Genomic DNA, 144,179 nt, shown 5'->3' with positions numbered 1-144,179 from the left:
TTTAGTTACTATGTTTTCTTTCTTCTGATGGTCCAAGTTACTTTGTCATTTTTTTATATTTAAAGAATTTCCTATAGCCATTCTATAATGTTTTCTTTTATCAAATGACATGAACTACAACCTTTCAATATATCATACACTTTATAGCAATGTTCATGGAAGCTTGCTTTTTCTTTCTGACTTTAATGGAATGCTTGTAATTTTTTTTCCATTTAGCACAATGTTGAGTTTTAGATTGTTGCAGGCTTATGTATTTTTATCCACAAAATAATTTTTTCATTTTCTTAATTGTCCATTTATCTCTCAGGAAAGTAATGTGATTTCTAGGGCAGTTATATATATCTCTTTTTAAGATTAGTTCTAGATATTTCCTGTTTTTATTGCATTTATTAATGAGCTATATTCCCCAAATATATTTCTTTTTGAATTTTCTTTAAATATATTATTTTGAATAAAAAAGCACTAGAAATACTGGAAAAAATCTGAAAGATACAGAGAAAAAACCTGAAAGTTATTTTTAATATTCTGAACTAAAGATACTATATGTTAACATTTTATGTCTGTCATTCGAGTCTGTCTGGACTCTTTTTATGTGATTTGTATGAAGTATTACATGTGCTAATTTTATGTTTGTCATTTTTTAATATCCATATTTATATTTTGCAAAAATGGTGGCTTAATACTATATGATATACTCTTTTCTTCTAGCAATATATCATAAACACTTTTTTGTTACATTGAATAGCATAATTTTAATACTTCATCTATGACAAATGCTTTCCAGAAATTTGTCTCTAGTACAGTAATCCATCTTATCTGTGGTTTTGCTTTCTGTGGTTATCCATGGTTAACCATGGTCCAAAAATATTAAATAGAAACCTCCAGAAATAAACGGTTTATAAATTTTAAATTGCACACTATTCTAAGAAGTGTGATGAAATCTCACCTGATCCCTTTGCCCAGCTTATTTGCTGCTGTATTTGCTACCTGCCTTTTAGTCACTTAGCCAGCCATCTGTGTTATGAGCTTAAAAGATCTCAAGAAGAAGTAAGGTAGGTACAGCACAATAAGATATTTTGAGAAAGAGAGAGAGAGAGACACGCACAGAGACCACATTTACATAATTTTTATTATAGTACATTGTTATAGTTCTATTTTTAGTTCATTGTCAATCTTTTACTATTCCTAATTTATAAATTAAGCTTTACCATAGATATAAATGTATAGGGGAAAACAATATATAAAGGGTTCAGTTTTTTGAGAATTTAAGAAAAAAATTCATAAGTGTTAGAAATAATAGTTTCTTTAAACACTTTCTTCAAGAGCCTTCTTGCCTTTTTGCTAGAAGCCCTATACTATGTAGCTGTTAGACATGCTTATAGGCACATAGTACATTCTATCCTTGTACCTTAACCAAGATATCTCTGCTGAGTATGCTCCTAGGCACATCCCAGCTTGCAGCCTATGCCCCTTCCTTATTTGAACTTCCCTTTTTTGCTCTCCATTGCTTTTACCTGTTTAGAAGTTTCAAGTTATTAGCCAATTGGGTTTCAGTTTAGATTGTGAGATCTGGCTCCAGCCAACGGAGATTAGACACAGCAGTAAGGACAACCCCAAATGTATAATAAATAAATATGTCTGCTTTCCTTTGTTCGTTGTACTCTCATGGCAAGATTGATAGTGGGATTACCCTTTCTGCAGGAAATAAAAAGAATTGCTTTGCTGAGAGATCCTTTGTCCCAGTACTAATTTTTCTTTGTGGCACCAAAAGAACAATTTTATACATAACAAGTGCATTGTTATAGTTCTATTTTATTATTAGTTCATTGTTAATCTCTTATTATGCCTAATTTATAAGTTAAACTTTACCATAGGTATAAATACAAAGGGGAAAACATAGTTTATGTAGAGTTCAGTAGTATCCAATGTTTCAGGCATCTACTGGGGATCTTAGGACACATGTCCCTTGGATAAAAGAGAAACTACTGTATATATTTTGTTGTATATGCAAGAAAGCTATTATAATTGCAGGACAGTTTTCTGGGAGGTTGGACCAGCTCAATTCTTCCCTCTTTTTCACTTGTAGTTCTAAAGAATAACTGCAGAATGTGCTAGGAATGTAACATCCTGAGATAAGAGAAAACTGGACAGAACAACCGTGGTTCTGTTCTGGCTCCCCATAGAAACAGGGTGTCTTTCAACACTTAGGCCCAACATGTGATGTGACTCCAGGATATAAAGCCCAAGGAGGGGGCTCTACTTTCTGGGGTCCCTCAGCTGCTGTGCTAGTTGACTATTTGTAGATAAGATTCCATCTACCTTAGGCAACTTTTCTGAGCCGTGCGAGATCAGCTTACAATGAATCCTCAGCTTATGCTGTCCCTTACTGCCCATCTGTAAGTAACAAACCCAATTCACATAACTGGTATGTGCATATGTTCTGTTGAATTGGACTGATGCAAATTAGTAAGCAGTGCACAGTGCATCTACTTAACATTCAGGGGCATTAATTTTATATGCACTTTACTAAACTTTTTTGAATTCAAAGAATGCAGTTTATTCATAAAATATCTAGATAGGAAACCATGTGGAAGAAGAATGATGATAATTTTGTCTCTTCATGGATTATTTTTCAGTTCTGTTTCATGTCATCATCTCAGCTAAAATGTTTAGATAATGTTGAATAATGGTGAAAGTGTTTTGTTTCTCTCACCTCTCTCTGTTTTCTAAGTGGGAATGCCTCTATTCTTTCATTGTTAAGTAGTATTCTGGCTGATGATTTGATTTGCAATAGTAATCCTTATTATTGATATTGAGATAAGCATCCTTCATTTTTGAGTAAGGTGATCATATGTATGATATTAATTATATTTAATTATTTATTAGTTACTAACAGTTGTCCTAGTATCCAACGAACTATCCAGATAAAATTTCCACTTTTTGGAGTAATATTACTTTTTTCAGGTTTTGGTAAAGGCTTACGCTTGATTCCTGAAGGTATGAAAGCTCTTTAAATAACCTAAATCAAATGAATTTAGCATTATAATTAGCATTTCCTTAGAATTTTGAACAACTCTGGTAAAAAATAAATTATTGATCCCTGAAGAATTTTTGGAGGTAATTTTTAAATATTTATATTTATTTCATATTTATAATTATTTCATAATTGCCCTCTTCAGATAGGCTACTTCTTAAGCAAATTATGTTCCAAATTATAGTCTTAGGAAGTTTTCTACATTAGTAAAATTTTCAAATTCATTATCAAATAATTTTGTATGATACGGCAGGAATAGGCAAGATCAACTATACTCTAGTGGAGAAAGAAAAAAACAACAAGAAACAAAGATGATTTCATATAATAATAAACACTGTTTTGCTCACTAAAGTTTCTAGTTTTCCTTCTGGCCATGGAAGGCTGTACTGTCCTGCCCCTTTGGAGTTAGGTATGGTCACATGACTTGCTTTCCCAGTTAAATGTTCACAGAAGTCACATGTGCCACTTTAAGATGTATAATTTGCCATACTGGATCTTTTCCACTGCCATGGCAATCCTTACTTCTGCCACATTTTATTGACCAAAGCATGTCACAAGGTCAATCTAGAATCAAGGAGTGGGGAAACAGATTCTACTTCTTGTTGAGGGGACTTACAAAGTTACATTGCAAAAGATATAGGGAAGGGTGAAGAATTGTGACTGCTTTGCAATTAATCTGTCTATCACAATTATTTTCTCTTTTCATTTTTCTTTCCTTTTTAAAATTTATTTAATTTTTAAGCCTTTAAAAATTTTCAGTTGTGTGCCTATTTCATTTATATTTTAAAAACTTATACATTTAGGTCTATCAATTTACATTTTAGTAAGGCTTTTGGTGTATTCTGGCAGTTCTAACAGTGGTAGTTTCTTTGTTATTGCCCTGTAAATGGACTAAAATTGTAATTTTACTTTTTTCTCCGATCTAATAGACATTTAGGGTTATGTTTTAAAACATTCAAATCATCAGAAGCTTTTCTTTTCCTTTGGCTACATTATATTACATTTTGGCTGAAGGATTGTTTCATATAATTGTGGTGTTTCAGAATTCAGGAAGGTCTATCATGTGGTCAGTTTTTGTAAACATTTCATGGACTCCTCAAAAAAGTTGTTGGCATTTTTAAAAAATAGGATGTAAAGCCTGAGATATATCTATTTCAAATTCAACACATTAATTATAATATATGCATTCTTAAATACATATATAAATATAGGCCAAGCACGGTAATCCCAGCACCTTGGGCGGCTGAGGCAGGCGAATCACCTGAGGTCAGGAGTTCAAGACCAGCCTGGCTAACATGGGGAAACCCTGTCTTTGCTAAAAATACAAAAATTAGTGAGGCATGGCGGTGCTGCCTGTAATCCCAGCTACTTGGGAGGCTGAAGCAGGAGGATCACTTTAACCTGGGAGGTGGAGGTTGCAATTAACTAAGATAGTGCCACTGCACTCCAGCCTGGGTGACAGAGATAGACTCCATCTCAAATAAATAAATAAATAGCATCTCAAATAAAGAAAGAAATAGCAACGAAATCTACTGCAATAGACCTATATGCAACAAATGGGCTGAATCTTAAACATCATGTTGAATGAAAGAAGTCAGAAAAGGCCGGGCGCGGTGGCTCACGCCTGTAATCCCAGCACTGTGGGAGGCCGAGGCAGGTGGATCACGAGGTTAAGAGATCGAGACCATCCTGGTCAACATGGTGAAACCCCGTCTCTACTAAAAATACAAAAAATTAGCGAGGCATGGCGGTGCTGCCTGTAATCCCAGCTACTCAGGAGGCTGAGGCAGGAGAATTGCCTGAACCCAGGAGTCAGAGGTTGCGGTGAGCCGAGATCGTGCCATTGCACTCCAGCCTGGGTAACATGAGTGAAACTCCGTCTCAAAAAAAAAAAAAAAAAAAAAAGAAGTCAGAAAAAAATATTTATTGCTCTTTTATTTACACAAACTTCAAAAATCTTGCTCTTAGGGAGGTATTTCTAGATAGTATAAGTCTAAAATAAAATCAAGAAGCATTTACTTTAAGATGTGAGTAAAAAGGAGCATCTAAGGTGCTGGCAAAATACTATTTCTTGGTTTGTGTGGTAGTTCTATGGGTATTTGCTTTGTAAACATTCATTATACTGTGCATAAAAATATTTTGTATGTCTAATATATTTCAAAGTTTTTTTAAAAAAACAAATAAAGAAAAAATAGCATAGGTAGGTGAAAGGATGAGGATATATTAAGTAAACAAAATATTTATATTTTTACAAAATAAAAATATTTATATTTATGCTACACATATAAAGTAAATGTATTTATTTTAAATACAAAACAAACAACAACAACATGATTCAGAGGCAGAAATCGTTTTCCTAAGTTTAGAAGAAATAAAAAATCTTCATACCTATTGAGCCTCTGTTACGTAGGATGAATAAGATCTAGGGATCTGCTTTACAACCTAGTATCTATAGTTAACAATGTGATATTGTGCACTTTAAAATATGTTTAAACAAATATGTTTAGGCCTCGTGTTAAGTGTTCTTAACACAAAACAAAACAAAACAAAATGTAAAAGAACATAAGAAAATTTTTGGAAGTGATAAATATATTTAGGTCTTGATTGTGGCGATGGTATCGTGGGTGTATATACATGTCAAAACTCATCAAATATATACATTTTTGTGTATCAATTTGTATATCAATTTATATATTTTTGTCTATCAATTATACCTTAGTAAAGCTTAAACAGAAGAAATCAAAGAAAATATCAAATAGCATAGTAAAAGTCATTTTATATTATCATACGTCCTTATTTTTGTGCTTCAAAGGTAAATATTTTTCTTTGAAAAAGATATTTTCAACATCCTTTGTTGTTCTTTAAATTTTACAATTTTAATAACTTACGGCTTCAAGAGATCTTGGTTCACTATCTTTATGAGAGTATGATGATAAGCCCTAAAAAGCTAAAGCTTTGTTTTAGCTCTGGAAAACTGACTTTAATTATATCTTGAATAATTACTGCATTCATTTGATTTGATTCAGTTATCTTTGGGGGAACACCCGCCATTTCTTGGATTACTTTTCACTATTTCACTTATCCTTTAGTATCTATCTTTCATCTCTTCATTCATTTCTTATGTGATCCTAGATTATTTCTCCAGGTTGTCTTCTGCGTGACCGAGCTGTAAAATTGTCTTTTAAAGCATAAATTTACCCCTTCTCCTTGGGTGTTAGTTTCATTGTACTGTCTTTTTGCTGATCTTACCAAGGCCCTTACTTGTTCAATTGAAGTAAGTCCTTATAGGAACAAAAGTAAGTATGTTGCAGTTTTTCTTCTGTTTTTAGAAAAAGCCTTTTCTACTAAATTATTTGGTCATTAAAAATGTTTTGTCTTGTGCTGTAGAATTTCTTCATAGATACGACATTGATTTTGTTCTATTATTGATCTTTGAAAGAGGAGAATTCTATGTAGAGCTAGTAGTGTTAAAGAACAGTTATGGTGCCTGTTTCTCCCATCACCATCCAGGGTGCCTTCCAGGGGCCAGTGGCAGTCCCAAATGCTTAGCTGCAGCTACTGGTTGGGTGTAAAGCTGAATCTACCACATATAGGAAAGGCAATGCTGGCTTTCTTTCCAGAAGCAAACCTTCAATGCAAAGGCAAACAAACTCACATTGAAATTGTTCTTGCTCTATTCAATAGGTTCTTATTTGGAAGACTAAGAGTGAATGGGGTAGGTTCTTGGTTTATTGTATATTTTGCAGGATCCTTTTAGTTTCATGAATTTTCTTTTCGATGGTAAAACAAATACATGTTCATTGAACTCACCATAAATCTTACATGCTTCTAAAGCTGCAGTTGCAAAAGGGCACAGTGAAGTTTTAGAGCGGCTTTTAGAGGGGGTCTTTAACCTTTTTCCTCCGGCTGATTTCCTGGTTAGTGCAGTGATGCATGCCTGAAATACATTTTTATTCTTGCGTTTGAAGTCTGCTTCTCAAACACTTGTGACAGCTTCTTATGTGAGGCGGATTTTCAATTCAGCTTCATGCTCCAAAGTCTTTTTGCTCTGGGCTGCCCAGTTCATCAGGGTCACTTCCCTTCCCACCCACCTCCAAGTTGGGAGCTATCCTGTGGCTCAGGAAGAGGCCTCAATTCAATCGCTAATGCACTTTCTTTTTTCTGCCTCCTTCCTTCTCATTCTTTTTTTTTTCTGTTTTTCTTCCAAGCAATTTTCTCCACAAAAAAATTGATGAATGGATTGAGACTTTTGTGGATTGAATTGTGTACCCCTCAAATTTATATGTTGAAGCCCAACCTCAATGTGACCGTATTTGGAGATAAGACTTTTAGGAGGTAATTAAGATTAAAGGAGATCCTAAGGGTGATCTTAATCCAATAAGACTGGCATCCTTACAAGGAAAGAGAGACATGGGATGCATGCACAGAGAAAACGCCATGGAAGAATGCAGCAAGAAGGCAGGCATCTGCAACCCAAGGAGAGAAGCCTCAGGAGAAACCAGGCCTGCTGACACTTTGGTCTGTGTCTTCCAGCCTCTGGAAGTGTCAGAAAGGAATGCTTGTTGTTTAAGCTACCCAGTCTGTGGTGTTTTGTTATGGCAGCCCTAGCTGGCTGATATAGACTCGATCTACCCATCATCTGCTAATCTTTAGAGACTTCTTCTGGGGATTTTGCCATATGTCCAGGTTTCTTTCTTTCTTTTTTCTTTTTTTTTTTGAGATGGAGTCTTTTTCTGTCGCCCAGGCTGGAGTACAGTGGTGTAATCTCTGCTCACTGCAATCTCCACTTCCCAGGTTCAAGCGATTTTCTTGCCTCACCCTCCCGAGTAGCTGGGACTATAGGCACCTGCTAGCGCGCTGGGCTAATTTTGGTATTTTTAGTAGAGACAGGGTTTCACCATGTTGGCCAGGCTGGTCTTGAACTCCTAACCTCGGGTGATCTGCCCAACTTGGCATCCCAAAATGTTGGGATTACAGGCATAAGCCACAGCGCCCGGTCCCAGTTTTTATTACTAATATAAAGTACTCCTCAAATTTTCTCACCTTTTGAATGTAAATCACAGGTATTTTCAAGGGACATTTGAGTAAAAAGGTTCATTTGGTCTTCCATGAATCTCCTCTGAAACTTTACAGTTTTTATAGTTTCTGTCATGTTACTTAGCAGATATGTTCTATTTTGTTCCATCCATTAATAGCAATCGCTTTAATATCATCTGCTCAATTAACTTGTAGCTTGCAAGCAGCAGGTTATTATGTTCTATAATCCCTGTCTAGCACAATGTTTATGCTTAAAAGTGCTGGAGGGCTGATTACGTGAACATTGATCCTACAACTTGAGTCATTCTTGTTATACTTAACTAAAACAGAAACGAGAAGCAAGTACTCAGAACACATAACATTCCTCCAAGAATGTAATTCTCTGCAAACCTGCCTACTGAAATTGCCTGCTGTAATCTTCAACCACTTTTGTCTATTGGTTTCTGAGACAACCTGCTACAACTCTAAGATTAATTTTACTCACCAATGTCACTCACTAATTGAAGCTTGCCAGCCCCTCATAGCCTTACTAGTGCCAGTGAACTTTTTCAAAGAGCAATATTTAATATTTCTTTTCTTTTCTTTTCTTTATTTTTAAAAATAAAACCTCCAACCTTCTCTTTGTTTTTTGGACATACCAAAGACTACCCAGTGTGTATGGTTTGAACTGCAATTCTTTCTTCCCAAATAAAACGTTTCATTTCAGAGATTCATCTCTACATTTTTGTTTTGACTTCAACAGTTCATTGGTTTAAATCCTGAAATTGGACTCAGGGGCACAGTGATCTTGATCCAGTTTCCTGCCTGGGTTTAGATGTGAATTCAGGTTCCACAAGGTATGAGGGAAGAGGGGCTGGGGCCCTCTCCCAACAAACATGAGTATTTAGGAGTCACCAGTTCTGGTTTCCACATGACACGATATGCTGCTCTGTTGTTTTCCTCTGAGACCTAGAGGCAGATGTAGACAAACAGCAGGTGAGGAGGAAGGGTGGCGCTGAGCGGTAAATAACAGCTGCGGGCTGTAAACAATGGAGCTATATTAAGAAAGGCCTTGCATCTGCAGCATTCGGTTCAATCCTGCTGCCCACTGGGCGTACTCCTGAATTGACTTTCCATGGCAGCTGATCAGTGACAGATGTGAAATGACTCGTAACACACACGGGTCGCACTGGGTGGATTTTCAGACATCATATTCTTTGGTGCTTCACAAAGTCTTATTGTGGCACATGAAATGTTTTTAGATGGCGCACAAGGTAATTTTACATGGGCACACATTAATGTTGAACATGCATTAACACTGAATTCCATTTCCAATATTCTTTCCATCGTTTTGGTTTCGGGCTGGAGAAGGTATCTGTTTAGTGCTGGTAGGTCTTTTGACACTTGTTTATATTCACTAAAGGAAATAATGTATACAGTCGTCCATTTCCAAAACAAAGTGCCTTAAATTGGTTTGGGTCAGCAAACTACAGAAGAAGCAGGACATATCAGGCCCCTGATGGGACAGCCTGTTTGTTGGCCTCTCTCTACCCCCCTTGCTCCTCCTCTGAGTTGCCTTCACCCAAACCAAAAATTTAGTCTAATATAAAAGTTTACTAGCCTGCGAAATAGCTTGTTTTGTCTGTTCTTTTCAGCCTGCCCAGCTACTTAGGTCATAAGTCAAATACTGGAACAGCCTCTGAGCAACCTAGGATTGCAACGCATCGTGGGCTGCAACAAAACGCAGCAAGACAACCCTAAAAACAAAAACAAAAATGAAAACCTGTGGCCCCTACCCAACAATCAATAGGCAACGTGTGGGAAGATTGTGACCCCATAGTACTCAGCCTGTGGGAGGGACCTGCCGCACTAGGGGATAAATTGCTTGTTGAAACTGTGCTGGGTGTGCCTGTCTATCAGACACTGATCTTGCAAGATCATCATTGAAAGTCTCACTTTCGCTGTCCTCAAGACCTCTGAGTTCATTGTGTGAGTTTGGATGGGTGAGTTTGTTTCTCACATTCACTATCTTCCCTCTCTAATAAAGAGAGCATTTTCTCTCCTACATTGTTTTTCTGCTATTACCACTTGATATCATATAAAAGTCCTTTATATAAATTAATTTAGCTGAACAAAGTGAGTCTCTGTAAAGACAAGTATTAAACAAAGAATGCTGTGGGTGATATTTAGATAAGGGAATGATTGTGAAGGTGGTACACAGGGTAACATATAGATGCTGGCGTAGTTTATCATCAACCTCTATTCCCTCCCCTTTCCTTTTATACAACACAGCAACTGAGGCCTTTTTTGGGATGTTTTGCTGGGAGATCGAGTTGGGAAAATTGGGATAGACAGTGAGCTAGTGGTGTCTGTTATGACCAAGATAACCAAGAGGAAGGAGAGCCTTCGCCAGAAGTAACCAGAGGTTGGCCTCTCTATGGATCTGGACCATGCCTGCTGCACAGAAAAGGTCATTGGCCAGACACTCTTTTGCTTGTTCCCAGAAGACAAGGAGAAGAACAGTGGGAGGAGAATTGGAAGTGTGGCCTCTGTGGCATTGAATGGTACAGAAAACAGGGGACTTTCAGTCATATGAACTAGCAGCGCCACATGAAGGCAATAAAGCTTGGTGTCAATGGTTGTTGAGCTTGGGGCCATAAATCATGTTTTGAAATTTTTCCTTTTAATCAATCACATAATTATTGCTCTATGTTTTATTTACATCCAGGGTAGAAAAATAGAAAAAAAAACCTCATATATAAATGGACAGCATTTACAGATCTCAGTTGTGCAATTAGGTGCATTTCTTTATTTTCCTAAGCCAGCTGAATGTCCATTAGGAATCCCCGTCAACTCAAAGGCAGGAAAAATTAATCTAATCAATGCCTAACTTTCTCTGTCACTTCAGATTGAACTATTCCTTACTGGATCTTTCTTCTTCCCCCATCTCCTTCTTCCTTGGTGACTCCTACATTTCTGACATTATGGCTCAGGGATGGCAGATAGGGGAACTGGCTGACATCCTCTCAGGGTCTCAGACCCTGGCTGACCCTCTCAGGGTCTTAGTATAGTCTTGATTAGATCCCAGTCTCTGTGGACATCACCCTGATCATCTGACTGTGCCTCTGCCTCCACCTCCTCCTCCTTGGAAGTGTGAGGTCATCTCTCAATTACTTCTGTGTCCTTTTCACCAGTCAAGCATCAGAGAACCCACGGAATGCTTGTCTCATCCCTCTGATGCCCTGTACCCCACATAGCTTTACTGCCTCTGCTGCTGCCAGGCCACGTGCTGTCATGCTATAATGGAACTGTGGGATTCGCTCACTTTTCCAGGCTCTACCCAAGAGTCAGACCCTCCCTGCCCTCAGATCCCAAAACTTATTGGGAGGTGGTTCTACTGTGGCACTTACCCTGCTCTTGACTGAGAAGTGCAGCTTGGATACAGGGGCCCTTCTTGGAGGCTCTCACCAACCTCTCTCTTGCTTGGCCTCTCCCTTCCATTTCTACTTCTAACCTCCTTCTCCAGCCCAACGAATATTGATCACTATTTTGGAAATACAATGACTTACCTCTTGGCCCAAATTTATTATTTATGGAACACACTAAATTCAGAAAGCCCATGTTAAGGCAAATCAACATATTTTTTTGGGGAACTTCTTCTTTTCTGGGTAATGAGTTTCGACAGACTAATTGGAAGCTGCTATAAAGATTTGTGGAGAAGTTTTTACATGGACATAGCTTGCATTTCCCGCACAATTCCTTTGGTTCTATTGTAGTTGCAAGTTTGGTGTTTTCTAATTTAATAGACATTAAAAAGAGTTTCAAATGTACAGACAGATTGAGAAGATAGTACAGAGAATTCTCATATATGCTCTACCTGGTTTCCTTTATTAACATCTTATATTCATATGGAACATTTTCCACAATTGATGAACCAGTAAAATTCCTTCAGCCATTTTCTCAGGGTAGGCTGACTAATGGCCCTCAGAGATATCAGGGCCTAATTCCTGGGACCTATAAGTGTGGCAGAGGCTGCAGATGTGATTAAGTTAAAGATTTTAAGTTAAGGAGGTTGTCCTGGATCATCCAGATGGACCCCAAATGCAATCATAGTGTTCTTATCAGACAGGAAGGGGAATTATTAACATAGAAGGGTAGACAATGGAGATTGGAGTGACATGGCCACTCTGACAGAACACAAAGAAAGCATCTCTGGGGGCTGAAAGAGTTAAGGAACTAATTCCACCCTAGAACCTTTCAAAATTGAAATGGTACCAGAGGAATCTAAGAATTTCTCTCTAGTCTAGTTCCCCTTTCTGAAGACAGCCAGTGTGAACAGGTCCTTGTGTGTCTTTCCAGAGATGTCTGATGCATATATAAGCAAAATAAATGTTTGTATATTTTCTCTCTCTTTTAAACCAAATGATGTCACATATATTGTTCTGTACCCTGCTTTTTCCCACTAACAGTAACTCTTGAAAACCATTCCATTTAGTTTTCTGTTTTTTTGTTTGTTTTTGTACTGTTTTTTGAGACAGAGTCTTGCTCTGTTGCCAGGCTGGGGTGCAATGGCGCAATCTCAGCTCACTTCAACCTCCGCCTTCCGGGTTCAAGCGATCCTCCTGCCTCAGCTTCTTGAGTAGCTGGGACCACAGGCACATCACCATGCTCAGCTAATTTTTGTGTTTTTAGTAGAGACAGGGTTTCACCATGTTGACCAGGATGGTCTCAATCTGCAGTGCTGGGATTACAGGTATAAGCCCCTTGCCCAGCCTCTTTTTCTTTTTAATGGTTGATATGGTCTGACTCTGCGTCCTCACTCAAATGTTGTCTAGAATTGTAATCCCCATGTGTCAAGGGAGGGACCTTGTGGGAGGTGACTGGGTCATGGGGGTGGATCCTCCATGCTGTTCTCATGATCATAAATGAGTTCTCATAAGATCTGATGGTTTAAAAGTGTGTGGCAGTTCCTCTCTCTCTCACTCCTGCCACCATGCTTCTCCTTTGCTTTCCACCATAATTGTAAGTTTCCTGAGGCCTCTTCAGCCGTATGGAGCTGTGAGTCAACTAAACCTCTTCTCTTTATAAATTACCCAGTATCAGATAGTTCTTTATAGCAATATGAGAATGGACTAATACAATGGTTGCATAACATTCCACTGAAAAGATAGATTACAATTTATTTATCCAGTGACAATTTTAGCTGTTCTCAATATTTTATTATTACAAACAGAATTTCAGTGAATAATTTTTTACACATTTCATTGTTTTTGTATTAAAGTATATCTGAATATTCTTGGGATAAATTAAATAGATGTGGAATTTCTAGATCAAACAGTGAGTGCATGGGCTGAATTGTGTCCTCACAAAATTCACATGTTAAAGCTCCAGCTTCCAGTGTGTCTGTATTTGGAGATAGAATCTCTACAGAGGGCATTAAAATTAAAGGAGGTCATAAGGGTGGGCTTGAATTCAACGTGACTGGTGTCCTTGTAAGAAGAAAAGAGACACCAAGAAGGTGAGTCATAGAGAAAAGACTATGAGGGTGCAGCAAGATGGCCATCAGCAAGCCACGGAGAAAGGTCACACCAGAAATCAATTCTCCTGATACCTTGACTCCCAGAACTGTGAGAAAATAAATTTCTGTTATTTAAACCACCCAGATTGTGATATTTTTGTCACGGAAGCCCTAGAAGACAAACATAGTGCCTATGTAATTTTGACAATTATTGCCAAATTGCTGTCCATACAAGTTGGATCACTTTGTACTTTTTCTAGCTTCTGTTCTCCTGTTGGCAGTCATTTAGGCTATTTTCAACAGATAATAACAAACCATGCTGCAATTAACATTACAAACTTTTAAAAAGTAAGGTTTTGGTTTTCCAATTAAGAGTTGTTTACCAGATCAAAAATGGTCAGATAGTTGCTTTAATCAGGAACCCAAATTTGACCTACCCTAAGAAAAAAAGGGTCTCATTTAGAACATCAATGGGGCTCTAAAATACCATGATTTGAACTGAACTTTTCCTTATGAGGTGACCCCAAATTTTTTAGAAAGGCATAGCTTCTAAGGATGATTCACAATGGCAGAAGAAAAGATCTTCACATATGTTAGTTAGGACTTATGGTTTTGAGGGTTAGATGACCCAAATTCAACCTAGTTTAAACAGGAAATGGAATTGCTTGGCTTTTATTACCAAGAAGCCTGTGAAGTTGGAGTTTATTTGAAAAATAGCCGAGTCAAGAGTTTAAATGATGTCATCAGTCTTTTCTCACAGCCATTTCCCTTCTCTTGCCTAGTTGGCCTTTATTTTCATGTAGGTTTTTCTCATAAGATAGCATGATGGACTTTGGCAGCTCCAGGCTCCTTTGGTATTACAGACCAAGAGAGAAAAGGGTGTCATTTCTCTCCATTGTTCTTATCAATCCTCCAGAAGTACTCTGCCTACTTGGGTCATGCTACTAACCCTGGACTAATCACTTTATCTAACGAATTTTGATTGGCTGGCCTTGATTTGGTGAAGGAGGCAGGGCCAGATGACTGAGGGCAATGTCAGATTTACTATGAAAGAAGACAAGGTTGTTCTCAGTTGGCAAAAGTGCTGCACAGATGGAAAAGTAACTGATAATCAAATTGTAGTCAGAATGTTGCTTGGTGAGAATGCAATCAAAGAAAAAGGATTTAGCTCGGTGATCCAAAAGTGCAGTAAATTCAGACAGTGATAGTTTGAGATATTCTTCTAGCTGTATGTGTCTCAATGATAAGAAAGTGGCAGTTTTTGGGTTTATGACTCCCTTCCTTTGGCATGTGTATCTGTATATCTATAGGTCTTTTTGATGAGAATTGTCTAGGTTTCCACTAATGTCTATATTAGTTTTCTAGGGCTACCATAACAAAGTACCATAGAGTAGGTAGTTTAAACAACAAACATTAATTTTCTCACAGTTTTGGAGACTAGAAGCTTGAGATTAAGGTGTTAGTGAAATTGATTTCTCTGAGGTCTCTCCTTGGCTTGTAGATGGTCATCTTTTCTTTGTCATCACATTGTCTTCCTTCTGTGTGTGTCTGTTTTCTAATCTCTTTTTCTAAGAACATCAGTCATATTGGTTTAGGGCTCACCTAATAACCTCATTTTAACTTAATTACTTCTTTAAAGAGTCCAAATGCAGTCACATTCTGAGGTACTGGCAGTTGGAATTTCAACATATGAATTTACAGAAAGGGGACACAATTCAACCCATAACAATAATGAACCATCTTACTTTGCTTAATATCTTCTTTTCACATTTTTAACATCTATCCTCAAATTTTGTTCAAGTTGGAAACCATTGCATTTTGTCTTTTAAATATGACCTTTCATATCTCTGTTCTGATCTATTATGGATCAAACTTTATAGTATATTGATTTTACAGTGTAAGTCTCAGGAGGTGAACTTAATTCCAATATTTTTAGGGAAGGGTACTTTTTCATTACTTCCATGTAACACTTCATGTTTATTAAATACCTGCTAAGTATCAAGCTTTTGGTCAGGCATTTTCATTTACTAATTTAATCCCCACAGGGACTCTGGAAAGTAGGCGTTATCCATTTTTCAGAAGACTAAATTGAGCAAATAAATCACCACTTAGGAATGGTTATCTGAGTGGTTCAAGGTCACAAAGCTTCATAGTGACAGAGGAGAAATTACATCTTATATCTCTTGACTTTGAAACTTTTCTTTTCATTGACATAATAATTTGCACATATTTATAGGGTACAACGTGATATTTCAGTACATGCATTAAATGTGCAATGTTCAAATTAGTGTAATTAGCATATCTATCACCTCAAATATTGATTATTTCTTTGTTTTGGGAGAGTTCAAAATCCTTTCTTCCAGCTATTTGAACAAATACAATAGGTTATTGTTAGCTATAGTCACCCTACGGTGCTATAAAATACTAGAACTTATTCTTCCTATCTGACTGTAATTTTATATCTATTAACAAATCTCTCCCTATTTCCTCCTTACCATTACTCTCTCCAACCTCTACTATTATGTTACTCTCTACTTCTATGAGATCAATTTTTTTCAGCCTCTACATTGAATGAGATATGTGTTATTGGCTTATTTCACTTAACAATGTCCTACAGGTTCATCCATCTTGCCCACACTGACAGGATTTTGTTCTTTTTCTTGGCTAAATAGTATTCCACTGTGTGTATATACCACATTTTATTTATCCATTTATCTCTTGATGGACACTGAGGTTGATTCCATATCTTGGCTATTGTTAATAGTGCTGCAATAACATGAGAGTACAGATATTTCTTGGACTTACAAATTTCCTTTCCTTTGGATATATATCTAGTAGTAAAATTGCCAGGTCATATGTTCTATTTTTAGTTTTTTGAGGAATTTTCATACTGTTTTACATAATGGCTGTGCAAATTTCCATTCCCACAAACAGTGTATAAGGGTTGCCTTTCCTCCACATCTTTGCCAGTATTTGTTATTTTTTGTCTTTTTGATAACAGTCATTCTAACTGGCATGAAATGATACCGCATTGTGGTTTTGATTTGCATTTTCCTGATGATTAGTGATGTTGAGCATTTTAAAATATACTTGTTGGCTACTTGTATGTCTTCTTTTGAAAAATATAAATTCATATTATTTGCCTATTTTTTAATTGGATTTTTTTTTTTTTTTNTTTTTTTTTTTTTTTGCTGTTGAATTGTGGTGTGGTTTGGATGTGTGTCCCCTCCAAATCTCATGTTGAAATGTGACCTCCAATGTTGGAAGTAGGCCTAGGGGATGTGTTTGGTTCTTGGAGGTAGATCTCTCATGAGTGGGTTGGTGCTGACCTTGATGTAATGAGTGAGTTCTCACTCTATTAGTTCACGTAAGAGATGGTTGCTTATAGGAGTCTGGCACCTCCTCTTCTCTCTTGCTTCCCCTCTCACCGTGTGACACACCTGCCCTCTCTTTGCTTTCTGCCATGAATAAAAGCTTCCTGAGGCCTCACCAGAAGGCAAGCAGATTCTGGTGTCATGCTTGTATAGCCTGCAAAACAGTAAGCCAAATAAACTTTTTTTCTTTATAAATTATCCAATCTCAGGTATTCTTTTATAGCAACACAAAATGGACTAATAGGTTAGTGGACTAGTAGTTTACATTCCTTGTATATTTTGGAAATTAATCCTTTGGTTGTCAGGAAATAGTCTGTATGTATTTTTTCCTATTCTGCAGGTTGTCTTTTTACTCTGCTGATTGTTTCTTTTGTTATGCAGAAGGCTTTTAGTTTGCTATAATCCCACTTATCTATTTTTTGCTTTTTTGTGTGTGTGCTTTTGAGGTCTTATCCATAAAATCTTTTCCTATATGAATGTCTTGAGGTGTTTCCTCTATGGTTTCTTCTAGTAGTTTTATAGTAAATCTTTAATCCATCTTGAATTGATTTTTGTACACAGTGAGGGATAGGGATGTAGTTTCATTCTTCTGCATATGAATATCTAATTTTTTCAGCACCGTTTATTAAAGAGATTGTCCTTTCTCTAAAGTATGTTCTTGCTGTCTTTGTCAAAAACAAGTTGGTTGTAAATATGTGGGTTTATTTCTGAGTCCTCTATTCTATTTCATTGGCCTATGTGTTTGTTTTTATGCCAGTACCATGCTATTTTGGTTATTATAGCTTTGTAGCATATTTTGAAGTCAGGTGGTATGTTGCCTCCAGGTTTGTTCTTTTTACTTAGGATTGCTTTGGCTAGACAGGGTCTTCTGTGGTTTCATATGATTTTTAGAATTGTTTTTCTATTTCTTTGAAGAATGTCATTAGTATTTTGATAGAAATTGCACTGAATCTTTAGATCGCTATGGGTAGTATGTCATTTTAACAATATTAATTCTTCCAGTCCATAAACAAGAAATCTCTTTCCATTTTTTTGTAACCTTTCAATTTATTTCATCAATATGCTATAATTTTCCTTGTAGAGATCTTTTACCTCCTTGGGTAAGTTAATTCTTGGTATTTACTTTTATTTGTACTTATTTATATAGGTATCTCTTTCTTTTGTAGCAACTGCAAATAAAATTGATGTCTCATTTCTTTTTCAGTTGGTTTGCTATAAAGTATAAAAATGCTACTGATTTTTGTATGTTGATTTTGTATCCTACAACTTTACTAAATTTGTTTATTAGCTCTAAGAGTCTTTTGGTGGAGTTTTAGGATTTTCTGTATATAAGATCACATCAGCAAACAGAGACAATTTGACTTCCTCCTTTCTAATTAGGATACTCTTTATTTCGTTCTCTTGTCTAATTGCTCTATTTAGGACTTCCAGTACTACATTGAATACAAGGAGTGAAAGTGGTCATTTTAATCTTATTTCAGTTCTTAGAGGAAAGGTTTCCAATTTTTCCCTGTTCAATGTCATAATAGATGTGGGTTTGTCATATATGACCTTGATTGTGTTTGGGTATGTTCCTTCTATACCTAATTTGTTGAGAGTTTTTGTTATGAAGTGATGTTGAATTTTATAAAAATTCCTTTTCTACATCTATTGAGATAATTGCATGATTCTTTGTCTTTCATTCTGTTGATTTGATGTATCACATTTATTGATTTGCATACATTGAACCATCCTTGCATTCCTGGGAAAAAAATTCCACTTCATCCTGGTGAATGATCTTTTTAACGGGCTACTGGATTTAGTTTGCTAGTAGTTTGTTGAGGATTTTTGTGTCTATGTTCATCAGGGACATTGGTGTAATTTACTTTTTTGTTGTTGTTCTGGCCTTTTTTGATTTTGGTATCAGAGTGATGCTGTCTTCATAGAAGAAGTATGGAAGAATTGCTTCCTCTTCATTTTTAAAAACAATTTGAGAGAAATTTAGTTATTTGAAAGCTTGATAGAATTTACCTGTGAAGCTTTCTGGGCCTGGGCTTTTTTTTATTGGGAAGGACACTTTTTAATCTTATTACTTACTATTGGTATGTTCAGGTTTTCTTTTTTTTTTCTTGGTTCAACCTTGGTAGTTTGTATATTTCTAAGAATTTATATTTCCTCTAGGATTTTCTATTTGTTTGTATATAGGTTGCTCTTAGAAGTCTCTACTGATCCTTTGTATTACTGTGGTTTCAGTTGTTATGTCTCCATTTCTGTTTCTGGTTTTATTTATTTGGGTCTTCTCTCTTTTTCTCAGTGTAGCTAATGGGTTATTGATTTTATTTATCTTCAAAAAACCAACTCTCATCTCATTGATATTTTATGTTGATTTTTAGTCTAAACTTTTAAAAATTTCTGTTTCAATCTTTTATAACTTCTTTCCTTCTAGGAATTTTTGGTTTGGTTTGTTCTTTTCTAGAGGTGCACTGTTTTTTATTCAAAATTTTTCTACTCTTCCAATGTAGGCATTAATTTCTATAAACAATTAACAATTAAGTCCCTCTTAGGATTGCTTTTGTTGTATTCCAGAGGCTTTGGTATGTTATGTTTCTATCTTCATTTGTTTCAATAACATTTGAAATTTTCTTTTAAATTTCTTCATTGACCCATTGGTTGTTGAACATGTTGATTAATTTTCATGTATTTGTACAGTTTCCAAAGTTTCTCTTATTACTGATTTCCAGTTTTATTCCACTGTGATCAGAAAAGAGACTTGATATGATTTCAGTTTTAAAAAATTTTTTGAGACTTGTTTTGTGACCAAACATGTAATCTATCCTTGAGAATGTTCTATGTGCTGGTGAGAAGGATGTGTATTATGTTGATATTGGATAAAATATTCTTTAAATGTCTTTTAGGTCCATTTGATCTATATTGCAGTTTAAATCCATTTTTGGTTGATTTTCTGTTCTGACAATCTATTCAATGCTGACAGTAGGCTGCTGGTGATTCCAGCTATTACTATATTGAAGTCTGTCTCTCCTTTTAGATGTAATATTTGCTAATATTTCTGATCTAATGCCTGAGTGCTCTGGTACTGGGTATGTGCAAATTTATAAATGTTGTATACACTTAGTGAATTGATTCTCTTGTCATTATTTAATGGTGCTATCTCTTTTTGCAGTTTTGGATTTAGTCTATTTTATCTGATATAAGCATATCTTGCTTACTTTTGGTTTCCATTTGCATGGATTATCTTTTTCCATCCCTTCACTTTTCATCTATTTGTGACTTTGCAGTTGAAATGAGTTTCTTGTAGATAGCATATTGTTATGTCTTGTTTGTTTTTGTCCATTCCAGAGTCTATATCTCTTAATTGAGGAAGTTAATTCATTAACTTTCAATGTTATTATTGGTAGATGAGGACTTAATTCTATCTTTATTATTTTCTGGTTGTTTTGCATTTCTCTTCCTCTTTTTCTTTCTTATTGTTTATCTTTGTGCGGTTTGCTTGGTGACAAAGTTTAATTACTTTATCTTTCTCATCTGTATATCTGCTCTACTAGTGAGTTCTATATTTTTGTTTGTTTTCCTAATGGTAGTCTATAGGCTTTCTTCATTCTTTTTTATTTTTTATTCTCTCTCTTTTTTGTCTGATTGGGTTATTTCAAAAGACTTGTTTTCAAGTTAAGAAGTTCTTTCTTTTGCTTGATCTAGTCTGTTGCTGAAGCTGTTGATTATAATTTTTATTCCATTTGTATAATTCTTCATCTCCAAGATTTCTATTTTTTAATGGTACTATCTCTTTGTCAGATTTCTTATCGAGATCATGAATTGTTTTTCCGATTTTGTTAAATTGTCTATCTGTATTTGTTTGTCTCTTGCTGAGTTTTCTTATACTCATTATTTTGAATTCCTTTTCAGGCATTTCATAGTTTCTTCTTTAAGGTCTGTTACAGGAGAATTCCTTTGGGGGTGCTATATTTCCCTGCTTTTTCATGCTTCCTGTGTTCCTTTATTAGCATCTGTGCATCTGCCAGAACAGTTGCCTCTTCCAATTTTATGGACTATCTTTTGTAGAGAAAGACTTTTTCCTGCAAGTCTGTCCTATGGTGTTGATTGGGTAAAGTGCTTTGGATTTGGTGCTGGGTGGCTATAGTAGTGTAGAATCTATGTGATTTCTTTGGCTGTAGTCAATATCAATGGTGTTTGTGAAGACAGTGATATTGCTTTGCTGGGGTTGGGGGATGACAGGTGAACTGGTTCTCAGGCCCTGATATGGCATGTGCTGGGCATGGCAGCTCTGCTGGTCATCAGGGCAGTATTCCCAGTGGTGGCAAGCATTTGGTGACCAGTCCTTGGGCAGTGGGGACATGCATGGCAGTACCCCTGGTCTTTGGGGAAGCTTATTTCCAATTGTAGATGACCAGCTTCTTGGGGTGCACGGCACTGTGTGGGCTGAGGTGCAGGGTTTACAGCTGAACCACTGAATCTAGATGAAGTCCTGGATTCCTGGCTTTGTAGTCTTTTGTCTGGTTATGGTGGAATAATGGCAGGGCTCCAGGTATGTGGAGATGCCAGGACACTGGCTTCCAGACCAGGATTCACTTTATCAGTGGCTCTGTTCTCAGCATGATGCAGTTCCATAGCAGCTTGGGTCCTGGGAAGTGTAAAACCCAGCATGATTTCCTACTCTGGAGCAATGCAGCTGTGTGAACTCCAGGCAGCTTTTGCACACTGGGCTTAGAGACTGTGAGGACTGTGGGGACTGTAGGGCTCTTTTGTAACTAGGATTTCAGGCATCTGGAGTGGCAATAATGACTGTAGGGATCTCCTGATTACCATTTCACCTTTTCCCTACTATAGGGAATCCCTCTTGGCTCTGAGCTGATCTTGGCTGGTGCTTCATTTCCTTCTCTATACTGCCATCTTGAGTCTCCAGGATTCAGAGGGTTTCATCACTTCTTTGCTGAATTCCAGTGTTCTGCCTTAGACACTCTACTCAAAGTGTAGTTGTTTATTTGTTGTTTTGATTTTTCTTTGTGGACGAGGTGAGCTTTGACACTTCTAGGCAGCTATCTTGTTGACAACATATCCTGTGTGCCTTCCTAAGGCACAATTATACTATCTCCCTCCTTCCATAGTCAGGTACTTACGGGTTGCCCAATGGCTGAATTAAATGGAAGCTGAAGATTGCGGGCCCTCTGGTGTTGCAGTCTAAATGGCTCATCTACTTGGAGCACAATGTGGGGCTGAGGAAGGAAAAGTTGGATTTTTGGGGGGCTTCTTTACACCTTCCTTACCACACCATACAGGGTGCCTGGTTCTCCAGGCCTTAGAGGCAGACGAGTGAGCATGGTCTCCTATAGCTTCCTTTTCCCCAGAATTCCGCAGAGGGAACCATGGATGAGGTGGGGTCTCTGGGTGACCTGTCTCTCAGGCTTTGATTCAAATCTCATCACTCTTGATTCACAATCTTATTAGCTCTTTCTGCCCTATCAATCACTCCAGGTTTGTTTATTCATTTTCAGTGTCAATATGGCAGGATCACAGAGTGCTGAGATATTTGGCTAAACATTATTCCTGGGTGTGTCTGTGAGTGCTTTTCTGAATGATATTAACATTTGAATTAGTCAACTGAGTAAAGAAGATTGTCCTTCCCAATGAGGGTGAGCATCATGCAATTCAGGGAAGGACCAAATAGAACAAAAAGGAGGATGAAGGGTGAATTTTTTCTCTTTGTACCTGATTGCTGCAGTTGGAGCTGAAACATTATTTTTCCTGGCCTTGGACTAAGACTTGAACCATTGGTGTTCCTGGTCCTCAGACTTTTGGATTGATACTGAAACTGTAATACTGTCTTTCCTTAGTCTCTAGCTTGTAGATGGCAGTGTATGATAGACTCCATAACTATGTGAGCCAATTCCTTATCTTTTTTTGTTTTATTGGCTCTGTTTTTCTGAAGACTCCTGGCTATATAGCAGTGTCTAGTGTGTCTAATGTAATATTTTAAGCAGAGAAGTAGCCAATGTCAGCCAATCTGGACATTTTGAGGACCAGCAAGGAGGCTACTGTGGGTATGAGTAAGTGGGAGAAGAGGTAGAAGAGGTAGGTAGGGAAAGTCATGTTCCCTGGTGGCCCTTGAGAGTCCTTTGGCTTTTATTCTAACCATAACGGGGAACCATAGGAGGGTTTTGATTACAGAAGTAAAGTGATTTGACTTATAGTCTTAACAAGATTAGAATTTGTTGACTGATTGGGCATGAGAATTTAGAGGAAGAGATAAATGAAAGATAATTCTAAGAGTTTGCCTTGAGGTGTGAAGTTGCCATTAAGCGAGCTGAGGAAGACCTTAGAGGAGCAGGTTTTAAATGGGGATTGTGACTTCTTGAGATAACATTGTATTTAACAGTGTAGTAAGCATCTCAAATGTTTTAACTCATTTAATTCTGCAAAAAACATTACCAGCTTCATATTATTATTCTCATCTTCACATGAGAAAATGGAGTCAGAGAGGTTAAGAAATGTGCCCCAAATCACACAGGTTGCAAGAGGTGGAGCTAGAATTTAAACACATTTTATGGTACTCCAAAGCCTGGGTTTTTAACAGTACCCCATGCCACAGTTCAACATTAGATGGACAATAATGGCCATGATAATCATACTTCCTCATTAAGAATAAAACCCAATGAGCATCTTCCAACTTGACTTCTTCTATCTCTTTGGGTGGGTGGTTGAAGGAAATGCCCAAGATGACAGACTTGATCCTCAGATCCTTATGTGTTAGTTGGCTTGGGCTATCATAACAAAATACCACAGACTGGGGAGCTTAAACAACAGTGATATATATTTTCACAGTATGGAGGCTTGAAGTAGAAGATCAAAGTTTGATTTCTCGATTTATACCAGTGGTTTTCCTGGTTTTCAAGCTTGAAGGCAGCAGATTGTGGGACTTCTCAATCTCCATAATTGTGTGATCCAATTCCCATAAGGCAGGTTTGATTTTTCCTGTGGCTTCTGTTTTTGGCTTGCAGACAGCCACCTTCTCACTGTGTCTTCACCTAGTCATTCCTTTGTATACACACAAAGGAATGGTTTGTGTACACACCATTTACACTGGTGTCTCTGGGTATATGTCCAGATTTCCTTTTCTTATAAGGATACCAGTAAGATTGGATCATAACCCACTCTAATGACCCCGTCTTAACTTAATCACCCCTTTAAAGGCTTGTAATGGTTAATTTGATGTGTCAACTTGACTGAGGGAAGGGACACCCATATAGCTAGTAAAACAATTCTGGGTATGTCTGTGAGCATATTTCTGAAAGAAATTAGCATTTAAGTCAGTAGACTGAGTAAAGAAGATCCCTCCTCACCAAAGTGGTTGGGCATCACCTAATGTGTTAAGGCCCAGATAGAACAAAAAAGTGGAAGAAGGGCTAATTTGCTCTCTCTGAGCTGGGATGTCCATCTTCTTCTGCCCTCAGACATCAGTGCTCCTGGTTCTCAGGACTTTGGGCTTGGACTGAATCACACTGGTTTTCCTGGTTCTCCAGCTTGAAAACAGCAGATTGTGGGACTTCTCGACCTCCATAATTGTGTGAGCCAATTCCCATAATAATTTTTCTCTTTCTCTCATGGTTCCATTTTTCTGGAGAATCCTAACTTGTACAAGCCCCTATCTCCAGATACAGTCACATACTGAAGTTTTGGGGGTTAAGGCTTTAACATATAAATTTTGAGAGGAAACAATTCCACCTATAACATCCACCTTCAGGCCAACAGACAGCAATCATGAATTACTATGACTCCATACTATATTATTATTTTTATCAAGAGAAATACTTTTGATGGAGACAGGAAGTTATGAGCTTAGGTGGTCACAAGGCCGCAGCAGCTGGAGTTGACTTCTGGTATTTTACATGCAGTCTCTACATAGCAGTGTGGCCCATGAGCAACAGAGAAGTTACAAAGAGCCTTTGGAGGCCTGAAGACTGTTCAGGTTGTCTTGTCATGCTGCTGAGAACATTTATTTTTCTTGATAATACACATAACACATGTTCATTAAAGACAATCATAGGTTTTTATGTTGGTGATTGGATCTCTTTTTGGAGGGGTCACTGGAGAGATCGGAAAGGTTGAGGGAGGCCTGAGGACAGTAAAGGTAAATCCCTTTTGATAGCAGGATAAAGAACTGCAAATCTCAACCACAGCACAGCTCAGCTAGTCTCCTCTTATTTGCCACAAATCTAAGTTACTTTTTGAAACTGATTTATAGATAAGAGCCAGTAGAATTCAGATGGGTCTTTGTAAAAATTTATATAAATTATTTTATATTCAATTCAGATGGGTCTTTAAATTTATATAAATGATTCCAATTAGCCATCCTCACATATGGGAAGAATGACTTTTTTTTTAAATAATGGTAATGGCAAAGTGGGATTTATTTGCATTTGGAAATGTATTCTCTGAGTGAAAGGAATGTTCCAAGAAAAATGTATATAACAAGACAAACATTTAAGTCACATAGTAAATCAGAAACTATATTTTGAGAAACATATTACAGACAATTTAAAAGCAGATTTTTTACTGTCACAAGCTTTAATATAGCCAAAAAAGTAAATAAAAGCAGATTTTTGTACAAAAATAATCAGAAAATGATGCTCCTTTTCCATCTGTCTCCAGAAGCGCTATTCATAAGTTGAAAGTGAATATAGTTTTTAATTAAAATTTATGAAAAATTTGGCAATTGTTCTCATTATACATAAAATAAAGCTATGTAGTTATTATAGTTTAAGCACAATTAAATTAAATTAAAGCTAAAGCTCTTTTGTCTTAAAAACTAACCCTTTCTTAACACCAAAAACTGTGATATTTGAGAGCTCTGACTTTATGGAGCTTGGTAGTTGCCTAACTTGGCTTTTTATAAAGATGTTGATTGGTGTTCAGCAATTAGGCGTTTAGGCCATTATGTTTACTGTAGAGTTAAGAAAGCGTATTCCACAAACCTGTATACTAGCTCTGAGAAATTTAGGTCATGTTGATGCTATGTCAATGTTTGAACTCAATCTGAGGTAAATAGGATGAGGAAGCAAAACAATGCCTTGCTATTTTGTTAGGTTTGGAAATGGAACAGATGTCTCCTAATTACGAAGGATACTTAGCAATCTTATACGCCAGCCTTCACTTTCAGCTCCCGAAACTTTCTCATGAAGACATGGTCCTCATGTCTTCTCTTGTTTGAGGAATAAGGAGAAGGCATTTATTACATACGTTCTGGGACTGGTCAGGATTAGAAAGACAATGGAGTTAATACGGTGTGGGGTCTTGTGCAAGTTACTTTGACCTTTTAAACTTTTGGCTTTGTTTCCTAGTCTATAGGAATTATTGGGGATTTCTACAAAGGTAAGCGATGGTGGAAGTGGGGGTAAGGAGAATAGAGGTTAGGATAAAGGGAAGAGGGAAGAGAAGAGAAACAAACACGTGACTTCTTCTTAAGCAGTTCATGGATTCAATAACTTCCTGAGACTTTCTCCTGGCTTTTTCTTTTTGGTACTCAAGAACATAGACTTTTTTTTTTTTTTGGCCCACACGGTGGCACTAGCTGCTTAGAAAACAGTGTAGCTAAAATCAGAAAGCCCGCAGTGGCACTCCTGAAAGCGTGGAGAGTGAGCAGCAACTGATGTTTAGAGCAATTAATAACGCATTAGAAATTTTACTAACAGGGGTAATTCACATTGCGTTAATTAGAAAACAATTTTAAGACAGAGAAAGTAGGGGAGAAATAAGTGTGTGGAGATGCTGTCTCTCTGCCACCAGTGCAGGGTGGCAAGTTTGCTTGATCACCCAGGGTTCTCATCTAGCTATGACCTGTTAAGGCTCTGCTTCATGGCCAGCTTGAGTTTCTTTACGATCTAAGATGCGTCATGGCTGGATTATGGAAGGACGTTCCCTTTTCAGTGTAGTGGAAAGAACGTTTTCCCGGGAGCTGGGAGATCCAGTTTGTAATGCTATTTCTGCTACAAATTCCCTTCTGTGACATTGAACAGGAAAACTTTGCCCTTCAGGGATGCATAAAATACATGTGCTGGGGAAGTAACCTCTAAGTTCCCTTTTAGTTCTGGCTTTCAAATTGGTGATGTTAGAAGACAGGGTTTTGCTAGTTAGAGATATATAGATACACACTTATGTATGTAATCACAATGTTGGTAAACAGCATCTGCTGAATTATGATAAGAGCTCAAAATGCAGCGTGCACACACTCAGACCATGGCTGCAGGAGCAGATTTTGATTGTTATCAGCAATTGGAACTCACTGCTCTCTGGGAAGAAATTGAATTGGAAAAGTTCTCTTAAAAGGGCCTTTGGGAGCCAAAGGGAATAAGTGTAGGCAACATGCTAGGGGGGGTGGGACTTGGATGGAGAGACAGGTGAAAGCAGGGATGCAGGGAGCACATTACCTGGAGCAGCAAGGCTAGTGAAGGACCTGTCGGCACTTCCAGGGTTAACCACAGCTAATCATGAGGCTGGGAGGTCTGCACTCAAGGCTGGAGCTTGGCATCAAATTGTCCAGGCTTTAGTTCACCCTTTTCATTCTTTGTCTCTTGTAATTTCAATTGGCCAATACATGTCAGCAGTGTTTTATTTTTAATTTGCTTGGAACAACATGCATTCTAGGCACCTCTGATTTTGCTGTTTTATGATGCAAGTCAAGGTTTCCTTGCCTTGTGGAAAAGGTTTGAAATAAAGACAGTGAATAAAATAGTGTCCAGGCAAAGGGACAATGGGCCAGTGTTTAACTTGTTTTTCCCAGGTGATCCAAGGAGATCTCACTTCTCAGCACGAAACAAGTGGCTTGATTTCAACATGGATAAGAGAAATTGGGAGGTGAAATTGGGAGAAACATGGAAATACTGGTGATCTTGCCTTTGAAGAATCTGATGGATACAAATCCAGACTTTAATCAAACAAAACAATTAGAAAACGGCATCTTCATATGCGCCCAATATTTTGCTATGTCTCATTTAAAATTCGTTGCATACTTTATTTATAAATGTGATTTTTCCTAATTGTGAAAGTATACATGACTGATGAAAAATTGAGCAATACAGAAATCTGTTAAATATGATTAAAATAGAGAGAGAGAGAGAGAGAGAGAGAGAGAGAGAGAGAGAGAGAGAGAAAGCTCCTCCATTATCTGGTCCGAACCTCATATCCTCAGTATTCTTTGATGAGTACACTTGACCAGCTTACTTTTCCAAGGGAAATTGAAAAGGATTCCATTTCTAAATTTTTGAGCACAGAGAAATTTTCTAACTCTGGTTATGGGCGACTAACCAACTCTGTTCACCTTAGACCCTCAGTGCCAAACCAAGGAACATCCAAAACAATCCAGTGCAATTGGTCACCTTAATTTCACTTAACTTCCAAGTGAACCTACAGAACTGAAGCCTGATCCTTGAACTTGCTGATTTGTTCTAATACTGTGAGATATTATTTTTTTTGCTCTTTCCTTCAAGGGGGAACATGAACATCTGGTCTTTTCTTTTTATTTCTGTAAGTCCAGTGGAGATGCAAGATTTTGAGGAGTGCGAGGATGGGTGGGAAGGACACCCTCTTCCATAAAAGTCCTGTTATGACTCCTCTCTACTTGACCTCAGTGTATGAGGAGGGCCTCAGGGCCACAAAACCTGCTTCTTGATGGTCCTGTTGAATATGAACAGAATCTGCAGCAAATTCTTAGCTCTTACCTGCCTTTTCTCGCCATGTTCCCTCGAAAATGAGCGTCAGGTCAAGGCTGCATCTCCTTGGAGAAAAACACACTGAAGCTCCTAAAAGCCACAGGCCAGTTTCCCCTCTCCCTCAGTGTTACTGCAATGGTTTCTACTTTGTCTTTAGCTTAGTGAGCAGAAGCTGTGTCCCTAGGACTCTTGTGTGGTTAGACAGGTCCAAGTGCAAAAGAGTGGGAGGCATAAGAGGAGCGTCTAGTGAGGGCAGCATAGAACAGGGAAATCCTTGCACTTGCCTCCTGGACAGTTTTGCTGAGAATCAGACAAGCAAGGAATCTCTCATTTACTAGCTGAACACAGAAAGACTTTGAGGATAAAGCTTGTCTGAGAATTATAAAGGGGTTTTGAAGCAGAGACAGAGGTGTGTGTATATACCTATTCATTCTTGAGTTATCCTTAGACTATTACTATGAAGTGGCTTTCATTATTCTGTTATGGTATAATGGAGTGATTAAGAACATGAGCTTTGGAATTCCACACCACCTTCACTAAGTACCGGCTGTGTGACCATGGGCAAGTCACTCCATTGTTCTGAACTTCTGTCACTTCTTTTTAGAGATAATAATATCAAATGCTTATGATTGTTGTGAAAATTAAATGATACCTAAAACTTAGAAGCCTGGCCCATTGCTCTCAATAATGGGGACTAATATTATTAATCCTAGGTTGTAGATGATGAGATTGAGGCTCACAAAGTTTAAGCAATGAATCAAAGGCCTGAGTCAAGATTTAAATACAGGTCTGCTGACCTCTATAGTCGAGTAATATTTAAACTTAGAGTGGTTACAAGGAGCATCAACCTTCTTCACCAAGATTTGACCAGATTGAAGGGTTCTGAGATTGTTTGGATACCATTTAAGATAATAACCAAAAAACCCGTAGTCTTGTTAATATTTGAAGAACATCCACAAAGAGACAGGCATCGTTTCCAGTATTTTCCTATAATAACTCTCATTGTATAACATCATTGACTCTTTGAGGTGTATACTACTAGCATTTCCTTTTTACAGATGTGGAACTGAGGTACAGAGATACAGAACCCTGGCAAAAGCTGAGGCTTATACTGACAAGACCACTTCCAACCCAAATACTTGCACGTGGTTCTACACTCAGCCCCACCCCACCCCCAGCTTCCTAAAGAGCCAGGTGGCAGCTGGAGCTGGGGTCTCCTGGCCTGTGATTGGCTGCCATCATTTGTGGTTAGCCTCCATGGTGGGGTAGGCTGGGAAAAACAGTGGAGGCAGATAAACAGCTCAGCAGCATGTTCTGAGAAACAAGAGAGCGAGGCGGGAGCAGAGGACACACTTTGCCTTCTCTTTGGCATTAAGTAATAGCAACCAACTTACAGACAGCTCAACACTTTGGCCAGGCAGCCTGCTGAGCAAGGTAACACTCACTTTTCCTGCCTTGAGCCAAAATATTTATTACATTTTTATGTTTCTAACTAGAAGTGCTTAAACATTTTTTCCTTCCAGGTGATGAGGGGATGGAATGAACAAAGCTGAGATCAATTTTGTTTTCTTTTTAATGTATAAAAATATAAAAGGTACAAGAGGCCCAGTTTAGGGCTACTGAAGGTTCATAGAAAGATGCAAAATATCTGAATGACTGTAAATGAATGCTATTGTCAGAGACAGGGTTTCAGGAGTGCTTTCTGAATGAACGTGTACAAATCAGCAGAAAGAAAGGTGTGAGACTCTTGTGAACAAATACTGTTAGTTCAGGCAAGAAAAATAATCAGGAACAAATTAGTTCTAGGGTGGGAGGAAATATGTGGTTTCCCAGGTATTAACAAGTATTGTCAGGCAGTTCCTGAATTAGATTGCTTAAGTAGGAGACCAGTGTTTCTCAAAATATCCATTCATTTTTGAATCACTGAGTGTTTAAAAATGCAATTTCTGGATTCCATCCCAAACAGCCAGACTCTCTGGGACCTGATGATCTGCATTTCTTTTCAAAACCAAGCTTGCTCATGATTCTGATTTGTATTAATTTCAAAAATTGCCATGGTAGAGACCCTGCTATGGGGTTATGTTCTTGAATCAGGATTCCTGGCCGAGGGTTGTGATGATGTATTTCTCTTTCTGAAGTGGTTCATGCAAGAAATTGTCTGAAGGAAAAGCAAGAATCGTAGGGTTATTTTGTGGATACCTGAGACTTATATAAAAAGGCTTTTTATTTTGTCAGGTTTTTGATGCATGATGTTTGGCAAAAAACAGACAATAGTGTTTGTGGAGTGAATGAATGAATCAGTGGGACAGGTGTGATAATGAGAGGTCACACTTGAGCACACAGTGATCACTTGGAAATTGTGTATAGACCAAGTTGAAGATGTTAGGAGGGAAGATTGTGGGCCAAGTAATGAGGTGGACGTGTGTGTAGGGTGGGCAGCTGGGATGGGAACTGGGGGGCTGCTGCTGCTGCTGTGCCTGGCCTCCTGAACTAACTAATTACATCACTCACCAGAAACTACTGCTTCTGTGCTGTCCAAGCCACCTCAAACTAGTTTGTCAAAATGAATCTGTGCCGTGTGGAGGAAGGCACCCCTGCAGCTATGATGTCAGATGGCAATGCTGAGATGGCAGTGCCCAGTGGGGACAGGGCTGAGCCAGCAGCACCAAGCACTCAGCCTTTGAGATCCTGAGGCTGGTCTACTGCTGAGATCTTTTGTTAGAAGAGAGGAGATCAAGCATTGTAAAGTTTCTGAGTGTCAAAATATGAGTCCAAGACAACTCTTTCACAATCCTAACTTTATGCTGTCTACAGACCCATATTTTCGCCTGCTTTCTACATAGTTGTTAGAAAAGAATACAAAGCTAAGGGTGGTGGCCAGATTTGAAACTTAGCCAGATCTTAAGCTTTTCTGGGGGAAATTTCAAAGAAAATATGGAAAAGTGACTATGAGCACCTATAAATCTAGTCTTTAAAACTGTTTTATCCAACATAAATGTATCACAAAATTAATAAAAATAGTACGTGCTTGTTTTGAACAATTCAAATGATACAAAAATGAATGAAATAAAAAGGATAAGAGGCCCTCTTATTAATGACTATTCTATTTTTTCAGAAATTAAACACTTGTAAGATTTTAGTGCACATTCTTTCAGAACTTCTATAACTTCAGGTATGTACAAATACAAACATACATACATAAACAGAATTTTACTATACTAGCTATCATCATTCTGTTCTCTGCTTTTTCGTGTGGGCATCTTTCCATGTCACTGATGCATACAGAAACGTACATATGTATCAATGCATACAGAAAATTAAATTTTCTGCATGGTTTTCCACTGTATGTCTGGACCATAGCTTATTTAATAATGCCCTTTGGGTAATTATTTTATTGTTTCCTGTTTTTTCAAAGTGACAAATAGTTTTTTAAACAAATGTCTCTCTGTCTTTTTATAAATATCATTGTATTCCTGTGGAAATGTTTCTATTGGGTAACTTCCCAAAAGGAGATTTATTGCGCCAAAGATAACATATTTAAAAGTTTTAAAGACATTGCTAAATTGTGTAGTAGACATTTTCTGCCAATTTATACTCCTCCCAAGGGTGTATAAAGATACCTTAATTTCTTCATGCCTTCATTAAAGCTGAATCATATAAATAGTTTTAATCTTTGCTGATTGAATAGATAAAAAATATCTAATTAAATCTGGTTCTTAAAAGTTTTATCTTCGGCCGGGCGCGGTGGCTCAAGCCTGTAATCCCAGCACTTTGGGAGGCCGAGGCGGGTGGATCACGAGGTCAAGAGATCGAGACCATCCTGGTCAACATGGTGAAACCCCGTCTCTACTAAAACTACAAAAAATTAGCTGGGCATGGTGGCGCGTGCCTGTAATCCCAGCTACTCAGGAGGCTGAGGCAGGAGAATTGCCTGAACCCAGGAGGCGGAGGTTGCGGTGAGCCGAGATCGCACCATTGCACTCCAGCCTGGGTAACAAGAGCGAAACTCCGTCTCAAAAAAAAAAAAAAAAAAAAAAAAAAAAAGTTTTATCTTCTACCAAAAGTAACACATGTCTATTTTAGGGAGTAAAAATCACAGGTAAGGATAAAAAATAATACAGCAATAAACACAGGAGTGTAGATGTCTCCGACTATACTGATGTGATTTCCTTTGGATAAATATCCAGTAGTAGGAGTGCTGGATCATATAATAATTCTATCTTTAGTTTGTTTGAGGACCTCCATACTATTCTTCATAGTGGCTGTATTAATTTACATTCTACCAACTGTGTATGAAGCTTCCCTTTTCTCCACTTCCTTGTCAGCATTCATTATTGCTTGTCATTTGGATAAAATAGATTTTAACTGGGGAGAAATGATATCTCATTGTAGTTTTGATTTGCATTTCTCTGATGATCAGTGATGTTGAGCACCTTTTCATATACCTGTTTGCCATTTTATGTCTTCTTTTGAGTAATGTCTATTCAGATGTTTTGCCCATTTTAAAATTGGATTATTAGATTGTTTTCTGTAGAGTTGTTTGAGCTCCTTGTGTATTCTGGTTATTAATCTCTGGTCAGATGGATATTTTCTCCCAGTATGTGGATTGCGTCTTCACTTTGTGGATGGTTACTTTGCTGTGCAGAAGCTTTTTAAGTTGATGCAATCCCATTTGTCCATTTTTGCTTTGGTTGCCTTCCACAGGAGTATTTAAACAAATATAGTTTGGTAGATCTTGTCACAGTAATTCAGGCCAGGGTGAGTCAGGGGAGAAATGCGTAGGGAGGTGAGATAGTTTTAGAGATCCTACCAACATGCCTTATTATTGACTTACTCAACATGAAAGGTCAGTATTAAACTCAATGAGCTCTAGAGATGGTCATGCATTTTAAAAAGAATTACTCAAAATATGATCTTGGAGTACCAGAGAGCAAGTGCTTTCAGAATAGGCTAGGAAGTAAAATGCTAAAGGAATGAGAAGGCATTTGGGGTTGAGTTCAAGCCAAGAGTCAGGGGAACCACAGGGAGAGGCCTAGCACCTGTCACGGAAGAGAATGAGGAAACAGAATTGAACTATAAGCAATTTTGAGGTTTTTGTTGGGCTGCAATTGAAATATTTTTTGAGGTTAATGAGACATTTGAAATGTCTGTGTGTTGTTTAACTCTTGCATAGTCCTGGATAGGGAACAACCTAATAGGATTTATCTTTTAATAAAGTCTTAGAAATTTGCTTTTAATTTTTATGGAAAACACTTTTTTTTTTTTTTTTGAGATGGAGTCTCGCTTTGTCATCCAGGCTGGAGTGCAGTGAAGCTATCTTGGCTCACTGCAACTTCCACCTCCCTGGTTCAGGCAATTCTCCTGTCTCAGCCTCCCGAGTAGCTGGGATTACAGGTGCCTACCACCATGCCTGGCTAATTTTTTTTTTGTATTTTTAGTAGAGACAGGGTTTCACCATGTTGGCCAGGCTGATCTCGAGCTCCTGACAAGCCATCCACCCACCTTGGCCTCCCAAAGTGTTGGGATTACAGACATGAGCCACCATGCCCGGCCAAAAACACCAATTTCTGATGCATACCACATGTAAGATGGAACAAACTTTAGTAAAGCAGGGACCTGAAAAGAGACTTTGGTAGCAACTGTCAGAATTAGCCCTTGCTTCTCCATATCCCCTGATCCCACCCTGATCAAAGTGTGTTCGTCTGAGAATTTGTCTCCATAACTATGTGACTATAAAAATTCTCATCAATTTTGTTAATTAACTGAGAGAAAAAACATGTTACTTGACATAACTGTTGGGTCAAAAGAGTTAACCCAGGCAAATTTGAGATAGGTGCATGGGATGATGGATTGAAAATACAGTTGCTCTTTTTCCAATTATGTACTAAGTACTTTGAGAAAAATTGGTCTAATTGGGTTTAGAGAGCACACTTCACATGGCATTGTTAGGCTTTTTCTGCATCGCTAGTGATCTGTGCGCTACAATTCAAATCAGTAGGGTTTCCTGGCATATGTAATTGCCAATATTTTTTACCAGAAGAGAAACACTACTCCCACCTCTTCTTATTATGTTACAAACTATAGTGCTAACAACCATCTACCAACAGTGACTTTCAGGATGACCTGTGTGAGTTTTATCTGAAACCATGTGAATTTTTCATCTTAAATGTCCCTCAGAATCACACTATATGTACGCTCTGGTTTGTTGCAGGTTTAGAGTTCTGTGGTTTTTGTTTCTAATGTAGCCACAGCCTTATAATTTACAACAGCATTCACTAATTAAAATTGTGAGCATAATTACTATCCATGATACTTATTATTAGTTTGTATTCATAAAGCTCAAAATTCACTTCATCCTTTCAAGTAGTGAATAATTAGTTTTTTGGGTTTGCAGCTTTATCATCCTTTTATGACCTATTTGGAAGAAATAAACAGCCAACCTCCCAGAAGACTGCTTTAAAAAGCTGGAAATATATTGTCCAGCTAGTGCAATGAGGCTAATGCAATGTGGAAAATATTACTTTTCTTTGGTTTTAGTAGCCAGTTTATCTTAACATTTGCTGAGCAAGTAACTATTGAGCACCTAATGTATACTAGGACCCTGGGGAGACAAAAATGAATCAAAGATTCTGTCCTCAAAGACTTTAAGGATTTTGTGGAAGGAGATAAAACTTTACATGTATATATTTAAAGATTTATATTTGTGTAACAGGTATAGGTAACCATAAACACTGTCAGAACAGGAAATAACTCTATGATCAGCACCTAACATGATATATCCAAATAGAAGATTTAATACATATCTTTTGGAAAAAATGAATAAATAATTGAATGTATTCATTTTTATTATTTATAAGATATATCACTGGGATATTGATATTGATCTTAATAAGACTTATATTTTCATTGTTCTCAGGTATCTCAGCCAGCATGGCAGCCTCTTTCCCACCTACCTTGGGACTCAGTTCTGCCCCAGATGAAATTCAATATCCACATATTAAATTTTCAGAATGGAAATTTAAGCTATTCCGGGTAAGATCCTTTGAAAAGACACCTGAAGAAGCTCAAAAGGAAAAGAAGGATTCCTCTGAGGGGAAATCGTCTCTAGAGCAATCTCCAGCAATCCTGGACAAGGCTGATGGTCAGAAGCCAGTCCAAACTCAGCCAATGTTAAAAACCCACCCTAAGTTTTCTAAGAAATTTCACGATGATGGGAAGGCAAGAGGCAAAGCAATCCACCAAGCCAATCTTCGACATCTCTGCCGTATCTGTGGGAATTCTTTTAAAACTGATGAGCACAACAGGAGATACCCAGTCCATGGGCCTGTGGATGGTAAAACCCTAGGCCTTTTAAGAAAGAAGGAAAAGAGAGCTACTTCCTGGCCAGACCTCATTGCCAAGGTTTTCTGGATCAATGTGAAGGCAGATGTTGACTCGATCCACCCCACTGAGTTCTGCCATAACTGCTGGAGTGTCATGCACAGAAAGTTCAGCAGTGCCCTGGGTGAGGTTTACTTACCGAGGAAAGCGACCATGGAGTGGCACCCCCACACACCATCCTGTGATATCTGCAACACTGCCCGTCAGGGACTCAAGAGGAAGAGTCTTCAGCCAAACTTGCAGCTCAGCAAAAAACTCAAAACTGTGCTTAACCAAGCGAGACAAGCCCGTCAGTGCAAGAGAAGAGCTCAGGCAAGGATCAGCAGCAAGGATATTATGAAGAAGACTGCCAACTGCAGTAAGATACATCTTAGTACCAAGCTCCTTGCAGTGGACTTCCCAGAGCACTTTGTGAAATCCATTTCCTGCCAGATCTGTGAACACATTCTGGCTGACCCTGTGGAGACCAGCTGTAAGCATCTCTTTTGCAGGGTCTGCATTATCAGATGCCTCAAAGTCGTGGGCAGCTATTGTCCCTCTTGCCGATATCCATGTTTCCCTACTGACCTGGAGAGTCCGGTGAAGTCCTTTCTAAGCATCTTGAATTCCCTGATGGTGAAATGTCCAGCAAAAGAGTGCAATGAGGTGGTCAGTTTGGAAAAATATAATCACCACATCTCAAGTCACAAGGAATCAAAAGAGACTTTTGTGCACATTAATAAAGGGGGCCGGCCCCGCCAACATCTTCTGTCGCTGACTCGGAGAGCTCAGAAGCACCGGCTGAGGGAGCTCAAGCTGCAAGTCAAAGCCTTTGCTGACAAAGAAGAAGGTGGAGATGTGAAGGCCGTGTGCATGACCTTATTCCTGCTGGCTCTGAGGGCGAGGAATGAACACAGGCAAGCAGATGAGCTGGAGGCCATCATGCAGGGACGGGGCTCTGGCCTGCAGCCAGCTGTTTGCTTGGCCATCCGTGTCAACACCTTCCTCAGCTGCAGCCAGTACCACAAGATGTACAGGACCGTGAAAGCCATTACAGGGAGACAGATTTTTCAGCCTTTGCATGCCCTTCGGAATGCTGAGAAGGTCCTTCTGCCGGGCTACCACCATTTTGAGTGGCAGCCACCTCTGAAGAATGTGTCTTCCCGCACTGATGTTGGCATTATTGATGGGCTGTCTGGACTGTCGTCCTCTGTGGATGATTACCCAGTGGACACCATTGCAAAGAGATTTCGCTACGATTCAGCTTTGGTGTCTGCTTTGATGGACATGGAAGAAGACATCTTGGAAGGCATGACATCCCAAGACCTTGAGGATTACTTGAATGGCCCCTTCACTGTGGTCGTGAAGGAGTCTTGTGATGGAATGGGAGATGTGAGTGAGAAGCATGGGAGTGGGCCTGTAGTCCCGGAAAAGGCAGTCCGTTTTTCATTCACAATCATGAAAATTACCATAGCCCACAACTCTCAGAACGTGAAAGTGTTTGAAGAAGCCAAACCTAACTCTGAACTGTGTTGCAAGCCACTGTGCCTTATGCTGGCAGATGAGTCTGACCACGAGACCCTGACTGCCATCCTGAGTCCTCTCATTGCCGAGAGGGAGGCCATGAAGAGCAGTGAATTAATGCTTGAGATGGGAGGCATTCTCCGGACTTTCAAGTTCATCTTCAGGGGCACTGGATATGATGAAAAACTTGTGCGGGAAGTGGAAGGCCTTGAGGCTTCTGGCTCAGTCTACATCTGTACCCTTTGTGATGCCACCCGTCTGGAAGCCTCTCAAAATCTTGTCTTCCACTCTATAACCAGAAGCCATGCCGAGAACCTGGAACGTTATGAGGTCTGGCGTTCCAACCCTTACCATGAGTCTGTGGAAGAACTGCGGGATCGGGTGAAAGGGGTCTCAGCCAAACCTTTCATTGAGACAGTCCCTTCCATAGACGCACTCCACTGTGACATTGGCAATGCGGCTGAGTTCTACAAGATCTTCCAGCTAGAGATAGGGGAGGTGTATAAGAATCCCAATGCTTCCAAAGAGGAAAGGAAAAGGTGGCAGGCCACATTGGACAAGCATCTCCGGAAGAAGATGAACCTCAAACCAATCATGAGGATGAATGGCAACTTTGCCAGGAAGCTCATGACCAAAGAGACTGTGGATGCGGTTTGTGAGTTAATTCCTTCCGAGGAGAGGCATGAGGCTCTGAGGGAGCTGATGGATCTTTACCTGAAGATGAAACCAGTATGGCGGTCATCATGCCCTGCTAAAGAGTGCCCAGAATCCCTCTGCCAGTACAGTTTCAATTCACAGCGTTTTGCTGAGCTTCTTTCTACCAAGTTCAAGTATAGGTATGAGGGGAAAATCACCAATTATTTTCACAAAACCCTGGCACATGTTCCTGAAATTATTGAGAGGGATGGCTCCATTGGGGCGTGGGCAAGTGAGGGAAATGAGTCTGGTAACAAACTGTTTAGGCGCTTCCGGAAAATGAATGCCAGGCAGTCCAAATGCTATGAGATGGAAGATGTTCTGAAACACCACTGGCTGTACACCTCCAAATACCTCCAGAAGTTTATGAATGCGCATAATGCATTAAAAACCTCTGGGTTTACCATGAACTCTCAGGCAAGCTTAGGGGACCCATCAGGCATAGAGGACTCTCTGGAAAGCCACGATTCAATGGAATTTTAAGTAGGGCAACCACTTATGAGTTGGTTTTTGCAGTTGAGTTTCCCTCTAGGTTGCATTGAGGGCTTCTCCTAGTACCCTTTACTGCTGTGTATGGGGCTTCGCCACCCAAGGGGTGGCAGGTTGGAGTGAGAGGCTGCAGATGTTCTCAAGTCAGTAGTGGAAACTGATGAGCTGATTGAGCCTTTTAGTGAGTTCCTAAAAGCAACAGGAAAAATCAGTTACCTGAAAGCTCGATAACTCAGAACAGGAGTAATTGCAGGGGACCAGTGATGAACAAAGATCTATGTGTGTGGGGGGAGCTGTTGTGAAAATCAAAGCCAAGGTTGTCAAAGAACAGCCAGCAAGGCCAGGAAAGAAATTGGTCTTGTGGTTTTCATGTTTTCCCCCTTGATTTATTATATTTTGTATTGAGGTGTTAGTGCTTTCTATTTCATTTTTGAATAATTCTTCATTTTAAAAATTTTACATATCTTGGCTTGTTCTATAAAATTCAAAAGAGCTTTTTAAATTTTTCTAATAATATCTTACATTTCTACAGCACGATAACCTTTACAAAGTGCTCTTACTGCATTTACCCATTTGGTACATTTATGCAGAAATACTGTACATCAGGACAACTTTGAGAAAATCAGTCTTTTTATGTTTAAATTATGTATCTATTGTAATCTTCAGAGTTTAGGAGGTCATCTGCTGTCATGGATTTTTCAATAATAAATTTAGAATACATCTGTTAGCTACAGTTAGTTATTAAATCTTCCAATAATATATGTTTGAAGCCAAGTATGATTCTTTATTTTTACTTTTTAATTTCAAGTAATTTAGAGTTTCCAAATACTTCTGCATACAATCTTAAAGCCACAGAGGCTTGTAAAAATATAGGTTAGTTTGATGTCTAAAAATATATTTCATGTCTTACTGAAACATTTTGCTAGACTTTCTCCAAATGAAACCTGAATCAATTTTTCTAAATCTAGGTTTCATAGAGACCTCTTCTCTGCAATGTGTTTTTCTTTCTATAATGATCAGTTTACTTTCAGTGGATTCAGAATTGTGTAGCAGGATAACCTTGTATTTTTCCATCTGCTAAGTTTAGATGGAGTCTGAATATAGTACGGTGGAAGAGTTAACATTTGCACAGTGCTTTTTACCACTGTGGAATGTTTTCACACTCATTTTCCTTACAACAAGTCTGAGGACTAGGTGTTGTTATTATCTCCATTTCATGGGGGTTTAAATGATTTGTTCAAAGTTATTTAGGGGTAATAAATACTTGGCTTGGAGTTTGAACCCAGTCCTTTTGTCTCCAAAGTCCTTCTTCTTTTTTCCACGAATTAATCACTGTCTGTGTTTATAAGTAGTATCAGAATTTGTTTAGGATTCACAACTAATCACTATAGCACATTACATTTTTATGGGGCAGGAGTAAGTGAGTTTTTAAGTCATTTGTGTGCTTTGGGCCTTTTGATAGAAGAAAGTAACACAATATCTCCAAAGAGCCTCCTAACACTCTTGTGGCTCTAGTTATTTGAAAACTATTATCTGCATCCTTAGGAATTTGGGATTTGCCAGTTGCTGACAATGTAGAGCAGGCATGGAATTTTATATGCTAGTGAGTCATAATGATATGTTAGTGTTAATTAGTTTTTTTCTTCCTTTGATTTTATTGGCCATAATTGCTACTCTTCATACACAGTATATCAAAGAGCTTGATAATTTAGTTGTCAAACGTGTGTATCCATGACATTATCCTAAATGGTATGCATTTGGTGCTTTTGCAGGGATTGAACTCAGTATCTTTCATTAAAAGCATACCGCAGTTTTCCTTGCTTTTTATATGCAGAATATCAAAGTTGTTTGTAATTTAGTTGTCAAAAACATAAATATATTTTAATATTTATTTTTGAAAACTCTTGGTTTTGTTTTTTGGAAACAAATGGGCTACTAAGCCACCCTTTCCCTTCATCCTGCTTAATCCTTACATCATGTCTCCGCACTAATAAACAGCTAAATTCACATAATCATCTTATTCCCTGAAGCATGGTAGCACTGGTTGGTAGATTTTTTTCCCAATTTCCACTCTTTTACTCTATTGGTGGCACTGTAAATACTTTCCAGTATGAAATTTTCCTTTTCTAGCACTGTAGGAAATATTTTGAATGCATGTGACTAAGAGCATGATTTATAGCACAACCTTTCCAATAATCCCTTAATCAGATCACATTTTGATAAACCCGGGAACATCTGGCTGTAGGAATTTCAATACATGGAAACGTTGCCTATGGTTTTTTTGCTTTTATTGTTGAAATTGCAATATCTTAGACCCTAGTTTTATGCTAGAGTTTTATTTTTAACAATGCCTATTGCAAATGTAATCACATACTCCAGGGAAATTCACCACGCTGAATGAAGCAATTTGTGTGTGTGTGTGTGTGTGTGTGTGTGTGTGTGTGTGTGTGTGTGTGTGAAGTATATACTGGGACTTCAGAAGTGCAATGCATTTCTCCCCTGTGAAACCTGATTCTACAAGTTTTTCTGCCAAGCCACTCAGGCGCATTGCAGTGATAATGGCTGATGAAAACTGATGATTCGTGGGTGAGGTCAAAAGGAGGCTTGAGATTAATAAACATACACTGAGAAGCAAGAGCAGGAGAAAAATATGTTTTCTTCCAGGTGAACTGGAATTTAGTTTTGCCTCAATTTTTTTTTTTCCTGCAAGATACAGATGAAGATAAAGATTTTTGTTGTTGTTGTTGAGGGTGTGGGTTTTGTATTACATCAAACAGGATTTGAATTCCACAAGATATGTAAGCGCCAGTGGTAGCTGGGAGGAATAAACCATCATTTGGATGTAGGTGGTTTTTGGTTGCAGACATATATGTGTCTTCAGTGATTGAATATCAGATGGTGTATTCTTTTGATGTTAAACAATGTTAAATAAGAGTAGTTACTTTGTACCCATTTTACTTTTTTTTTATTTTAACTACAGTAATCTACATACATGTATCTCAAAATTTATTTTTTGGTGATATTTTTTGTAGAATTGTACTTCAGTTCATTTTCTTACAAATAATCTTACATTTTGTTTAATGGCTCCCAAGAGCCTTGTTTTTTTTTTGGTTTCAGAGAAAATTTAGGCTCCAGGATGCAATGAATTTATTTGATTCAGGGGACCTGTATTTCCATGTCAAATGTTTTCAAATTAAATGAAATATGAGTTTCAATACTTATTTTCTATTTTAATATTTTCATTCATTAATATTATGGTTATTGTTAACAATTTTATGTTTGAGTATTTGAAATAAAAGTTTAAGACTTCAGAAAATAGTATTGCGATTTCTATTCAAATATTAATAATAATATTGAGTACAGCATTTAAAAAATAGCATCATTTACTTTGAGAGAAATACAGACTAAATTTGGTGGTCTTTGGATGAAAGGACAATAGAATAATGATTATGCAAAATATTTATCCTAATGTAGGATGAGACAATTTTTTTCCCCAGATACATAAGATAAATAGTAAACCAAATCTTTTTTTTTTTTTTTTTTTTAACTTTTTCGAGATTGGTGAAAATACAGAACTATTCTCCAGAAAACTCACTTACTTACTGTGGTAGGCCATTCTTGCATTACTATAAATAAATACCAGAGATTGGGTAATTTATATTTTAAAAAAAAGGGGGTTTAATTGGTTTCCTGTTCTGCAGTAAGTATGGCACTAACATCTAATCCACTTTCTGGTGAGGCCTCAGGCAGCTACAGTCATGGCACAAAGGGAAAGGAGAGCAGGAGTGTCACATGGCGAGAGTGGGAATGGGGCGGGGAGGTGCCACATTTACACAACCCGATCTCATGTAAACTTGCTGAGCAAGAGCTTGCTCATTATGAGAATAGCACCAAGCCATCCATAAGGGATATATCCCCATAATCCAATCACCTCCCATCAGGCCCACTGCCAACATTGGGTTTACATTTCAACATGAGATTTGGAAGGGACAAATATCCAAAGCATAGCATTCTGCCCCTGGCTGCCCAAATCTCATGTTCTCCTCACATTGCAAAATACAATGATCCCTTCCCAATAGTCCCCAAAGTCTTAACTCATTCCAAGTGTCAACTTAAAACTCCCAAAGTCCTAAGTCTAGTGTCTCATCATTGGAGACTCAAGGCAAATTTCTTCCTGAGCCTGTAAAATGAAAAAAACAAGTTATTTACTTCCAAGATACAGTGGTGGTAACAGGCCTTCAATTGACATTCTCATTCCAAAAGGTAGAAATTGGCCAAAAGAAAGGGGTAATAGACCCCAGAGAAAACCTAGAAAGGCAGACATTAAACCTTAAAGCCCCAAAATAATCTCGTTGCCACCATGTCCCACATCCAAGGCACGTTGCTGCAGGGGTGGGCTTCCAATACCTAGGGCAGCTCCACCCCTGTGGCTATGCAGTGTGCAGTCCCCATCGCTGCTCTCCAAGGTTGGAGTTGAGTGACTGCAAGTTTTCCCTGCTGAGGTTGCAAGTTGCAGGTAGCTGTACCACTCTTGGTGCTAGAAAGCAGTGGTCCCATCTCACAGCTTCATTAGGCAATACCCTGATAGGGACTTTGCATGGGGGCTCCAACCCCACATTTCCCCTCTGCATTTTCCTAGTAAAGGCTCTCTGCAAGTGCTTGATCATATAGTAGGCTTTTGCTTTTGCACCCAGGTTTTCTTATACATCCTCTGAAATCTAGGGAGAAGCTGCCAAGCCTCCTTGTTTCCTGCATTCTGAGCACCTGCCCGTTTAAAACCATGTGGAAGCTGCCAAGGCTATGACTGTGCCCTCTGGAGCTGAATCCTGAACTGTATCTGGGGCCCTTTAAACCAAAGCTGGAGCTGAGTGTCCTGAATGCAGACAGCAGTGTCCCAAGGCTATGCAAGGTAGTAGGACCCTGGGCCTGGACCCTGAAACCATTCTTTCCTCCTAGGCCTCTGGGCCTGTGATGGAAGGGGTTGCCTCAAAGATCTCTGAGATGCCTTCAAGGCCTTCTTCCCATTGTCTTGGATAGTAGCACTTGGCTCCCTTTTAGATATGCTAATCTCTTTCGCCAGTAGTTGCTCCACAGCTACTTGAATCCCTCCTCTACCACAAAGCCAAGCTGCAAATTTTCCAAAGTTTTACATTCTGCTATAATTTTAAATATAAATTCTGAACTTAAGTCATTCCTTTGCTCCGGTATTTGATCTTAGGCTGTTATAAGCAAATAGGCTACATCTTAAATACTTTGCTGCATAGAAATTTCTTCCATCAGATACCCTAAGTTGTTAAGTTCAACCTTCACAGATCCCTAGGATGTGGACGCAATGCAGCCAAGTTCTTTGCTAAGGAATAACACAGGTGACCTTTACTCCGGTTCCCAATAACTTCCTCATTTCCATCTGAGACCTCAGTAGCTTGGCCTTCACTGTCCATATCTATCAGCGTTTTCATCATTACCATTTAACCATTCTTTAAGATGTTCCAAACTTTTCCTCATTTTCCTGTCTTCTTCTGAGCCCTCCAGACTGTTTCAATGTTAACCTCTGCCTGTTACCCAGTTCTAAAGCCACGTCCACATTTCAGGTATCTTTATAGCAATGTCTCACTCCTTGGTACCAATTTTCTTTATGGGACCATTTTTTGTATTGCTATATAGAAGTATCTGAAACTTGATAATTTATAAAGGAAAGAGATTTATTTGGCTCACAGTTCTGCAGGTTGTACAGAAAGCATGACACTGGTGTCACATATTGAAAGTGGGAGCAAGGGGTGGGAGTGAGGTGCTGCACACTTTGAACAATCAGATCTTGCATGAACTTTTAGAGCAAGAACTTGCTCATTATCATGAGGAAAGCACCATCCACCCCTGTGATCCAATCACCTTCCACCAGATTCTACTTCCAACACTGGGCATTAAATCTCAAGATGAGATTTGGAGGAAGCAAACATCCAAACAATATTACTTCTATACTCAAATTTTGGTCAGAGTTGTTGACTTTTCCAGGGCCACTCAGAAAATGGCAGAACTGGCTACAGTCCATGTGCTTTTATCCAGTGCTTTAAATTATGTTAATAAATAATAGTAATAACAGATACCATTTAACCAGATTTCTTTTTGTGCTAACCACTTTGCATACATTTTCTTATTTGATCCTTTTGAAGTGGATATTCCTATTATCTCCATGCCACACTTGAGATAACTGAAGCTGATCTCAGCTAGAAAATGACAGAGCCACAGCCACACGTTGTCAAGTACCGTAGACCCACCTTAGTTGGAGGCTTCCCAGCTCCCTTCCACTCAGGGCTGAGATTCAGTCTGGCTGTGTCTCTATAGCTATACCATTTTAAAAAATATTGAAAAATGTTTGTATTTTTAGGTAAATAGCTTGTGTCCCAAGATCCAAGGGCCCTTACACTACTCTGGCAACCCTAGTCAATCTTTCAGGAACTGTGGATTACTCCACAATCCGGCAAGTAACTCGCAGCACTGCTGGAGGCCTCAGGACCAGGGTTTTAAAATATTTGAATATGTGAATGCTACCTCTATGTTTCAGAATGTAGCATCTTCTTACCTTTTAAGATCCAGCTAAGGTCTGCATCTTTCCCACCCTTTCAAATTACTTCAGCCTATATTTTAAATACATATCTGTAGGATGACTTCTGTGGACAGTGTGGACTTGGCACAGGAGATACAGTGGTGAAGAGCATAGACAGCTTCTGCTTACAAACAGCTAGGGAGAGGTAGACTTCAGATCAAGAATAGGATTGCTAACTGCATGGCTACACACTCTAGGAGGTGTTGGGAAGGAAAAACACTAAATGTGATCAGAATGCAATAGGTGCAGAGCACAATAGGTGAAGTACAATGGTACAATAGAATTTAACTTGGGGTATAAGAGAAAGCATCTAGGAAGAAGGAACTTTTCAGTGGAGACTGGGAGAATGAGAGGGTGAGATCGGGTGGGTTACCTCGAGTGACAGACCTGAGTAAACTTAGTCTGTGGGAAGACTCTGTGAGGGGAGAGCAATTGTCAGTGTTTAGGAACTGAAGGAAGGCAAGTGCACAGGAGCAGCCTGAGGGAGGGGCTGCTCTGGAGAATCAGGCAGAGGTTTGATCATGCAGGACCCAATGGACTTGAGTCCTACCGGAAGTGCAAAGAGTTTGAGGCAGGCAAATGAGGCAATCCACACCACACCAGCAGTGGAGCACGAGTGAAATGCTTCCGGAAGCTCTGAAGTGTGAGGGAATTGATCCAAGTTTGAGAAGGTTATGCATATGAAGTAAATGATGGGGTAGTAATTTCAAGCATTTTTTTTTTCTCTTCAATGATACACTGCCTGTTAATTCACGTGTCTCACTTCTTTAGATGACTGTGCCCAACTCTAGGCAGAAGGAGATGAAGGAAGGTTCTGCAGTCCTTGATTGTCTCATTTTTTTTATGAAGTCAGCATTTCTTCCCCTGGCTTTTTTCCTTCTTTCTCATGGAAATTTTCATTTTTCCCCCTTTAGGCCTTTACATAATCTTTTTCTTCTTTTTGATGATGACAACATATTTTTGGCATTGCAAAATACATATTGACTTACTTGGAAGCCAAGACCTGCAAATTATTTTTATACTGAGATCTGATCAAGATCTAAATAAATGCCTAATCTCACATAGACCTTTGTTTCATCTTTTTCCTCAAGAAACCAATAACTTTTTCATGATTGAAAATTGATGATTTAGCCATCTTTTTGCACACACACAAACCCTGCCTCTTTGGAGGTAACACTGTACATTTTGCATAGCATTTCAAATAGTATTTTCTACATCTCCAGTTATCTTGGTCACAACATCTCTTCAGCAGGGCTAAATACAACAAAGGAAACTTGGAAATATTTTAGCCCAATTTCTTAATTTTCCCAACATATCCCAGGTTAAAGACAAATTGAACAGTTATTGTGTGGACAGCCTGGACTGCACGGTTTCAAATTTGTCACCCATTACTTTGAGTTTATTATTTTATTGTCCACAACTCTCTTGTCCTGCACCTTTTCCCCATTCTATAGTAAGACTATTAATTACCTAAAGGTGGGGCTTATGTTTTATATTTATTTTGAAGTTCCCATAACACTTAATGTGAATATTAGATTTTCAATAAATGCTTACTGATGGAGACCCTGAATAAGCCTACTGGTAGAGGAATTGAGCCATGGATTCAGGGGATTTTTATTCTTAACCAGACTCTTAAAAGGAGTGATATTGATAACTTTTCTTTTCTATTATCACAAAGTATGATTTAAGTGAATGCGCACATTTTTTGGATTGATATCTGGAGACAGGATGAAGAATTAGTTTTCTTTGAAATAAGTGTGCATGTTAGACATTTCTTGACAGAATTAGGTTTGGAAAATGTGCTATCATCTATGGTAACGTCCAAGTCAAAAAGCAATATTCTATGCTAGAGTGGAGTTTTGTGGCATATAAATAATTTGGAATTCTTGCCACTGTGTATTACAATGGCTGTCTATTCTATCAAAATTTACCATGATATCTATACTAATCTTGTGTGAACTCTTTTCACCAGAAGGGAGAATAAATATAACCTAACATCTCATCTCCTGTGAATTTTACTGTGTTTTTGATTTCCAAGTTCTGTGAGATATTTTAATTGGTCAAGATATTTAGAACACATAATTTTTCCACAGCTCCTCCTTCGTGCATTAAAGAATTAGAAAAATAGTAAGACAATAGTTGCAGAAGTGAATGAATTTCAGCCCCTATAGAGTGAACTTAATTCAATTCAATGAAAATTTGTTGAACAACTGTAATGTACCAGAAGCGATGCTTACTGTTAAGGAAATGAAACTGAGAAATAAACTTTCCTTTCTTTTAAAAAGCCCACTGTCAAATAGCTTCTTTATTTGAAGATCAGGCATATAAATAAATGTTTATAAGTTGATAGGTACTATAAAAAGATAGTTTGGACAGAGAGGTGAATATTCCACACTTTTTAGACTGAAAGCCTTATAGAGAACAACTAAATCATGAAAGATGGTAGTTATTAACCAGGGAGAAGGACTTTTTAGGTGGAGGGTTTCCAGCATTGATAGAGAATAAGTACAAGGGTGTGTGTAGAAGGGAAAGATGGGCCTACAGAATCACATCTTGCCATAGTGAGGCATTTGGATTTTTTTTTCATGGACGATGGGAAATCACTGAAGAGTTTTCATCAATGAAACATCAGATTTTTATTTTAGAATGTTCACCGTGGTCTCCGAACAGGCAGAGGACTGGAAGGAGACATGGTAAAGGCAGGAAGACCCATTAGGAGGTTGGTTAATAGTAAAAGGCAAAAGGTAATAAAAGCAGTGGCAATGAACATATACAGCATATTAGTTTTCACACTGCTGATAAAGACATACCTCAGACTAGGTAATTTATACAGGAAATAGCATTTAATGAATTTACAGTTCCACGTGGCTAGGGAGGCCTCATAATCATGGCAGAAGGCAAGGAGGAGCAAGTCATGTCTTATATGGATGGCAGCAGGCAAGGAGAGAGCTTGTACAGGGAAATCCCGCCTTATAAAGCCATCCGATCTCGTGAGACTTATTCACTATCATGAAAAAAGCAAGGGAAAGACCTGCTCCCCTGATTCAATTACCTCCACCATTTCCCTTCATAACATGTGAAGAATCCAATAAAAATCTGAGTGTGTACACAGCCAAACCATATCATGCGACAGGTATTTTTGTTTCTAGCTTAGAAGATCTATTCTAGTATCCTTCATTACTGTTTCAGGGTAAATGGGGCTATTGCAGCTGGGATGTTTAAAATATATACTGGTCAGGTGCTGGCTAAATGCTCATCACATGCAATTTCCTTTTATAGGCAGGGAGTTAAACTACATTTCCCAGCCTGCATTTAGGCGAAGCCACGCGACTAGCTTTTGCCAATGGAAGTCAGAGAAAATGATGTATTAGTTGCAGGCTGAAACACTTACAAGTAAAAATGCCTTCCCCAGGTGTTCTCTTTCCCTTTCTTTCTTTTATTCTTTTTGTATCTGAAGTTTTAGCAACACATAGTGGAGATAAAGACGGCTGAGTTGCCAAATAGAAAAAGCCTGGATCCCTGAGGCAAATCTTGGAGGAGAGCCACTCAGGTGAATAGCCTGATAAGAACACCTGCATTGGATTTTCCATGAGCAAGAAATAAACTTTAGAAGTGTTTGAGAGTTTTTGTTACAGTAGCTAGTGTTAATTACTCTACTACATGTTTTCCTATTCTTACCTTTGCCATCCATCAGAAGTTTGTTAGTTTCATTTAAGCTCATATCCCTTACTTCTTTAGTTGCTTTAAGTTTTTACTCTCTCTCTCCCTGTGTGTGTGTATATGTGTGTGTTTGTGTGTGTGTGTGTGTGTGTGCGTGTGTGTGTGTGTGTATATATGCAATATCTATATAAACATACGTATATTTAGCACTAGGCACTCTGCTGGATACTGGAGATTCAATAATAAACATTTAAGATGATCTCTGTCATGATGGAATTAAGAAATAAAAGGAGGAAAAGACAAACAATAAGTGATTATAACAAATGTAACAAAGTATAATTAGTGTTATGCTAGATAAAGTATATGCCACTTTGGTTACTCACAATAAAAAGCAGATGCAACTCAGTAATGTATTTAATTCAGTTCAGCTTAACAACACTTTGCCTAAGGTATACCAGGCATTATTTTAAGTACTTGTCATAAAAAGTTATAAAAAACATTGTTCTACTACTCATGGAACTCATAGTTTGTTGGAAAATTCAGACACTTAGAATATGTAACCACAGAAATAATTATATGGTATTGAAGCAGCATGAAGGGGAATATGACGGACTCTGTGCTGTATAATACTGTGAGATAGTACTTGACTAATTTTCCTCTTAGATATTCCTTTTATCCAAAATTTGAGCATGAAAAATCTATGCTTTGGGAGCTGGGTGCACTGGCTTATTCCTATAACCCTAGCACTTTTGGAGGCTGAGGCAGGAGGATTGCTTCAGGCCAGGAGTTCAAGATCATCATGGGGAAGATGGGGAGACCCCATCTCTGTAAAAAATAAAATTAGCTGGGTATGGTAGTATGCACCTGAAACTCTAGCTACTCGGGAGCTGAGGTAGGATTTCTCGAGCCCAGGAGTTAGAGGTTGCAGAGAGCCATGATGGTGCCACTGAATTCTAGCCTTTGTAATAGAGTGATAGTCTATCTCTAAAAAATGAAAAAAGAAAATTAAAAAAAGAAAACAAATCGATGCTTCATGGGGAAATGGAAAATACTAGCATTATGTTTTGAAGAATATCTGATGAGTAAGAGCTATTCTATAATGCCCTCAATTATTCAATATTCATTCTTTCATGCAATAAATATTTATTTATTGACAAGAAACTGTTTCCATTCCCATATAAACATTTTCGAGAAGTGAATTTGAGACAAAGATGGAGTGAGCAGACACTGTGGGTCCCCAGTAAAAGAGTTCTTCATACTTTATACCTTGGGCTGAGCTGTGGAGTTGGGGAGAACAATAGGAATCCCAGTTTAGTTTCTTGGCGTCAGGAGGAGAGAGGATGTGCATCTTACTTCCCTGATAGAGCCCAGGAAACCAGTAACATCCAGAGGTGAAATGGTAGTGATGTGTGGTTAGCTGGTGATAGTTCGGACTAGAATCAGTGGTCCAGCAAGCTGCAAGAGTAGTAGGATGTGCCCAAGAAAGTTACAGAAATAGACAAGTTCCTAGATGGTCCCAAAAAGAGAACTGTGGCCATGTTGGGAAAAGAAGGTCTCTCTCAACCAGAGACCAGAAAGCAGCTTAAAGGGGGCTAGACATAAGGACGACTTGTAGTAAAGACTGATGTGCAATTCAGGAGTCACCCGCCAGGTCTGATCATGACAGGTGGATGCTGTAGCTGAAGATAAAGAGGAATGACCATAGGAACAAGATACTTCATCCTTTTTCACTCCCTCTTCTGACAATTCCACATTCTTTTTCTCCATGGAACTTGGATGAAAAGAAGGAGAATTCTAGAATTGCTGAAATTATATTTTCAGCATACAAAGAGATGCAGACTGCAATGTAGGCTGAGTTAGAGAAAAATACAGCCAGGTTTATTTCTTGCATTGAGTATGTAATCTGTAAAAGGTAGTGGGGTTCAGAGAAGGCTTCTGGAGTGAGGAGGTATCTAAACTAGGATGTAAACAGTGAATAGAACTGGGCCAGGTGGACTAGGGCATTAGCAGGACGTGCAAAGCCCAAGGGGGAAAGTCTTCCCTGCAGAAGGAACAGGTTGCTCAAAGGCTCTGGGGTTTTAAACAACCAGGGGTACTCACTAGGAGGGTTATCAGTTTGGTATTTTGGAAATTGAGCATAAAGTGTGAAGAAAATGGTGGGGCTAAAATAAGCCAGGAGGGAACAGGTGAATGGACCATTCATACTACTCTAAATGACTGATTTATCTCTTAACCAAACTTCATGTACTTCATTTTATTAATCTATGGTCTATGAAAAAGAATATTATTTCTGAGAAATCTGACCTCATAATTTGATTTTCAGTGCAAAATGAGATCACATACCATCAATTATATCTTTGAATCTAGATTGTTTTATTGATCATCTTGTTAACCATTATTCAAGACCATTAGTTTTCCTTCCTTCAGGCTACCTAAAATATTTTTACATAGTCCTTGATGATGTGTGGTCTAGATTTTGTATTTGTCAGTTGGCATTTGTAATTACATATGTTTATTATGGTAAAATCTCTGGCAAATACCCTCTTAAATAATTTTTATGCAGAGGGTCTGGATGTATTTCACAGTGATAGAGAATAATGAAACTATGTTTTTGAACACACAACAAGAGCATATGTTATTTTTTAGTTTATAAAAGCTGTGCTTGGCCCTTATAACTGCTCACCAATATGGGCAGAGCAGAGTGCTATTTTATTTTACTGATGAAAAATTGAATCCCTGGCCCTTGCCTTCCTCTCTGGGCTCATGGCACCCCACCCCTACTTGTTTACCATGTTTGGCTGAACTTTCAGTTCCTCAGATGTGACAAGCTTCATCTCTCCCCAGTGCCTTTGGAATAACAATTTCTTTTTCTTTATACCTTCCCTTTCCCCTAACACACTGAACTCACCTGTACTTATAGATGTGTATAGTCCCCTAAAATGATTACCTTGGGAAACCATATACTTATTTCTTGACACTACTCTTGTAGTCTTGTACAAAAAATTTTGTGACTTTCCTTTAAAACCCATTCATAAGCCATATCAGAAAATCCATTTTGTTAGCTTGTATTCACATTTTTGTTTTGACCTAAAGTGGTAGTGTAATACTGAAAAATCTCACTCTGCTAGGCTTTGAATGACACTTGCCTGCTTCCAGAAATTAAATCCATCTTTAGTGAAGAAAGAGGGACAGCTGTTGAACATCTTCAAGGAAATGAACCATATATTTTAAAGGTGATTGACTGAAATGTGAGTCACTGAAACATTTTAGGGAAAGGCAGTATTGTTGAAATAGGTGTCTGTTCTTTTAACGTGGCTCATTTGAATGTTTGCATTTGCTTATTAAAAAAGCAGTGACACAGTATCTTAAAGTCACATCAAATAAACTCATTGCTCAGATGACAAAAAGACTTAATTTTACTCAAATTATATGTTTTACTCAAACATATAATCTATAACCAAACTGCATGCTCTTAAAACATGCACACATAGACACACACACACACACACACACACACACACACACACACACAAACACACCCCAAAAGCAGCTATGCTGGTGAGATCTGAGTTTGACTATGAAACTCAGTGACTTCACAGTTGAATCACTTAGATTACCATATCTGGATTTCATTGGCTACAAAATAAATATGTGGTAATAATTCCTTAGCCACTGAATCTCTGCAGACAAATCAGGAAGAGAGAATATATCTACACCTTGGGGAAATTTCACCTTTGGACTCTGTAAAGGATGTTTTTGCTCCAACTTGTGCCATTTTTCTACTAACAGATTGAAAAAAAATCAAAGTGGAGTGATCCTGAAAAAATTAGTTTAATTTTGCCTTTATTTAGGTGATTTATATCTTAATAATTTGAGTAAATCCATACAAACAGAAGATTTTTATATTTTATTATTTTTATATAGGTGATGGAAACAACAAAAAAATCAATGTGAAACAATTGTTCAACAGGAATATTCAGTGAGCAACATTATTGAAACAGGGTGAACGTGATTCAGTTTATCCAAGTTAGCTTCAGTATCTCAGACATGGAACTATCAACAGAACTTGCGCTCCTGCTTTTCATCTCTTGTATAGTTCATGTTTCCCCTAAATTTGCTATTAGTACCTTATACACTGTAGACTTTCAGTGAAGAGTAAGAGTCTTCACTGTAACTGTGACTGAAGCTTTTAGGATAAGGCTTTTCCAGAAAAGTGATTTTTTCAGGAAAATATTCCAGGAGGAAAGGCATTTGTTTCTAAAGTCATCTGGTTATTAATTGATGTCTTGAAACCTTAAAATTAATAGTCATTTTGACTAATTTCATCCTAGTAAGTATCTAATTAAACCTTGGCAAGATCACTGACTTTTTAATATTCACTGGCAGCAACCTCCCCATGTGTGTTAACTATACACACACATGCACACAAATACATTTCTTTTCCTCTATTTAAATCTTCTGCCTGTAAATGTCAGGAAATTCTTTAAACTTATATTGGTTTGGGAAATAACCAGTATTATTCATCTCTATGAGATTTATTTGGTCTTACTTTTTCCAGAGTTCTAAGTAGCAGTAGGCTTCAGTTTTCCATAAAAACTCCCACAAATTATTAGTTCAAATGACTGACTTTGGCACATCATTCATGCATCATATAATGGGGAAGGGAAATCCTTAAAGAAAATGCATGCAAATAATTCAGGAAAACATATCAAACTTGATGTAGATTCTTTATTTCTTCCTTCATGTCAGTGGAGAACATCATCTATATCTACATGTATATTTATATCTGTAAAGCTTTGAGGAACTAACTTGTTCACAGGCATAATCTAAGGGGTTGCTTAAAGGTATATAAAGAACACTGGTATGGGATGGGATGTAGATGATCTTGCTTTTAAGTTTTGGCAAACTGCTGAATTGTTTTATTGCACAAAATAATTAATTTAATTCTTTTGCATGTTAATTTCTTTATTGGCTAAATTTGTCATAACCACTCTATAGGTTATTTGTTACCAAGACTCATATAAGAAATACAAACATATGTCAATGATTGTTACTGACTCTGGGTATGTAAAAATTCAGATAGGAAATTCTCAGTTAAGAATAAATGAGTAAATTGAGTATTTGAGTAAAATATTTTCAAAATGTATAGGTTCTAGAGTGACTTTATTTATCATTGCATTATAAACATATTTTTTCTGGCTCTTAATTCATGTAACTAAAAGAAAACATAGGCATTTTAAATAAACAAAAATAGAAATGTATTTTTAAAATCAATGTTATGATTTTTAAAGCAGATTGAAAAGTTCCAAGCACCTGAATCTGAAAAACTTTTGTAAAACTAATCAAACAACCTTCTAAGAAAGGATTTCTTGGCAGGAGTCAAGATTTTTCCAGAACCTTTTTTATGGAGGGATTTCATTGGAGGCTTTTTTAAGGGTAGAACTCTTTGGGGGGTGTGTAGAGCTCTTGCTATCTCCACATGCTCATTGCAGTAATACTTGTTGCTTCCTGCTGACAAATGGATGAGCGTGCGTTCTGCCAGATCCATGCACTGAGCATGGACCCAGTGCCCATCCCCATGAGAACAGTAGATCATGGCAGGTTTGTTGAGCTCGGTTGAATAAAATGGCACCCAAGTGTTGATATCCACATCACAAGTAGGGCAGCACGTAATCCAGTAGCCTGTTTCAGACTCATCTTCCTCATCATCTTCATTATAGGTGTCAAATTCATCATCACCATCAAAACTATTTGCTTCTGCACTGAAACAAAATTCTTCGGAATCTTCAAAGGGAGTGGAGTCCCCTGGATCTTCTGTTGATGTCTGACTGTTTGTGAATGTTGTCTGCTCTTCATTCATATCATCTTCAGCACATTTCAACGTATAGAAATAGAATGCTTCGGAAACAACTTGTTTATTGTCTCCTGGTATGCCAAGAAAAACAGTTCCATTTCCCATGTTGCTTCCAAACCATATCTTGCTATGCTTAATGTCTGGGGTCCAATCTGGGGTCTCCATCTCACGAATTTCTATCTTGTTTTCCTCTAAAGAGATAATGTTGCAGATCATTCTTTTTTGATTTTCAAGCTGATATCCACCAACAATAACAAATTCATCATTGTTAATTTGAGTCAGGATTGCACTGGAGACAGAGATTCCTCCTGGCAAGACTGTGCAATTCACAGCTGGGCTACCCAGGGGAAGATCAACCCTTATTCTGTACAGGTTGGCAGGGCGGATATTATTGGCAAGTGAATGTCCTCCTAAAATATAGATGGTGTCATTTTTGGCAATAGAGACATGAAAAGATAGCCCATCCTGAAGTTCTGGAAGAATGTATGATGTAGCACACCCGAATTCAAAATCCACCAGGAAAACATGGGGCAGGCAGTCAGCTACACTATTCCATTTTTCTGTGGTTCTGTGGGTAGAAGGCATGTATGAGCGTCCTCCAAAAAGAACACCCATACTTTTCCCTCGGCTATATACCACATTAATGGAATGACCATATCTGGCTTCAGGAACATCTCCTACCAAGTCTTTCTCTGTGCAGCGAAAAGTAACCTTCTTGTTGTTCTTGGAAACAACAGACATGACATAAATCTTATCTGAAAGCTCATTGTTTGGTGTTTTCCCTCCATGGATGATGTATTGATGCTTTTCAGACTCCGAGCTGCCTTTGAATGTGCAAGTTGCTGGGTAGCGAAGAGGCGGGAGGTAGCAGGAATCTTTAGAGAAAATTGTAGGCTTCAATTTGATATGGTTACGGTTTACCTCCAAATGGAAAACTCCAGTAGGGCAGGATCTCTTGGGCCAGCCTTTTTGGCCAAAGAAGAAAACCTGCCCATCAAAATTCATCAGCGAGAAGCCTGGTTGAATTAAGGCTATGTTATTACTGACTGTTACCATCTGCAGTGACATATTTTCTGATGGTACGTAGGTTTTTGTCTGAAAGAATTATAAAATAAAATGACTTAGCGATCACTTCATATAAATCACCGTATTTAGATTCCTTCACATGTAAATAGCATTTTTTAAGTCCTCCCACACGCTTGCAGTGGGACTGAAAGGGCAAAATCCGAGGAGTTACGTCAGTAAAGAGCCACAGAACCTTTCCTGCCTATACCATCCAAGGATCTGGGACATGTTGTAGCCACGGACTATTCTCCCTAGGATTTCCGGGAGTTGTAGTTCTTTTCCTTAAAGAGTCACCACGCGTCAGCGGAAAGAACCACATTTCCCAGGAATCCTTTCTCTATGGGTTGTGTGGCTTTGGAAATCTGTCCTTGTTGCTCTGGGAGAGGGGACTCCTGGAATGTGTCTCTGAATAAAGACTAGCCGAAGGTGCGAAGTGACTAGATGGGAGCCAAGGCGGAAAACTAGGGAATGGGAGGTGAGAGTGGCTGACACCGACCCAACATCCGGGTTGCGGGACGGCTGCAGCGCCCGGAGCGGTGTCGGGCAAACCTCTACTCTGTTATTGCTGGAGCCACTCCTGGGGACTTTTGAACAGGTGACCCGGTAGGAAGCACAACTGCTTCCGTTGAAGTGCGGTTGCCTGGAGACCGCAGTCTGAAGGGACTCCCGGCAGAAGTGTCGTTAGGGTGTCCTGCCTGTCTGGACGCTTTGGAGCGCGACTCAGAATTGCACCCTCGAGGACCCTGGAGGTGCTGTGGCAGGAGGTTGCAGGGGACACCAGGGTTACAAAAGCCGTAACTGTCTTAAAGTACCGAAAGATGGGTCTCTGAATCCCTAGTGCAGGGGAGACATTGCCCGTTAGTGATTTTTACTTCTACCGTTAACAATTGAAATATAGTCACTAGTTTTTAGTGAGTGCACTTTAAAGGCCCTTTGTTTTCTTCACTATTTTTACTGCTGTTTTTAGGGTTCTTTTAGGGAGGCAGAGAAGGTTCCTAAACACATCTCATTTTCATCTTCATTCCAGGGAAATAGAGTTAGTGGCTTTTTCACATATTTCCAGTCCAAGAACTTTTAGGTAATTCTTTAATAATTCTGTAGTAAGCAGGGACTAAGCAGAGAGGTGTTTGAATTATTCAGGATTTCATATTTGTGTTACAACTAAAAGAATATTTACTAGATGAAGTAAGCTTGATAAATTTCTATTTTATTATTGTTTACCTTAGAGAGATGTGAAATACGCTCCCTGTTTGCAGTGTAAAGTCCTGTACAACAAATGTTAAAGGAAACAAAACAGTACAGATTCCTTGACTTTTCAGAGTTACTTCTTAATATGCTTCAGAAGCAGTACAAATAATGGCTAAGAGTATGGACTCTGAAAGCTTACTGGCTGGATTCAAATCCTGGCTCTGCCACTAACTACATGACTTTGGGCAAGTTATTTAATCTCTGTGTGCCTCAGTTTCCTCATCTGAAAACTGATTTTACCAACCTCATATATGGGTGTAAGTTATGATCCATAATTTAATATATGTAAAGTACTTAGAACAAGGACTTGCACACAGTAGATAAAAGTTATTATGATTATTTTTAAATTTACCAAAAATAAGATCTAGTGCATAACCACCTGCCAGTAATGGGAGTTGATAAGTTTGGAGAGGGTGAGAAGGGGGCTTTAGGACCTGGGAATCAGGTCAGTGGGTATAGATAGATAAACTTTTGAACTAAAAAGAATTGTATAAACATATGATGAGGGTGCTGGTAGTAGTTAATTTATTAACAGAAGATATTTAATGTTTTATTTTAGTCACCCTTTCTCTAACCTTCATTAAATATGCAGGCCCTAAATTGAATCCTTGGAGTCCAAATTGGGCTCTAACACTTAGTTGCTGTGTAACCATGTTGGGCAAGTTATTTTTCTCTCTGTTCTTTTTATCTACAAAATGAGGATAATCTTAGTATCTATGCACTGTGCTGTTTTGAGAAATAAATGAGATAGCACATGTAAATCTCATGGAACAGTGCATGGCACATAAACAATAAATGCTAGTTGATACTATAATTTATCCAATTTATCTTTATTCTTCCTGCAAAGATTCCTTGGACTATTTAGAATCTCTGGTCACTCTAATGAGATGTTGGTGGGTTTTTGTTTTTTGTTTTTTGCTTTAAATAATTTCTGTAGTTCAGCTGTAATTAATTGCTAAATAATCTCTTGTAGTTATTATTTTTAGTTTACTTGGGAGACTCCTACGGGGTGATTTTTAAACAGTTATCTGGTGGGTGATTAAAGCAGGCGAGGAAATGGTATCTGAGAAGGATTATTATCAAAGTTATGAAAGCAATGTACATTCAATTATACCCTCAGTTGTACATTCAGCAACCTGCCCAGCTTATAAAATAATCTGGGCAGTGTTTTATTCATTCATGGCCTACCCAAGACTAGTGAGAGAAGGCATCTGAGCAACTATGAAAAATGCTATTCATAGAAACTAAAAGGAGACATTATTGAGCCTCACTTCAGAAAACTATAGGTGATTACACTCAGTCTGAGAGATTAGGATCAGAGAATTGTCCCATTTTGGGAGGAGCCAAACACCTAAGCCAAGGCCTGCTTGTTTCAATCACCTGTGATGGCAGTTACTGAGATACACAGCAAGCCATACAGTGGTAATGGATTCTAGATCCAAAGGGATTTTTCAAGAACACTGGCTTTTAAAACAGTTTTCGTTGTCACCCCTTGTTTTCATTTTAAGGTTGTTGTAGGAATTTTGGCTTCTCATATAAGTGAAAACATGATTATTGTAGATTACACAGAAACATTTTCTTGGGCAAGTCGTAAGGAGGATTGTCAATTTTTGTAGCTTAATCTAGGCCCCTAAAGATTTTTGAAATCTGGCTTTTGACCTGTTTTCCCTTTGATGCTCTGCTTTTGGCTCACTTCATTATTTTAAGGCCCTAAAAACAGTGGTAAAATTTCTTATTGCTAAGACGAATTACCTCCTCTTGTAACACAGTTCAAGTGTGAGTAATTAATTTTTAGATTATACACTTTAACCAGATGATGTATGCATTTGAAGAATAAACAGGATCATTGAAGTGTTTTTATATTATTTTGCCACATTTAGTTTTTTGAAATTTTGCTCTATTGACTTGAATATGTTTTTCACTGGAGTAGATTATTGTATCTCTTCCATGGTTTCAATGTGAGTGTATTAGTCACACCTTGGTTTTTAAAAGGAGTTTTTAAATGATTATACTATATCTAAAATAACCTACTGAAGTCTTTTCCTTTTAATAGGCTACATAAAAACAGGAAGATTTTAAAAAGTGAGACCCTGTTCTTCAGCTGAAGGAGGCTTCAAGGTCAACAAATTAAAGACTTTTTGTAAAGGACAGAAATATAGGACCAATAAACATATACAATTTTCCCAACCCCATGCTAACATTCTTCAGCAGGGAGATTTTCATTTATTCACTGTGATGCCATAAAAGGACTCATAGTATGAGGTCTGGGTTTATAGTTACCCATATCTAAACCCACTTTCTTTTCCCAAGAAAGATACTGTACTCTGAAGCATTAAATCTAGCTGATCCGTGCTAGCCATAGTTTCCTGATTGCTCCAGAGTAACCGGTAACCTCATGTAACTTCAGGCATTTAGTGTGTGAATAACACTATCTTGCACAGTTAATCAGGTTTGAGGCATACACTAGTTTATTTTTGCTGGCAGTAAAACCAGGATTAAGTCTTCCTTCCTATACTTAGGCCAGAGAATGATTTATGCACTAATAATAGTGCTCTAAAGGCCTGAGAATTAAGTCCCCGAAGCAGCCAGAGAACAGAAAGCCCCACATTTTCCAAATTTTACTCATCCCTTTCCTATCTAGACTCCCAATCCACCTGTAACTAACACACTGCCAAAGTGTGGCATCTTCATTCCTTTAAAGTTTACAAACATAGGCTCCCATTTTTTAGCTTTGGTAGAAATGAAGGTATCAGACCTACCTGAAGGCCAGAGGGGCTGCTCACACCTCTCTGAATCTTTGCTGCTAAACCACGTTTTAATTGTCAGCACTTGGGGAAGATTCACTGACTGTCCACTGTGACTGTGGCAAGCAGAAGGCTGACTGTAAAGAGAGTGTGTATGTGTGCCTGCAGATGTTCTCATGAACACTGATCTAATGGGAGTAACTGACTGTGACCTTTTTTCTCTCTCTCTCTCTCTCTTTAGATGGTTGAGGGAGATATCCACCAGGGTATACCCTCAGGGTTTAACTATTTCACTACTAGCAACAATGGCAACACAATTCACCTTTTGTAAAGATAAAAAGAAATCTGGTCAAAACTTGATTTTTTAAAATTAAAAACATTTTAGAAAAACAGAAGAAATACATATAGTTTCTATGGTTTAAATAAATACTATTTCAAATCGAATTAGAAATTATTTGTCCTAAAACAAGAGACCACGAATACCAATGCTATTCATTTTAACTTTGAAGTGCTCTTCTGTGGTCTCATTTCCTTTAATGCAAGGCTCAGAAGGAAGGAGTTGTAATTATTCAAGGCCCTCTACCAACTTTATATCAGACAGCTACTGATATAAATTACACTGTAATAATACAGTGTAATGATTAAAAAAATGGGCTTTGGGGTCAAGCTCACCCAGTTTTTTCTGCCAGCTCTGCTATTTTTCAGGTAGAGTCATCTTAATCCTTAAGCCTCTGTTTCTCTATCTCTGAAATGAGGATAATAGAAATAATTACTTCAAAAAGTTGTTGGGAAAAGATTAAATTAGATAATATATATAAAGTGTTCAGCCAAGGAAAAGATTAGTATTCCATAGTGATCTTGATCGCAAAACTACCTTTATAATTTATTTCCTTTCCTTTCCTTTCCCTCTTTCTTTCCTTCCTTCCTTTCTCTCTCTCTCTTCTTTCTTTCTCCCCTTCCATCCCCTTCCCTTCCCTCTTTCTTTTTTTTGACGGAGTCCTGCTCTGTCTCCCATGCTGGAATGCAGTGGCACAATCTTGGCTCACTGCAACCTCTACTTCCCGGGTTCAAGCTATTCTCCTACCTCAGCCTCCTGAATAGCTGGGATTATAGGCACATGCCACCACACCCAGCTAATTTTTGTATTTTTAGTAGAGATGGGGTTTTGCCATGTTGGCCAGGCTGGTCTCAAACTCCTGACCTTGGGTGATCTGCCTGTCTTGGCCTTCCAAAGTGCTAGGATTACAAGTGTAAGCCACCTCGCCCAACCTATAATTTCTAATAGTAGTATAATATGATGTTAAGTAAATGTAACGTAATTTACCTAACCTTCGACTATTGTTGGTCATTTGATCAGTTTCCATATTTAGATGATAAAATGTAGTGATCAGAGGTAGGCAAATCTGGGTTTGAGTTTCGGTTCTGTGACCTTTTGTTTTTGAATGTCAGTTGTTTTACCTCTAAAATGGGAGTAATAACTACCTTGTTGTAAGGATTAATGGATTAAAATGTCTAGTGTATAGAATGTATATAGTCTTACCTAATGATGGAGATGCTATAAATTTATTTGTATAAGTGACTACTTTAGGGAGGGATAACATGGGGAGAAATGCCAGATATAGGTGATAGGGATGGAGGCAGCAAACTACATTGCCATGTATGTACATATGCAACAATCCTGCATGTTCTTTACATGTACTCCAGAACCTAAAATGCAATCAAATATGTGTGTGTGTGTGTGTGTGTGTGTGTGTGTGTGTGTGTGGGTGTGTGGGTGACTACTTTAATTTTTTTGCGGAATTTTAGTGCATATTTTCAGGGTTGATTTTTTCTTAAACAGATGTGTGTAGCTCAATTGCTTGGTTGATTCTCATCATTTGAAATGTCGATCCATCCTTAAAAAAAGCATCATCATCTCTTCTAATTCCTACCATGATGATTTTTTTAATCTGCAAAAGGATATTAGGTTATTTCCCTAAACTATTTATGTGTTATATATAAGATACTTGAAATTACAGTAACAATAAGGACAACTGTCATAAAGTTGATATATTGGATGTCTCCATTGTAAATACAAAATAAGAAATGCAAAAATAGAAATCATGGGTAGGTTTAGATGTGTTTTAGCCTTTGGATTTTACTAACATAAAAAAATGCAATTTTTAGCATAGCAATTAGTTGCTGAATGGGTTAGTTGTCTCTTGAGGAGACTAGAAATTAGTAGCATGTTTGAAAATGGGTTTTAAGACTTCAAGTCCTTGTTATACCATTGGGAGAGCATTAGACTTACAGTGATCTCATACTAGGTCCCTGATTTCCCAAAGTCCTCAGCATTGAAACTAAATATAAAATAGTAAACTGATTTATTGAGTATCTACTATACACAAAGCCATGTGAAGAATTAGAAAAAAAATCAGACATAGGTCTTGTCCTTAAAGCAGGGATTGCCAATCCCTGGGCCCGAGGACAGGGATCAGCAGTCTGTTAGAAACAGGGCTTCACAACAGGAGGTGAGCCGCAGGTGGGCAAGCATTACTGCCTGAGCTCCGCCTCCTGTCAGATCTGCTGTGTACCATTAGATTATTCTAGGAGTGCGAACCCTATTGTAACCTGCGAATGTGAGGGAGCTAGGTTGCGTGCTCCTTATGAGAATCTAATGCATGATGATCTCAGGTAGAACAGTTTCGCCTCAAAACCATCCCCCTCACTCTGGTCCGTGGAAAACGTCTTCCATGAAACTAGTCTCTGGTGCCAAAAAGGTTGAGGACCACTGCCTTAAATAACATATACGATAGTAGAATGAAGCAACTTTTGGTTGCAGATGAACATGCCTTACATTCTTCCCACCTTCAGCTTTTCTTAAAAGTTTATTAAGAAATCACAGTTATAAGTTGCTCAACCCATTTTTAAGCCTTGAGGCAAAATCAAATTCAAGATTTTGAATCTCCTACAAGAGCATATTGATTTATCCTTCCCTAAATTAAAAAAAAAAAACCATACAAAGTTAAAGAATACAAGTCAGTGTAATTACAGAATGAAACAACCTTTATTTTATGGGAAAGCCAAATACTTAATAATGGGATATCCTGGCATAGTAACTGGACAAACAAGGAAACATAATTGGGAAAAAAAGATGGAAGCCAACCTCAAGCCCAATCTCTATTTTTACATTTAAACTACTCAGGGTCAGGAAAGTTTACATAACTTGACAAGGGTAACACAGCTGCAGGGTCTGTGGACATGGTGGGTTGGAGGGAGACAGAGGAGAAACACTGTTCTGTGAACTCATGACAGTGCATTTCAAGAAATGTTGTGCAGCTTTCAAGTGTTTCCATCCTCATTTTATAAATGGAGTAACAGCTTAAACCTTATTGTCACTCGGTGAGTTAACAAGTGTTTGAAATAATGTCAATGGCAACTTTTCAGAGCATTAGGGTAAGCATAGACAATGATTACTATTTTACTAAGTGGCAGATTTTTGAGGAAATAATATAAGTTGTGTTGGACAGGGAGATGTTTGGCTTGTTAAGTGAATTCCACAATAGGAGCCACAACTGAAACTGGCAAAGAAAAAGGGAAGGAAGAGGAAATATATAGAAGGAAGCACTCTTGACAATGATGGATTGTCAAGAGAAGAACATGACAAGTGACTTGACATTTTTTACTTAAAGCAATTAGTTAGATATGGCCACCTGACCAGAATGACTGGTATCTTCCTATAAAAGCTTCATGCTCTTTGATTTAAGGTGGATTCTTTGCTTGAAAACAAAATGGATAAAAAAAAGTTTTGCAATGCTGTGCTAGAAAAAATTCACTTAAATATTTTATTTTTAGAGAAGGAAATGAGTTTTTGATTGTTTTTTGTTTGTTTGTTTTGTTTGTTTGTTTTTTTGGAGACAGGGTCTTGCTCTGTTGCCCAGGCTGGAGTGCAATGGCATGATCTTGTCTCAACTCAGCCTCCACCTTCTGGGTTCAAGTGATCCTCCCTCTTCAGCCTCCCGAGTAGCTAGGACCACAGGTGGACACCACCATGCTCAGCTACTTATTTAATTTTTTGTAGAGATGAGGTCTCACTGTACTGCCCAGGTGGTCCTGAACTACTAGGCTAAAGTGATCTCCAAAGTGATCTTTGTTCTTCCAAAGTGCTGGGGTTACAGACATGAGCTATTGCACTTAGCCTGATTCTTAATTTCTGCCTTTGAGTATGGAAACCATATTGGCAAAAGGAAATTATGTATATATGTATGTGCATGTTTATGTTATGTTTTGTACATTGAGGCAAAATTAAAATATTGAGTGAAATTGAAAGTTCGGAAGCATTGTATTACCTCTTACAGCTTATTTATTATTCCACAGTCTTAGGAATTTAGAATTCAAAATAGATGGGAAACAAATCTAAAATCTTACTTCTTTTAAGAGAATGCCAAGTGAAATAAAGGTTGATCTTATTTGCAAGATCTGACATTTTGAAACACTTAGAAATGAACTCCTAGGTGATTTAGTTCAGTTGGTTTACACCTGCTCCTAACCAGCTGTGTGGGTTTTGCTTTAGAGTAGGTTTCTTGGTATTGTTTAAAGGCCTGTGCACTGTGCAGGTGGCTAACAGGCTCAGGAAGTTGGAGAGAAGGGGACAACTTTAATTAAGGGTGGATGCCTTTGTGTCATAGTATGCAGTGTAGATAAAGCAAACATTAGTGGGACATTGTTATCTTATGCGAGGGTGGGATTATATGTGAGCTAATAAATCTTTTATGATCGAAATATTGTGTGATTATAGAGCTATCAAGTTGACTCAGAAACCCTGCTGCTTTATGGATTCACAGTTTTATCAGGCATCTTGAAAAAAATGTTCACTGAATTACTTGCTGTTACTGTCCATAACTCATGGATATAGTTGATAGCATTTATGAATCTAGGAGATCAGTTTTGGACATGGTTGAAATATGCGTATGGTAAAGTTTTCTTGATAAATGTTTAGAGGTCAGTTAGTGTGCTTATACTTTTGTTTTGTTAGGGGGTGAAGGTAGGGAGTTTACTTGTAATTCCACACAACTCTAAATTCATAAAAACAAACAAACAAACAAAAGCCAAAGAAGCAAAAATGGTAGTGAAAAGGCAGTCTTTCTGATTTCAAAAAATGGATTTTGTGCGATTTATCTTATAAGTATATCCTACAGATTACATGCACACAGTTAATACGTTTTTTAAAAATGATAGGTACTGAGTGGGGAGAGTTCAAGCTTAACTGGTTTGCATGGTTCTTTAAAAGAATTAATAACTGTGTAACTGAAAACAATCTAATACTTAGTTGACCTGCCTCAGTGAGTCAATGCAGACATTTCTGGATTTACTTGAACAGCTAGGAGGAAGAGTATATTTGGGAAAATAAAATGGATTTTATGAAATCTGCTGATGAACAGAAGGGCTTAATGAATGATAGCCTCAAGAAACCTCATCACAGGCCGGGTGCAGTGGCCTGTAATCCCAGCACTTTGGGAGGCCAAGGCGGGCGGATGATGAGGTCAAGAGATCAAGACCATTCTGGCCAACATGGTGAAACCCCATCTCTACTAAAAGTACAAAAAGTTAGCCGGGTGTGGTGGTGCGTGCCTGTAGTCCCAGCTACTCGGGAGGCTGAGGCAGGAGAATCGCTTGAAACCGGAAAACAGGAGTTACCGGGAGCCAGGATCGTGCCACTGCCCTCCAGCCTGGCGATAGAGCGAGACTTTGTCTCAAAAAAAAAAAAAGAAAATAAAAAAAAAAAAGAAACCTTATTATAGTAGCTTGGGTGAATGAACAGGGATGGGAAGCAAATTTTTCAAGAGGAAAGTTTCTGTTTATGCATATAATTTTATAGGTTACTATTAGTCCCTCTCCCAGAGCTTTCTGTAGGGGAGAACAACACAGCTGATTCCAACATTCTTGGTAAACTTTTAGTGATAATTTTCTTTTCCTAAATATCTTTTGTTTTAATTGGCTTATCCTTCTTCTCTGTTTCCATTCCCCCTTTTTAAGCTAAAAAATAATTATAGATTCACAGGGTTAATTCACAGGAGGTTCCAAAGAGGTATATAGGGAGTTCCCATAATTCCTTGGTCCAGCCTTCTGCAATGTTAACATCTTGCATAAGTGTAGTATAACATAAAAATCTGAGTTATTGCTATTACAAAAATGGAGTCTTGTACAGAATATGTAAATTACAGCTGGTACAGTGACTCATGCCTGGTAATCCCAGCACTTTGGGAGGCTGAGGCGGGCAGATCACTTGAGGTTAAGAGTTTGAGACCAGGCTGCATGGTGAAACCCTCTCTCTACTAAAACTACAAAAATTAGTCAGGTATGGTGGTATGCGCCTGTAATCCCAGCTACTTGGGAGGCTGAGGCAGGAGAATCGCTTGAACCAAGGAGGTGGAGGCTGCAGTGAGCTGAGACTGCGCCACTGCACTCCAGCCTGGGTGACAACAGCAAAACTCTGTCTCAAAAAAAAAAAAAAAATGTAAATCATAAGTCTCTTTAGGGAAGGACATAGACCTGTTTTTGTTAAGGCATCCTTTGTGGTATCTTTGTTTATAATCTGAACCCACATTTTAAAAATTAAGTGCAGTTTTTAGGATAGCTGTGCTCCCTTCTCCTTTAGGTGAGAATTTGTCAAGGAGAAATGATAGCTATTAAGACATACTTCTATTACTGCTGCATGGAACACAATTCATCTCTCTCTTAAAGCTTTGTAGCCAACAATAATTCCCAAACCTTTCCTACTTCCTTCCAAATACTTCCTTTAATATTCACTGCAAAGGGCTATACCTAGGGGAATTTAATAATATATAGAAATCTAGATGCTTATACTACCAACTTTTTTGGTGATAATAAAGAGTTCTGTGCCTTTTAAATGTTAGAAAAGGCTGTTGATAAAAGCTCGTAACTTGAAGTGCAGTGTATATTTGATGCTAGAAATGTATGTTGTTTTTTATTTCATCCTGATGAAAAACAATAAAGGAGTTTAGGTTCTTTTCTATTTTGTAAGAGATGTTTTGTTTTATATTCTGCTTTCCCTTTATTCTTTTGGACTCTTCCTTTGTTTTCCCATTTGTATTGGTGGGTCTCTAAAATAACTGTGTAATATGTGCTCAGCCTCTGGCCTTTTGCACGTTGGTACAGAGTATAGATGGAGGCATGAGTACACCTGCCAGGGTAAGATTGTTGCTTTGTGCTTAATTTTCTACAGGATTCAGATGTGCCTTGAAGTTCATTATCAGGAGCATCTCATTACTATTTATGATGAGAGAACCACACATTACTGTTCATCAATAGAGTCATTAGTTGACAGACCCCACCTGAATTTTCTTTCCCATATTCATGTATTCTCTATGATTGGGCTAGATTACCTTCAGCTTGCTCTCAAGTTAGAGAATCTGAATTTCTCATTGGATAATTTTCTTTCTTCTTGATATTATCTGAAAGATGTAAACAATTAGAGGATGCAAAATTGTTGTAATTCAGTCAAGGAGGAAGAAATCAGTTCATATTATTAGGTCTGTTCTAATCACATCCGCGCAGGCTTGATCTGCAGTTAGAATGCGGTTTGATCTTTTGGAGATTTGACCATTTACACAAATATGAAAGGACACACCTTGTGCAAATGTTGAAGTACAAATGTTGATGGCTTTATTTTCTTAGGCAAAGTGCTAATATTTGATAATATCCCATCTTGCCTTTCAGCATAGCAGTAGATTTTTACTGAGAAGAAAAGTAAAATTTTGAATAAGTGGGCTTTGATAGACCTGCACGACTCTCAGTTTTTAACAATCCCACCCTCTTTGTTTTGCAGACATATAACCCTTAGTGCTGTTAAAAAGCAGGCTGTGCACTTTCAGAGAGGCAAGCTTATAGTGATTTGCTTTTTTAGGTCTACTACTCTTGTCTCTGAAAGTTGCGTTATGTTTAAGTAAGCTCATTAAGCAGGGATCTGAAGGTAAACATCAAAGATGTGCTGAATCAGTTGTGACAATTTCATGTGCCGTATTCCATAATAATGTTCTTTCAGAGAGCACATAACATTAACTAGCTTAGGTGGTTAGTTTCATTATTTGATAGCAGAAAACAAGACTTTGGGGAGCTTATGTGATTTTTCTCACTATCAGTAACTTGATAAAAAGTGAACCCTATTCCTAACCAGGACTGTGGGTCTTCAAGTGAAGTTTAATAGTCCAAGGAGCAAAGCATGCTCCCCATATTTCCTTCTGGGGGCCATAATTGTGAAAGTGTTACTTTTGATTTACCAGCAGATATTTATATACATTTACTTATCACAAGATGTTCTGAGTCTTTCATGTGGATCTCAAAGCCTTAAAACATAAAAACCAAACCAAAACAATCCTGTTATGAAGGCAAGTGTCTCTATCTCTCTCTTTTTCTTTTAGAAAAATACTTCATAATAAAAACACAAAAGTATGTGAATGGTAATTGAAAAAGCATTGCTTCCCTTTAGAAAACCACCAAGATTTGCATAAACCACTTGGCTGTCTGATAAGTGATTATCTGCTCTGTCAGTCCTTGGGGACTTTTAATATTAGGTTTGTATTTTTATGGAAAAGGCAAGTTCTAAATTTGAAGATGGGTATTGTTAAACTCGTCAAGTAATGATAATTTTGAATAATGATATTATTCAGTTATTGTGTAACTGGATGTTCCAAAAGTCCTTTAAAAAGTCAATAAGGTTGGGCGCGGTGGCTCTCGCCTTTAATCCCAGCACTTTGGGAGGCAGAGGTGGGTGGATCACCTAAGATCAGGAGTTTAAGACTAGCCTGCCCAACATGATGAAACCCCATTTCTACTAAAAATACAAAAAATTAGCTGGGTGTGGTGGTGGGCACCTGTAATCCCAGCTACTTGGGAGACTGAGGCAGGAGAATCGCTTGAACCCAGGAGGTGGAAGTTGCAGTGAGCCGAGATTGTGCCACTGCATTCCAGCCTGGACAACAAGAGTGAAGCTCCATCCTCAAAAAAAAGTCAATGAAAACACGTCATCTTTTTTGTGATAACCACACAAATAAAATTAAAGGTCTACAAAGATTTTGAATTTGTGCTGGCACAATCTGTTGATTGTTTGCTTTTAGTACTACTGAGATGTATTGGATAATACTCAAAATATGCCAATTTGAGAACTGGAAAAGAAGTTTAAAAGAATTTCTATTAACACTCTTAAAGCATTATGAGAAGACGTTTACAGGAATGGAAACCACAACCTGGCTGCATCTATTTGGTATTTGTTTGCTGAAGTAACTTATCAAAGATGATTTTAAAGAAGAGATTGATAAAATAAACTGTTGGAATTTTTCTGGGCTCCAATTCTGGAAAAGCAGATTGACATTGAAATTCTTGTAATTAAGTATACATCCTACTGTAGTGAAATAATAGCCACCTTTGAGTTTACTTACCATTATTTACTGTTTAGCTACACACACACAGTTTATTCAGCTTTGCATTGCTAAACTCTGGTGGTGTTACAGGTAAATGTGCATAAGCCATAACCGATGCTTTTTCATATATCTAAGTTTTTCCGACACAAATAGCTTGAAACAATTTCCTTTGTTTTAAGTTGGTACCCACTTTTAATTTTCACTCAGTCCTCTACCACTCCATGCTTTACCTGGGGTTGTAATACATGAGGAATTATCTTGATTTATCTTTAGGTAACATCACTGCCTTCAAAGTTGAGTGGGCACAGTTATAACAGGTCTTTGTGTAGGCAGAGGACAGAATACTAAGACTGATCCATCATCATCATCATCATCATGGCTGACATTTTTTGAGATGCTATGCATACTCACTTCATTTTCATAGTAATCTTGTGAGGCATGTGTAGCTTCACATTTCTTTATTTAAACCCTTGGTGTCAGACGTGCTTCAGAATTCAGAACTTCTTGGAGTTTGGAAAAGTAATCAGTGCATGTGCCATATATTATACAAAAGCTCTAGGCTCATTCTGGGAAAGCACCTTATATGCAAGCACATTAGTATTTCTGCAGGGAAATATATGAATAGTAACACTGAGTAGAATAAAAGCCATAGGCACTCTCGTGTTAATTCAATCAAGTCTTGCCTGCAAATGCATTTGGGCGTTATCTTATGAAAAATTTTTTTTTTTCTGAGCTTTTTGGTATTTCGGAATTGAGGTTAAGGAAATACAGGCCTGGATAGTTATAATCCCTTTTTATAGATATGGGGAACCAGAGACCCAGAGAGGTCAAGTAACTTGCCCAGTGCCACACAGTGAGTGGCAGAGCTGGGCTGTGACTATGCAGCTGTTTGAAAGAATAGTCTAGATCTGCATATAGTAAAGTGGTGTTATATCCATGGTAACTTACTAAATTAAAGCTGTAAAGAATAACATATAATATGTTCCCATTTTTAGAAAAAAAAATCTATCATTCTCTATAAACATTATAGGGAAAGGTTTAAAAGTACAGTCAGACTGTTGACAGCATTTACCTCTTTTGGCTGGGAATAGGCAGAATCAGGAGATACTTAAAGGTTTTTATAATTTTGTATATAATAACATAAAATATGCTATATTTTATATATATATGTAAAATTTTATTTTATTTTTTTTGAGATGGAGTCTTGCACAGTCCCCTGGGCTAGAGTACAATGGCATGATCCTGGCTCATTACAACCTCAGTCTCCTGGGTTCACGTGATTCTCCTGCCACAGCCTCCAGAGTAGCTGGGATTACAGGTGCACAACCCCACACCCAGCTAATTTTCTGTATTTTTTAGTAGAGATGGGGTTTTACTATGTTGGCCAGACTGGTCTCAAACTCCTCCTGACCTCGTGATCCGCCTGCTTTGGCCTCCCAAAGTACTGGGATTACAGGTGTGAGCCACCACGCCTGGCCACTATTTGCATTTTTAAAATGATAAATGTATAAAGGAAAAGTGGGAGAAAAAGCAAGCAGATGTTTACTCTTGTTTCAGATAGAAAGAAGGAAGCTTAGTGCTCTTCTTTCCTTACAGTATTGGAGAAACCCCTACTTTTTATGGTACCCCATGTATTATACTGACTACTTAGGTGGTAATTACATGTCTGCTTTCTGTAGATAATCAGTTTTTTCAAAGCTATGTAAGAAGAATATTTCATACAGAGTGAATGGAGTTTAACAAGGTGAAGTATCATAAGTGAAAATGAAGTCCAAACTGTGCCTGGATTGAGGCATTGTGTCTTAGCTGACAGGTGTTCAGTTAGCACTATGCTAAATGAATGACAATGTGGAATGGCCACTTCCAATGTGAATGTGATCTCCAGCTATATAGCAAGAGTGCAATATTGAGAATGTGAGTTAGTCTAGAGTCTTGTCTTCAGTTGTGGATGGCATATATAAAGGGATGCAGGCAATGTGAAGTCTTTTCCTGATAGATTAATCAGGAGGATTTAAGGACTTGAAACCATGTCATATAAGGCACAGGTGAAATAATTGGGCAAGTACAGTTTAGTGGTTTGCCAGCTTTTGCAGTACTCGACTGTTGTACTTGCTCAGATGAGTAATGTTAGCTCAATATTGATTGACTGCCAGCTCTATGCCACATCCTGAGCTATCAAGTATTTGGGATACAAAGATGAAGAGATGTGGACTCTGCCTTTCATGTCTCTGAGTATAATGGACAACACAGAAATGTACACAACTATTTCCAATACAGCATGATAAATTTAACAGTAGACCTTAGTACAGAAGCAGCACAGACATATTAAGATTAATTCCTCCTGTCGTAGTAGATGGGAGGATAAAGTCTTCAGAGAGAAATGGAATTCTGAGCTGGGTTTTGAAAAATAAAACTGTTTCAGTGAATGAAATGAGAAGATTGACAAAGGACAGTGAAACCTTGTTCAAATATTTGAAAAGATTTCATGAACAAGAAAGACTGAAAATTTTCTGTACAACCTCAGGGCCTCAGAAACCAGCTGGGGTAGGGTACAGAAAGACAGATTTAGGCTTAATTTTAAAAGTTTTTAATAGAGCTGTCCAAAGGCTTTTTTGGAGTGTTCAGAGTTACCAGTCCCTGGATGTGTTGAAGCACGGCAAGTCAACTGTTTACCAGTGACAGTAGGGAAACAGGGGAGGTCACCTGATGAATAGAGAGACAGATAGTGAAGTGTTTAAAAGCGTGGTTTCTAGGATCAGACTACTTGAACTGGCATTTCTATGTACTGGCTCTGTGACCTTATCTAGAATTGTTATAATAGTTAACAAAAAAATTATTCAGAGCAGCACCTGACACACAGTGACTGCTAAATAAGTCACTAATAAGTATTAGCTATTGTCATTAGATGGGCAGTTAGTTGAGTACTCTTTAAAGTTCCTCCTACCTCGAAAGACGTTGAATTTCTAATTATGTAATTAGGTGACAATATTCTTATGAATTAAGAAGATAGTAATGAGAAGACTGAAGCAAAAAATAAAATTGTGATAGTTAACAATTTAGCAACAAAGATATGAATAAAACTCTCGTCTCTTGAACTATAGATCATTGCTCTAGTAACTACCTTGATCTTCCTTTTGGAGCCTTGGGATTTTTCAACCTACCCATTCAGGGTATTTTCAGAGGGGCCGGTACTGCCTGATTCTGTCTAGCTTGTATTTTTCTGTCTTGTAGATACTGTGGCCTCCTGAATAGGAATGTCAGGATTGGAAATAATGGATGAAGATCAATTAATCAAAGAAGTCTCGGATAAATTCCTTAATTGTCACGAGCAAACATATGATGAAGAATTTCTGGACACTTTTACTAATCTTTCACAAGGTAAAATGGAGAAATAAACTTTCTGCAGCAATAAATAATTTTATCATAAGTTTATGTTTCTATTGCCTATTGAGAAAGACTATTTAGTGAGCATTCATTCCATTCCTGTGATCAGGAAATTATTACTAGGGCATTTGTGACTGATGCCCTAATGTTACTGATGAGCATTGTGTGATGGTATCAGAGCCACAGAATCTTATAACTAAAAATGACTTGAGAAATCATTTAGTATTATCCTTTTGTTTTTTAAGAAATCCAGATGCAAAGAGTGGAGGTTGTTAAAAGCCTATTTTAAAAAAGTTTGAAGAGAAATAGCATAGAATAGATTATGGAATTACACTGTACACTTCTGGATCCTGGGATCACTGCTTACTGGCCATGTGACCGTGGGGAGGGGCAGTTTTGAATAAAAGGGGAATAATAATAGTACTCCTCTCAAAGGTTGAGAAAGGTTAATTGAGATAATTCATGTGAAACTCCTGGTGTAGTGACTAAAACATGATAATTACTTACTGAATGTTAGGTATTGGTATTACTGTTGTGATGCTGCTGCTGCTGCTGCTGCTGTTGTGGTTTCTCTAGAATGGAAACAACCCTTTAGACTGAATGTGATAAGGCCAAACCCATGTTGTGTTTTTCATTAGTTGCAAATTTCATTTGTTTCCCTCATTCAGTGATAGTGTTTATTAACTGAGCCAACATTTGACAGTTGGGTAATTTTACAAGGGATCCAGTGAGAAGATCTGTTTCTTCCTCGTGCCAATATCAGCTAGAGCTCAGGAGCCCTTGCCCCATGTGCTGTTAGTTTGTCATGCTCTCTGGCACTCACACAATCTAAAAATGTCTGCTTACATTGTCTGCTTCATTCATTTCAGTGGCCCCCTAGGCATCTGTGTTGTTATCTTCCTTCTAGGTTCTGCTTCAGATTGCCATCGGCTTGCTCTCAACCTTGATCCTTTCTGGGTCATTGATCCACATTTTTGAGATCACTGGTTCTCTACCTAGCTACACATTAGACTCACCTGACTTGCTTTTAGAACATATTGACATCAGAGCCCACTCTAAAGCTCAGCTAGGATCAAGGAATTCGTATTTTATAAAACCTCCTCTGGTGCTTCTAATGTGTACCCAAGGGTGAGAACACGGAGTGTCATAATCTCCGAGGTCATGACATTCTGAAAATACCTGACTTCATGATTTGTGTAATGATTCATGTGTCCTAAAGAAATGTAAAGGAAGGGTAGTAATTATAATGAAGAAAAGAAAAAGCGATTCTTACCTCGCTGGGTGCGGTGGCTCACACCTGTAATCCCAGCACTTTGGGAGATTGAGGCAGGTGGATCACCTGAGGTTGGGAGTTCGAGACCAGCCTGACCAAGACAGAGAAACCTCGTCTCTACTAAAAGTACAAAAAAAGCCTGGTGTGGTGGTGCATGCCTGTAATCCCAGCTACTGGAGAGGCTGAGGTAGGAGAACTACTTGAGCCCAGGAGGGGGAGGTTGTGGTCAGCCGAGATCGTGCCATTGCACTCCAGCCTGGGCAACAAAAGTGAAACTCCATCTCAAAAAAAAAAAAAAAAAGAAAAAGAAAAAGTAATTCTTATCTGTTTCTTTTATCAGGTGAGATAGAATATATCTGTTTTGTTTACACTTAAAAAACATAGATGTGGTGGTTTTTGTTTACACTTAATGGAAATGAAAAATTTAGGAACTGGTTATTAACTTTGGGGCTTCCTGTGAATGATCTGTTTTGACATGATATGTAGATCAAATCAATATTGAGAATGACCAAATTATTTTTTAGTCTATGAGCCTGGGTTTAGGAAGATACTTGCTTTGTTTGAGACTTAATGATTTAGTTTGTGTTTTCTGGACCCAAACATAGCAGTATGAATGGCTGTGGTGGGGTGGTGGGAATAGGGGTAAGATTGGCAGAATTAATGAATTTTGGTATGCTAATGACATTTTGATAATTCATATTATTTTGGAAATTATTTGCAAGGCTGACTTTATTTTTGTATCCTATAAGAATAAAAACTTCTTGCAAGGACTTTGATATATTTAGGGGGTTATAATACATCTACTTTTGTGAAAAGGGGTCTTATTCTGCTTTTAGATTCCAGTATGATCATTGCATGCTGAGAAAGAAACTGTTGCAGATGTGATAACTTCATTTTTGGTTCAGTTTTGGACCCCAAATTGAGCTGAAGTAAATGATGATCCAAGTTACGTAAACTGCATCTTCTAAGCACACTAGTTTTTTTTTTTCCTTTCAAAATATCCCTAGGCTCTAGTGCACATTATAAACTAATGACCTGAAAAAATTCCTCTTAAAGCACAGACAGTTGTGAGTGTGAAAATGTGTCTTAAATCAGTAAGTGTCCTCTTTTTCCCTTGAAACATGTAAATACCTTCTGAGAAACCAGGACTTAGGAACGGGCTTAAGAGTTGAGTGATAGCCAGCAGAATTGATCAAGGTAAATGTGGTCAGTTCTGTTTAAGAAAGACATTAAAGCTATATTTCCAAAATTGCTGTTTCCCCTGCTCCATTCCAGGCCATTCATTAGTCTCACTGTGTTTAGTTGTTTTATTGATATACACTGAGCCTTTTCTCTGTTAAAGTGGTTATCGCCATGCATACTTATGCACATTTCTTTAAAAGTTTAGTTTCTCAAGTCCATTACCATTTCCACTGATTGACTGTTCTATTTATTTTTATAATAGTTATACACCAGAATGCTTATGGGATTCATTTTCTTTTCAAGAATGTTAAAACGGTCAGTAATCCCATTAAAAATATTTCCCTGGAAAAAATTAAATTATAGCCTTGTTGAAAGAAATTCTCATTACTGCCTTAGACTCTTGGAAAACAGTTGGAGACTTAATATTATAGCATAATTCTCACTACAGTACATTTATGTTGATCATGTTTCGTAGTTTTTTTCTTTTTTAAAGCAAGTAGGTTTTTATACTGTGGTACATGTTTGATGGTAAAGACAATGTTCTATCAAAATGTTTAAAGAGACATATTAATTATTAGTTTTAAACAGCCAATTATAAGTGAATTCTCAGTAGTATATTCAGTTCAGGAGGCTAAATCGAATTGTAAGATATGTATTCGGAAATAAGCATGCAGATTTTTTTTTTTAATAATTGGTGAAGATATCGTTATATTATTGACATGGTGGATAAGGATAAGCAGCTAAGTTTTAATCTTTTGTATCTCAGCCTCTCTGTGAATGTAACCAATTTATAGGACTTTCTAGAATATCTGTTTAAAAGAAAAAAAGTCTTCTTTCTCCTTGCCTGTCATATTACTATCATTTTTTCTAGGTTATAAAAACATTGATGTGAACACTTATATTTGATTTTTTATTAATTCACTCATTCATTAATTCTGTGAGTGTCTTGTTATGGTTCAGATACCATTTTAGGTACTGAAGATGAAAAGGCAAATAAAATGTAGTGTATGTTCTCAAACACTCATAATTCATTGGTAGAGATAAATAAGCAAGCAGGAAATTAGACTAATGCATAAGTACCACAGTGGAGACTGAGAGCTTATAGGAGGGCCACCCAGCCTGTGGTTGGAGGAAGGGCAATAAAGTCTAGTCATCAGAGAGGCTGCTTGAGATGAGTCTGGGATAACTACTGAACCCAAACTTCCTTGGGCCTCAAGACATTAAGTAGAACTAGGAAAGTTTGACAGAAAAGAGCTGAAATTGAAAGATGTTAAAATGCCTCCGTTGGTGATGGTTCTTTGGGTCACGGTTGCATTGATTTTAGTACTGATATATCTTTACCTCCTTTAAACAATAAATCTTCAAGATGAATATGTAGTCTTGCTTTAGTAAGGTTTAGAGTTACTTCTAAACTGCTGAAAGAAAAAGACAATTTCTTTTAATTTCCTTGCACGCCAGGATTACCACATGATCCAATTTGGGAAGCATTTGCTTCCACCTTTTAGAGTGGTAATTACTGCTCATGTTGCTGTCACACAGAAATTGTATAATTAAGAAGTCAATGACTTAGGAATTGACATGAAATCTTTTCAACTCCATTTTATTACATATGGTAACTGTCGGGGATTACAATAGTTATTTCCAAATCTCTCTTTCTCTCTCTCTCCCTCTTGCATGCCTAGGATCCAGCTTTCCTAGTGATTCCAGAGTTTTTATATTGCCATGTAATAACAGCTTTTATTCACTGCTATATTTATCTACTTTAACCTATTTTCTTCTGTGTGGATCAAAGATTTTATTTCAGGTTTTGATGTGTAATTTTGTTCATAGTTTTCTTTATGCTATTTTCATTTCACTTGCAATACTTTGTGCTTTTAGCATTTTATTGTTCTTTTAACATATCTTTGAAAAAAATTCCTGTCAACTCAACCTCACTTTTTCTCTTCATACTTGTTGATATTTGAATTGATTTTCCTATTAGGTAGAACATTGTGTGTCTGAATTTTCAGGACAAATGGCTATGCCTGTAGCTTTATAAATTGGTGGAGGGCTGGCCTTTGATAGTTCCAAACTCTTGGAGTTTCAAAACAGTTGAATAGGTTTCATTTTTCTCAAATTTTAATAATATTGTATAACTATAGAGAAATTAATCTGTATTTACTTTATTCAAATTGAGTTATTTAAAGAGTGATGCCAGTGCTTTTCCAGCGTTACAAATTTCATGAATGGTGTACTAGCTGTACGATTTGTGATTATATAGGCCTGTACTGTCCAACATAGTAGCTACTAGCAACATGCAACTATTAGTACTGGAAACGTGGCTAGCACCTCAGGAACTGAGTTTTAAATTTTAATTACCTTAAATTAATTTAAATTCATATATAAATAAATCATATTCAATTCATTTATTAGAAAATTTTAAAAGGTGTTTGGGACAACTTGGGGAAGTGAATCCATTGTTTAAAATGTAAATTTTATGAAATCTAAGTACAGATACAGTATTTCTTTTTTTTTTTTTGAGACAGAGTTTTGCTCTTGTTACCCAGGCTGGAGTGCAATGGTGAGATCTCAGCTCACCGCAACCTCCGCCTCCTGGGTTCAAGCAATTCTCCTGCCTCAGCCTCCTGAGTACAGGCGCATGCCACCACGACTGGCTAATTTTTATAGTTTTAGTAGAGACGGGGTTTCGCCATGTTGACCAGGATGGTCTCGATCTCTTGACCTTGTGATCTACCTGCCTTGGCCTCCCAAAGTGCTGGGATTACAGGCATAAGCCACCACGCCTGGCCAGATACAGTATTTCTGATGAAAATTTACTATCTGAATTGAGACATGCCATAAGCATAAAACATACACTGGATTTTGGATGCTTGTGTAAAAATAGAATGTAAAATATCTCAATAATATTTTTATATTGACTATATTTGAAATGATAATATTTTAGAAAATTGATTTAAATAAAATATATTATTTAAATTAACTTTACTTTTTATTTGTATATATTTTTTTAACACGTCTACTTGAAAACTTAAAACCACATAAGTAAGCAGCTCTACTCTAGACAAGTAGTTCTCAAACTTGGCTGAGTATCAGGAAGACTTTGATGATGGCAAACTTTTATAAAAGTCCAGATTTCCAGGATTTTGGTTTATTAATTGAAACTATAGCAAGGCGTCTAAAATTTTTATATTCTCAAGGCTCTATAGGTGATTCTGATGTACCACTAGTTTTGAGAACCACCGATTTAGGCTACAGTCTCAGAATGCAGTCTGTTAGAAAGCAGGACTGTCTATACTGCTTTAAAATACCAGATAATTGCTTAAAGTGTGTTTCTGTTTAAACTGTAGAGTTGGCAGAGACTGTCTAGTGCTCTTTATTTTAGATTCACTTACGGATATATTCACTAAGTTTTTGTCTTGATAGCTTATTTAATTGCCACAATGATGTAAAGAATTAGCTCTTACTCTTCTGTTTTTATAGCTCGGGGAACTGAAAGTTATTGTAGATTAAGTAATTTGTCTGCGGTAGGCCAAGGATTCAAACTCTAGACATCTGACCTTCCTCTGTACAATTATACCTATCTCACAGAAACATCTGGGATTGAGAGGTTATTAAAAAACAAGTTTAATATTACTACTGATAGCAGCTAACATTAAGTTCTAGGGATTAATGCTTAGCACTTCACATGCATCATCTCAATTAATCATTATAATGACCTAGTGAGTTTTTCCTTACATTTTAATTTTTATCATTATTTTTAACTTACAGTTGAGGAAACCAAGGCATAAAGTTAAGTAACTTGCTGTTATGGACTGTACTGTGTGCCTCCTAGATTTACATATTGGAGCCCTAATCCCCAACGTTGACTGTATTGGGAGATAGGCCTTTAAAGAGATACTTAGGGTTAAGTGAGGTCATAAGGGTGGGCCCTAACCCAGTGTGACTGGTATCCTTAAAAGAAGAGATGGAGTTAGACTATGGGTCTAGTCAGTGTGATTTCAAAGCCCATACCCTGAACCACTTTGTTCTCTGCTTTCCACAGGGAATCAGCCAGTTTTTCTCAAGACCTGGGGTCATTGGTGTGTAGATAACATATGCCAACAGGAATGGATGTGCTACCTCAAAATACATTACCCTATCTTCTTTAGACTATCAGTTCATGCAGCTGGTGTCTTGTGGGTTTTCACCACTGTTACACTAGTGTCTAAAGCAGTGCCTGGTGGTGCAGAATGTGTAGATACTTAAATATTGGTTGAATAAATGCAGTGAAAAGAAGAGAATACAGAATGACAGGCTGGCAGACAGGAGGGCCTCAGGTACAACCCTGAGGAACACTCATATTTAATGGATGGCACAGAAGAGAGAGGCTGCGAAGGAGTCTCTCATGATGCTCAAGTTTGGATTTCCATATACTATCTAACTGGGAACCATAGTAGAATTTTAAAACCAACAAGCAAAACCCAATAACACACATTGCTCGTGATTTTGAAAGGTAGAGCAAACAAGAAGGAGAGAAACATCTGGAGTCAGGGAGACTAGCCCGGGGCTAAGCAGAAGTACATTGCTGGAGGTCTGTATTAGGGTAGTGGGGGAGAAAATGAAAAGCAAAAGGGCCTAGGAGATGCTATCAGTGAAGGAATGACTGACAGCACTTAGTAACAGGTGACTGACAGAGGATTAGGAAGAAGAAGGAGTCAAAGAAGAGTCACAAGTATTTTGCCTGGGAAATACTGAGGCCCACAGAGCCCAAGTGACTTCTTCAAAGTTACACAGTTCTCATTTCAAGAGCCTTTTATTATTATTATTTTTTCCTTATTGAGCACTTGTTCTGTCAAGAGCTTAGTATCTTGGGTTGGGATTTGGTTTATACTTCTAGACATAAATTTTGAGTTGTCATTTCAGCCAAAAGAATATCACTATTCATACTTGACAGTTTCTAACAAATGTAATTAAAAATGAAACTGGTGACAGCACATGAAACAACACATTTCTGAAGTTGACATATCATCTTGGTCCCCAAAGCTATTTTGAATTTGAACATTAGCAATGCATCTTTAAACTTCCATGAGGGTACAAAGAGAGGCTTTTCCCAATCCGAAGAATGAATTTAAAATCTGCTGTAGAAAAATACCACAGAGAAAAACATAGAAAGCAGCTGGCCCTCTTACCAATTTCAGAGCAGGAAAGGAATTTCAGTAGAGCATAAAAACAGATTTCTCTCATAAAAGAAAACACAACAAGAAAAATAATCCTTACTATGTAGCCTTTTGCAGTTATTTTCTGTCGCGTATTAGATAGAGACCAGAGGGCTTAACATTGTTTTGATACCCTTGCAACTGGCAGATTGCCTGTCAGAGGAAGTTGGAAACTAACTGACCAGTTTTATGCTTCCAGGTGGCACTGAAGCCACATTTTCTGTGTTGTTGTTATCAGTCATTTAATTCCCTACTGAATATCTAGTGGTGTTTTTAATTCACAGGCCATTTGCAGTGCCTTTCTGTTTCCTTTTTTTCCCCCGTCAGCCACGTTAAGAAAAAAAAGGCAACTGGGGAAGCGCTTTTGCAAAAGTGAATTTAACAGTAAAGAGAAGATAATTGAAAATAACACAGCAAATAGCAATAAGCTTATTTTAACTGAAGACATAGGCCATGGGACATAGGCCACCGGGATAATGTTAACTCAAGAGAAATTTGCAGAAGACGTCATATAAAGACTTGCTAATAAAAGCAACTAGGAGTTGAGGAGAGATAGCATGGGGAGAAATGCCAGATATAGGTGATGGGGGAGGAAGGCAGCAAATCACACTGCCATGTGTGTACCTATGCAACAATCTTGCATGTTCTTCACGTGTACCCCAACACCTAAAATGCAATTAAAAAAAAAAGCAACTAAGCAATTTAAAAAATTTATCTGGCACCCCAAGGGAGCAAGTAAGGCAGTGGTGTTATTTTAAAGCTTTTTATTGATGTGTTTTTTAGTATTGCCAAAAAGAATAAAAGAGTAAGAAAAATGTTGATAGTTTTAAATTGATCAAAAATTCAGTAACTATGTGTATATAATCTCTTTATCACAACATAACATCAAATATCAATAGAACACTGAAGGAAAAAAATTATTGACCGAAGTTTACTAATTTACAGCAGAATCCTGTGGAAGAAACAACATCAGCAGCATTAACCTGTTTTTTTCTTTTTGGGGGAACATCTGCAAGCTGTAATTAAGCAATTTTCATTTGTTTCTCTATTTCTTTTGTCATCACTAAATCAGTACACTTAGGGAACAAATTGACAAATTATGAAACACAAAAAAATTGCTGGTGCAGTTGCAGAAGGAAATTTCCCCTTTCAAATTATGACAGATTTTGAGCTGATTGAGCCATTTTGTTTTAGATATATTAGCATAAACCTTTAGCTGAAGTTGTTATCATTCATATTCATTTCAACATGAATATTTGGTCCATAGATAATCATTTGTTTTTTGTGTCTGCTGTAGTTTACATGTAATGGGATAAGGAAAGAAAATGTATTTAAATGTGCATGACAATTTGAATAGTAATCGTTAAATTTATTTTTGGCAGTATTTTTAACGTACAGTATTTTGTAACAATAAATATCTTTTCTAATATGCTTTCTCAGTGAAGACATGGGAATTAAAAAAATTTTTTCCTACAAATAAAAGCATCATTTTCTTTGATTCTTTGATTTACTTGAAAAGATACGCATCTTTTAAATTTATTTATCTTTAATATATTTAGTGTGTACATATGAATTAGAGAGTTGAACTTTTGTAGGCAAATGGGATTTTAATTTTACAAAACAAAAAACTACTAATAGCTACATAAACCTTTAAAGTGGTCATTGTAAATCTTTAAATAGGCAATTTAAACAATATTAAGTGGGTGCATATTTGTTTTATATGCATTTCTCTTTAACTTGAGATATTATTTTTACTTTTTATTGCTAATTGTATCATTACTTGAAGGAAAATGGTAAATTGTTCCACTTGAAACTGAGGTGGTCATATGACTGTGTCCTTTGATTCAATTGAATAGGCATGTTTCAGATCTGAAGAATTTTAGCAAAATGTTCTTTTAGCCATGAAACAATAATATTTTCTTTGAAATGGTCAGCTAAACCCAAAGGGATACAAACAGGAAACTTTATTTTAACCAAACCCTTATATGAAAATCAAACCACAATCTGTCTTAGTATGTGATTTTTAGTGTCTTTTTTCCTTGATTTGTATTCGTTCCAGAGGAGATAGATTTAAGTGATGCCCATCAGCTCACTCTTCTTGCAGTTTGTTGCATCTTTAGCACAGAGAGGAATCATTATACCATGATCATGTGTTTTCCAGACTTAACTTTCCTTTTGCATTCGATTTTGTTGTGTATGAACCACTGTCTAGAAAATTGGTGTTGTAGGGAGTCATCTAATTCTGAGTGTTGGGTTTAGTTCCTAATTATAATGTCAATCCAGATCTTCTTGCTAATGTTGAGGTCATTTCAGTATTGATGGTTCCTACTGTGTTTTAAGCATTGAGCTAGAATCTGGGAATACTCAGATGAACAAAACAGGGTCCCTGCCCTAGAGGAAGTCATCAGCTGACATGTCATTACTTTTTATTGCAATCTGCTTATAAAGGATTGTGTGATTCCCAAATGCTCTAAATGTGTGAAGGCAGAATAGCAATCTATATGTTTATAGACCGTATAGAGATTGATTTGGTAAGGCAATAATAACTATTTGCATAGTGTTGATAAAAATCATATCCAGAATATTGCCATTGGTTTTGGCTCTCAACTTTAGATTGAATAAACACTCTATGAATTAAGAAAAGAATAATAAGACTGATTAGAACAGTGGATGTTCAGACTTTTCCTTCTAACTTCTTCCAGCATAGCTGAGTTAAAGAGATTGCCTTAAGTAGATGCAACTTTGTGCAGTTAGGCAATAGGGCATGATCTTAGGGTGAAGGAAAATCTTTTAGGTTGCAAATATTTAGTTATATAAATAATTTACTATACTGTTTTTATAGTTCTAGTTTTGTTATGGGAAGGGCCAGTATAATGGGAAGGGACACTTCTATCCTTGGATTCAGAAGACCTGAATATCAGTCTAGGTATATACTAATTTCTTGAGACCACTGGCCTGTCACTTACTCTCTGAGTCTGTAAACCAGGGTTAATCCTGCCTGTTTGGTATGTCTTAAATGGTTATAGTGATTATCAGATGAAATATAAATGAAAGTATTTGGTAAATTTTAAAGACTTACTCAAGTGTAAAGTTTTATGATTAGGGCTTCTATTTCTCCAATATGAAAAACATCAAGGTTAAATATGAAAGGAGTCTTGAATGTAAATATAAAAAATATAAAATATTGTCTACAGTATTAGTTATTTATACACCATTTCTTGAAGTAGTTAAAACCAACTATGTATAGTACATATTGTATTGTGTATGTGTACATGGTATATTGTATGGTATAAGAGTACAGTTCAGGGAATGATCCTACACTGGCCTCTGGTGGATAGACTCAATACTAGGTCTACACATAATCATCAGGAAAATGTATTTACATGATTTGACCAAAGATAAAGTATCAAATTCTTCTTTTTAATTATCATTGTTAGATTTTACTTCATGGAATATTTACTTGGGAATTTTGCCTTGCCTTGTGTAAAGCTTGCCTGAAAAGTACTCATTAAAATGCAGCTTCCTAGGGATCTTGCCCCAAGGTTCAGTAGTTCTACTAGTGTGCAGCTCAGGAACTTTGACTTTCAGACCAGCTTTGAGAAAATACCCTAAATGAAATCAAGGAGAGGTTTAGGGAAATATATGAATTTTTCAACATTTTTTGCTCATTTTTGTATATATTACATTTTTTCTCTGAATAAGGTCTATGGCTTTCATGAAATTGTGACACTCCCCACCCCACTCAAAGCATAAGAACAATTATTTTACTTTATTGACATTTTAGTTTAATATACCATTGTATGTTATTTAAAAGGCATTTTGACAGTGAAAAAGTGTGATGGGTTATAGAAATAATTTTACTGTGATCTTGCTGATCACTGATACAGAGGCTAGGTTATTATAGCTTACAGAATTTTAGGGTGGATTTGGTTCGGCACACGTTCTGTCCCAAGTCTGAAGGATTATAGTGCATGTGTCTTTAGGTCAAAGCTACTCCATCACAGGGAAATGTCCTTGCTACTTCTGTCTATTGCTGCCAGAACTATGTTCTTTGTGAGTGTTTTGCCACTAGCAAGTGCACAGACAAGAGACTGGGGAGACCACACAGTCTGTGGAGGTATCTCATTGCCTGTACTTTCAGGAAATGCCCCTCCAATAATTTTGCTGTTTCTGGTAACTTTTCTGTTGTATATTTCATACACAAAGGTACTTGGTAGTTTTAAAGAGTTACAAAAGAGGGACATCAAAATTAAATATTAAGAGAATCTTGACATAGAAAAAATGTATAATTATATATATGTGTATATGTATGGCTGTGTGTGTGTATATATATATATATTTTTTTTTTCTTTTCCCTCTTCTTCATTATTTCCAGGAAAGACTTTTCAAGAAGGAAGAAGATGCATGTAGGTATTCTCCCTAGACTGAGGAGCAGAAACTTGGTTGGAAAAAATGCTTTTTTGCCTCTACAAATAAAAGTATATTTTTTAGTTTTTTTTTTTGTTGTTGTTCATAGTAGAAAAATTAGAAAATACCCAGAGGCACCAACACCCACATACCCATGCACACACTCACACCCACACACACAACAAAACAGAATTCTCTTTCTATAGCAGTAGAATTTTTAGCTACTCTATGGCCACCAGAATAAAAATTATATCTCATTCTTCCTTAGCTATTTGACTAGTTTGTTCCAATGAGATGTGAAGGGAACTGGTATGTGCAACTTTTGGGTCATATCCTTAAAGACATGTGCGCTATATTCTTTTTATCCTTTTCTTCCTGGCTGGAAATTGGCAATCACTAGAATAACTCCTTTAGACCCAGACATGGAGGCCACGTGCTCAGGATGATAGAACACTCCAGCAGCCTGAATTCCTGGGGCGTTTCACGGAACAAAGCCTACCCACCTGTCCTAAACTGTTACATGAGAGAGAATTAAATTCTTGTTTGAGATGCATTTTTTGTGCTTCCTTGATATGGTAGCTGAAATCAGCCTTAGCTAGTTACAGAGAAGTGAAGTATGTGCTATCTTCTTCCCTTTATTCATCCTCTTGCTTGGAACAAGGATGTGGGGGTGTGTCCTCCTGGACCATATGGAGAAGGTTGGTGCTCTAGTCATGGCAGAGTAGAAAGATAGTAGCCTGAGTTAGATGATTTTGTGGAGCAGAACAATCATATTATCTTTGGATTATCTATATCTCTTACTGTTATATGAGCAAGAAATAAACTTCCATTTTGTTTAAGCTGTTGCTACTTTAGGCATCTTTTTTTATGTAGGCAAACTTATAGGCAGTTAACTAATAAAGCCATAATCTCTTGTCCTATAGATAAACCATGGTTTTGTGCATCCTTTCTGAATTTTTCTATGTTTATTAACATGTATATATATATTCAGTTAGTAGTTAAGAACATGGAAGTTGGAGACAACCAGGATTTGAAGCTAAACTCCATTACTTTCTAACTAGGTGGTCTCGGGAAACTTACTTAACATTTCTGAGCTTCAGTTTTATCATATGTAAAATAGATATAATAACTTCTACCTCATAGACTTTTTATTAGGATGAAATAAAAGATACATTAAAATGCACATACATATGTTTATTTATATTTATATTACCTGAATTATTTTAAGGGCTCAACCTAACATTTTCATTCATTTATATATTCAGCAAATTTATTATAATTATTTTATAAAAGTGGGCTCATACTATACATAATTTTTGTAACTTGCTTTTTTTCCCTCACTCTACAGATAAGAAGTAACTTGCTTTTTCATGTAACATTGTATTATGAATACCTCATAGCAATAAGTATTATTTACCAGTGTTTTGATGACTTCCTTGTATTCAATTATATGGATATTTGTTTAGCCATTCTTGTTTTGTTTGACATTTGAATTATTTCTAATTTTTGGCTATTATAAATGATGCTACATTACACACTCTCATTTATTTGATAAATATTTGTTGACTATCTATCATGTGCTAAATGTCACTCACAAAAGTGAACAAAAGACACAAACATCATTACCTTCAGAGAATTTGTCTTCTAGAAAGGGGAACTGAAATTTGTATTCTAGAAGTGGGGAGAACAATCAGAGCACAGTATAGGGAATCATGAGTGCTGGCAGGAGGATGTAGGGTTGCAATTTTATATAGGATAATATGGGAAGGTAAAATTTGGATAAAGTTGGAATGAGATGAGTCTGCAGATATTTGAGGCACAGGGAACAGTGAGTGCAGAGGCCAGGTCATAACAATGCCTGCCCAGCCGAGGAACAGCAAGGAGGCCAGTGTGGCTGGAGCTGCATGAGCAAAGGTGAAAGGAGTGGAAGCTGAGGTTAGAGGGCATGGAGGTAGGGAAAAATCGGGCATGGACAGCCTTGTAGGTCCTTGCAAGGGTTCTGTCCTTTGTTTATTTATTTATTTATTTTGCTACCAGTGTCTTTGCAGCCTTCTTATTTATGGCCGTTGTATACATTTTTATCCATGGAAATGCTGGTTCAAAGATCTGCAAAAATATATATCCTCGATTAAATAAAAATGTTCAAGAGATAGATCAGACAATTTTGGCTTTGAAGTGAAATCTTTGTCCACGTACTTAATGATTTCTTTTCGATACATTCTTAAACATGGAAATGTGAGTGGAAAGATATGTAAAATGTTATGTCTTTGAGTGAGTAAAAATTTTAAGGGACTAAGATTGTATGTTTCTTGTAGGCAGAGGCCATGTCATACAATTTTCTTGACTCCTTCTCCAGCCTAGCAGAGTGTTAAGCACATAGTAAACCCACAGTGTAGAACTTCCTGATTGAAGGGTTGAATGTCAATCTGTATTTCAGTTTTAATTGTTACCCATCCTTTGGAGGAAGAAAGAATATTTTACCTTACAGAAACTGTAAGTTCCTAACAGTGAGATCCCTGCTCTCCTTAGGCATACATTTTAATGGGAATCGACAGGCAATGAACAATTTAAGAGGGTAATTTCAGATTATTTCATGTAAATTTGAAGAAAACAGGCCATGGGATAGAGAGTGGCCGGATTCTATGACTCTGATGGTACAGCATAGATAAGGTGATTAGAGATTTATAGCCTCAATGAGCATCAGCATTTCTTCCATTGGGTATGGAGGGAAGTTAAACTGCATAGCTACCCTGTGGTTTTATTTCGTCATGTTGTGGAGCAGCATGGAATTGGATTAGTCCTTGGACGACAGTCCTTGGGTCAAACTCAGTATTATGATTAAGGTGCTACAAAATGTGGAAATACTCCAGATGTCCATCAACTGGTGAATGGAAAAATAAAATGTGGCATTATTCATACAATGGACCATTATTTGACAATAAAAAGGGAAGTACTAATACATACTCCTACAGATGAACTTCGTTAATGTTATGCTAAAGGAAAGAAGTCAGGTGTGAAAGACCACATATCGTATGATTCCATTGTTATGGAATGCCTACAAGAGACAAATACATAGCAACAAAAAGTAGATTAGTGGATGCCTGTGGTTGGGAGTAGGAACGGGGAGTGACTGCAAATGGGCTCCAGGCACCTTTTTGGGGTGATTGAATGACCTAAAAGTGGAATTGTGTTGATGGTGGTATAACTGTGTATACTTCCTAAAAGTCAAATGAACTGTACACTTAAAATGACTGAGTTTTGTGGTGTGTAAATTACACCTCAATAAAGCTGTGGGGAAGTGGAGGTATTGCTCATGGTTACTTAGATCCTCCTTGGGTTCTTTACTGTATAAGCATGTGTTCTTGTGATCCTGGGTTTGACTCAAGAACTAGGAGCGTCCTGCTTGTCTATAAATACTACCTATTAAGAAAATAAATCAATTGTGCATAGATGTGTAAGTTTAGCCTAGAAAAGGGCTGTGGCACAAAAACAAACTTGGATGTAGCAAATTCTACCCTGTGTTGACATTGTTATCAGCAGCTGTTGCTCTGTTAGGAATTCTGGAGCTGTAAGAGGCAATGCTCAAATACGCTGCATCTGTTCCCAGTGTGGGCCACCTCTTTTGTGATCTTGACTAAGTCGATTGGGAAGGTAAGCTCATTTTATGGAATGGGTATGTGTGGCCTCTCTGTACCAAACTGTAATCCACTCAACAGGTTGCCAACATGCTGTATTTACACCCACCATCGCAGAGATTGTTTTAAAAAAGTTATCTAGGGCATGCCAAATTATATGTAAAAGTATAGTACAGATTGCAGTGGAAAGATAAGGTGATGATTCTGTGATATCTGGAGAGAGGAAACATAACTAGTTGGATATTGCCTCTATTTCTGTTCTGTAAACACAAAACAGAACTCACTTGTGAACTCTTCTTTTCTGAATCTCTTCTGTTCCCATCACCGCCACAGAGCTGAAGCTCCCTTTACTTCTCACCTGGGTTACTGTGGTAGCTCCACACTTTCTTGTCTCTGGTACCTGAACCACTTTGATCCATTCTATCTATTTTTCTTCTTAGAGTACAGCTCTAATTTTGACTCTTCAAGATGTAGGTCAAGTACAGAGTTTTTGTCAGGCCCTCTAAATATACCCCTTCCATGTGTCCCCAAATCTTCCTGGAATAACCAGATTCTTCCTTAGGCCTTGTTCATTCTCACCTTGAGGGCTTCGCTCATGGAATTTTCTCTTTGTAAAATGACCACTTCACAATGCTCACCTGTTGAAATTGTAGCTGTCTTTCAAAGCCCAGCTCCGATGCCCTAGTCCTATGTGAAGCCTTTGTGATTCTCCGAAATCAATTATGACTCTACCTTTCTTTGTCTTTGTTATCTCCCTTATATCATCTGCCACTGGTGCCTTCTCTTTTGGTGGTTTGCATATATGGCTTAACTTCCTAGTTTGCAAACTCTGTAAGGACAACAAGGACTGGGTCTTACCCATCTTTATCACCTTGCACATAGTTGATGGCCAGAATATAACTTTCGGATTGAATGAGCTCCATAACTCAAACATCACACAGAACTTTTTTCTGTCTGAAAATAAGCTTCCAGAAACATTATAATCTTTTTATATTTTTCTCTCTGTAAGTGCCTAACACTGGACATTTCAAAAATGTCAACTTACTGCTGTTGTGTCCCTCATCTGGGGCTTTTCACACACATTTTTCCAGGCCAGCATTGTGCATTTGTGCCTTGGCAGGTTGATGGCTATGACTGTGAATAATGAGTCAATTATCATCCTGCCTCGGGGAAAGCACAGTTATTCCTGACTGGCCAGACTGAAGTAATCCTCTCCTCCCCGTGCCCTTTCAAATGAGGAACATAAAACAGTTGGAATTCAGAGCACTGCAAAGGGAATTTAGACAAAGCATTTGCCTGCTGAATTTAGCTTCTTTGGATTTATTCTGATTTATGATTGATTGGTTTTTAAATTGCTTATTTAGTTCTAACGACTATCGCTCCAGGGGAGGCCAGATACCAAGGAGCATGTGATCAAGAAGCAGTGGAGTGAAGTAGTTTGGCTGGACAAATCAAGACGAAACATTATCGTCCAGAGAAACATTGCTCTAGGCAAGGAGTATAATGCAAAAATCACACCCTGACTTTCAGAGTACCCAACCTTGTTATAAGCATGATTGCTTATCCCCTATTCTCTTTGCAGAAAGCTTTTTGCAATTGCCTGGTGTTGCACAGAATTGTCCCCCCCCATGAATTTTTTTTTCCTTCTAGCAATATATTCAATATCTCTTCTCAACTGAGAACATGCTCTTGATTTATATTGCTATTGACCAGGGTGTAGAAGAACAGACACTCCGAGGTTGCTGGCAGATTTGGTTGTGAATTCTAATGTTGGTTGTGCTAATCTGTGAAAATTCTCCTGCAAGTGTGATAATGCTTCTCATTGCATGGGCACTAGTTTGGCTTTGGTACAGATTAATTTGAATTTTTAAAAAACTTTCTTTCAAAATTGAGTTCTTAAAAAATAATCACTTTTATCTGGAAGATGTATAATCAATATGTGGTTAGTGTTTAATTTATCAAGACATCAAAAGTTTCAACCTTTTCAAGGTGTGTAACCTTTTTCTTTGGTCTGAAATTAGACCCTATAGCTGTAGTGGGGGCCTTGTAAGGGAGATCTGTTGGAAGCTTGTCTGTTTGGTATCAAAAGGAAATTGAAATTCCATTGCTTCAGAATAATGAAACCTCGAAAAACCTTTGGAAAAAACTTTTTGTCTCATCTGTATTGAAGTTTTGACTTAGAAATGCCCAAAGAAACGCTTTTTCAGGTCTCAATAACCTACTTCTTCTCTGAAATATTGCTGTTAGATTTCTAAACCATATTATGTCTGACACTTATTTCAAAGCAAGAAACATTAGGGATAAGATGAAAGGGTGGAAAAGGACTCTGATGAAAAACAGAAACAGAAGAAGATGACATGAACACTTGGGTGGCACATTTGGATTGCACCAGGATCACTATGGGAAGCAGCATCTGGTGCTCTAATCAGGCTTTCAGCCACTCCAGATTCTGGGCTGTGTCAGCATCTGCCATTTTGACGTTATCGTGTTGAAAAAGAACTTTTTTCCTATCTCATTGTGCCAAGATATTTATTATTTGCTGGATTTTAAAAACAACAATAAAAGCCTTTAGAAGGAGCACTTCTGGGCCTTTGAAGGGATATAGCATATATTCTTATGAAGCCAACTTTGAAGTTTAGAAAGGAGCCTTAAACTGTAGCTTTCGTCAGAGAGTGAACAAGTTCTTTTCTGCATCATCCCATCTTTTAAAAAGGAAAACTTTGTGTTTATGAAAAGAGAAATTTTAAAAGAGTAGATGAGAATTTTTGTTAGATCTGATATCCCAACAATAGTTCCACATCAGCATCAGAAGCTGGGACTTCATTATACTCTGCTCTTTACTTCAAAGGAGTTTCATCTGGTTACCTGACACGTAACCTGGGAGTTTTTATCGGAAATAGCAGAGTACACTGAGTGATTGTGAGAGCAAACAGAACTTGTCCTTGTAGAACATCTTTTATTTTCAGACAGTGCTGTGCTTTTCAAGTATTTAAGTCAATAGATGATTACAATAGTGTTGTGCTGGGTACATGGTATTTTCTTAGTAATTACTAGGTTTAGGTTATACTTCTTTTAAACCATAAGCAGAGAAAACTGAAACTGTTTCACTTTTTATTAGAACAGAGCACTGGCATGGCAGTAGCCACAGGAAGTCTGCTTTCCTTTTAACATTGATGAAGTTTGAGGAACCCTTTCATCCCTCAGTTAACTCCTGTTTCGAAGTGTCTCCGTGCCTATCTTGCTCTACTCTGCTACCACTGCTTATTGCCCTAGGACTGATTCAGGACATCTCTGCGACTATAAAAGAGGAAGAAGTCAAGGAGACTAAGTCCTCAGACCATTTCTTCCTCATCTCATCTTGTATAGGGCTGGTTACTCCGGCATATTCTTAGCAATCTTCCCCATACTTTGCTCAGCACCTCCCACAACAGCCAAGGTTAGGTGCTTCACACCAGAATTTCCAAGGATTTATTGAGGCAAGAGGCAGGGGCCACCTCTCCTCTAATAGCTAGTTAGAAGTCATTGGTGCTGGTACAGTAGGCAGTAGTAGAGAGCTGGCCAGAGCTGGTGTTATTTATGGATTTGACTTTTTATTGTTATTATTATTTTATTTTACTTTAAGTTCTGGGGTACATGTACAGGTCTTGCAGGATTGTTACATATGTATACATATGCCATGGCGGTTTACTGCTTGCATCCCCCCATCACCTACATTAGATATTTCTCCTATTGTTATCCCTCCCCAATCTCCTCACTGCCTGTTATCCCTCCCCTAGCCCCCCACCCCCCAACAGACACCAGTGTGTGATGTTCCCCTTCCTGTGTCCATGTGTTCTCATTGTTCAATGCCCACTTATGAGTAAGAACATGCAGTGTTTGGTTTTCTGTTCTTCTGTCAGTTTGCTGAGAATGATGGTTTCCAGATTCACCCATGTCTCTGCAAAAGACATGAACTCATCCTTTTTTATGGCTGCATAGTATTCCACGGTATATTTGTGCCACATTTTCTTTGTCCAGTCCATCTTTGATGGGCATTTTAAACTGTGCCTCAGTGAACATATGTGTGCATGTGTCTTTATAATAGAATGAATTATAATCCTTTGGGTATACATCCAGTAATGGGATTGCTGGGTGAAATGGCATTTCTATTTCTAGATCCTTGCGGAATCACCACACTGTCTTCCACAATGGTTGAACTAATTTACACTCCCACTAGCAGTGTAAAAGTGTTCCCATTTCTCTATATCCTCTCCAGCATCTATTGTCTCCAGATTTTTTAATGATCACCATTCTAACTGGTGTGAGATGGTATCTCAATGTGCTTGAGATACCAAGAGTGCTTAATGCCTCAAACGTTCAGTGTGTAGAGTTCTTTGAAAAGTATTCTTTTTTATTGGAAGGAACTTTCTCAATATACACAAAATAAACCAGACTGGGTGTTGTGGATGTTTTCTAATAGTGCATAACTTCTTATTTCAGAGGATCATGTGTCTAAAAGGGGAGTGTTTGAAACTGATTCTTCAGAAAACATATTTATCTCAGCAAAAGTTACTCATAAAAATGAAGCAAATGACTACCATCTTAGAAATAAAACCATCTTTCTTCGTACATCATCACAACGTTTGGAAAAACAGGTAATACAACATAGTACATTTATAGAAACAATCTGAGGAGAAAATAGTTCTTCATGAATTAAAAAAAAGAGACTCTAATAAAAACTAGACAGTTATTAGATCTGTAACTCCTAATTCTAGAAGGAGTGCCATTGGGGCAGTTTATTGAAAGTCATCATTGCATGTATTTCATGATTTTGACAGCTATTGTTTAGATGATAACTGGTTATCTCCAATTTTTGTTAAAAAGTTCTTAAGGATCTGCCATCTATAAATTATTGAAATTACTTCTTTTAGCTTGTCTTATTCTGTTTGGGACAAAAGAGTTCCTTTCTATAATTCTCTGTGTAAAATGGAACTTCTTTCACCCATCCTAGATTTCTCTCTTTCAAACCCAATGTGGAACTGGAAATCTTGTTTTTTTCTAAGATTTGGTCAATGAATGTTAGATACTCTTTTTTTAATCTTGAAGACTTTATAGACTCTTCACTTTCTCCTCAGCTATGGTTTTTAATTATCAAGGAATTATAGTGGAAGCTGTTCTACTTTTTAAGCTGTTTGAGTTTCTAATTTCTGCCTCATCATGTCTTCCTTGCAGTATTGTGGACTGAATTGTATATTGTGGTGTTGTTTTTGTTTTTGTTTTTTTTTACAAGGGAACAAAAATCTCTGTGTTAGAAATATGTTTATATACAGCAGATGCCTATAATTCTTTATTTCCAGAACTTGCTTCCAGAGAGATAATTGTGGGATATGAATTTTTTTTTCCCTAGAGGATTCACTCTTTACTGGCAATGATTGACCATTGGGAATATATTATATAGAGAGTCTTTAACTAGCGTGTGAGAAACAAAGAATGGTTGAATGACACTGTTTTCTAATAACTTGAAAATGTTGTGTTATAATACTCTGATTTGTTCATCAGATGTTTATTGGGATGGGATAGGAGTAGGGAGTGTTCCTATTTGACTCAAGAGAAGACTGAGGTTAAGTCGTCTATTATAGATTATACCGTGGATGAGTCTACAGGACAGAAGTAGAATCAGGGCTCCTGAAACCTATTCCCTGACCTCCGCCATGGCTTACTGAATTTGGTCTGTTATGCTTAGCTAATTAACAAAAACTGGAAAGGGAGTTATGTCATCTGAAGGGCTACAAGATCAGCTTCTTTATTTTCAGTTGTTTCATTTTTCCATCAATATGTCATGGGTGAAGGCCAAAAAGTATTTTTTCAGATTGTGATGGCTGAAGGCCAAAAAGTTGGCAGTTCTTTTCAAGGTGATCTGAATTGGGCAGAAAAGGTAAAGGTAAGGCATGATTCAGTTTTCTTGGCAAGAAGTAAAAGCATAACAAACAAACTAAAAACACAGGACTCATTTACTCTGCCTTATACAAAGTTGAAGAATTCAACAGATTTTGTGCTTACAAGTTATTTATTATTATTATTATTATTAATTGGTGTTTGAATATCTTAAACTGTTCTTGGTCAGCTGGGTTCTAGATCTTTTTTCCTTAAAGCTTAATAAATGAAAGGGGTGCTTTGATAGAGAAACATGACTCCAGTCCCCCTTAGCATACACCACTAAGTAAATAACAGTATAATATGAGAGAATTTGAAATTTTAGTAGTGAAATCATTGTATGGAAGATAAATTTTTGCCTTCACTTGGATGCCAGACAATAACTGCAGGTATGTACTTAAAAGCAATGGAAGTACCATTTAAAATTCCTATGTAATAGCTATGGTCTCACAAGTAGAGCTGGGGGAAGAAAAGATCCAGCCTGTCTTTTGAATTCCAATGAAATGCAAATTTGTAATTTTATGGTATTTTGTTATGCACATGTTTAGGTCATGAGCATAAAAGACATTGCAACCTTATTCCTTTACTAGGTCTCATTCCTGCCAGTGGTGAGATCATTTTCTTATTTACACTCTTTGATATTCACTTGAGATGAATTAGTTCATGTCTAAATGTTACCATTTTGTTAATCTAAAATGTCTCATTGTCAGCTTGCAGTGGAAAGCAGTATTCCATGTGGAAAGTTTTTCATTGAAATGCTGCTATTGTGTCTGTAAAGGTCATTTGCTCTGCTTTTTACCTTTGAAGTGATTTTCAGTTTTATTTGCTCGAAAGAGAGAACACTTGATTTTTTGCCCTGCTCACCTCTCTTGTAATTTTGTTTTGAATGAAGCTTTCTCTCCTGCTTTCTTTAGTTTCTTCTCTCTGGCTCTTCAGAGTGCTATAAGAAAGCACACTGTTCTGACGGTAGCCAGAGCCACCACTACCATTTGCTTGAGAGGCAAAAACAATAAAATGAAAACAAAACCCAGAAACACTGTTTTCAACTGTCATGGTGGTGGTAGATATTCTGGGATAGAATCTGGAACAAAGTCCCCTTTAAAAAACTCTTAGACTGCTTTTTTCCCTTTCAGTGGAGAGGTCCAACTATGGTGCCTACAAAATCCAGGCCAGCTTTCAAATTTACTGCTTCTTTCAGATGTCTCTTGGGAAAGCATGGTGAACACAAAAGCTGGGACTCAAGAGTTAATGAGAAAAGTGGATTCAGCTGCTCAGTTAGGGGTTGTGGAAGTGGGTTCATTGACTTCATTGCATTTTTTTTAGGTCTATTCTGCTTTAAAATAATGTTAATTCTTTTTTTCTAGGTAGACAATTTCCTGGATTTAGAAGTCTTGGACATGGATGAAGAGATTAAACCCCAAATAAGCCAGGGTATGCTTTCTATTTCTTTTCTTTTTTCTTTCTTTCTTTTTTTTTTTGCTTAATAATTGTTTATTCTTTATTTATATATATATATATATTTTTTTTTTATTGCATTTTAGGTTCTGAGGTACATGTGAAGAACATGCAGGATTGTTGCATAGGTACACACATGGCAATGTGGTTTGCTGCCTCCATCCCTATCACCTATATGTGGCATTACTCCCCATGTTATCCCTCCCCAATTCCCTACTCCCTACTGTCCCTCCCCTTGTCCCCACCAACAGACCTCACTGTGTGATGCTCCCCTCCCTGTGTCCATGTGTTCTCATTGTTCAACACCACCTGCCTATGAGTGAGAACATGCGGTGTTTGATTTTCTGTTCTTGTGTCAGTTCACTGAGAATGATGGTTTCCAGGTTAATCCATGTCCCTACAAAGGACATGAACTCATCATTTTCTATGGCGGCATAGTATTCCATGGTGTATATGTGCCACATTTTCCCTATCCAGTCTATTATCGATGGGCATTTGGGTTGGTTCCAAGTCTTTGCTATTGTAAACAGTGCTGCAATGAACATACATGTGCATATGTGTTTACAATAGAATGATTTAAAATCCTTTGGATATATACCCAGTAATGGGATTGCTGGGTCAAATGGAATTTCTATTTCTAGGTTCTTGAGGAATCACCACACTGTCTTCCACAATGGTTGAACTAATTTACACTCCCACCAACAGTGTAAAAGTGTTCCTATTTCTCCACATCCTCTCCAGCATCTGTTGTCTCCAGATTTTTTAATCATTGCTATTCTAACTGGCATGAGATGGTATCTCAATGTAGTTTTGATTTGCATTTCTCTAATGACCAGTGATGATGAGCATTTTTTCATATGTTTCTTGGCCTCATATATATCTTCTTTTGAAAAATGTCTGTTCATATCCTTTGCCCACTTTTGAATGGGTTTTTTTTTCTTGTAAATCTATTTTAGTTCTTTGTAAATTCTGGATATTAGCCCTTTGTTAGATGGGTAGATTGCAAAAATTTTTCCCATTCTGTTGGTTGCTGGTTCACTCTAATGATTGTTTCTTTTGCTGTGCAGGAGCTTGGAGTTTAATTTGATCCCATTTGTCTATTTTGGCTTTTGTTGCCAATGCTTTTGGTGTTTTAGTCATGAAATCCTTTCCTATGCCTATGTCCTGAATGGTTTTGCCTAGGTTTTCTTCTAGGGTTTTTTATGGTGTTAGGTCTTCTGTTTAAGTCTTCAATCTATCTAGAGTTAATTTTAGTGTAAGGTGTCAGGAAGGGTTCCAGTTTCTGCTTTCTACACATGGCTAGCCAGTTTTCCCAGTCCCATTTATTGAACAGGGAATCCTTTACCCATTGCTTGTTTTTGTCAGGTTTGTCAAAGATCTTTCTAGAAACTACAAATAAGGCTTTAGGTAGCTTTCCTTTTTCGGCAATTCTTACCTCCACCTCTCCTGAGATAGGAAAAACTAAAATTGTGAGCTATTTTTTTCAACAACAGAAATTTCAGCCAAAAGGTCAAAGCCTTTTGAAGATTGTGAAACCTTTGGTCTTAAAAGAAATAAAAGTGTGCCCTCCCCCTTAATAATTCATCACAGGATTGATTCTTATGTAATTGTCTCAAGTGTAGCCATTGTAAGTCAACTCTTTATTTCCTAGAAGTACAGTCTTGTAAATTGAGATTATTTTTGAGAGACACAAAAACTATCTGTTAATCATAAAAATCATGACAATATCAGAATTTATCACAAAAATTAAGGCAGTCTTGCCTTATATTAAAGGTTACTGAGGCTGCACCAAGTTTCAGTGGACTTGAGTGAACTAATGTCAAGACCTTCCCACATGTAGAATAACATGGAAAGCCTAGGCTGAAAATCTACCCAGGCTTCAGTGAGCTATTCTAAAGAAAGGAAAAGAAAACCCATTTTTTCCTGTTAAAAATATTTATTAAATATGTAAATTAAACCCTTAATACTAAAGATATATTGTAAATGTTTCTTCTGAGGCATTTTTCCACATTGGCTGAATTGAAAAAGGCTCCATGCTAATCTGTTGATGTTTATATAGAAGAAAACTTCTTCCTTTCTGGCTAACATTTCTGGACAGGCATAGGTATTCTTTGTTTCTCAAAGGACATTTGAAATATGTTCAAAATCAGGAGTTTTTTTTTTTTTGTTGTTTGTTTGTTTTTTAAACTCATTCCTGATTTAATTTGCAAAAATATATCAAAGTCAATGCCTAATTTTAGGGAAGTGACAGTTTCCACGGAAGTTTGGTTGTTGATGTTTAACTGTTGTTGACTGTCTTTAGGTGGTTGTAAACATGAATTATGGTTATTAGTGTTGGGGAAGAATGGCTTATTTATAATCAGACAGATGTTAAAGTGACTCGGTAAAGTTGGTTTGGGGGTGGTGACTATTTGTACATTGGCTGTATAAACCTCTACTCTAGCTTCTTCAGCTGCTTGAATTTGAGAGTCTTTGGTTATTGGAAGCAATGAACATTTTTATTCTGCTTTCAAATATCACACTACTCTATGAAAGGATTGCTTCTCAAGCACACTGTTAACCAGTAGATGTTGCAGATTATTTAGTTACTTACTTGGTTTAAGTGAGATTAGAGGTCTGGAGGGATCACATCCTCCAGGGAGGGGATCTCTAACTTTAATTCCCTGAGTGGCCCTGAATTTCTATAATAAGAGCAGCATAGGCACTCCAATTGGATTAGAAGTGAGAGCTAAGGACTTGTCAGGAAGCTACATTTGTAGAGGAAGCATACTGTTTTTGGTTTTGGGTGATTTGGGGGAGGGAACCTTATTAAAAATGCAGATTTCTGGGTCTCCTTCCCAATAGAGAATCTAATTCAGAAGATCTTTGGTGGCATCTGGTGATCTGCATTTTAACCAACACCCTACAGGATTCTAATATAATTAGTTTGAGGATAACACGTGGAGACAAATGGTTCTAGTCTGCATGTAATACATGTGCAATATAAAATAAATTTCATAAGAGGTCACAAAAGTACATGTTTTGGGCGCTTTTGTGATGTTTTAAATTTTTCACCTCTTGCTAGTATGAGAAGTCTGTATATTGACATAAACCAACGTAGCCAACAGACCTGATTTTTGTATGTTAATCTTTTAAATTAGCTTTTTTACCTTCTCCAGTATTTTCATTATTTTCTTTAAATATTTTTTCAAGTTACATTTTTCAATTAACAGATTTATTTTAAAATATTGACAAAAAATCTTACTAGTATGGTTTTTCCAGAAATCAGATAACAAGCCTTCTTGTATTTGTGTATAAAAGAGAACTGAGGCTGAACCAAGTCTTGAATGAACTAGTCAAGATCCTCCCACAGGTAGAATAATATGCAAAGGCTAGGCTGAAAATCAACCTAGGCTTCAGCGATCTATTCTAATTACTGAAAAGGTCACCAGGGCTTTACAATTTTCATAATGCACAATCTGGGTCACTTAAAGTAAAAAGAAATTAAATAGTTTGTGCCAAGGTGAATTTTAGTTTGGGCCTAATTTGTATCACACTTCAGGAATGTGAGCAGAAGGCAAATATTTATATCAGATGGGAAATGTGACATTTTAAATAGTGAAGTTGCTTGTATAATTTTGGCAGTTGGGAGGCTTACTGATTAGATTCTGTTGTTATTGTTGAAGCAACAGATTTGCCTGGGGCAACAAGGAAGTGGCTTGCATATTGTTTTTCTGCCATTTACTTTATTTGTTCACCCCATTCATTCTCATAAATATTCTCCAAGATTTAGGAGCATGATTCTTTTCTAATATTTGTTTTATTATTTGGCAGCCCAGGTGGAAAGAGTGGAGATGGTTTTTCAGTAAAGCCAATTCTATGCAGTGGTATTAAGCAGTTTTCTGAGGGTAGCGTCTACCGCAGAGTTTGGTGCACTGTGTTTATTTGGCATCAAGTTAACCTATTCTTCCTTTTTTGAATTTGAGATGAGGTAGTTAACCTGGTGACTGCCATGCCTCATGCAAACTGGCCCAAACTGTTACCCAGCGCAATCATTTTTTAAGTAAGTTATTAGTAGTTATTATGCTGAGGCCACTAGAAAAGGAAGATTTTCTGTTCATCTTAATTTTATGCTTCCTCAGTTGGCCCAGCCCACCCTCTTTTCTGGTTGAGTGAAAGTAGCTGAAGAGACTTTTATTTTTTAAAATCTGCTTCTCAGAATCATACTGTCTTATACACATCTCTTGGCTGGTAGTGTACTTGTGCTGTGGCTGATTGTGTTGACTGAGAATGGGCACTGATTCCTGCTCAAAGGTTGGCAGCCTGGTCTGATTTTTATTTTCAGGTTCTCCAGTACTGTACTTCTGCCTTAGTTCATTTATGTTGCTGTAAAAGAATACCTGAGGCCGCGTAAAGAAAAGAGGTTTGTTTGTCTTGTGGCTCTGCAGGCTGTGCAAGAAGCATGGAGCCAGTGTGTGCTTCTGGGGAGGGCCTCAGACTTCTTCCACTCATGGTGGAAGCCAAAGGGGAGCCCCATGTGCAGAAACTGCATGATGAGAGAGGAACTGAGAGAGAGGGAAAGAGATGCCAGGCTGTTTTCAACAACCAGTTCTCTCGGGAACTAAGAATGAGAACTCAGCAAAAACTCACTCACTCCAGAGAGAATGGCACCAAGCCGTTCCTGAAGGATCCACTCTCAAACCAAGTACCTCCCTCCAGGCCCTACTTCCAACACTGGGGATCAAATTTTAACATAAGACTTGCTGAGGCCAAGCAAACCATATCCTAACTGTAGCAACTTCCAGTCATTTTTAGTCCATTAATGGGACTAATTGCCATTAGTGAGCAAGTGCATACAAATGATGGCATTGGTTACCTCTTTTTTTTTTTTAAAGTTATTTTCTAATTTGCAACTTTAAGCAGCTTTAGGCCATCCCTGAATGACTAGGGACTCTTATTCAACAAATATTTAACAATTGTGGCGGAAATCTTGGTTCCTCAAGTCATGGGCTACCCTGGTAATTCTCCAATGCCTTTAAATAGTTGATTTTTGTAATTGATCTAGCTTTTCTAGTTGTTGATGGTGGGAGGGTTGGACTGGCATTTGCTAAAGCAGCAGATCCCTGTGATCTGGGAACCCCTCAGAAACCCTGCGATTTGCAGGTTATGAGTTGATGTTAGCACTGAAGTTGGAAAAGCAATGATGGGTGAAGATGCTGCTGTTGCCTTAGTGTGAATCAAGTTTGTGGCACCAAATTATACTCGTAGTTGTCATCTTCACTGTCATAAATTTATCGTCAAAACAAATGCCAGTTTCCATTGAAAATCTGATGAAGTAGTAAAAAGTATTAACTTTATTAAATCTTGATTCTTAAATATACCTCTTTTAAATTATTTATGTGCCAAAATAGGAAGTGTTCATAAGGCACTTCTATTACATACTGAAATACAGTGGTTGTGGAAAAACACTTGGGTGATTTAGTGGTGTGCTGAACTAGTTTATTTTTCTCTTTCATGGATCACCATTTTTATTTGAAAAAATGACTGACAACTGTATTTCTCAAAAATGAATGAAGTGAGCCTGTATCTTCAAGGCTAAGAGCTAATAGTATTTGTTGCCAATGGTAAAATTGGCCGTGGATCAAGCGAAAATTAGATTTTTAGAGCACTTTTATCTAGTACTGTGAGTTTGATAGCTTCTCAATATTTAAAGGCTTTTCTGGCAAAATTGGTGATATTAACTAACGTGATTTTTATACTGTATAGTGAAATATGTCAACATTTGGAAGATCTATGTAACACAGTGAACCAGTATTTTCCAAATTACCAATTAATGATGTTTACAAAATTATACATAGGAGAAAGATCCATTGAGTGGGCAGGATAGACCAATGGGTTTTAATGTATCAGTAAAAAAAATTCACTGACAAATTTTCAGATTGGTCATTGAAAATAACCTTTAAAAAACTTCATCATTTTTCAGATCATGGTATGGTATCAGAGAAAAATATCCACAAATATATAAAAAGACTGTTAAAATACTACTCTCCTTTCCAACTCCCTATCTGTGAGTCTAGATTTTCTTTACTTCAACTAAAACAGCATATTTCCAAAATTGAATGCAGAAGCAAATAGAGAATTCAACTTTCTTCTGTTCAGTCAGATATTATAACATATTCAAAAAAATATAAAATAATGCTTTTCTTCTCAATATTTTGTTTTTAGAAAATAGATTTTTAATAAAAATGTTTATTTTTAATATATAACTTGTTTATTTTTAATGATTCCAATATATAAATATTGGAATACTTGTCAGTTTTAATTTCTAATATGATGAGTGTTGATACACATAACCCACATAAACAAAAGCAGTTTGGGGTCTTCAATTATTTTTAAGAATAAAAACTACTGAACAAGACTATCATAGCTGGGAGCTATATTTAGAAGTGGCCTGGATGGCTAAAGTATTTTTTATCTATATCCTTTTTGTATTTGACCAACATATTCAGGAAATTTTGGCAATTTTATGTTGCAACAAATGAACAGATTGGTTAATTTTATAAATCTGCTAGGCAGATTAAATATTATTGTAGTATAAATTTTCAGATGTCACATAGATTGCTCACTTTGTAATGCTGTGTTAATTACATGGCTATAGTCTTTGACTTGCTGATCATTGACAACATACAGAGACAAATGGCATGAACAGATACTTTAAATATTAGAATTTCTAAACATGTGGTTGAGAAAGAAGAGATTAAAATACTTCAACCAGTATTGCCATCCAACCTCAAGATCCACTTTTGAAAGTTACCCAGACTCTGTATGCCAAGATGGTGGCATTCCATTAAGATGGAAACAAAGCCTTTGATTGTTTCAGAAATAACAGCTAATATGATCAGATTAAGTCCCTTAAAGCACTTTTGTTTTAGAAAATTATACAGAGAACTTCAGAAATTTTATTTCCTACCATCAGTGAATACAGTCATTTTTTTCTTCTGAGAGAATATGAGTGTATATATAACCCACCTACGACTGTAAAATGGCTAAATGATTGCAGTAGTTTTCTTTACAACATATGCCTTGCCAGCTTCTTCTCATCCATATTGTTTTTGCCCTTTTATAAACCTGTCATCTTTAGAGTTAGAGCCATTCAATTTTTTTCTTGATTATTCTTTGATTTTATATATGAAAGTCTTATTCCTGTAACGTTTGTTTTTGAGGGCAAGGGCTATACTTATTTTACACCATCCACAACGTCTTATTGGCAGGCAGACTCTTGATTCTTGCTGTCCAGTTTAAAAGTTGAGGTGTACAAAATTCATTTTCTATCTCCAAGTATTTGTTGAGAATTCACTATGTATAAGGTGCTACGTTAGACGCCAATAGATATGCATTGGTGCATTTTGCTTTTAATTTGAAGAAACAAATGTCAAGAATTTAAGACTTGGAGACTACTGAGTCTTGTTATTTTGAAATAATTGTTCCCATGGCAGTAGAATTATTATTCAAGAAACCATTTTTTGTTGAAAATTTTACCTTCTTGGCAAATAGATTAGGGAAGTGAAGTTTCAGTAAAGAGATTGCAGTTGTCCTCCTCGCTGCACAATACTGTTAGCCAGAACAATGATTTTAAATAGCCCTGAAAGCAGAATTGACTTTGATTTCACATTTGAACTGATGTTTGTGCTGTCAGCCAATGGGTCAGGTAGATAACGGTTTTCATGTTGAGAGGCCCCAGGCTTTCTCTTGTTGCTTTTGTTGTTGGTGGGTCCCTCACCAGATTTGTACCAGTCCCAGGCTGTTACACAAAGAAGCTCAGTGAGGGAGTTTGGTTTCGAACTCATAAATAGGTGAATTAGAAAACCAGTCTTTGTACCAACCTCACTGAATTTTAAAATGCTGCTTTCTCTGGATATGAAATGTTTGGGAAATGTATTTAACGGTGCTGAACCATGCTAATGTGTTATAATAGCGACATTTCTTGGTTCTGAGTTTGAGTGTATAATTTGATACAGTAAAATAAAATATGTGATTAAAATGCTTATTTAAAAGAAGTCCATAATGTGACATTGTAGGATAAGAGCACAGGCTCTATCTGTAGATAGACTGCCCAGCTCTGCCCTTTTTAGCTGTGGGATCTTGAGTGAGGCTACCTGTTAGTGTGCAGAGCGCATTGCCTGTAAAACAGGAAATAATAGAGCTTTTGGAGTATTAGCTGAGTTAAAGCATATAAAATGACGAGTATGTAAGTGTTGGCTATTATTGTTTTTATTTCTGCTAATTAATGAGCTCATAGTCTAAGATTTCAGTAATTAGTCATAGCAGAATTACCATTTCCCCTCCACAGTTCTGTTTCCAGGCTGTCTGTGTTCTCTGTTGCTGGAGTCATAAGAATTTTGTAATTATATTTTTTTGTGAAGGGAATATCTACAGTGTTGAGGGATTCATTACAAATAAGTTTCAGTTTTTGAATATCAATACTTGCTCAATTATCTCCCTATATATGCTGCAATTTGCAACAGTCATGTCATGCCTGTTAATAATTGATCACTTCCACTGAGAACTTAATTAGTGTTTTAATTAAGATCATCCTTGAGAAGCAGGCAGCATTATCCAGAGTCGGCTCCAAGTTATTGTCTAGCTCTAGTAAGCCCTTCTGGTCCTATGAAAACAGATTGAGGAGGAAACCTCTTGTGCTTCTATTTGTTTCTTTGTCCTCCTTAAAGAAACCTGTGGAAAATCATCAGTTGTCTGTGATGCATCCATATGCTATCACACATGCAAAAATCAGGAGACATATCCACTTATAATGGATCAATCAGAAAACCAAGATTGGTTATTGAATTCTTGAGATTGTGCTTAACAAGCAGGAAACATGTTGCTGTTGTTCTTACAAGTGTTGAAAATCAGACCCTGCATTCTGAATATGACAGAGTATTTCATTTTCCTGCTGAAAGTTAAAGTACTTTCCTTCTGGCATTATTGTTTTTTAATATATATTTTTGAAATATTGCCATATTGTTACAGGATGAAATTGGCACTCCATTTTCTTTCTCTTTACCCCTCCAGGAAAATATGGGAAAATGAGGCAAAAGTAACATCTTATTGCCTTATTTTCCTATAAAAGTAGAAATTGAGTTGAGAGTAAAAGGGATAGTCAGGTTACTCCAAAAACAGCATTCCTCCAGACATTTCGGGGGGACTCTTAAGTTTTCAACCATAAAATAAAAATAAATGCAATAATGACTTCCATTACGTGGAAAGGGCAATCCCTTGAGTCCAGTTCCCAAAGGAAGACAGGTGTTGTGAAATGGACCTACTTTACATGAGTATATTTGCTTCATTTTCTTTGACTTCTGGGCAGTTAGATGATTTAGGTAAATTGTGAACTTGGCGAAAGGCTCACTTGAAATGTTTTGTATCCAACAGATTCGCCGCTGCTTCCAGGAGAAGTGGAGCAGAATGTAAGCACCAGCATTCCTTCTTGTATCCCTTCTGTGGCCCAGCCTCCCACTTGTGAAGCGAAGCCAAAGCCCACTGTAAAAAGAATGGACAAACAGACGGAGGAGGTACTCCACAGGGAATTCATTCATTCTCCACATTGCCTTGATTTTGTAATTTATCCTTTCAAAGAAATGCTACCATACCTGTATGCTTTTGTATTTTTCTAAGATTCGGGAAAATATAAAATTCAAGTTGCTTGATTGGTCCCTCTCACAGCCATGTGCCTCAAAAATATACATTTCTTTTTAAACAGATAGTGCAATTGTGTTTTTATGTGGAAACCATTTTTGTTCTACAATGTATGCCATGCTACACAGCGGTGCTACCCAAGGACGACACAATAGAAAGGATGGACAGTTTCTTGCCCTGTTTAGTCTGAACCAGCCTTTTTTTTAGTTATTGGTAGGGTTCTATAAACTTTTGAATTAGTTAAAATAAGGCCAGGCTGCTGTAACAGAGAATCCCAATAATAATTTGGCTGAAAAGAGATAGGTGTTTATTTCTCTTATTTAACAGTCTGTATAGAGCCCTTAAAATGAGTAGGTGGCTCCTTTCTTCGGGGTTATCAGGGACCCAGGTTCCTTCTCTCTGGATGTCCATTATATTTTAGGACATTGTCCTCACCTGTGCGTTCCATGTCAGGTTATGATCCTACCTGGAGGGGCAGGAGAGAAGAGTATAGGGGCAGCATGTTTCTGCAAGCTTAGGACTCAGGGCCCTTAATTTCTGCTCACATTCCATTGGTGACCACTTAATTACATGTTTATACTAGCCACATGGGAGGCCAAGAAAATGTCACCTAATCATGAAAATGGAATCTATGCCATACTTTTACTCTTGTAAATGTGCAACTTAAATGTCATCTTTTGCTATCATTTTGCAGCTCTTCTACTTATACTTAATAAACGTGCATCAATAGAGGCTGTTGCTAGTGCTGGTAGTGACCTTTCTCACCCTTCTTACTGGAACACAGAGTGAGATCAGGCACAAGAAGTTGTTAAGGCCTCTCTATTTTTGATTTCTAATAACATCCTTAGGGCCTTTTTGGATTATTTAATCATGAGGTACTAGTCTTGTTACTAAAAGATATTCTGTTACAGAATTAGTCATTTGGTCAGAAATAATCCACACATTTTAATTTTAAATTGCTACTTTCTAATAGTACTTTTATTCACTGACATCATGAAAGTATATCCAGGATGCGTGCAGGTTTATATTAAACTCCCATATTGATTACCTACTAAACTGGTAGGGATAGCCACTTCTCAATATGCTTTTTGAATTATAGATTCCTTTCTCTGAGTCGTAAGAAGCTAAAATTGTGAGGCTATTTCTAGAAGGAATCAGCTTCTTTTTTAAGATTTGTTCATGCTATTGACTTCACTTGTGGCCATACAAGTTATTGGACCAGTCAGTAGACATGGCACCTAATACTTTTATAGAAATACAGTTTTATTTTACTACAATTAAAGAATAATCTAGTACAATTAAAGAGTAATCTAGTACAATTACAGAAGTTGTTACAAAGTGGTTTTAGTTAATCGGTTAAAAAAAGGGAATGATTTCTGGAATCTATCAAATAGCAGTATAATTCAAGTTGAGACCCCATATATGATGATATATTTAAGAGGAATATGAATCTCTTACCAGAAATGTGGACATTTAAAAATGTTGGAATCAAAATGATATGTGCCACAGATGAACAACTTTTGCTGTTTTTTGAATATTTGAAGTAATATCTTGGTTGGGAATTTTTATTTCTAATTACTATTTTTTAGAGTAACTTTTCACAACCATCTAGAATCACAATACAGGTTGAGCATTTCTAATGGGAAAATTGAAAATGCTCCAAAATCGGAAACTTTTTGAGTGTTGATAATGATGCTCAAAGGCAATGCTCATTGGAGCATTTTGGATTTCAGATTTTGGGAGTGGGGTGCTCAACTGGTATATATTCTACAAATATTCCAAAATCTGAAATCCTAAACACTTCATCCCAAGCATTTTGGATAAGGGATATTCAACCTGTACTGTACCAACTCTGCCTTGGATTGATAGCATTCATCTTACTTTAAAGAACCCAGTGCCAGTAAGAGAACATAATCATCAATTTCTAGCAAATGTTTCCATAAGGGCTTATTGAAAAGCCATTTTGGGATTAGTGATGATAGTTTCTGTCTGTGATTTCAATCTGAAAAGCTGAAAATGTATTCTGGATGTCCTTACTAACTTTCTCTTAATTGCCTATTAAGAATCCATCAACTTTGTGATATGAATTGGATCAACTCAATGTTTTACATTTTTTTTTTGCTTTTATTTTTAAATTGACAAATAATTATATATATTTATGGGGTACAGTGTGATATTTTGGTACTATATATGTGGATGATCAAATTAGGGTAATTAGCATATCCATCACTTCAAACGTTTAACATTTTTTTGTTCAGATTTTTTTCCCTAATTTTACCACTGGCTCTATATGCGTGCATAATTGTGTATAGAATTATGTGTATTGAATTATCTTGCCTTAATTACTCTATTTTGATGAACTTTGGAAGTTTTAAACTGCTCTGTAGGACAAAGAGAGTTCTTAGGAGAATGAAAAATTGTGATACCCACCCTCTCCCCCTGAAAACTATCAAAAAGGTCATAGAAGAAACTTGTGTGGTATTTTAATAGGAGCTCTCCTGTTTTTCCAATTCATAATGGGACTCTAAAAATTTTCACTTACGATGACAGTTTATTTACCATATTACTTTGTATGGTAGCCTACAGCTAAATGCTGCTATTATTGATTAAACATTAGTTCTGTTTCCTTTAATTTGCCTATGTGGTACGATGGATGAAAATGATCTCTCCATCAAGAGTGTCTCTGTTAGAGTAAGTCACATGAGCAATTTTAAGGAGAATCAAAGTTTTCCAATAGTGTACAAATTGTATTCCCTGAGAGGCTACAAAAAGATTTCAATTAAATTTGAAATTAGACACCTGAAATTCACATATGTCTTTCAGGCTCCTTAAGCAAAAATAATAAGTTAATAACTTAATTCATGGTTGTTTTTTGTTTAGCAGCAGGGGACTTGGTGTTCCATTGCACAAAGTCTTCACTGAAATAAGTCATAATCTCAGTTGGTAATCTAAAAATCTTGGCATCTTATAGCTTTGAACTCTAAAATGAATTGAACTTGAAAGAAGAGAATTCCCGAAGTATGCCACAACAGCCAATAGCTGACATACATAAATAAAAATGCAACCTTACTGTATTTGCAAAGCTGTCATTTAGAAGATCACAGTGATATCTTCTACATTGTGGTGTGCACCTACCTAGGCTCACTTTGAATTGCTTATGTGTCTCTTGTATTGGAAGACTAAATTCACTCATGCTTGTCTTTATAAGCTTACTTAATTAACACGTAAAGTCAGAACGAGTGCCAAGCTCAGTGCCATGCATATAGTAGACATGCAGTAAACATTTATTAAATGAACAAATAAGTAAACCATAAACCTCACCACTAAGGGGGAGTGATTTTCTGGTATACAGTAATAACATGGTTGGGGTCATTCTCTCTTTTCTATTTGTTCACTCCCCTCAATATGTAAACATGTTTAAGTCTTTCCTATCCTTAACAAAATGAAACAAAACACGGAAAAACAAGCTTCCCTTCATCTTGGACCCCTCTTTGGCTACTGTATGTTCTTTTTTCTCTCTTTTCATCCAGAATTGAAAAGCTATTAGACTCTTCAATATACTGTAAATTGTCCTTGGCTCCAATAACCTGCCTGGGTGTTTTCAGAATGAAGGCACCCATTGCTTTATGATTGCCAAATCCAGTGGGCACTTTTCAGTTTTCCTTTTAATGGATCTACTGTGTTTGACACCATTGACCTTCTTCTGGCACTCTTGCTTCATTGGTTCTTACTTCTCTTTTCTCCTCTGATCCTTTATGTATTTCTCAAATTGTTTTTTCCCTGATTCTTTTGGGTTTTCTCTCCATCTATCCCTTATGAGTTGGTGTTCCTTAAGGTTCTGTGCTTAACCTACAGTTCTTCCCAGCCTACATACTTGAATCCATCTTCATCTCCAAATTGGTATCCTCTAGCTTCAGACCATTTTCCTTTTTTTTTTTTTTTTTCCAGTTTCAGGTTTCTATATTCAATCCATCTGGATTCCTTCAAGTGCATTCAGATCAAACTGAGCTTATCTTTCCCTCTTCCCTTTTTTCATTCTTCCTTTTCTTACATTTCCATATCCAATCACTTTCTACATATTTTTCAAATCTCTGCTACCACTGCCCTGTTCTTGTGATCTCTTATTGAACTGCTGTAGCAGGTTCTTAAGTACTCTTCTGACTCCAGGCTTATCCTGCCCAAATCTACTCTCTGTTTAACCTTCATAGTGATCTGTCTTATATAATTTCCAACAGGGCAGGGCTTTTTTTTTTTTTTTTTTTTTCTTCATCACCTGTCTCATCGTAGGTGCTTAATAAAATTTAGAATGGATGAAGGAATTTATCTGAAATGCATAGATGACCAAGTGTCTTCTCAGCCTTCAAAAAATTATTCAATGACTTTTCATCATCTCTAGGATGATTTGCCTCCATATTTGTCTCTTGCCCCTCTCTGCCTTACACTTAGTGCCCTGACAGTGCTGACCTACTTTCAGACTCACAAATGTGAAATTCTGCATCTTATTTCCATGGTCTGCTCATCGAAACTCCCCGTCGGCAAAGCTCTTTTTTTTCAACTTGTAAACTAATGTTTACCCTTTAAGAGTCTGCTTATATATCTCCTCTTCCAAGAAGCCTTCTCTGATTCCTTCCCAATCCCCTCCAACTTAGTCTGGGTCAGGTATTCCTTCTCTGTTCCCATCACCCTGTTCTTACCATATTTTACTCGAATGTGTTTTTGTGTGTATCTCATTTGTTTGTGATTTCATACAGGTCTTCATCTTTGTATCCCCAGCACCTTACACAGTGACTAGAATTTAATAGGAACATAGAGTTTGTGGAATGTAAAATATCTGAATAAATGTCACAATAAATGTAAAAAATCTGTAAAATGTCACAGGAATAGCCTGCAATCGCAGGCTATTCCTGTGACATTTCAACTCAGGGATGTACTGGCCACATTACAGTATATCCCAAAAATGGTTTAGAATATCCTGAATTTTTTTTTATATATTTTGGCATTGCAAACATGACATTATTACTATTCTTTATTTCTTGCTTTTATATCTCAGTGTCTGATTGCCTATAAAGTTAATCTAACAATAGCTGCTGTTAATAACCCTTAATTTCTAAGTGAAGAAATTTATATTTTAAGTATATTTTTATACCTTTAAGGATATTATATATGAATAATCTTTGTGTTGACATTATCTTTACTGACTTGCTGAAGACTTTATTCCATGTTACTGTTTTCATTAGTACCAAGTGACTGATGAAGGAAATCATCCTTTTTAACAGAGAAGAATGTAAATGTATTAAAAAGAAAAAGAAAAATAAGATATTTACATTTAAGAATAAATTTCTATATCTCTAGTACTGTAAGTTTGGATATTATAGCCACAAGGTATTTTGAGACCTCAGGGAAGGGAGAATCTTAAGAAGGCAATGGGTTGGCCTGTATCTAGAACTATCTTGGCTGAGAAAGAACTATCTAGAACTATCCAAGCCCTGATCAGAGCTTGGAAGTCCAAAATATAGGCCTCACTTTATCTGGATTGCTAGGATGAGGTGAGTGATAAGTGAAATGATGTGTAAGGATGCTAGTAGGATTTTCTGGAGAGTGGCAAAACTCAATCAAGAGTAAGTAGCCAGGTGAGGTGGCTCATGCCTGTTATCCCAGCAATGTGGGGGGCCGGGGTGAGCTGAGATTGTGTCACTCCAGCCTGAGTGACAGAGGGAGTCTCTGTCTCCAAAAAAAAAGGAAGAAGAAGAGTACAGGTATTGATCGACTTACGACCTATGCAACTTACGACCATTCGACTTTACGACCACAATCGCTAGTCATGACTGCTCTGCTGTAGATTTTTGGAAACACTACAACATTTTGATGTGTATCAAGAATATCGCTACCGCCTGGGAGGCTGTGACGACAAAGTGCATGAATGCCATCTGGAAAAACTGTGTTAAGCGCTATGTTAATGATTTTGACGAATTTGACAGTGAACATGAACTTGAAACGATTCGGGGAAAAAATAGTAAAACTCTCTAAAGACCTTTCTTTGGTGTGTGGAATGGAAGATGTTGAAGAGTTGCTAGACAAAGAATCCGGAGAACTTAAAAATGAAGAGCTAATCGAACTGGAAGAAGAAAGAGTGGCGGAAGAAGAAAGAAGAGAAGCAGAGAAAGAAGAGGAGGAGCCAGAAAGAAAGTCGACCACTAAGGGATTATCAGATGTTTTATCTTTCCTTTATAACCTTCTTATACATTTTGAAGCAATGGACCCAAACATTGAACGATTTGCAAGGATTGAACGGATGGCACACGATGTGTTTCATCTGTATCGTGAAATTTATGAAGAAAAAAAGAAACATACAATTCAGACAAAGCTCACCATGTTTATGAAAAAACCAACTCTGGTAACCCCAACTGCTGCCTCAGATGACGACATCAGTGATCTGCAGCCAAGCACCAGCGGCCAATAAAATGTTTCGTACATGTTTATATATTTTGATATGTTTTGCAATTGGGAAAATGTTTCCTATGGTATTTTTTACACCTGTATTTTGTATTTTTGTATGCACCTGTATTTTGTAATTTTGTATGTTTTGCAAATATTAAACCAGTTGTACTGGTAATGCAGTGTTTTACTTAAACCTGACAAATGTAAAAATAAGAAACAAAATGGTGTAGAGATGATACACATGGCATAAAATGACAAAAGAAAATTATGATATATAACAATAATGAAAGAAAATTATGATAAAATATGACTTAAAGATTTTTATAACATCATTTCACAGTACTGTACATATAGCCTACTCAACTTACGACCAAATTGTGTTACGACCGGCCTGTCGGAACCAATTGTGGTCGTAAGTCGAGCACTAGCTGTAAGTACTTCTGCACTTTCCTCTCTACATTTGTTTCCCTTTTTTACATTCCTCTATTGGAGAGCCTGGCACATGATACTGAAATCATTTATATACTTTTGTCTTCTCCTTGCAATTATGAAAACTTGTAGACAGAGATTTTGCTATAATCACTTTATGTTCCCAGAATCTGCTACATAATAAGTGTTTATTGAGTGAACAGGTAAGGGGGAGGTAGGTGGGAATGTGACATTATTTGTGTTCTGTAGCGGGAGTGGGGGGCATGGTATAGTGTCACTGAGATTTTAACACAGCAAAGCAATTTGTCCAATTTGAAATTGCATTCTAACCCCTACGTGAGAGGTGGGTGAAGATAATGTGACTGCATCTAGTGAGGATGGCTAGTAAGGAGTAGGCAGGTTTTAGAGGTTTCCGGGTGGAATTTAAAGACCTAGTGGAGAGGACACATGTAGGTATGGACAGCTTAAAGCTTAATAGACATATGATGAAAGGCCTTTACCGAAGCGTGAAAGGGCACAAAATTCCCATCAGACTGAATATATTAGTGGAAACACGGTCTCTCTCCTCATGCTTTGCCAGGGTCAGCTAGAATAGGCTCTGGATTGGGTTATGGCCAAGCCTTCAAGCTTCAGTACTTATTGCTAAGTAGAGCTGGAGACAGCAAGAACACTTAATATTCAGAAAATGAACATCTTATGTCATTGTATGTGTGTGTTTCTGCATATGACCCATTTTAGCAAGATTGTCCCACTGTTACTTAGGCTATATTGATGATAAATTTGATCTCAGAAAGTAATCAAAATGAACTGATCAGCCTTGCAAGCTGATTTGCCTTTTGTATACAGCTGGTTTTTAAAAGATAGTCATGATATTACATGTAGCCTTTAGTACATTTTTCTAATGGTAGGTTGTGAGAATTGATCATCTTATTTAGAAAAGGTCTTCTCTGCAAAGAGCTATGACTTAGCTTAGTGAAAACTTCAAGATTCATTCTTGCTGGTGTTTCTGTTGAGCTGGTGAGGCTTTATTTGAAACAGATTACCCTGGGTTCAAATGTTGCTTCTCTCCCTTACTGTGTATTTTGGACAAATTACTTAAGAGTGACTAGTGGCAGGGTTGTTTGAAGATGATTGCTGATGCCACATGGTTTCTAGTACCGGGGGTTGGCACATGGTGGAAACTCACCATGGCAAACTCACCATGCAAACTCAGTAGCAGTTTTGTCAGGAACGCACTCAGGTACTTTCTAATAAAGAGGAAATGAAAGCATCTCCAGAAGTTGTTCTCCTGCTGATTTTACTAAGAAAGGATGATAAATGGCTGAGCATTTGCTGTTAGCACTGCACACTTAACCACAAAACATAACTTGTGGAACAGATAGGAGATAACTACTTATTATTTTTTCTTTCAACCTTAGTAACAGCAGATAGTTTCTGAGCTGCATGCTACATTTTTACCAACATTGTGAAAGCCGCTCAATGAGATCATCTTCCATGCAAGAATATTTAAAGCTGATTATAGCTTCAGGACATTTTTTCGTTCTTGCATAAACCATAGTTTTCAATTATTTCAGCATCACTATACATATTGTAGAGCTACACAGAAGTGCTGGATGATTTCATTGTATCACACACCATTTGTTTTTGGAGAGGTTTTTTAGGGGGTGATACAAGAGATTTAAGGCATACTCTTGGTTTATCGGAAAATATGCTTTTATATCTGCCTTCCTTTAGGAAGTCTTTAAAACTCACAAATTATGAATAGATTCAAAATTATTATATATCTTTGTAACACTTTACTTATGATAAATTGTAATATTTTTAAATTCTTGGTAGAAAAAAAGAGGTCCCTGGACTTTTAAATTTAGACTGTGTTTCAAGTTTTACTGTTATTAGCCAGGAGTTATAGGCGTTGTCTGAAGGAGTATATTCAATATAGGGTATTTTTATATTTAAAAATTATGTTTTATTAATACAGATCTTTTTTAGCAAAGGGCAAAAATCTATTTAAAGTTGATTAAAATCTTAGGGTATATTTTTCTCACATTTTAATGTAACTGTTAGTTTTTCTGTATGCTTCCCTAGTCCTGACACTACAAGTGGTAAAATGTATAATCAGTATATGCAAGGGAGATTTTCTGATTCTTGCCTTGGGCAGCATTAGTTAATGATATTCATTCGGATACAGCATGGTACAAATGGGGCATATTAAGAGGCTTAAATTAGGTCAAACTGAATAATTGAATTTATTCCTTTACTTAAAAACAGCTTAATCAGCTGAGAGTGCTGAAGTCTGAAAGAAGGTTTAATTAAACATCAAGAAAGAGTTAATTTTTTCAACTTTATCTTCATGTACGATGATTGTGTATGTTTTTTCCTCCTTTGTTACCTTTTATAGATACTTGGAGATGAAGTTCAACCCTTCTCACTTGATGAAGAATTTGATTATGACAGCGTGACACTAACCTCCAAGTTTAGTCTTGCAGAGATAGAGACCTTCAAAGAGCTACGCAAGCAAAAGAGAAAGGACAGCAACCTAGACTTAGAGGAACCCTGTGACTGATTCACTGAGGCATTTGTGTGTGCGTGTGTTTATCTTAATTTTGTTCTTATTCAAGCAACAGTAGAATAAATGATAAACCTACTATAATTCCCTTTGTGGAAATTTACATGTGTGCACTCATTTATCGGAATTATCTATTATTAGGGATATAGAGCAACAAGACCAAGGAGATTGATGCCCTTACAGAATTTTCTCTTGCCATGTTGTTGCAGCATCCTGTGGCCATTTAGAGGAGATGGGAGTGAGAAACAGGAACAGGAAGCAGCATCTACAGAAGGATCCATTTTGATGAAAGCATTGCACTAGGTGATATGGGGTGCTGTGTCAAAGGTCAGAAACATGATCCCACTTTCTTGAGAGTAAAGGACAATTGCACATGAAAACACATTATAGCACATTAGAGAAAAATTGCTAATATAAGCAGTCAGGGTCCTAGCTATCCAGAGATAGTGTTATCAATGTGAACGTTCTTGAGAGATTAGGCTTCTGGAATTGATTGGGAAAGCCTTTACTGAAAAAAGGCATCTGAGAATTGATGAGATGTCAGTTATTAAATTCTTGCATTTCATTATTATCATTTAACCATGTGTGATAACAGTTACAAAGTGCAAGGAATGATCTCTATCTCTATCTCCAGAAGCTTAAAATACAACTTGAGAAGGCAAAACCACTAGAGAATATAAAAACACATTATGAAGTGCTAATTATGTAGCATACCCATAAATGTAGAAAGGGAAGGAGAAAAGAGGGATGAAGGTGCAGAGGAAGAGGGAGCAATATGTTTCAAGTAATTTTTATTATTGAAGGAATTAGTAACAAATTGAATGTACTTAACTGATTTTTCTTCTTTAAGTGCACTTTTGTTTTTCAGAGCAGTTTTATGTTCACAGAAAAATTGAGGAAGTCAGCACAGTTTTCATATACGCCCTGCCTCTCCCTGACACAGACTCCCTTACTATTAATATCCCACACCAGAGCCACATTTTTTGTTGTTTTGTTTTTTGCTATTAATTGTCTTTTCTTTTCTTTTTGTGTTAAGAACATTTAACATGAGCTCTACTCTCTTAAATGTCTAAGTGTACCATATAATATCATTACCTATGTGCACGGTGTTGTGCAGCAGATCTCTGGAATGTATTCATGTATAACTGAAACTACACCCAGTGAATGGCAACTCTGCATTTCCCCCATCCCCTTCACCCTAGCAGCCACCATCCTACTTTCTGCTTCTACGAGTTTGACTTTTACAGATAACTCATATAAGTGGACATGGGCCACTTGTCCTTCTGTGATTGGCTTATTTCACTTTCCATAATGCCCTTCAGATTTGCCCATGTTGTTGCATATAGCAAGATTTCCTTCTTTTTAAAGGCTGAGTAGTATTCCATTTTATGTATATACTACATTTTCTTTATCCATCCATCAATGAACATATAGGTTGTTTCCATATCTTGGCTATTGTGAATAATGCTGCAGGCCTGTGCTTGTATGCATGTACTTGTGCTGTGTGTTTATGAAGAACTGTATGTGTGTGTGTGTGTGTGTGTGCATTTGAGCGTGTATATGTATTCATAAAAATGCCATTTATATTCTTTACAAAAGAATGCTCTTGATTTCATGTTGCCTTTGGGTCAAGTGACTTCCACATTTATTTTTGTTAATTCAACAAACTTTCATAAAGCTCCATTTGTGTGTTCAAACCTTATGCTAGGCAGTGAGGAGGATACAGGCAAGTTAGACATGGTCTAATTAAGTAGGGAAGAGAGATGCATACACAGATAGTTATAATAGAGATATGTTGTCCAATATGATAGCCACTAGCTGCATTCTAGTACACTAGAGTAATTGAAATAGAGTGACTGAGAAACTGATTTTTAGCGTTATTTAATTTTTATTTCAATTTAAAATAAAAATCTGATATTTGATTCAGTTATTAGAAAACTTTCAAGTACATTTGGGTATGTGAATCTGCTTTTTCAGTTATAAATTTTATGAAATGTAAATGCAGATCATTTATTTTGGAAAACAGTTTAGTGTATTAGGGTTCTCTAGAGGGACATAATTAATAAGATATATATATCTGAAGGGAAGTTTATTAGAAGAATTGACTCATACGATCATAAGGCAAAGTCTCAAAATAGGCCGTCTGCAAGCTGAGGAGTAAGGAAGCCAGTCAGAGTCCCAATACCTCAAAAGTAGGGAAGCTGGCAGTGCAGCCTTCAGTGTGTGGCTGAAGGCCTGAGATCCCCTGGCAAATCACTGGTGTAATTCCGAGAGTCCAAAAGTGGAAGTACTTAGAGTCCAATGTTTGAGGGCAGGAAGCATCCAGCACAGGAGAAAGATGAAGGCCAGGAGACTAAGCAAGTCTGCTCTTCTGTCTCCTGCCTGCTTTATTCTAGCCATGCTGGCAGCTGATTAGATTGTGCCCACCCAGATTGAGGGTGGGTTTGCCTCTCCCAGTTCAATGACTCAAATGTTAATCTCCTTTGGCAACACCCTCACAGACACACCCACTTTGCATCCTTCAATCCAGTTAAGTTGACACTCAATATTAACCATCAAAGCTTAGTGTCTGAATTTAAAATATGTTGCAAGTAAAAAATATATATTGGATTTCAAAGAATTAGTAGTGAAAAACTGTGAATTTCTTGTTAATTTTTTATATTGCTATATGTTGAAATGATACTATTTTTGATTAAATAGTTAAGTATATTATTAAAATTCACCAATTTCTCTTTACCTTTTTCATGAGACTACTAGGAAATTTGAAATTACATATGTGGCATGCATATTTGTATTTGACAGCGCTGAGTCTAGGGTAATCTTTGTTGTGAGACTGGTATATACCAAGAGCTACTGGGAGAAAGCAAGTTGGAGTTTTTAAACTATGCTTTGGAGACCTAGGGAATCTCCACAGAGGAAGTGATGTTTAAGCTTGGCTGTAAAGAATCAGTAGGTTTTGAGGCAGCGAAGGGGGAAGAACATTATAGTCCAAGGGAATAGTGCACAGACGGTGTAATGGTGTGTGACAAACTATTGCTTGGTTAAAGTAAAACCATAGGTTTCTATTTTATGGGATAAATGAGATAACTGAAGAAGAGGAAGTTGGAAATGTAGGTTGGGGCCAGATTCTGCCGTCCTTGTGTGCTATAGACTTTATCCTCTAATTGATAGGGAGCTATTTAATGTTTTAATGCAGAGGAATAGCACAATCAAAAATGTATTTCAGAAAGATAAGTTCAGTGTGAGTGCCAGAGGTAAAATGAATAGAGGTGAATCAGGGAGACAAGTTCCAAGGATAGTCTGTGTGGGTAAAAGTGGAGGGCATAGATTTGATAAGATTTGGGAGCAAAAGTAGCGAGGATTTTTGTCTAGTGCAATGTGGAAAGGAGACAGCCACTGTGGGGGTAAGACAAGATCTTAGTGTGCAATCTATGTGCTCTTGAGATAACCTTTTTATATGATTGTTCACAGGGTTGTACACTCTTTTGGCTCTTTCCTTTGGCATTTTGGTAGTTTCAAGAAAAAAGGCTTTACTTTTTTTTTTAAGAGACAAAATTTCTGTCACTCAGGCTGGGGTGCAGTGGCACAATCAGCAGCCTCGAACTCCTAATTTCAAGCAATCTTCCCACCTCAGCCTGCTGAATAGCTAGGACTACAGATGTGAGCCACTACATCTGGCTATTTAAAAAAAATTTTTTTTTTTTTCATAGACACAGGGTCGCACTATGTTTCTCAGGCTGGTTTCTAACTCCTGGCTTCAAGCGATCCTCACGTTTTGAACTCCCAAAGCACTGGGATTACAAGTGTGAACCACTGCACCCGGCCAAGATGTCATGATTTTTGCATCTCCATTTTATGGACTTAAATAATTTTATAATTGAAGAAACAAAATCTCCTTTTTAAGTGTTTACAAAGAACTACATTTCAGTGAAGTATTTCATTACTTAACTAGGCAGAGAAGACAGCAGGTGGAATATTTCTATCTGTAGGGTTGGTATACTATGTCTTGGCGTCATTCCTCTTGACAATTTTTGATCCCTGAATTATCTGGGGGGAAACTGTGTATTATGGGAAAAGTGACAGTGGAAAATGAGTCCTTTAAAACCTTTGCATGAAATTGTTTTGTGTCCACTGTACCATTACCCTTGCCCTAACTAGCAAATACTTCCTCATGATTGCCCTTCAGTCATAGCAATCCCTTAAATTGATGGAAATGGTTTGTTTTACACTGGTTGGCAAAACCTAACCAAGTAAGCCTGCACTTTTAAGGTTGGATAATGGTTACCTGGATTAGGTTGTGGCAACAGAAATAAGATTAATAAAGAGTAGAATATAAGGAGAAGCATCTGGGTGTGTATACCAAAATGGGAGGTGTAAATTTAGAACATGAAAATTTTACAAAGTACCTTTAAATAATGTAATCATTGCAACACAAGCTAAATCAAAGTCAAACATCACTTCAAGCCTGTAGCACCAATCCTAGCTTGTTTAGCATGGTGACACACTGAGTGATCTTACTGTTCAGGATGCATCTTGTGTGGCATAGCACAAGAAGAAGAAGAAAAATTCTGCTCTAATACTGAATTTCCTTGATTCCCTTAGTCAAGAATTCTGTTTTCCTACAAACAACATACAACTATATTCTCATTTTATTTATTTATTTATTTATTTAGACACAAAGTCTCCTCTGTCACCCAGGCTAGAGTGCAGTGACATGATTATAACTCACCGAAGCCTCAAACTCCTTGCCTTTAGCGATCCTCCCACTTCAACCTCCTGAGTAGGTGGGACCACAGGTGTATGCCACCACATTGGGCTAATTTTTAAATTATCTTGTAGAGATGGGGTCCTGCTATGTAGCCCAGACTGATATTGGACTCCTGGGCTCAAGTGATGCCCCCACCTTGTCCCCCCAGAGCACTGGGATTACAGGTGTGAGCTACTGATCTTGGACAGTATGCTCATTTTTAAAAATAACTTTTCCCTATGTATTAAGTTACTGTGGTTGACTTAACATATGAAAAAGACAGTTAAGGAAAAACAATTTTCATTTCATTTGCTTGCTTCTTGGAAGTTGATGGTAAGCGAACACAGTAGCATGTGAAATGATGTGAAAGAATCTTACTGAGAATTTTCTAGAAAAATATTACTCCATATTTAAAAAGCAAGCCATTCTCCTCACCATGGCTTACCTAGCTAGCCTTTTGTAATATGGCCCCTAAGTGACTCTCCAATCTCATCTAGCACCATATTCCTCATTTCTTAATATGTTCTGGCCAGTTTGTATTTCTTTGTTTGTTTTTCAAACACTGTCTTGTTTCCACTTTGAGGCTTTCACTCTTGTTTTTCTTTCTGATTATTATTCCCTTGTCTTCATTTGGCTGAATCCTTATTATTCAGGCCTTAGGTAAATATATCTTCTATCTGCCCAGAGTCTCTCTCTGACAGCCCTACTGAATCTTTTTCTCATAAGCCTCCATCCCTATCAATGTGCACCCGTTTTGTTTATTATCTGACTCTCCCTTTAGAACATGAGATACAAGAAGGCATGAACCCAGTCTGCCTTTACTTTTCAGCCACTCCAACCCTTGAAAAAGCCCTGGATTAAAGTAGGGGGTTCAATAAATATTTACTAAATAAATCAAACCTAAAAATATAAGCTTAATAACTTAACTTGGAGGTCCATTTCATCAGTTCAATTTGGCTAGATGTATATTGAGCACTTTTTGTATTCAAAGCATACATAAGTTTCTTACTTCCTAGACTGATGATAATCATATGGTCAATGCAAATTTGGGAAGCCTGGTCTGTTTTACAAAACTGTTCCATGTTTAACAAATTTCTTTCTTTTATTCATCAGAATCCTCTGGAGAATTGAGAGAACGTTGGTCCTCTTGGGAACTTTACGCACTTCTCAATTGCTCTTTTGAAACCTTGTTATAATGTCTTAAATTGAAAATCCTATTCAGGAGCAATTCATGTGATATAATACTGATATTAATATAGGAGTTATTAAGAAATTATTTTTAGGCAGCCTAAAAATAATTTTAGGGTGAAAGTTCTCAGTGGAATTTTATTTTAATAAAAAGCAACTCCCAAAACGTTTCTAACAAAAAGTGGCTTGAAAAACCAGACCTGCAAGCATTGATATGCCAAGGCCAGTAGCTAAAAGCCAGGTCCAACCAATATGGCATCTCCCGTCCTCTTTTCCTTGTCACCATGTGTGCCAGGTGTCATGGCAGCCTCTGGATAAAACCACGTGTACTGGCATCATGGCTGCTACCAGATGGAATCCTCATTTACATAATAAAAGACTAGGATGAAAGGACCAGTCTTTTCACGGGCTATATGAATGACACACCTGGTCAACCCAATCCCCTGAGCCCTATGTAAATCAATCATGGCCTCCTCAACCCTCTGTACAAAACCAATTGTGTTCTGTTGCAAATGAGGCCCTCTTCGACCCACTTTCTCAACATGAGGAAGCATTTTTTCTCTCTTTTCTTTTTCTATTAAACTTTCTGCTCCTAAACCTACTCCTCATGTGTATCCGTGTCCTGAATTCCTTCTGAACTGAGACTAAGAGCCAAGGTATATACCCCAGACAATGGAGCTGTTTCATTTTGGATTCTCGCCTGGGGTCTGGATCAGAACAGAAGATAGAAACACTGGAGTGGTGAGTATGGAGCAAATCCCAACCTCAAATCTGTGCTTTAATCTCAAGGCTCTCTTCCAGCTATCCTTGTTGCCAAATTTTCCTTACTTTTCTATTTGTGGTCGCTATGTCTATTCTCTCTGTGCATGTGATGTGTGGAAATTTTTACAGTTCAGGGAAACGGGTTTGTTAGGAAAGATTGGCAAATGTGGCAGGCAGTAACTCAAGCATCTCTCTACCTTTTCTCTGGTGAGCACATGGTATTTCTAATTCCGAAGCTCCCCCTGGTCAAGGTAGAAATCCTCTTCCTGAGGCACATTGCTGGTCCTTCCTTTGCCATACAGTGCAGTTTCCTTTAGCACCACCAGAAATCAGGCTCTAAGCTCCCTCTGTGAATGGAAAAGTTCTGCCTTCAGCAGTTAGGAGTAAAATGTCCTCCATAGCCAAATTTTAGTTCTGATAGCATCCCAACAGCAGGAAAATGGCCATTTGGTCCCTGCATTTTTGTGAGAAACTTAGTCTGTCTCGAATTAGAACAGTACTTAATTAGCAAGAGGATTTTAGCTTCAGAAGTTAAAGGGAACCATTTTTCTAAGGGTAAATGGCTTAGCATGGGCCATGATAGCAGAATAGAGTTCAATCTAGCACGCACACCCCCACCCCATTAAAGGGGCCTTGCCAGCTACTTAGTTTTCTTGAGATCCATAATTAAGGGAGGCACACAGGTCACACGAGTCTAGGAAGTTAAAGGGAAATCATAGGCAGAGGATTAGAGCTGCCTGGAGGAGCACAACTAGACCCAAAAGCTTAGTTCCTCTGGTGCCATGGCTTGGAGTGTCACACCTATAACCATAAGCGGTATATTTAACATGGTGCTGGGACTTGGGAGCCAAGAAGATAAAACAATCGTGGGGATGCTCCCACTGTCTTCCCCTCCACCCTGGGTCACAAAGAAAGGAAGGGGACTAAAAGGATGCTTTTATTCTTGCTTTTCCCCTGGAGTGCATTCTGAAGCACTGGAGTACCGTTCACCCAGAGATTTTAAATAAAAGCAGCTCATTTTCTTTTGTGCAAGGACATGGCCTTTTTACTAGACCTTTGCAAGCATTGCAAAATCAACCCAGCTCTTTTAGCAATCATATCTGGCAGGACCAAAGAGAATAATACTCCAAAATTAGAGAAGCAACTTCCAGGGGAACCATCTGAGGATTCCCCTTATTTGAGACCCCTTCAAGTTCCCTTCTCATTACAGGACCTTAGGCAAATAAAAGGAAACTTAGGCTGACTTTCTGATAACTCTGTTAAGTACATAGAAGCTTTCCACAATTTAACTCAGGTCTTCGGTGTTTTTCCTTCTTTCACAGTTTAAAATGGCTCTTTTATAATGCTCTTCCAACCTGGGAAAAGTTAATTCTCCAAACCTTAAAATACTTGGCTTAGACTTGAACTGGGAGGAAGGGAATCCAGAAGACTGACATGCTGGCAGAAGGGTAATGTCTTACAAGTCGAGCTTTTGGCTTCTCTCTCCCTGTGCAAACCTGTAAAAAGGATAATAATTATTTACTCTCTGTAAAGTTTTAATTAATAAAAAAGGATTTATGAGGTTGGTCATAAATCCAATGCCACTTATCCTAAAAGCAATGTTGCTTTATGTGAACGTTTCCGATAATGTACAGCGACATCTAGTGGAAACAAACCAATATTACAACCCATGGGTGTAACTAACGGATATCAAACTCCTTGGCCTATAGGACCTCCATTAACAGTGGTAATCTTAATACTCATATTCTAACCTTCTATTTCAAACCTTCTTGTAAAATTTATCTCTTTTCACCTAGAAGCAAACCCCAAATGGTGCTGCAGACAGAGCCACATATGGACATGCCATTCTTCTGAGAACCCTTAGATGAACCTCAGGAGAGGACCCAACTGCTGTCCCCCAACAAGATGCCCCTTTTTAGCAGGAAGTAGCCAGAAAGAATCATTATCCAACACCCACCAACAGCAGTTAGGTTATGTCTCTCAAGGGGGGCAAATAATACAGGAATTATGAAGAAATTATTTTTAGGCAGCTAGAAAGTGTAAAAATTCTTGGTAAATTTTCCTTTGATAGCAAGCAACCCCCAAAACATTTCTTTTCTAACAAAATATAACTTGAAAAACCAGACCTGCAAGCATTGGTATGCCGATGCTTGTGGCTAAAAGCCAGGTCAGCCCAATATGGCATCTCCCACCCTCTTTTTCTCGTCACCACTTGTGCCAGGTGTCATGGCAGCCTCCAGAAAAAACCACGTGTACAGGCATCATGGCTGCCACTAGATGGAGGCCACATTTGCGTAATAAAAGACTAAGGTGTGAGGATCAGTCTTTTTCCGGACCGTGGAAATGGAACACCTGCTCAACCCAATCCCCTGAACCCTATGAAAATCAGTCACTGCCTCTTCAGCTCTCTGTACAAAACCGATTGCATTTCACCACAACTGAGACCTTCTTCAACTCACTTTCTCAACACGAGGAAGCATTTTCTTTCTCTTTTCTGTTTCTATTAAACTTTCTGCTCCCGAACCCACTCCTCCTGTGTCTGTGTCCTGAATTATTTCTCGACTGAGACCAAGAGGCAGGGTATATGCCTCAGTCAATGGAGCTGTTTCAATATTGCCAACATTGTGCACTAAAAAATGTGGACTTAGGACCAAAGGAGAACTAGAAAGTGAAAAGAAAACAACACACCCAGAGTGAAGTAGGCAGGAAGAACAATTTCATTTTTGTAGCTGTCTGTAAAGCAGAATCCTTTAACCATTCATTAAAAATGTTAATGCTCATGAGAGTTATCAAATTTTAGAGGTGAACTTAAAGCCTAATTCCCCGTTTTCTTTGTATTTTATTTATTCTGAGTGCAATGTAAGCCATGAGAGGGCTTTAAAAAGAAGAGATATGTGATTTTGACTTACATTTGAAGGAAAATGAGTGGAAAGAGAGTGGGACTTAGGAGTAGGTGATTGAGAAGAGGTGAACCTAGAGGGGTGTGCAGGGCCAGATTGCACAGGACCTTTTGGCTTTTTCTCTCTGGAATTTTATATGATCTCATTATTCTCAATATTCTGATTATGGTGATATGTGTTGGCATAGGTCTATTTTCATTCTTTGTGCAGAGTACTCAGCAGCCTCTTAGCCTGGAAATTTAGATCTTTCAGTTTTGGGAAAATTTCTTGAAATGTTTTCTTCTTTCTTTTTCCTCTTTATTATCTTTCCAGAATGTCCACTTTTTAGCTGTTGAACTTCGTATATTGCTACTGTAATATTTTGATTTCCTTTCTCTATTTTCTAAGATTGTCTCAACTTTATCTCTCATATTTTTATTGCAATGTGTGTAATATTTTCTTTTTTGAATTTCATCTTATTTTAACTTTGCAGAAAAAAGTCAGTTCCTTTTTTAAAAAAGAGGCAAACACCAGGAAAACACATCCTTCTCTGCCAGAGTTGCATTAGGACTAGACTATCAGAACGTGAAGATGAGGACAGTGTCTTATCTTTTACAATGTTGAGTATAGTGCATATTAATGGGACACATGAGTTTACTATGTTGAATACATGAGCAATAGAGATTGGGCGCATTGAAAGAGGGTCTTGGGTATTCTTAGCATGCTGGAGAAAGCCTCAGGTGTGACCAAGCTGTAGCCAGGTAAGTTCTAGGATCCCTGACACTGAGAAAGGGAGGAAATGCTTGAGTGTGTTGGTTCTTCTCTGGATAGGGTCCCTTTGTGCATGCACAAGGCATTCGTATGTTCAGAGCATCATACTCTACACAGCACCTCTTTCTCACCCTGATATTCTTCCTTTCTGTTTATAGCACCACATTGGTGGCCAGAGCCTGTTATTTTTGCCTCAGCACTACCTTTCGATTTCAATCTCTTCTCTGTATTCTGCCTGCCATGATTCAGGCCTTTATTTTTATTTACCTCCTTTGGAAGTTTTCTTAATTTCTAATTAGTCTCTAAATACCTCTACTCTCTCAAGTATAGCTTGTTTTATATGAATCTTTGTGTAGCTATCCTGTTTTAAAACTACCACTAGCTGCTCTATTGAATTATTAAAAATATATCAATTTGGCATTCAAGGACTCATCATTCTCATGCACCCCGGGATACCAACAAAACTGACTACATGTGGCTCCTGAGTGTTTCCTTCCACCTGATGCTTTTCTCCTTATCGTTCTCTGTTTCTGGATGGTCACCCCTCATTTCTGCCCAGTGAATTTCTGCTCATCCTTTAAGATGCATCTCAGGGGTCACTTCCTTCGTGAACCTTTCAGATTTTCCCAACCAGGTGTAGTTTGTAACACTCTTGGCATTCATCATATTCCATATTGTATTGTAATTGTTTGTGTACATGTTTTCACTCAACCTCAAGGGCAAAGACCAAATCTCATTCATTCTTGCAGCTTAGTAGCACTGACTTCATTTACTTAGAAAACCCAGATTGAGTGCCACAGAAATGGATCATATTAAAATTTATATTCTTTCAGCTAATATTTATCTGGTGTTTCGTTTCTTTGTTTTATGAATCCTTTGAATTTATGGTAAAGAAACTAATGAAAAATGTCTGCACAGACTGCACCAGAATGTTGATTTATAGAGATAACAATCAGAAAAAGTTATTTTACCTAGTAAAAAGGTGGGGAAAAAGACCCAACAATATAATTCTAATGTAAGTAAATTTTGCATGAAAGAATACAGGAAGACATTTTAGTGTCAAAATAATGTCAAGTCGTAACGAAGGTTGTGGTACATGATATATAATTATAGTACCTTTGTGTCTGCAAAAATGTATAGTCTTTCTAAAGAGTTTGTTGGTTCCAGTTCAGATGATAGTAGATTGTTACCTCCATCATGTGCACTTATAGTACTGACATCCCTGTTAAGACTGAAAAAGTAAATCCAATAACTCTCCAAATTGTGTTAATATTGGTTATATTCTTTTTTTTTTTTTTTTTGTGACGGAGTTTCACTCATGTTACCCAGGCTGGAGTGCAATGGCGCGATCTCGGCTCACCGCAACCTCCGCCTCCTGGGTTCAGGCAATTCTCCTGCCTCAGCCTCCTGAGTAGCTGGGATTACAGGCACGCACCACCATGCCCAGCTAATGTTTTGTATTTTTAGTAGAGACGGGGTTTCACCATGTTGACCAGGATGGTCTCAATCTCTTGACCTCGTGATCCACCCGCCTCGGCCTCCCAAAGTGCTGGGATTACAGGCTTGAGCCACCGCGCCCGGCCCAATATTGGCTATATTCTTAAAAAGAAATTCACATCAATTTTCATTTGAATTGAACAGTATTTTCAAAGGACAGCTTATGAGCAAGTGGTGGTAATGACGCCTGAAGTAATCAGGGTGTTTAACAACCAGGCAGAAATAAGCCACTAATTATTCTCATTTTCTTCTCTCCTTTGGGCAACTCCCTGCCCAAGGATGGGAAAGCCTAGAAACTATTTGAATCGTATACAGATTGAGGCATTTTAAAAAAAATCACATTATTGGATGTCTTTGCAAAAATGGTTTTTTAAGTCCTTTGGGTTTAAGAGGGTTGATGTCTTGGACTTGAAGAGGATATAGCCTTGGAAAATGAAGGTCAACTGGTTTCTGATGAGGCTTCAGTTTCTGAAAAACATTTTATGCCTTTCTTTATATTTTTGGTTGTAGTGTCATCCTGTTTTTGATGCATTAACGCTAACGATTTCTAATGACTCAGTATTTTTGTACATATATAAAATTATATCTACTTGCTACATATATAGTATGTTTGTGCATATATATTTTTTGTAGTGAAGCCTTTTTTTTCTTTTTTTCTTTCTTTTTTTTCTTTTCTTTCTTTCTTTCTTTCTTTCTTTCTTTCTTTCTTTCTTTCTTTCTTTCTTTCTTTCTTTCTTTCTTTTTTTTATTTTGAGAAGAGTCCCACTCTTTCACCCAGGCTAGAGCGCAGTGGCATGATCTTGGCTCACTGTAACCTCCGCCTCCTGGGTTCAAGTGATTCTCCTGACTCAGCCTCCCCAGTAGCTGGAATTACAGGTGCTCGTCACTACACTTGGCTACTTTTTGTAGTTTTAGTAGAGATGGGGTTTCACCATGTTGGCCAGGCTTGTCTCGAACTCTTGACCTCAGATAATCTGCCTGCTTCAGCCTTCTAAATACAGAGCTGGGATTACAGGCATGAGCCACCATGCTCGGCCATGAAACCAGCTATTTCCAAATGTCAATAAGTTCTAGAGATTAGCCTGAGTTGCCTTTTTGTTTTTCTGAAGTTGAGTTTGCTGATCTTTATCAGGAGAAAAACATACAGAATTTGTCTTAACTCCACTCTTTATTCCTTTTTATTGTTCTGGCCTCTGGGCTTTGCCTACAGCACCTGCTTCTGCTTTCCCCATTTACCGATCCACTAAGTGTAAGTGTAACATATAGAGATCTGTGTTAGTTGTTTTGTCTTCAAACAGCCAAACATCTGGCTGCTCATGTGCAGGTGCACAGGACTCAGGAGAAGGGGTTTTAATGTAAGATAAATCAGAATAAGGATATGTCCTAGTTGCAGATGAGGGTTTGGGTGCTGGACTTAAGATGCTTCTATGTTAAAAACAAGTAAGGACATATGAGTCCCTTATATGTCAGGGACGATGTATAGTGCTGGTCGTAATATTAGTTTCCTGAAAATGTCTTCATTGACATAATGGCTTCTGATTTGTCATCCTGAACAAGTCTATTATATCTTATTTATTGTCCTTAACTTGCAAGATTCACAAAGAGTTTCACACAGATGGTATCCAAAGTGCTTACTTCTCATTGTGCTGAAATTTAGCTTGAATGTGCTATATATCAAATAAATAATCCGTTCAATGCCATTACAAGAGTTTAGAATGAGAGATGAAATAAATTTTGCAAAAAGTGTGCCTACATGTTCATTTTCTCCAAATAGCATAGTCATTACATTTAAAAACAATCATTGATCACAATAGAAAGTATTAAGAAAATACTAAGTATCAATTGAGGTTTACCACACATTCAGCAACAACTTAGGTAAGATAAGTGAACAGGAAAAAAGAATACAACATCACAGAGAGGCAGATTTTGGCACAGGGAAGAGAAGTCAATGCAAACCTCAGGGAATCCAGTGGTGATCTAAGAAAACACTAGTTTGATCCATTGCCTCAATTAAGGATTTACCTTTAATAGCTAAGAAGAGAAGTAAGTAGCCCTTCTTTATATTTTCTAGAAGTTGGGCTCAATGTTCTTTTGGAGAGGGCGAGCTCATCTCCATTATGTAGCACCAACGACACTACCTGTGCATGTCTGTATTTCCTTGGCCTGTCTTGCTCACCTGTTAGACACCTTGCTGCACAACAGATGGCACATGCTTATCTTGTGGTGGCGAAGAGTTGACATCAAAGGCCAAGAAACCCTTGAAACCCATCCCTTTCAGCCCACAAGAGCAGCTTGTCTCTACCACAGGCGATGAGAGCTGGAGATAGCAGGGGCATTCCCACCGCTGCACTCTCTCTTGTGGCAGCTGACAGTTAACACAGGTGGGCGTAAGGTGCTGCCCACCTTTTGAAGGTTGTCTGTTGAAGGGGAACACCACCCCTCTGAACTCAGTCCTCTGCTTTGGCCCATGGAGCTGCTTCTGAGAAGTAACCAGGTAGTGAATACCTGCCTGCTTTTCAGAAAATCTGAGGTGGCTGTCAAAAGACCCACTATCATTCAAAGGCTATCAGGCAAGGTGGCCGTTTGAGGGGCCACTTTGGTTCTTGTTTTTTTTTTTTTTTTTTTTTTTTTTTTTTTTTCAGCAGCTGAAGTGAATTGCCACACAGCTTGCTCAACTGCCTCTTCCCATAAGCTAGATGGGAGGAAGGCTGGGTCTGTGTAACTTAGGGTGTGAACAACTAAAATGCATAAAAAGAGAAGCAAGTATTAAATGAGTCTGCCATTCCCCAAGCAAATATCATTCCACTGAAATTACGCTGTGCTATTTTATCTTGACCCACAACCACATGGAACTTGTAATACATTATCTTATGAGACAGCTCATTAATAAAACTCCAGGCAGGAGATATAAACAATGAAAACTCCTACACATTACCACGATAATGCACTACAACATTCTTCCTTCTTTTTATCAAAATTCTCCATGTAATTAAATCCCAAGTAAATCAGAAAAAAAGTCTTCAGCTTTATTTATTGCACTTTTTTTGGGAAGTGAATTAGTTATTTTTCATACTGCTAAGTAGCAAATAAGCACTTAGTGATAAGCAAATAAGCTTATGATAGTAAGCTCATTAGCACATAAACAAATGATAGTGAGTCTTTTGACAGCCACCTCTGATTTTTCTGAAAAGCAGGCAGATAGGTATTTACCACAAGGTTACTTCTCTCTGGGACAGTGCTGAAAGTTTTTCTTATGCACATTAAATATTTATTGAATGCTTATGCTCTGCCACTGGCATGCGGGAGTTATCTGTGAATGAGACTGAACACATATTAGTAATCAATGCTATAATGAACATCAATCTGATTGAAGTGAGAGTGAGCATTTGGGTGCTAAAAGGAAGCCTCACTAAGGAAGTTACCAGTAAGCTGAGTCTAGGATGACAAGATGGAGCTGGGCCTGCCATGCCCTGGGGAAAGAGTGCTCCTGGTTTGGCCAATAGCTGGAGAGATGCCAGATGTAGGTGATGGGGAGGAAGGCAGCAAATCACACCGCCATGTGTGCACCTATGCAACAATCTTGCATGTTCTTCACATGTACCCCCAAACCTAAAATGCAATAAAAAATAAAATAAAATAGCTGAATTAAAGACCAAGTTTGATGTTCAGAGGAACATGAGGAAGGCCTATGTGGATGAAGTGCAATGAGGAAAGGGAAAGGTTGCTGGAGATGAGGTCAGACAGGTGGGAGCTCTGGAGACTGTGACATTGCTGGCTATGATAGTGTGTTGAATTCTAATCTCAGTGCCATGAAGAGCCGTGAAGTTGTTTTTTTAAGCATTTACTGTGCTTTATACTTTAAGAGATCAACTCAGCTTGGTGGGGTAGAGATGGAGTCAAGAGAATAAGCAGGGAGACCAGCTCACAGGTAGCTGCAGCAATCCAGGTGTGGGGTGATGGTGGCTTGTCTTGGATGTTATTGGCGGAGGTGCAGAGGAATGGATGGATTGGGTTCTGGAGATAGAGCTGATCAACATATAGTATGGGATTATATGGAGAGAGTGAGTAGATAAGAGGAGGCTGAATCCTAGGTTTTTGCTTCATCAGCTTCTCTTCCACCTCCAAAGGTTAAAACCAGTGATAAAGAAAAAGGTGTTGATTAGGGGTTGGGATTTGTACAGAACTTTAAAAAATAACACTGTATGATATTGTATGAAGTTTCATTATCTATTATGTCTCATGTTCTCTGAATTGGATATCATACCTCTCTGACTTGGATAGCCAGGTGCTGTCTTCCCTCTTTTCAAGTTAAAACCTATGCATTATTTAATAATACAATCACTTTGCAATATCCCAGCCTCATTCTCATTTATCTCAGCATCTAAGACGTTTTAGGCCAGCCATATAAATATCATCAGTGCCTATAGCACCTAATGTCGACATAGAAATTGCCTAATAAATGCCTGAAATAAAATTGAATAGGGATTTACGGCAACAGTACTCAGTGTGATCTGCGGTCCTGGGTGGTTCTGTGAACTGTTTGTTATGAACCATTTGTTGCTGCTCAATGGGAAGATACATTTAGAAATGAAGAGACAACACTTAGAAACTTTTATAAAAATGTGAAATTGCTGTGACATCCAAGCAGCATTTATTTGTATTATATTTAATAAAATAACACTCTGAGATGGATTGGGCATTTAAAAGAAGACAACGCAAAACTGACCTTTTAGCCCAGGTAGTTTGAGAAGCACTGGTTAAGGGAATACACAATGTCATTGCCTTTCCAATTGAGAAAGATCTATGTGATGGCATCCCATGACAGGTCAACGGCATTTAGGGGGAACAGAGCTAGTTCCTCCTTTCTTTCTTTGACTTTTTCCAATTACAAGTGAGTCCAGGACTCTCCTGATGTGTTTAACCTCTGTGAGTTTCTGAAAAGTGGAAAAAATGAAGGAATTCCAGGAGTCCACATTATGGGAAAGAATACAATTGAACTTGAATAGGCAATGAAAAACGTATGTGTGGAGGGGGCCAATCTTATCCCTGTTTCCTTCTAAGGAATGTTCTGTAAACTGCTCCCAACAAGCAATTTGAAATTACTTTGCTATTTCAGAAAACCATAAAATTTGGAGTTGGAAGGCCCTTTTGAGACTATTTACTTCAATTCCCTCATCTTACAGATGAAGGGACTGATGTCCTAAGGATAACTTTTGAGAAGAACAATTTCCTTCGGGTTCAGAATCCCAGGATAGAGGGCACCTGCTGACCTTTTTCACCATAAACTGAGCTAAGGTTGTGAGTTTGTTTTTCACAACCCTCATTTTTCAGGGTTGTGGTTTTGATTGACTTCTCAAATCTACATCCCTGTGGCGCTCATGAACCCGTTTTAGTATCTTGTTTTGACATAAACTGAAGTCCTGTTCAGTTGTAAATTTGGGCTGGAAAAATACAATCTTATGCTACAGCAGCCTTCCTTGGTTTGTACATCTGTCATTGGAAATATTTGCCAAAAAAACTTTATGCAGTGTTTTTCATGAGGAAACTAAGCAACAAGTGTGACTGGTCTATACCCCCGTCTTCCGGTAGGATTTTATGAGCATTTAGTTGCTTTATTGAGGATTTTCAGTTAGTGAATGAGAAGATGAATTCTGGGGTCAGAAAAAGTAAGGCTTCAGTTCAGCATATATTAGTTGGGTGATTGTATAGATAATGTATATGCTATGGGCTTTACTCATCTTCAAAGTGGAGGTCATATTACTTTACCATGTTGTGATAGTTAAAAGGAATGATATGTGCATACACCTAGCATGATGCCTGCCATAAAATAAGTACTACTTATTAGTAGGTTGTTGTAAGCAGTTGTGTCTGTCAAGGGGAAGTGAATAACGAAAGCAGGGGACCAACTGACCAGGTCAGCTGCCCAGTCAAGTCCAGTGTGAGGAGCACCTGTTGTTGGGATGTGGCAAGAGGCAACAGACTTTACTAGGTACTGAATGGGGTAAAGGGAGCTTCCAGGTGGGAACTGCTAGTCTCTCAATAACTTTATTTAGCTAGATGGGCTTTTTCCCAGGGAGGGAATTTGAAGTGGTGATGATATAACCTATCTGGGCAATCTGAGAGTGAAGCCCAAGTTCTATAGCTGTGAGTCTCCATCCCAGGGGTTCGTTTGTAAAAAGAGGAAGGTGGAAGTCCCCATGAAAGTTGGCCACAGCAGAAGACACTGTGCAAAGTAGAAATGTTAAAGGCAAGCAAATTGGGAGAGAGATGTGGGTTAGAAATCAAAACAGAGGCCAGGTGGTTTACCAGCACAAAGAAGTCAGGTCTCAGGGAGAGCCGATGTCTATAGCCAGGATTGAGATCTAGTGTGAGGCTCACAGTTTCATACCCCTGTGCCACAGAAAGCAATGTTCTAGCAAATGGAGCTGAGTTGATTGAGCACATCAAGCATCAGCGAGATGTGTGGTTTTGAGCAAGTTGTTCATCCCCTCCGTGTCTCATTTCTCTAAGATGTAAATCAGGTTAATCCCTACCTTTCAGGACTATAATAAGGACAAGAGAAAATGCATATTAAATGTCTGTCTCAGTGTCAGGTATGTCCCAAATGGTAAAAGCATTGGCAGCTATTCTTATTTATCAGTATCAGTTCCTCTTCTGGTTCCTAAGGGATATAAAGTCCCTTGAGGTTGAAGAGTCCAGAAAGATGTATGTATGACAGTCCTTTCAAACTTCAGCAAATAGAATGGTTTACTCAGACTGGCATTTCCAAAGGTGAGTTTAGAATATTAAGGCCTGAGATGCTCAAGAATAAAAAGCTTCTATGGTGAAATATTTGAAATCTCTCCTTTTGCAATTTTAAATTGTACTTTAGAAGAGGAAAGGCTCTGAGAAGTCCTGTAGTAAAGATCTTTTTTGCTTAATCTGGTATACAGCATTTCCCAAACTCGCTGTCTCCTTTCTTTTTTCTTCATTCCTCCTTTCTTTTTTTCTCCCTTCCTCCCGGTATCCTAGAACACTCTTAAGATTTGACTGGCTTTGACTAAGGAACACAAAGGCCTACTTTGAATGTCTGAATAATCCATCCTCGAGATTTAGCTAATGAAATCCCCACAGTTCTCCAACTAAGTAAAAAGTAATGCCTGGAGCATATTCAGTCTGACTCTTTGTCAATACTCCTGAAAAACAGCTTTCTCTGTGGATTAGCTCGAAACTGATTCACTGAAACAGCTTTCTCTTCTGTGGATTAGCTCAAAACTGATTGGATTTTCTAGAATATCACTTCTCAAACCTTAATGTGCATGCAAGTCTCCCAGGGAACTTGTTAAAATACAGATTCTGATCCTACAGGTCTAGATATTCTAACAAGCTTCTAGATACTGAGATATTCTAACAAGCTTCCTGGTTCCTTACCCTGGATCTACTGAGTCAAAATATACACCTTAACGTGCCTTCCCACCCCCCAGGTGATTTGTATGTACATAAAAGCTTGAGAAGCACTGATCAGATCAGGGTTCCTCAATCTCAGCTCTATTGACACATTGGGCCTGAAAATTCTTTGTAGCAAGGGCCGTCCTATGCATTGGAGGATGTTTAGCAGCTTCTCTGGCTTCTGCTCCAGATGTCCGTAGCATTCTTCTTCCAGTTGTGGCGACTACAAATTTCTCCAGGAATTGACAAATGTGTCTTGTGGAGCAAAACTGACCCCAGTTGAGAACCGCCAGTTTAGATCCATCAAACGGTCTCTTCTTTCTGTTCCTGAGCCATTCAGAGAGATTTTAAATGAGATAATCAAGTGACTGTTGCCCATCCATGGTTCTCAGAGCTGCTGCATGTCACCGACATCTGGGGACATTTGCAGATTCTGACTCAGTAGATTTGAGGAAAAGCTTAGAGATTTGTGTTAAAAAAAAAAAAAAAAAAAAAAAAAACACAAAAAAAAAAAAAAAAAAAAAAAAAAAAAAAAAAAAAAAAAAATAAAAAATTAAATTAAAAATAAAAAAAAAAAAAAGTAAGAGTAACAATTTGTATCAGGTACTGTGCTAGAACCTTTGCATACATTAACTCATTTAATTATCATAAAACTCCCTAAGTAGGTACCAGTATTGTCTCCATTTTACAGGTTAGGAAATTGAGCCACAGAGTAACTTTTTTTTTGAGACAGAGTCTTGCTCTATCTCCAGGCTGGAGTGCAGTGGCATGATCTTGACTCACTGCAACCTCTGTCTCCTGGGTTCAAGCCATTCTCCTGCCTCAGCCTCCTGAGTAGCTGGGACTACAGACATGAGGCACCACACCAGGCTAACTTTTGTATTTTTAGTAGAGATGGGGTTTCACCATGTTTGGCTGGGATGGTCTCGATCTCTTGACTTCGTGATCCACCCACCTTGGCCTCCCAAAGTGCTGGGATTATAGGTGTGAGCCACCACGCCCGGCCCAGAGTAACTTCTCAAACTTACAGTCAGTACTAAAACCTGGCATGGGAGGGGAGGTGCTTTTTTTTTTTTTTTTTTTTTTTTTTTTTTTTTTTTTTTTTTTTTTTTTTTTTTGGCTACAATTAGCTTTCTCAAAAGATGATCGTGAAAAAAAAATGTTGAAGTTTGTCCGTCTGGAGTCAGCACTTGGGAAGAGCGTCACAGTCCTGGTGGCCCTGATGGCCACTGGTATGAGGACTATACAGCCTGACTCTCTCACCTTTAAATAGTTACCTATTACAGCCCTTGGTAAGATGGGGTTACTGCCATTTTCAGAGTAGTGTCCTTATGTCAAGATTATTGCGTTGTATATTTCATCTGGGCACAGTCATATAGTTTGCCATTCAGGGCGTTTTGACCCATTTCCCCCAGAAATTTGATAGAGTTAATTGACTTTTCTTGATCCATTATTATCCTTCACTCCCCAAAGTGCTTGGCTTACATCAGATAAAAGCTTATATCTTGAGTTTCCAAATTAAATCAGGGAAATGGAAACAATATACACTTCCTAGAGACACTCTATGAATGAAGAAATAGTCACTTTAAAATATTTAGGGTTTATGTGATCAGCATTAGTGTTACTGACATCTTTATTCTATTACGAAGGATTATCATTTATTTTCACCTCACTTGATATAGAATGATAGTGTTAAAGCTATAATTAATTACACTGGTAAGAGCTGAATTGTGAGCCACATCAAAAGAAGACAAAACTTTTAAAAGGCATTAATGCAAGGTAATTCACTTAGCTCCAAACATCCAGGCACACAGGTTGCTAAGAATATTTCCTGGAATTACTTCTAGTATTAAAGCTGTTAAAAATAATAAGAGCTAGAATGAATGAATATTTACTCTCTTTTAGACATTGTTATAAGTTCTTTAAATATATATTAACTCATTTAGCCTCTTTAATAACCCTTTAGGGTAGGTTTTGTTATTTCTAGCATCTTACAAATGAGAAAATTAAGGAACAGAAAGGTTGTATACCTTGCTCAAAGTCACACAGCTGGCAAGTGGCTGAGCTGGTGGTATTCCAACGCAGGTACTCTGGTTGTAGAAACGGGTCTGTGTATCACTCTTACTGGCTTTTGATTGTGGTGACGCTGAGTGGCCCTGTGTTAACTGGACATTTCCTATGTCCTACATTAATTTTAAAAATGAGGAACAAAGGAGTGTTTGTTTTCATTGCATTTGTTTTATTGGCAAAATCTTCCAAAACATAGATTCTGTGGAAGTGTGGGAAAGCATATGATAAAAAGGACCCTTAACCATGAAGATAGTGGGGCCAACATGGGTGATAACTATTCATGGTACCGTCACGTCACTCCCCGGAAATGTTTCCATGTCAGAGAAGAATTCCCTGGAGTTACTCAGGAGGAAGTTTAAGGGGTCATAGAAATGCTGGAGTAGAGATTTGGGACCAGGGAAACCTATTAAGGATTCCCATTTGTAACGGAGGCTGTCATATCTATTGTCTAAATAAGGCACCTCTTTGGCTCTCAGCAGAGGTTACCAGTCCTCCTAATGGTGATACATATCGCAAGTGAATACTTTTTTCAAGAAAACGGAGATGAACAAACAAGACTAGCTGTTCTTTCTCTCCACTGCTCTCCCATTCTAAGAACTGCTAATGATCTTGTTCTTACCTGGACTATTAAAATACATAACTCTGACTTTTACTGAAAGAAAGAACATGTTTCCTCTTCTGAGTATTCTGAAGGAGCTCCAGTCAAGGGTTCCAGGAGCTCTGAATGTAGCTGCCGGCAGCCCCATAACAAATTCGCCACCTGAGTGTCCCATAGTGCCCCACAGCCTGGGAGCTGTTTCAGTGGAAAGTGTGATCTTCATTGAAGAAGCATTGCAAAACTTTGCTGAGTTGAGATATTTTGGAAAATCCATTCTTTTAGAATTCTCATTTAAAACCTAAAAAAAAGATATGAAAATCAATTAGCTTCACACATGAAAAACTTCCTCATATGTTTAATCTCCCTTTATATAATTTCTTGATTATGTTTGGAAGTAAATTGCCTTGATTATACCTTGGATGGAAAGAATGTCTTTTAATTAATTTGAAACATACTGTACAGACGCTGATTTGTACCATAGAATGATAAATTGGGTTGAAAGCAATAAGTCTCTCTCATAGGAATGAGCTGCAGTTGGATTTTTATTTTATTTTTGGCTGAGTGGTGTACTCAGACTGCTTTCTTAAAGGGACAAACCAAAGGATTTGTGCCTTAATTGAAGGTCAGGCTGGGTTTTATAGGCTCTTACTTGCCTGAAAATTTGTGAAATTATTTTGTCAACCTCATCTGTGTTTTTCTTTGTTGTTGTTTGTTTTTGTTTTTTTTTAATAGACATGGTCAGACTAGGCTAGAGTGTAGTGATGTGATCATGGCTCAGTGCAGCCTCAAAATCCTGGATTCAAATGATCCTTTCACATCAGCCTCTTGAGTATCTGGGACTAAAAATTCACATCACCATGCCTGGCTAAATTTTGTTTACTTTTTGTAGAGATGGGGGTCTTACTATGTTGTCCAGGCTGGTCTTAAACTCCTGGCCTCAAACAATCCTCCCACAGTCCTGTGGTTACAGGCATGAGCCACTGCTCCCAGCACTCTTCCCTTTTTATTTTTTTAACTTTTTTGAGACGGAGTTTCACTCTTGTTGCCCAGGCTGGAGTGCAATGGTGTGATCTCGGCTCACTGCAACTTCCACCTCCCAGGTTCAAGTGATTCTCCTCCCTCAGCCTCCCGAGTAGCTGGGATTACAGGCATGCAACACTACGCCCAGCTAATTTTGTATTTTTAGTAGAGATGGGGTTTCTCAATGTTGGTCAGGCTGGTCTTGAACTCCTGACCTTACGTGATCCACCTGCCTTGGCCTGTGCTGGAATCACAGGTGTGAGCCACCGTGCCCGGCCTCCTCTTCTTTTTTTTTTTTTTTTTTTAAGACAGATTACCCAAGCCATAAACTGAGGCACTGGTATATACAAAGCTAAAAACTCTGATATATATTTGAATGACAGCACTGGATAGAACAATTCAAGAACAATATCTAGTGGCTACAAGGATATTACGTTATCTAATTTTTTAACTCACCTTCTAGCTGAGGAAGCTTTGCAGCAAGATTAAGGAACCTGACCAAGGTCACACTGTTAGTGGTTTTGCCTGGTTTCAAAGTCAGATTTATTTGGTTCTAAACCTATGTTCTTAACTGTTCAGCTATGCTGCTTCCTCTGTGTGGCTCTTGGGAGTCTGGGGACTTCTTGTGTGATTAGTAGCAAAAGTCAAGTTGGTAAAGATGCTTAGTCTATATTAGGTTGGTGCAAAAGTAATTGTGGTTTTTGCTATTAAAAGTAATGCCAAAACCCACAGTAACTTTTGCACCAACCTAATAGGTGGCCTACTTGTGAGGTTTAATATAGCGATTCAGGTACCAGTGAGCCTCCTGTGTCTTTTGTTCTTTAGTTATCTTACCTATTTAAATTTAGGGTTGATAAAAGATTTAATGCAACAAAAGGCATTATCAGTCTTTGTTATGAGGCCATTATTTATTGCCAACTGTAGGGTAAATGCATCTGATAGCAATAATGCAAGCATGCCCTTAAAAAGACCAGGTATGGCAGACACTCCTGAATGTGTGTTCCGAGAGAGGGAATCTGGGAGTGGCCAACATGAAGTTTTCATTCCTTGTCTATGAGGACATCTGAGCCCTGGCCGATCCCATGGAACATGAGCCATGCAGGGATGAGGCTTTGAGTTTTGGGATAAATGAACCCACCCAGGTAGAGGTCATAAAGGGAAGGGTGTTAAGTGAAAATTATATATAAACTGCACGCTGTTTGCAAGCCATTGCAGTTTTCCTGCCTAGCTTGCTGTCACTGGGCTGTATGTAGGGTGGTGGTTCTTGCCAGCCGGCAGCCACTGGCCCATGCAGTCATCCTGTCCAGTCCAGTCCAGCTGCCACCAGAATCTCTCCCTTGTACGTAAGCCCCTGATAAAACCCTATGTCTCATTCACTGGCTCTAGGTCACTTCTTCGGCCTCTTGAAACTAGTGCCATCCCCAATGGAGTAGATAAGCATTTGCCATGACACCAAGGAATTCTTCAAGTGTAAGTAAATGTATGGAAACTGTTTATTTCTAGGGTTTAAAATATGTTCTGTGATTAAAACAATAGGCCTGGCATGGCGGCTCCTGCCTGTAATCCCAACACTTTGGGAGGCTGAGGTGGTCAGATTGTGAGGTCAAGAAATCGAGACCATCCTGGCCAATATGGTGAAACCCCGTCTTTACTAAAAATACAAAAATTAGCCAGGCATGGTGGTGCGCGCCCATAGTCCCAGCTACTTGGGAGGCTGAGGCAGGAGAATCACTTGAACCTGGGAGGCGGAGGTTGCAGTAAGCTGAGATTGCACTACTGCACTCCAGCCTGTTGACGAACAAAACAAAACAAAATGAAAACCCAGAACAAAATAATGAACAGTTTCAATGATGTCAAAGAGACTCCTTTCTTTACATTTTATATCCTGAATTCTTGAAAATCACTGGAAAAATTCCTGAATTTTTGGTTTTCTCCTTTCTTAACAGAAGAGTCATCATTTAAAAAGAAGTCTCTCTTCATCAGAGGAAGCTTTGTAAGTCAGGAGGGCCTGCAGGGGTGTGCTTAAGCCAGATGCTTACTGTACTTTGAGACATATTGAGAAGATGTTAAACAGCTTCCAAAAACGTGTAATTGGTTAATATGAGTTATACAATTCTCATTTCTCAGATGGAGAAATTCGGGCCTATAATTGTTAATTTTAGAGGTTATCCAGAATTATTATAGAATTATTCTTTCTGATATTTAATTTCTATTTGGTTTTATTTTAACCCAAGACAAGTAAACATCCAGATTAATTTAATGATTTTAGTTTTATAGCATACTGTTAAAATATCTTAAAATCACATATGTAATAAACATGCAATAGGGAAAATCTGGAACACACAAGCAAAGCACAAAGAAATAAAAACCTTCTGCCAATCCAGGAAACTTCTCTAACAAACAGAGGAGAAAAAAGTGTTAATTGAATAAGCATTGAACCAGAATGTGATACACATCCCAGGCAATCCATTAAGTGATTTTTGCAAAGAGAGAAAGAAATCTCACTTTTTTACGTAGCCAAGCAGATGTAACCCATTACATACATGTTCTCAAGATAAACAAAAACTGATCCTCAAGAGGACTTGCCAGCACCATTTGTTACAGGCAGCTCATTCTAAAATCATCTGGAAATTTAGAGTGACCTTCTGCGTTTGATAGATAATAGCCTTTATCCAAGGGAAAAATGAAATTCCCACCTCTTTGTGATAGGGGGTAGACTTGCAATTTGAATCTAGGCATCAATTAAAGTTAGGTTCCTACTCTGCCCAGGAAACTGAGATAGGAGCCTTATCTTCCTTGAAATTATATTTCAAAGAGATGGCTCCCAGGTCCTTGTAGGAACATTCCTGGGTTGTAAAATTGGTAAGAGGCTTATTTAGCTTTTAAAAAGATTTATATAGATTTCAAAGAAGCAGAGAAAGAACCTACACTTACTAGTTTGCTAAAGTAAATGCCCAAAGAAAAGGGCATGGGAGAAGGTCTCTTCTTTTTTCTTTGTAACAAGGAGAATTGACTTTTTTAAAATTCTGATTTATATTTGCCTTTCCACCCACAGTATCAGCATCGCCAGGCTCCCAGCAGGGGCTGGAGCCTGCCATGGGCCTCAAAGAGGAGAGCTGCAGATATCGAGCAGATGTTCTAGGCACAGGGAATGAAGTAAGTTATTTGTAGTAGTTTGCAACTTTTCTGTGGAAGAAGTTTGTCCTGAAAAAAGTTTTTCTACCTCAAATTTGACTCTTTCCTGGAAGACAGCCCTGGGGGGTCATCTCTGCCCATTGTCCTGCCCCCACAAGGACAAGGCTACAGGACAGCCAAGAAGACCCAATACTGTGGTTAAAGCCTCCTAAGAACTTGGAATAGAAAAGCAAGTAGTAGGGGCTCCCAGGGAAATGCCTGAAGATGGGGAAAATCATGGTTGAGTTCAAAGGAATCATAATCCAGATGACTGGGGATGTTCAGGAACAGAAGGAGCTTGATGGAGCTGAGGCTGGCTTTACCTGGTGGGCCATCTGAAAGAAAAAAAATCAACTTAGCATAGACTTGCACTCCATGGACAAATCCGTCTCTGATCTTTTCAAGGAATCCGAGAAACAGAAGGTGACTAAAGGCCGTGGAGAGCTTGAAGAATAGCTGAGGCTGTGTGTTGAGGATTACAGAGTGAGAATCAGAAAGGCAGGCTGGAGATGCAGTGGGAAACCAGACTATACCGCCCCCATATACACTTCTTTGGCATATTTTGAGCCGGTTATTCAGAAAAACTGCAGACACAGAAATAGCGCTGAGAAGCTATCATCTTGTAAAGGAAATTTGCATCTATCCACATTGGTGGGCAAACAGGGAATGCTGGCAGAGGTTTTCTCTGAGGTCGCCTATTCTAGGTCTAGGAAAGATGATCTCACAGGCAAAGGAAACTGAAGATCAGTCACTTTTGAAGGTCTGGCAGAGGAACTTAATTGCAAGCTCCCATCTATTCTTTCTGAGGGCTGCAACCTGAGACAATTCAGCCTGCACAATAAGACAGGTTTTGCTTATCCATGGCTTTTTCTCCTTATCCCCCCATAATCTGTTACCACCTTCCCCCAGGAGCCCCAGCCTCTAGTTTTTTTGTACAGTATAAAATCTTCAGGCCAGGCGTGGTGGCTCACACCTGTAATTTCAGCATTTTGGGAAGCTGAGGTGGGCAGATCATGAGGTCAGGAGTTTGAGACCAGTCTGGCCAACATAGTGAAACCCTGTCTCTACTGAAAATACAAAAAAATTAGCGGGGTGTGGTGGTGTGCGCCTGTAATCTCAGCTACTTGGGAGGCTGAGGCAGGAGAATTGAGAGAACTCTGGGGGCTGAGGTTGCAGTGAGCTGAGACAGCGCCATTGCACTCCAGTCTGGCTGACAGTTTGAGACTCTGTCTCAAAACAACAACAACAGCAACAACAACAACAACAACAAACCCTTCAGTCATCAGTCCTTCTTCGGGTCTTATATTTCATGTGGCTTTCATGTGCATGTGCACATAATAAATTTGCATACCTTTTCTCCTGTTAATCTGCTGTCAGTTTTATAGCCTCAAATGATCAAACGTTTGTGGAGAAAGAGAATTATCTTTGTCCCTGTGGTATCAAGTACTGAAGGTTTGTGCAGGAGAGAAATTCAATTTAGCATCTGAGAAAATCATGCAGGTCTAGAGGGAAGGCCCAAATGGAGGCCATGGCTTTTCAGGCCAGTGTGCTAGAGCAGATGTGGATCCATTCGCTGGGGAAGGCTGTGGAGCAGGAGACTAAAGAAAACGAGGAGAATCTGTGATCTGATTTCGGAGGTGGAAAATCTTGTCAATGACAGGTGACTTTCTCTCTTTCCTCCTGTCTGTCCATCTGTCTGCCTGACCCTGTCTGCAAGCAGGTCTCCTGTACTCTCTTCTTGTGTTTTCCTTTTGGCAGAAATCTAAGTGATTCTTAAATGAGATATCTACAGAAAATTAAGTATAAGAAATTTTGACTTCTGGATGTTATACTTCATGCTCTATTTGGCTTATTAAATGTTGATGCTAATCTTTTTTTTAAAGCAAAGAAAAACACACAAACCAGAATAACATTGGAAACCTTTAGTTCTACATCTTCTAAGTCTCTGTAAGTAAATGGACTCTTTCTTTTTTAATTTATTTTTTTATTTCACTTTAAGTTCTGGGATACATATGCAGAACATGCAGGTTTGTTACACAGGTATACATGTGCCATGGTGGTTTGCTGCAGCTGTTAACCTGTCATCTAGGTTTTTTTTTTTTTTTTTGAGATGGAGTTTCGCTCTTGTTACCCAGGCTGGAGTGCAATGGCGCGATCTCGGCTCACCGCAACCTCCGCCTCCTGGGTTCAAGCAATTCTCCTGCCTCAGCCTCCCGAGTAGCTGGGACTACAGGCGTGCGCCACCATGCCCAGCTAATTTTTGTATTTTTAGTGGAGACAGGGTTTCACCATGTTGACCAGGATGGTCTCGATCTCTTGACCTCGTGATCCACCCGCCTCGGCCTCCCAAAGTGCTGGGATTACAAGCGTGAGCCACCGCGCCTGGCCGTCATCTAGGTTTTAAGCTCTGCGTGCATTAGGTATTTGTCCTAATGCTCTCCCTCTCCTTGACCCCCACCCACTCACAGGCCCCAGTGTGTGATGTTCCCCTCCCTGTGTTCATGCGTTCTCATTGTTCAACTCCTACTTATCAGTGAGAACATGCGGTGTTTCATTTTCTGTTCCTGTGTTTGCTGAGAATGGCTTCCAGCTTCATCCATGCCCCTGCAAAAGACATGAACTCATTCTTTTTATGGCTGCAAAGACTTGGAACCAACCCAAATGCCCATCAATGATAGACTGGATAAAGAAAATGTGGCATATATACAAAACGGACTCTTTCTTAAATTACATCTACCACTCTCTTAAAGGGTCTTAATGAAACCAATGCAGACATGTAAAAGTTGATCTAAAATTTTTTTAGTAGCATGTACTTCACATATAGAAGCCTGCATAGGAACAAGACATTTTGCATAATATTTAATTAGTGGATGCTTGCTCAGAAAAGCCTTATGTGACCCGTGAAGCAATCAAAATAATTATGGGCACAAATTGCATATGCAAAATTGAGACCCAGTAGGTGTCCTCCTCCGCTCTGCTTATACCTCAGGGAATTGCTGAATCTTGGCAAAAGGGCTGTCTGCAACCATAAGCGTGCAGTGGTGGCTTGCTTTCTCTTGCTTCAGTGCTTTCCTTTCAAGCAGCAGGGAGATTAAAAAAAAAGAACTTCACAATAGCAGAGGAGGAAGAGTAATGAGAAGTCCGTAGAGTGTGTTTTCAACTACCAGTTCTA

The 144,179-nt window shown here is 37.8% G+C and overlaps 3 protein-coding genes across 8 annotated transcripts; 2 read left to right on the top strand and 1 right to left on the bottom strand.

The window, feature by feature from the left end:
* The first annotated feature begins 29,977 nt into the window (after nucleotides 1–29,977).
* On the top strand, nucleotides 29,978–41,139 carry RAG1 (recombination activating 1). Its single transcript, XM_017530489.2, has 2 exons — nucleotides 29,978–30,093; nucleotides 35,576–41,139. Exon 2 carries the CDS (start codon nucleotides 35,590–35,592, stop codon nucleotides 38,719–38,721), a length of 3,132 nt encoding a protein of 1,043 aa, XP_017385978.1. The 5' UTR covers nucleotides 29,978–30,093; nucleotides 35,576–35,589; the 3' UTR covers nucleotides 38,722–41,139.
* Nucleotides 41,140–53,705: 12,566 nt separating this feature from the next.
* RAG2 (recombination activating 2) lies at nucleotides 53,706–60,052 on the bottom strand. 2 transcript variants are annotated; one of them, XM_017530481.2, is made up of 3 exons: nucleotides 59,918–60,046; nucleotides 56,551–56,744; nucleotides 53,706–55,940 (listed from the first exon to the last, which is right to left on the bottom strand). In XM_017530481.2, exon 3 carries the CDS (start codon nucleotides 55,911–55,913, stop codon nucleotides 54,330–54,332), a length of 1,584 nt encoding a protein of 527 aa, XP_017385970.2. In that variant the 5' UTR covers nucleotides 55,914–55,940; nucleotides 56,551–56,744; nucleotides 59,918–60,046; the 3' UTR covers nucleotides 53,706–54,329. The 2 variants fall into 2 exon arrangements, with proteins under 2 accessions (XP_017385970.2, XP_017385971.1); XM_017530482.2 differs by lacking the exon at nucleotides 56,551–56,744 and having other exon boundaries at nucleotides 59,918–60,052.
* On the top strand, nucleotides 56,178–114,972 carry IFTAP (intraflagellar transport associated protein). Of its 5 annotated transcripts, XM_017530487.2 has the most exons (7): nucleotides 56,571–56,659; nucleotides 67,731–67,791; nucleotides 72,553–72,699; nucleotides 92,877–93,031; nucleotides 95,675–95,741; nucleotides 105,177–105,316; nucleotides 114,706–114,972. In XM_017530487.2, exons 3-7 carry the CDS (start codon nucleotides 72,576–72,578, stop codon nucleotides 114,868–114,870), a joined length of 651 nt encoding a protein of 216 aa, XP_017385976.1. In that variant the 5' UTR covers nucleotides 56,571–56,659; nucleotides 67,731–67,791; nucleotides 72,553–72,575; the 3' UTR covers nucleotides 114,871–114,972. The 5 variants fall into 5 exon arrangements, with proteins under 5 accessions (XP_017385973.1, XP_017385972.1, XP_017385975.1 ...); XM_017530484.1 differs by lacking the exons at nucleotides 56,571–56,659; nucleotides 67,731–67,791 and adding an exon at nucleotides 56,178–56,336; XM_017530483.2 differs by lacking the exons at nucleotides 56,571–56,659; nucleotides 67,731–67,791 and adding an exon at nucleotides 56,228–56,385.
* Nucleotides 114,973–144,179: the final 29,207 nt, after the last annotated feature.

Source organism: Cebus imitator, unplaced genomic scaffold (assembly GCF_001604975.1).
Source record: "Cebus imitator isolate Cc_AM_T3 unplaced genomic scaffold, Cebus_imitator-1.0 Scaffold66, whole genome shotgun sequence".
NCBI classification, from domain to species: domain Eukaryota; kingdom Metazoa; phylum Chordata; class Mammalia; order Primates; family Cebidae; genus Cebus; species Cebus imitator.
The sequence above is the reverse complement of the archived record's forward strand: the minus strand, read 5'-3'. Positions and strand labels throughout refer to the sequence as shown.

What these genes read in the sequence shown, in the direction of transcription:
- RAG2 (XM_017530482.2), bottom strand. Translation starts at nt 55,913, where the DNA reads ATGTCACTGCAGATGGTAACAGTCAGTAATAACATAGCCTTAATTCAA.
- RAG1 (XM_017530489.2), top strand. Translation starts at nt 35,590, where the DNA reads ATGGCAGCCTCTTTCCCACCTACCTTGGGACTCAGTTCTGCCCCAGAT.
- IFTAP (XM_017530484.1), top strand. Translation starts at nt 72,576, where the DNA reads ATGTCAGGATTGGAAATAATGGATGAAGATCAATTAATCAAAGAAGTC. An exon ending in TTTTACTAATCTTTCACAAG is followed by an intron (nt 72,700 to 92,876) that starts GTAAAATGGAGA and finishes TTCTTATTTCAG; the next exon opens with AGGATCATGTGTCTAAAAGG. An exon ending in TGGACAAACAGACGGAGGAG is followed by an intron (nt 105,317 to 114,705) that starts GTACTCCACAGG and finishes TACCTTTTATAG; the next exon opens with ATACTTGGAGATGAAGTTCA.